This window comes from Mixophyes fleayi, chromosome 1, assembly GCF_038048845.1.
Source record: "Mixophyes fleayi isolate aMixFle1 chromosome 1, aMixFle1.hap1, whole genome shotgun sequence".
Lineage (NCBI taxonomy): Eukaryota > Metazoa > Chordata > Amphibia > Anura > Limnodynastidae > Mixophyes > Mixophyes fleayi.
In genome coordinates this window covers 91,406,191-91,550,369 of record NC_134402.1, presented here as the reverse complement: position 1 = coordinate 91,550,369, position 144,179 = coordinate 91,406,191, and the positions used below count along the sequence as shown (strand labels likewise).

Here is a 144,179-nt window from a genome sequence, read left to right as displayed (position 1 = left end):
CCCTACACTTATACTTATACTTTTTTTTTCTTGGGTGTGTTTTTTTCCCCTGATTTAAAAAGGCGATGTACTTTTACATAGGCTTTACCCAATGACGTACAGGGAAGACTACCATCAGGACTGGTGCCAGCACCTGCTCGCTGATCCTGCTCATATGTGGACTGCTTTGAATCCATTTTAATGAGCCCAAAGCACTTGTAGTGCAAAATATTAAATAGATAGTGCTGCTAGATAAGACTTTCAACACCAGAAAAATTGTAGTTTCACACTGGGGAATATGGGACACCCCAAAGCACTTGTAGTGCAAAATATTCAATAGATAGTGCTGCTAGATAATACTTTCTGCAGCCAGAAAATAGTTTCTGTAGGAGGGAATATGACACTCCAAACAGTTGGTAATGTTTGCAAAAATGCCTCTATGCTCCTCTCTTATTGCTATAACAATTGCTAGAAGAATTGCAATAAGAATTGCTCTGTCCCTGCTTTAATGTTCCCTGCTCTAATGTTGCCTGAGACTTAACCCTGCTCTCTCCCTCTGTCAAATGGCGATGGATTGCTGTGGAGGCTGGTATTTATGGATTTCAAATATCGCGAGAACCGAGCTCCGAGATCTGACGACGTCACAATGACGTTTTGCCTCCATTTAGAATCCGAATTGGCGCCAGAGAACCGAGCCTGCTCGGCTCGATACTTGGATAGGTAAAGTTCGGCCGGGTTCGGATCTCGGGGAACCGAGCCCCCCATCTCTAATGAAAAAACAGTCAGTATTTAACTTATGTGCAAAACAGAATACTAATTTGCACCCCTTGCATTGTAACATGGTTTTGTCCAGGAGACTGAAATAAGAAGTATCTTAAGTTAGGATCCTTAATGAATCAGGCCCTTGGTCTTTAAATCCATTGTATTCCCAAAGTTTTAAACCTAATATACAACTGTTACCTGCTACCTATGAGATTAACACAATAAAATATAAAGGAGCACACTAGAGCACTTCTGTCTTTTTTTGTGGAAAGGGAAAAACCTAGGATATCATATAACAAGTTGCAATCTTATAGATCACAGGATAGGATTAGATTTATATATATATATATATATATATATATATATATATATATATATACATACACACACACTTTCTCTCATTTGGCGCTGTCCAAGATTATTGTGGAGTGGTTTAATGCCACTGAGTGTTGCACTGACCTGCAACTTGAATATGAGCTATTAAGACGTATTTCTCCAGCAGTCCTTTTGCATTTTTTAAGAACAACAAAACTACAGCGCACAGCAAGTCCACGGAAAGTATAAGTAACAAATGAAGTTTAAATGAAACCACATATGTGCAAAATGCAACCAAATATAACATCAATGTAAAAATCCTGCGTACGCCCCTTCCCCCCTGCATTATCTCCACACTCTGTACCCCCTGCATCATCTCCACACTCTGTGCCCCCCTGCATCATCTCCACACTCTGTGCCCCCTCTGCATACACACACTCTGTGCCCCCTCTACATACACACACTCTGTGCCCCCTGCATCCATACACTCTGTGCCCCCTGCATTCACTCACTCTGCCCCCCTGCATCCTCGCTGTGACCCCTCTGCATCCTCGCTGTGCCCTTCTACATCCTCGCTCTGCCCTCTCTGCCCCCTCTGCATCCACACATTGCCCCCCTGCATCCTCGCTGTACCCCTCTGCATCCCGCCATGGCCAGGAAGAGAGAAAAAAACAAAAAACTTACCAATTCGGCGGCGCCCAGGACCTAACATCCTCCTCTCTCTTGCCATTTGTCACTGAATGTCGGACGTGAGGACGTCACGCCCAACATTCAGTGAGAAACGAGGAGGGAGGAGGATGCCGGGTCCCGGGCGCCGCCGGATTGATACGTTTTTTCTGTTTTTGCTTTTTTTTCCTTCTTCCTGTCCACGGCACCCCTGTGACAGCACAGCGGCGCACAGTTTGGGATCCTAGGGATTAGGGTGTAAGCTCTTAACTGTTGGTCACATGATACAACAGATAATAGTCGCAGGCAGAATCTTCAAGCAGTGATGGTTTATTGCTTAAGAGTGCTGACAAGGACCTTTACACACCAGTTTAAGGTACTGGCGATCATCCAGAAGTCAGATGGAAAATGATACATTACATGGTCAAACAGAGCTCCCTTTTATACAGATTCTGACACACATGATGTCAGGGGGTAACCCAGCCCCCTGATCCGTCCAGGCCCCGAAACGTCTGATATCACATCAGAGGATTTAACATTATAATGTGATATTTCTCTAGACGTGGAGTTAACGCAATTTAATTTACCAAATTCACATAAATCTATGGCTTCCTAAAATGTGATGTTAGCATTATTCATGTAGTTTGTCTATCTTTTTACAAGAAACTACCCCCTTCCTGGGCTTTCTGGCTGAAAAGGCCTGTTAGCTACTGAGATGAAAAGGTCTAATTAACATGAGATTAACATGGGGTCCTTTCTTCAGAAAGCTGCAAAAACACATTTCCTTCATGCACACATGCCTATTGCATCAGGAATCAGTACATTTCTAATACAAAAAAGATAACACAGTATCAAAATCACTACATCTGCAATTATATAAATTAGCGCACTGCGCCAATAGTTTAAATATATTTATACAATAAGTTATTTATAAGTGATCCAGCCGCAGGTATATATTTGGAATGCAAGTCCTCACAAGCTGATTTTATACATTGTGTTTGGTCATGCCGAAAATTAAAGAAATACTGAAATAAAGTTCTGAATTTTATAAATCAGATTGATCTGTCAAGAGATCCTATAACGCTCTTGCACTTTGTTTTCAGCCAATGTAAAGAATACTTTCCGATTCAAAATACCTTAGCTGTTTTTCTTAGCATGGTTAAGTAGAAATACGTTGGTATTGGATTTTCCCTAAGCCCCCATGCCAGAGTGCACTAAAACCCAATATAATAAAGGATATCCAGTGTTATAGGGAGATTGCAGTGATTGGTATTGAAAAGGGGGTAATAAGGTTGAACAATATTAGAATCTTATTTGGGTTCACTAGGGGAGCCTCTCTGCGCATGATTGCTGTGGATATGTGACAACACCAGGTGGGTCCTGCTCAGAGTCATGTGATGTTCTATTTAAGTTTTCTTTTTAATTTTAAGCTCATTTTTTATTATTTGTATCCATTTATATTAACTGTATTACTTTCAAGCTCTATGGTTGATAACTGGTCACTGTTCTAACTTTATCTCTCTGATCCTGCGTTATGTATATCTAAATGATGTAATGATAACATAGCTATATGATTGTGTAATAATGTTTTTCTACCTTGTGAAAGTATGGCTTTTAATCCACGCAACATTATAAACCTTAATGAAAAGAGACTGAAAAAAGTTGATACAAGAAGGTAGTATAATAAATCATCAGGGCTTTTAAGCTGTTGATCAAATGTTTTTGTTTTTTTTCAGTTTACATTTATTTTTATAAATAATTAATAGTGCTTCTTCTATAAACACACATTTAAAACCATCCAGAGGCCGGGGAATACACAATATAAAGCAAGTGGTACTAAAGATCTTAAGTAAAGTATCTATGAAGACACATTAACATGTGGGAGTATATTAAGTTTTCAGTATTTTTATGCTGACTGAAATAATAATTGCATACGTGGGCACAAAATCTAGAGGGATTGAAAGCATTTGCTTAGAGTACTTTCAAAAAACAAGTCTTCATAATGAATCATTACTGAAACGTAATTTTTGAAACAGCTAACTAAAAATATATAGTATAGAGCGGATTACATAAAATAGGGTGTTGTATCATGCTTATCAAATAGCCAAATAGGCACACATTTAATAAACCAGTCTACTTCATAATACATTCGGGTACACATGTATATGCTTTACTATGTAAATAGGTAGTTGCACTGAATATTAAGTACTACCTTAATATAGTTTAGTGAAAACTAACTGTGTAGTCAGTCAAAAAAATAGATCAGAAGTACACAGCAATTTTATGTACAATTTCTATATTATCAGTATAGTATCAGTTTTTTTTATATTGCTGGGTTTTAATGAATATTTCACAGTAATAACCAATATCTAAACAAAAATAATTAAGGTTAAGTTTTAATATTGGTATATGTCAAGCAGTGCCTCACACAACTAAACTCTTTTCTTGTTCTGAAATATAACAATTTATTTAGTGATGGCACCTCCAAAATATTTAATTTAGAGGATTATTTCCCTCAAAAAGAAAATATATAGTAGGCGTTTTGCTTGGGTAATAGCACAGTTGGCTACTCTCCCGGAATGTCCGAGACACTCCCGAATTTCAGGGAGTCCTCCCGGACTCCAGGGAGAGCAGGCTAAGCTCCCAGTACCTAAAGACCAAAGTAGTAAAGTGGCGTGCGCGGGGCTTGTGACGCGAATCGTGCGTCATCTTGGCCCCGACCCCTCCTGCAATTGGTCAGAAAAGGTGCTTGCCGTTTAGGGGGCGGGGCCATGTGACCCGATCCACCGAGACCCACCCCCAAAATGGCCACCTCCCCCCATCTCCGGTAGCATGCCTTGCCAAAGTTGGCAAGTATGGGTAATAGCTGGAGCAGTTATTTCTCTGTACCGTGAACGTGTCCTGCCAGTCCTGTCTGTCTCCCAGTCATGTCAATAGCCTCTGCACAAGCTATATCAGGGCCGTCTCTTCCATTGGGCATGATGGGCAGGTGCCCAGGGGCCCTGCAGGCAAGGGGGCCCGTCCGAATCCTAAAAAAAAAAAAAAAAAAAAAAAATTATTTTTTTTATTTTTTAAATACTTACCTTGCGGTCACATCAGCGGTGATCCGGCTCCCTCCCTGGTCCCCTCTTCCGTGCTGTGCTCGCAGTGAATGCTGGGCGTGATGTCACGCCCAGCATTCACTGCAACCACAGCACGGAAGAGGGCAGAAGAGACTCAGCGACGCGGAAAAAAGAAGAGGATCGGACTTAAGGTAAGTTAAGGGGGCCCCTATATATATATATATATATATATATGTAAAACAAAAGTGATTATATATATAATCACGTTTTTTTTTTACATACAAATATATTTCTTTTACACACACACACACACTATTTATATATATATATATATATATATATATATATATATATATATATAAATATATATATTTTATTTTTTTAGGGGCCCGGTACACTGCATTGCCCGGGGGCCCATAAAGTAGTTAAGGTGGCCCTGAGCTATATTGCTTTTATGATGCAGAGTAACAGTCCACCACTAACCACGTTGTGTGTGAGCTTTTTTTAAGTTATGTCAATTATGTGTAAGTAACATTAGTAAGTAATATTGACTGTGATTGTAAAATTGTAAGTTTAAAGTATTTACTCTGTATAGAAACGTGTAATAACCATGGTGTCATACTTAACAACTATGAGCCACAACTGTGGGCCTGATTCTTCAAGGAACAAAAAAGGGCGGACTGGGGCGGGGACTGGGCGTATGCACGAAGTCAATGTACAGTAAGTGCGTGCCAAGTTCAGGCAAATGCAGCAGCGTCCGATTCAAGCTTTGAGCATCTCAGAGGTACGTGTTCATCTGTCGTATCATAAGCACCAGCTACAGGTCGGGTGTAAGTGCAGATTACTAGTGATGACTGCTGTGTATATATGCTAGACCATGTGATTGCAACTGTAAAAATGTATTTTATGTACAGTACATAGTCATAACATCCCAACTTGTTTGTAAAAATTAAAAAAACTATTTTTTTATGTTTTGTCATTAATGCCTATATTATTATCAGGTTACATTAATTTAATTCTTGTTTTTCTGTGTGTTTTGGGACTTTATACTGGATATATCCTGCATGGTGTTGTCTGTTACAGCAGAGCAGACATAGATCCGTATTCAACAGACATTCCTAGTTGAATACAGATGTGTGTATACCCCATTTATTTGCATTTTAAAAAAGCACAATTTATGTTTGTTTTGCGTGTGCGTGTCTTAATGAATCCGGCCCTATGTGAATAACAACGCTTTGAGACTCAACTTTACTTAGGTTATTTCATACCTGCCGACTTTCTTCAGCTCCCTTCTGGGAGCCAGCCAGTGGAGGGGGGCGTGAGGGGGGCAGGACAGCCAAAATCACGTCATTCACCGGGAATCGCGGCGTTTGGGATCTAATTCTGCCCACTTCACTAGGAAGTGGGGTACTTCCTAGTGAAGTGGGCAGAATTCGGGAGTTTGCCACACTCGCCCGGGAGTCCGGGAGACTCTTGCAAAATGCAGGAGTCTCCCGGACATTCCGGGAGAGTTGGCAAGTATGGGTTATTTAGGTAAAAGAATTTCAGTACAGAAAAGTGTCTGCTTCAGGTTTATTGCAGAAGTTTTTCTTTGTTTTGTTCTGAAATCAAGGATTCAGAAAACTCCCTGAAGAAATTCAGAGTTTGCCCTGCAAAGCTATAAGTGTCACAAAATATCAAAGTTAGCAGAAAACACAATGTGGATACTATTCATATTGATTTAGAATGAAAATGAGACATTTTTGAAGCAATTGATAAGTTTTCCATACCTATATGTATCAGAATCATAGAGGTATACATTTATCAGGGCTTAGCTAAAATGGAGAGACAGTTGAATGTTTTACAGGTCACATTAGCTAAATCTGAATCAGACTATATTATTACTTAATTTTGATGAAAACTACTCTCTAAAAAAAAGCTGGGCAACAGCCATTTCTTCTGCCAGAAGAAACAGTAGAAGTTTAAACTTCAGCGATCCAACACTTCAAGAGCTCTGACTGGATAACTGCTGCAGCAGCCAACCACCCTACCAATCTGTGTTTTAACATTATTATCCTTAATTTACAGGGTCTGATTATTCAATTAGCAAGGCTTTTTTTTTGGGGGGGGGCACAAAAAGTTTTGGGGGAGCAAAATTGTGACAGGGAAAGTTATAAACTGAAATTAATTTTAAAATATAAGAGAATATTTTTTCTCCAAAGTAAAAAGGAAATATGAAAGGAAAATGTAAAGACTGAAGACAATGAGTCATCATTGGGCGAGCACTTGAGTATAAGTGAGTAGGAGATACAAGGATGGTGACAGGTGGAGGTGTGACAGCCCCCTCCATCATAATCAGTAACACTCGTTCATGCCTGAAACTGCTATACAGTTCTGATTTTAATGAAAACAAAATGAGTGACAAAGATTTCCATGACCCTTTTATAAAGCAAAGTGGAACTTAGTATCAAAACCAAGGCAATATAAACATTGGTGTGTGTGTGTGTGTGTGTGTGTGTGTGTGTGTGTGTGTGTGTGTGTGTGTGTGTGTGTGTGTTTTGGATGGGAGGGGGGCATGCAGGTTGTCGGTTGAAGGATTTTACATTAAGGATTAATTTGTTTTTAACCTATCGTGTATTAGCCTCGCGTGGAAGGTGAGGGAGCCCTATGAGCATATTAGCCAAGGGCGGCCTGAAACAAGGACCTGTTTATTTATATTGTAGATATAAGATTGTTTAATCATTCACATTGGTCCCTGCTAACCACTGTGACACCTGTTTTTCTTTACCTCAAAGATGGAATAAAATAATCAGGGGAGTTATTGTCCGTGCTGTCCTTGTGTATCTGATAGGTAAGTGGTTAACAAATTGCTGCCTTTTAGGGGGATCCATTCTGAAGGGGAATCCAATACCCTTGATAATATAGTATGAAAATAAAGGAAAATTACACTTCCTAGGTGCAATGTGATAAATTGTTTTGGTAGCGTAATGTTAGGGGTGCTGATCCTGGTGTTCATGTGACAAATAACTTTACTTAAGACCTTATTAGATGCAAATAAAATAAAAAGGTACAAGATAAATTGTAATCATGTAACCCAGTTTTTATTATTTATTTATTTATTAGTTTCTGATTAGAAGGATTAATAGATCTGCCTATGAGTGTCCCAAATTAAGGTAGTTCAGTTTGTTACTCAACTATCATTAGAGTGCATTCTTTTAAGTATAATCACATGGTAGTTCTCTGTAAAATGGTATCACAGTCATGGGCATATTAGTACATAGGGTACACCCACATGCAGCCTCCATTGATGTCCTGGGTATTGTAGGTTCCTAGGTTGGATCCCTTGTCTGTCCTCTCTATCCTTCACAGAAGGAGGTCCTTTATTTGAGTTTCAGATTGGTGTGTACCTTCTCCAAGACTCCTATAATGTTTACTGGGATCCAGAGTCAGTTGAACTCCATGAGGAAAATGTATTAATCTGTGATTTTTGTAAATTGCCGATATTCAGCGACCTTGCCAGACACATTTAAAACGGCAATGTGTTTAAAGACAAACCTTGCCTTTAAACACATTGCCATTTTAAATTTTCATGGCAAAGTCGTCAAACATTGGCAACTTCAAACAATTGCAGATTAATACATTTAACCCCAAGGCCTATAATCAGAGATGTACTTGCTGGTGGGTATTTAAGGGAGACTGTCAGTGAAGCTAGCCTCTCAAATAAGGGCTCAGTTAAGCCTGTGTAAGATAGCTGGAAGAAATACAAAAACTGTCAGTGAAAAGGCTGGTTGTACACATTTTATGTCAGCTCAAAGAGAGTAGCTCTTCAGTTGTCGGACATGGGAAGTATGTTGTTTTAACTAGCGCTTGGGCAGGAAGCGAACAGGTTGATAACTGCTCCGATGAATACATTGATGGTGTAGTCAGCACACAAACTCTATCCTAATCATCTATGTTGGGGGTCCTAAGGAGTTGCTGTACCAGGGCCCGAGATTTCTCTTGGAGGCCTTGAGCAGTTCTGTGCGAAAAAAACAGGTTGTTAATGAGAGAAGTCAGAGAATAATGGGCAGACTGATTCAAGCTTACAGGAACGCGACAGTAACTAAAATAACCATGTGTTATCACAGTTGTATGCAGAAGAGCCTCACTGAATGCCCAGCACATTGAACATTGAAGTGGGTGGTCTACAGCAGCAGAAGACCACACCGTGCTCCATTCCTGTTAGCTAAGAACAGGAAACTGAGGCTACAGTGGACAAATGGTCACCAAAACTGGACAATTGAATTATGGAAAAATATGACCAGGTTAGATAAATCTCAATTTCTGCTGTGACATGTAGATGGTAGGATCAGAAATTGGCATAAACAAAATGAATCCATGGATCCATCCTGCCTTGTGTCAACAGTGGTGGTGCTGCGCAATAAAAGTCTCAATAATTTGGGCACCAGACCCAGGGGCGCACGGAGGATTTTTAAGGGGGGGGGTTTCCCCTCAACCCTCAAAAAAAAAAAAAAAAGTGCAGCAGCTCCGTTTCGGCAACACTGTACTATACAGCAGCCGCGGCGCTGTCAAAGAAGTGTCCGCGGCAGTGTTGTATACAATACAGCACCGCCGCGGACGCTTCTTTGACAGCACCGCGACTGCTGTATAGTACAGTGCCGCTATGTAGGGCACTTTTTAGCGGAGGGGAGGGGTTTCTGGAGACCCAGAAACCCCCCCTGCTTGTGCCACTGAGACCGTCTCTATATATCAAAATAAACTATTTATTTAAACATCTTCTTCACTCCACCACAATACATGGTTTCAAAGAGATAAAGAAAATATATACAGCTCCTTACAGTCTCCTGCACAGTTCTTAAATGGGCAATACAAATATCGTTGCAAGTATATTTCCTTACTCCTGCTGTACACATTTTAAACTGCTGTAGTCACAGTCACAAGTTAACATTTCAGTTGCATAGCATCTGTATCACAATACATACCAGGTTTTCATGGTCATAGTAATTCCACAGCTACTCCCAGTCCAGCCACTACCTGTTCCATTTTTTCAGGCACACTCAGGCTATCTGCTCCTATTTAAAACACATGCAAGCTACTGCATTTCAGTGTAGCTTCTCTCCACTGCAGTTCAGTGCACTCTCACCTCCTGCTCACCCCTCCTCTGCTGGGATGATATCACACATTTGCTTTGGTAGGTTCTGACACTCTATCACTAGTGTACTCTCAGCCATACACACCCCTCCTCTCTGGGGATAATATTAATTGGGCTTTGTCACCTCTTATATGCAGCTTTCAGCCCATCTTGAGTCACATACATAACTGTATCTCTGCAGCAAAACCTCTCTCTAGGGTCTTTTTTCCCTCTGAGCCCTCTGCTACTCAGGGCTCTTTAGTGCTGACAGTGTGCTGCCTGCAGCACTCCACTCTCTCTGGGGTCCCTTGATTTATTATTTTGGGGGTTCTTCCCCCTTTTACAGCTTACTCAACTTGCCCCTCATGGCAGCTGCCACGTACCTGCTCACAGGTAATGCCCCACTGTTTCGGGACCCTGGCTGTCACCTCGCCTCTCCACTCTGTGGGGTATATTTACTAAACTTCAGTTTGAAAAAGTGGAGATGCCTATAGCAACCAATCAGATTCTAGCTATCATTTATTTAGTACATTCTACAAAGTGACAGATAGAATCTGATTGGTTGCTGTAGGCATCATCTCCACTTTTTTAAACACGCAGTTTAGTAAATATACCCGTCTCTTTTTTCTCTCTCTCTCACCTCCTTTCTCACATACTTTTCTCTTTCTTAACTCGCGCTGTCACAGACGCCCTCCTCCTCCTCCTGTTGCTTACTGTCTTCTCCTCTTCTTCAATCCCACAGGGAGCATTACAAATGCAATGAAGAAGTCAGTCTGTTCTGGGGGCAAAGAGGGGGGTGGTCCTTCCCACTACTAGAAAGGTGTACCTAATAAAGTGGCTACTGAGTGTGTATAATATTGTTATTAGCTATGCTAGCAGCTTTTCTGTCAGTGGAGAATAGGGTCTCCAACCAGCAAAATTTTAATTGTCAGCAACCAGAAATGTGAAACTAATAAATTTAAGGTACTGCCTCACTTTTTGAACCCTTACAGGTGCAGCTAGTCTGCTTATCAATCTCTCTCAGAATTGGACTCCCGTCTCTGCCTCTTTTGGTGTCTTCTAGAGATGAGCGCACTCGGATTTCTGAAATCCGAGCCCACCCGAACGTTGCCGATCCGAGTCGGATCCGAGACAGATCCGGGTATTGGCGCCAAATTCAAATCTGAAACTGAGGCTCTGACTCATAATCCCGTTGTCGGATCTCGCGATACTCGGATCCTATAAATTCCCCGCTAGTCGCCGCCATCTTCACTCGGGCATTGATCAGGGTAGAGGGAGGGTGTGTTAGGTGGTCCTCTGTCCTGGTAGATCTCGTGCTGTGCTGTTTAGTTCTCTGCTGTGCTGTTTAGTTCTGTGCTGTGCTGTGCTGTGCTGTGTTCTGCAGTATCAGTCCAGTGGTGCTGTGTGCTGTGCTCTGTCCTTCTGAGGTCAGTGGTGCTGCTGGGTCCTGTGCTGTGTCCTGTTCAGTCCAGTGGTGCTGTGTCCTGTGCTCTGTGCTTCTAAGGGCATAGTTATTTCCCCAATATTCCCCTGTGTTTAAAAAAATAAAAAAAAGTTATTTAAAAAAATACCAAAAACTAATTTAATTTTTTTTAATTACCACAAAATTTGCACAACCAATCCTGCAGTATAAGCCCATTGGTACTGCAATATTACCAAGTTCACACATTCAGCAGTAAAAGTCCAGTGGTACTGCAATATTACAAAGTTCACACATTCTGCAGTATCAGTCCAGTGGTGCTGTGTCCTGTGCTCTGTCCTGCTGAGTTCCGTAGTGCTGCTGGGTCCTGTGCCGTGTCCTGTTCAGTCCAGTGGTGCTGTGTCCTGTGCTCTGTGCTTCTAAGGGCATAGTTATTTCCCCATTATTAAGTCCATTGGTACTGCATTCTGCAGTATCTTGTGCTACATATAATGGAGACCAAAAATTTGGAGGATAAAGTAGGGAAACATCAAGACCCACTTCCTCCTAATGCTGAAGCTGCTGCCACTAGTCATGACATAGACGATGAAATGCCATCAACGTCGTCTTCCAAGCCCGATGCCCAATCTCGTAGTACCGGGCATGTAAAATCCAAAAAGCCCAAGTTAAGAAAAAGTAGCAAAAAGAGAAACTTAAAATCATCTGAGGAGAAACGTAAAGTTGCCAATATGCCATTTACGACACGGAGTGGCAAGGAACGGCTTAGGCCCTGGCCCGTGTTCATGACTAGTGGTTCAGCTTCACCCACGGATCTTAGCCCTCCTCCTCCTCCCCCCCCTACAAAAAATTGAAGAGAGTTATGCTGTCAGCAACAAAACAGCAAACAACTCTGCCTTCTAAAGAGAAATTATCACAAATCCACAAGGCGAGTCCAAGGATGTTGGTGGTTGTCAAGCCTGACCTTCCCATCACTGTACGGGAAGAGATGGCTCGGGAGGAGGCTATTGATGATGTAGCTGGCGCTGTGGAGGAACTTGATGATGAGGATGGTGATTGTTATTGTAAATGAGGCACCAGGGGGGGAAACAGCTGATGTCCATGGGATGAAAAAGCCCATCGTCATGCCTGGTCAGAAGACCAAAAAATGCACCTCTTCGGTCTGGAGTTATTTTTATCCAAATCCAGACAACCAATGTATGGCCATATGTAGCTTATGTAAAGCTCAAATAAGCAGGGGTAAGGATCTTGCCCACCTAGGAACATCCTACCTTATACGTCACCTGAATAACCTTCATAGTTCAGTGGTTAGTTCAGGAACTGGGGCTAGGACCCTCATTGGTACAGGGACACCTAAATCCCGTGGTCCAGTTGGATACACACCAGCAACACCCTCCTCGTCAACTTCCTCCACAATCTCCATCAGATTCAGTCCTGCAGCCCAAGTCAGCAGCCAGACTGAGTCCTCCTCAATACGGGATTCATCCGAGGAATCCTGCAGCGGTACGCCTACTACTGCCACTGCTGCTGTTGCTGCTGTTAGTCGGTCATCTTCCCAGAGGGGAAGTCGTAAGACCGCTAAGTCTTTCACAAAACAATTGACCGTCCAACAGTCGTTTGCCGTGACCACAAAATACGATAGTAGTCACCCTATTGCAAAGCGTATAACTGCGGCTGTAACTGCAATGTTGGTGTTAGACGTGCGCCCGGTGTCCGCCATCAGTGGAGTGGGATTTAGAGGGTTGATGGAGGTATTGTGTCCCCGGTACCAAATCCCGTCGAGATTCCACTTCACTAGGCAGGCGATACCAAAAATGTACAGAGAAGTACGATCAAGTGTCCTCAGTGCTCTAAAAAATGCGGTTGTACCCACTGTCCACTTAACCACGGACATGTGGACAAGTGATTCTGGGCAAACGAAGGACTATATGACTGTGACAGCCCACTGGGTAGATGCATCCCCTTCCGCAGCAACAGCAACAGCTGCATCAGTAGCAGCAACTACAAAATGGCTGCTCGTGCAAAGGCAGGCAACATTGTGTATTACAGGCTTTAATAAGAGGCACAACGCTGACAACATATTAGAGAAAATGAGGGAAATTATCTCCCAGTGGCTTACCCCACTTAGACTCTCATGGGGATTTGTGGTGTCAGACAATGCCAGTAACATTGTGCGGGCATTAAATATGGGCAATTTCCAGCACGTCCCATGTTTTGCCCACACCATTAATTTGGTGGTGCAGCATTACCTCAAGAGTGACAGGGGTGTGCAGGAGATGCTTGCGGTGGCGCGCAAAATTGCTGGACACTTTCAGCATTCAGCCAGTGCCTACCGCAGACTAGAGGCACATCAAAAAAGCATGAACCTGCCCTGCCATCACCTCAAACAAGAGGTTGTGACGCGCTGGAACTCCACCCTCTATATGCTGCAGAGGATGGAGGAGCAGCAAAAGGCCATTCAGGCCTACACAGCCACCTACGACATAGGCAAAGGAGTGGGGATGCGCCTCAGTCAAGCGCAGTGGAGACTGATTTCCGTGTTGTGCAAGGTTCTGCAGCCATTTGAACTTGCCACACGAGAAGTCAGTTCCGACACTGCCAGCTTGAGTCAGGTCATTCCCCTGATCAGGCTGTTGCAGAAGCAGCTGGAGAAAGTGAGGGAGGAGCTGGTAAGCCATTGCGATTACACCAAGCATGTAGCTCTTGTGGATGTAGCCCTTCGTATGCTTTGCCAGGATCCGAGGGTGGTCACTCTTTTAAAGTCAGAGGAATACATTCTGGCCACCGTGCTCGATCCTTGGTTTAAAGCGTATGTTGTGTCTCTGTTTCCGGCGGACACAAGTCTACAGCGGTGCAAAGACCTGCTGGTCAGGAGATTGTCCTCTGAAGAGGACCGTGACATGCCAACAGCTCCACCCTCATTTTCTTCCACATCTATGGCTGCGAGGAAAAAGCTCAGTTTTCCCAAAAGAGGCACTGGCGGGGATGCTGATAACATCTGGTCCGGACTGAAGGACCTGCCAACCATTGCAGACATGTCTACTCTCGCTGCATTGGATGCTGTCACAATAGAAAAAATTGTGGATGATTACTTTGCTGACACCATCCAAGTAGACATGTCAGACAGTCCATATTGTTACTGGCAGGAAAAAAAGGCAGTTTGGAAGCCCCTGTACAAACTGGCTCTATTTTACCTGAGTTGTCCCCCCTCCAGTGTGTACTCGGAAAGAGTTTTTAGTGCAGCGGGGAACCTGGTCAGTGAGCGGCGAAGGAGGTTGCTTCCTCATAACGTTGAAAAAATGATGTTTATAAAAATGAATAATCAATTCCTCAATGAAGTACAGCACTGCACTCCAGATACTATAGAGGGACCTGTGGTTGTGGAGTCCAGCGGGGATGAATTGATAATGTGTGATGAGGAGGAAGTACACACTGTAGGGGGAGAGGAATCAGAGGTTGAGGATGAGGACGACATCTTGCCTCAGTAGAGCCTGTTTAGTCTGTACAGGGAGAGATGAATAGCTTTTTTGGTGTGGGGGCCCAAACAAACCAATCATTTCAGCCAAAGTTGTTTGGTAGGCCCTGTCGCTGAAATGATTGGTTTGTTAAAGTGTGCATGTCCTATTTCAACAACATAAGGGTGGGTGTGAGGGCCCAAGGACAATTCCATCTTGGAACTTTTTTTTTTGCATTATATGACCAATCAACAGTCGTTTGCCATGTTCAAAAAGTAAAACCAAATTTAAACAAATTCAAGAAATTAAACCAAAAGTAAAATGCCCTGTCATAATTTAAAACAAGAGGTATTGACGTGCTCTAAAACTACTGTATTGTTGTTTATATTTTATAAACACTACACTTGAAAGCTTGAGTCTTTCAATAAAAAAGTAACTGTCCATTGCACGAATATTTGCAACAGGGACAATTTTAGGGTTAAGAAAGTCAACTAATAACACTACGACGCTGTCTGTCTTTATAAACACTACACTTGGAAGTTGGAGGAGGTATTGTGGCCCCGGCACCAAATTTACTACCGGGGCCACTCCACTGTGCAGTCCATATTTAGGTGTATCAGATATTAAACAACGGTGACAGTTGATGCCCAATTTTTTAATTATATTGTGGCCTCGGTACCAAATTGTGTACCGGGGCCACCACACTACGCAGTCCATACCCTTTTTTGGTGGAATTCTGAATCGTGGAGGGTTTTTTAATTATATTGTGGCCTCGGTACCAAATTGTGTACCGGGGCCACCACACTACGCAGTCAAGATAGATAGATGCGTATCATAGATAAAGTACATTCAGTGGTGTGGGGCAAATTGAAAAATATTCAAAATGCACTGACATTATCAAAAACAAGAGGTTGTCACACGCTAAAACTCCAACATTTATATGATGGAGAGGATGGTGGAGCAGCCGTATGTGCAGTGTAATGCAGACCTGTTGAAGGTTTTTTATATATTTTATTGTGGTGCCCAGTGCCCACTCCTCTACGCAGTCCAGATACATTTATTGGTGCGAATCATAAAAGTTCAGGGTTTTTAATATATATTGTGGTGACCCACTCCTCTACGCAGTCCAGGTACATTTATTGGTGCGAATCATACAAGTTGATGGTTTTCTTATTATATATATTGTGGTGACCCACTCCTCTACGCAGTCCAGGTACATTTATTGGTGCGAATCATAAAAGTTCAGGGTTTTTAATATATATTGTGGTGACCCACTCCTCTACGCAGTCCAGGTACATTTATTGGTGCGAATCATACAAGTTGATGGTTTTCTTATTATATATATTGTGGTGACCCACTCCTCTACGCAGTCCAGATACATTTATTGGTGCGAATCATAAAAGTTCAGGGTTTTTAATATATATTGTGGTGACCCACTCCTCTACGCAGTCCAGGTACATTTATTGGTGCGAATCATACAAGTTCAGGGTTTTTAATATATATTGTGGTGACCCACTCCTCTACGCAGTCCAGGTACATTTATTGGTGCGAATCATACAAGTTGATGGTTTTCTTATTATATATATTGTGGTGACCCACTCCTCTACGCAGTCCAGATACATTTATTGGTGCGAATCATAAAAGTTCAGGGTTTTTAATATATATTGTGGTGACCCACTCCTCTACGCAGTCCAGGTACATTTATTGGTGCGAATCATACAAGTTGATGGTTTTCTTATTATATATATTGTGGTGACCCACTCCTCTACGCAGTCCAGATACATTTATTGGTGCGAATCATAAAAGTTCAGGGTTTTTAATATATATTGTGGTGACCCACTCCTCTACGCAGTCCAGGTACATTTATTGGTGCGAATCATACAAGTTGATGGTTTTCTTATTATATATATTGTGGTGACCCACTCCTCTACGCAGTCCAGATACATTTATTGGTGCGAATCATAAAAGTTCAGGGTTTTTAATATATATTGTGGTGACCCACTCCTCTACGCAGTCCAGGTACATTTATTGGTGCGAATCATACAAGTTCAGGGTTTTTAATATATATTGTGGTGACCCACTCCTCTACGCAGTCCAGGTACATTTATTGGTGCGAATCATACAAGTTGATGGTTTTCTTATTATATATATTGTGGTGACCCACTCCTCTACGCAGTCCAGGTACATTTATTGGTGCGAATCATACAAGTTGATGGTTTTCTTATTATATATATTGTGGTGACCCACTCCTCTACGCAGTCCAGATACATTTATTGGTGCGAATCATAAAAGTTCAGGGTTTTTAATATATATTGTGGTGACCCACTCCTCTACGCAGTCCAGGTACATTTATTGGTGCGAATCATACAAGTTGATGGTTTTCTTATTATATATATTGTGGTGACCCACTCCTCTACGCAGTCCAGGTACATTTATTGGTGCGAATCATAAAAGTTCAGGGTTTTTAATATATATTGTGGTGACCCACTCCTCTACGCAGTCCAGGTACATTTATTGGTGCGAATCATACAAGTTCAGGGTTTTTAATATATATTGTGGTGACCCACTCCTCTACGCAGTCCAGGTACATTTATTGGTGCGAATCATACAAGTTGATGGTTTTCTTATTATATATATTGTGGTGACCCACTCCTCTACGCAGTCCAGAAAGATACCTCGTTGCAACGTTTTGGACTAATAACTATATTGTGAGGTGTTCAGAATACACTGTAAATTAGTGGAAATGCTTGTTATTGAATGTTATTGAGGTTACTAATAGCATAGGAGTGAAAATAAGCCCAAAAACTTGATTTTTAAACTTTTTATGTTTTTTCCAAAAAAAATCCGAATCCAAAACCTTAAATCCGAACCGAGACCTTTCGTCAAGTGTTTTGCTAGACAAATCCGAACCCCAAAAATAATGAAAATCCGGATCCAAAACACAAAACACGAGACCTCAAAAGTCGCCGGTGCACATCCCTAGTGTCTTCTCATGCCTCCTAAATGACACTGTGGGTTCCCTTTGACTTCCTCAAATTTTCTCTGAGCTGCATGCTTGCCATATGCACGTTGGAACTGGGGCTTCTCTCAGGTGTGTAACCTGGGCTGCCAAGAGGAATTCAGGGTCCCGGTACAATAACTTCATGGGCCCCCCTATAGCTGAGCATGCGAAAAAATTTTGCAACGCCGCAAAAGTTATGCTGGGTGCGTTCATACAATTGGGGGCGTGGCTATGCATCATTAGGGCGTGGCTAGCAGGTGAAAAGTGCTACTACAGAAAAAAATCTGCATTGTTGTATACACCATTGCCCCAAGGGTGCAGTGCCCGCTCGTCAGAGAGTCACATATGTCCCAACACTCCTGACTTTCAGGACAACTAGCACCATAGTGCAATATAGAAAGAATGCACTGTACATAAAAAGTTCACAGTCTTGGCCTGCCCCTTACATTGGGCAGAACACTCACCAAAAATTGAGATTGTCCCACTAGAATCACAACATTTCACAGACTCTCCTGCTCTCTCCTACTGTCACACGCCGGTCCTATAGTTAGGTGCCGGCACTGTGACTTTCCCTTTAAGAACCATGAGTCTGCTTGCTTCTGCCTCAGAGACATTACTTTCACAGGTGTTCCTGGCTACTGTGATCTGGACCTCCTGCCGAACCTCATTGGTCCTGGAGCACTATATTAACCTCCTATGGTTATGGGCTCATTGCCTGTTCTTCGTGTTACTCTGGTTGCATTTGGATCTGTTCATCTGCAAGCTGCAAACTCCTCACTGCTGTTCATCTGCAAACTCCTCACCGCTGTCCACCTGCAAGTTGTAACTCCTTATCACTGTTCATCTACAAGCTGCAAACTCCTCACCGCTGTTCATCTACACGCTGAACGAGTATCGTGAGTTGTTGCTAAACCTGTGCCTTATCTATTGGTTCAACTTTACTGCTGGCTGGCTAAGATCGCTGCATCTCGCTGTTAGAGCTACTATCAAGTTACCTGTCACCTGTAGTTCCAGATCTGACACTGGTTATCCTTACTCTGCTGTTACCTGGTTACTGGACTGTTATTGTGAACTACTTGTTGTGCCGGTGGCTAATACTTGGGCTTAAGTTGCGTGTCTCTGTCCAGTTGCTCCATACTACAGTGAACTTACCATTGCAGTTACAACGAATCCTGCTACCTGTAGTTCCACGCATGATTCAGATACTACTCACGTCTCTGCTACTTCTAGGCAACATTCTACTGCATGTGTCAGTGTTCATCCAAGTCCTTGGGTGATGTTTAACGCTTACTGCTCTACTTAATAAGAATCAGTGATTCCAGTACCACCTGCTATGTTGGGTCATCTCTACTCTCGGATCAGCTAAGTTCTATATACTACTCTGTTTGGACTGTAAGCTGTACCAGTGATTCACATTCATTTGCCGTGTGGTTCTCTATTGGATCCTAGTGTTCTTATTTATCATTTTATCATCACTGCATTGAACTGTATATCCTCTCATCTCATGCTGTTGCCAAGGGTTACCGACTATGAAGTAGCATATGTGAATTGTGTCTGCATTACTACGAATTGCCGTGTATTCATCTCTGCAAATATATATATATATATCTATTTCCTTCCTGTTGTACCAACATTCAATACACTACATTGCAGCACTACTACTTTCTCCTGTGTTATTATTGATGCTTGTAGCCGTGAACTTATCCTGAGAATATCATTGTGTTCTGCCTCCACCATCCTCTATAGTAGAGGCAAGGGATCTACAGAAAACCTCAGAGCCGTGACCGCTACCTTTTCTTGTCACTTTCACCACCTATGGCTGCTGCTTTCTTTAGTTGTGGCTTGTCTGGGTCCTGGAATGTTGGGGGCCCTATTTGGAAAAAAATGGGTATATTTAGAAAATTACAATCACCCAACGAGTAATAATTAGGCCTTCCTCCAGCTCCAACATTTAAATAACAGTATTCCCATTTAATAAATAAACCTATTTTCCTCCCTCCAAACAGCCCCAGCAATAAAGAGACCTGTGCTATCACACACACACACTACCACAAGCCCCCTGTGCCATCACACACACTACCACAAGCCCCCTGGCATGACACACACTACCACAAGCCCCCTGTGCCATCACACACACTACCACAAGCCCCCTGTGCCATCACACACACTACCACAAGCCCCCTGTGCCATCACACACACTACCACAAGCCCCCTGTGCCATCACACACACTACCACAAGCCCCCTGTGCCATCACACACACTACCACAAGCCCGCTGTGTCATCACACACACTACCACAAGCCCGCTGTGCCATCACACACACTACCACAAGCCCGCTGTGCCATCACACACACTACCACAAGCCCCCTGTGCCATCACACACACTACCACAAGCCACCTGTGCCATCACACACCGACACATTACTGTTAGGAGCCGCGGCGATTCTCTGGCCACTGCCGCGACTCACTTCCAGGCACTGCTCGGCCTCCCGGCCATCGTCATGACGACCAGGACGCCATTTCCTCCAGCTCCCGGCCGTTGCTCATTGCCCCCAGCGCCGCGTCCCGGCATCTAGGGCAGCCGGGCGCGTGTGCACAGCTTGGATAATTATAGCCCAGCTGGGCTAGATATACCTGTGGTGCAGGAGTAGTTCTGATTGGAGGACATCTGTTTATAAGGCAGGAAGGGACAAGCCCTCCCTGCCGGTTATAGTTCCTGTTGCTCAGACTAGCCTGCTGTGTTCTGTTGCTCTCTGATTATTCTGACTACTGTTGCTGACCCCTGCCTTGTTTACTGACTACGATTGATCGCCTGTGCCCCTAGACCTTTCTGCCTGGACTCCTACATCGCTGATTCGCCTGTGACCTCTGACCTCGGTTTTGTGCACTGGGATTTCTGTCTGCTGCTGGCCCTCGACCCTTGCCTGGATTTCACTCCTCTATTGCTCCTTTACGCTATCGCTGGGTTCTCCCGGTCAGCGCACAACTCACGACCCTCAGCTGTCTGCAGCCAAGTCTGTCCCCACCACTAGGGGCTCCAGCGAAAACCAGACTTCTGAGTAGATTCCAGGTTTTGTGTTGCTGGCTGTTGGGGTTCCTAACAATTACCACAAGCCCCCTGTGCCATCACACACACATTACCATAAGCTCCCTGTGCCATCACACACAAATTACTGTGCCCCTTCATCATCACTACACTGTGCCCCCTTATGAAGAGTGTTCAACAAACAAGGAAGGAGAGGAGAATGAAGAGAAGAAAGAAAATTTAAATGTGGGAGAGCAGTGGTGGACTCGCAATGACCTGGAAGAATATGGATATAGTCTCTGTTTGTTTGCCTATCCTAGCCTTCTCCAAGTGGCAGTCCTAAAGCCCCAAGCCAGCCAGGCCCCAGGATTGCACCCCTAGCCCCCATCCCTAACCTCCTAGCCCTTAGGCTGAGCACCTGCCCTCCCCCAGCTAGCTCCAGGCTCCTAGGCCCCCAGCCAGCCCTTAGGATTAACCCCCCCACCCCCCAGCCAGCCCCAGACACTTTGGCCCCAGCCAGCCCTAGCCTACTAGGCCCCAGCCAGCCCAAGCCTCACTAGGTCCTTGGCCTATACCCCCTACCCCAGGAGCACCTGAGCAAGGAAAAAAAATGCAGAATCCAGCCCAAAGTAGTCCACTATGCCCCTCCAGCCCAGACTGCCCCTGGGCCCAGTTCTGTTCAGCAATGGGATGTCCAGCTCTAGGTGCAGGGGAATGATTATTTACATCCTTCCCCCGAGGAACCACCCGATGATGAGTTGCACTGGCCTTTTAGAAAATGTAAAGGATGGTATTTTTAAATAGTTATTTTATTAAAACGTCCTGACAGGCAAGATATCTCATTGATCGGAACCATGTCTAAAAAAACATTCATAAATCGTGCACTGCACAGACTGTATACCTGTTGTTTGAAAAAATTGGGATGGTAATTTCAAACATACTTGCCTACTCTCACGGAATTCTCAGCAGGCTCCCGAATTTTGAAGAGTAGGGAAACCTGCTGAATTTACCGAAATTCACGGCATTGAATGGCGGGGTGGGGCTTAATTGCATCATTAAGCCCCGCCCCCACTATTCAATTACGTGAATTTCAGCATTTTATAGTGGGGGCGGAGCTATGGTGACGCAACGACATCACCACGCCCTACCTACCCCCTGTCACATGACTTCTCCTCCGGGATTTACCCCCGTGTTTAACCACTCACTCAGGAAGGGCCTGATTCATCTTTAAATGCAATGTGAACACAACATGCGTTTACAAAAGTCAGCCATAACACACACACACACACACACACACACACCCATATTCAAGCACAAGAAGAATATGGTTATAGGTACGCTAGCTATATTTTACTTGCCATATTCAGACAGACAGAACACACTGCATGATACGCGTGTGCCAAAAAAATATATATAAAATCAATTTATCAAAAATATTAATACTACAATCATTTAAAAATGTTTTTTTTACATGAAATGCATAATTCAGGATGTTCTTAATGTGTACTGTACATAAAATGTATTTTTATAATTTTTCTTACTTTCAAACACATGTTCTGGCATACATGTCAGTCATTACTATCAGTCGGCACTTACACCTGTCCTGTAGCTGGTGCCAGTGATACAGCTAACAAACATGCACCTAAAAGATGGCCAGAGCTTGATTTGAATGAATGTGCGTGCGCTTGACCTCAGCACGACCTTACTGTACATTGCATACTTGCATCCGCTCCTTCCCGCACCTATTCCGCCCTTCAAGTCGAGTCGTAGGCAGTCGAAAGTCTCATTTGTGTTTGGACATGAAATGTATGCAATTGTAATGTCCGTTTCTGAACATGTGTAAGAGGTCCACTGGGGGAGGGGAGGGGATGTCCGAGCATCCAAAACGCTGCAGGGTTAAAGGGCCCCTGTCTTCGTGGGCAGGGCACTCATTTTGCTGTAAGGGGAGAGGGGAAAATACAGGAGGGACAGCGCCACAAGGTGAATGCACCAAGGAAACAGCCCTCGCTGAGGCTATACTCACGGACGCGAGTCTATGAAGGCGATTCCCTCTATCTCTTCTGCTCTAGAGGTCCTCGCTGGCCGGGGTCTTCCGCATACCTTGTCTTATGACCAACACCTGTAAAACAAGGGAGACAAAGCCACAAAGAACAATCCCTTCCCCAACACCCCAGATACTCACTCAATCCCGAGGGACCGCTATGGAACGCACCATATCGTTTGCCTCCGCGATCGGGATTCTCCTACTCGCCCGTCTTCGGTCGTCTGGGTCGACTGGAACTCCGTCGCTACGCAGGCCTCCGCCTGCGGCCCGAGCCCCGCTGTTAAGCTGACCCTGTCCTGGGGCTCAGGACTTTAGGTGCCCTTACGGACGGATGGAGGGATTCTGTAAACGGCTCTAGTACTTTACCACTTACCTACCAAGGGATCAAGAGTCCCCTACACTACACCGGGACCTACTAGCCGTGTGCCGAACGCCCATTACCTGCTATAAGGGCCTACTGCCCCGCTAACCATCAGGGATCTTCTGCCCCTCTAACCGCAAGGACCCAATGTCCTTGTACACTATAGGGCAGCCGCTCTGCTAAACTGGCGGAGCCTATAGCTCCCCTCACCCAGAGGCCTGTGCCTCTCTACACTAAAGGGCCTTGCGCCCTGCTACGCTCAAAGGCCCTTGCACCCTGCTAACTCTAGGGCCTTTTGCCCTCCTAACTAAGGGGCCCTAACTGTGCCACAGGCCGAGTGCCTGAAATGTGCACCCGGGCCTTATGCCCGACCTAAATGAGTATTTTATACTCACCTGCTCCGCACAGAAAACTCAGCTTGGCTCGCCGTCTTTGGGTCTTCCAGATCCTCCAGTCGGCGGCGCCTCTTCTCCGGTTTGGCGCTCCCGCAGTCTTCTTGGTGGGGGCCCTTACCAGGCTACCCTGCCGCGTGGCAGGGTAGCTCACAGCCCTTACAAGGACTCCACTGTACGTACCTCAACGTCCTCTGTGGTCTTCTCTGCCAACGAACTCTTCCAATTGGTGGCGACTAGCGGCTTATAAAGCCGTGGACGCGCCAACATCATTGGTCGTCGCTGTGAGCCTTGATTGGCTCGCAACAGCGCCAAAAGTTTAAATGGCCGGAGGCGAGCCAGGATTGGCTCGTCTGTCCGGCCACTGGCCATCAGCGGGAAGTGAGCGCAGATTGGCTCATTTGCCCGCTGCCATCGGGACCTGTGAGGAGAGAGGAATCCTCACCGCTGGAACAGTGAGTAGCTTCTTTCTTCGCCCTCTTCCCGGGCACCTTGTCCACGTGGCACCTCTCCACACATGCGCAAATTATGGCATGCAATGGAACCTACGTCCAAAGTTGAATCAGGCCCTAAGTGTTTAACTGCATCCCTACAATGAGAGGTTTGTGGCCACTTAAAGGGCAACACTTGTATAATAACATACCTCCCAACATTTCAGCCTGGCAGAGGAACCCACAATGTGTGTGTGTGGTCTCATCTCGATGGGGGCATGGACACGCCGTCCCCAGGGTGCTGTTTAGTACAATAATCCACTATGCTGCCCTTTGGAAACCTCTCTTCTAATAATGTTCCTACCAATGGGACAAACATGTGGGAAGGGACGGCGCCCTAAAATGTGGGATTTCCCACTGAAATCAGGACACTTAGGAGCAGTGGCGGATCCAGGGGGGGGCGATCGCCCCCCCTAGCAGGGGCTTGCTGCCGACGGCTGCACACTGTGCAGGTCCGTTCAGCAGTGACAGTGTGCTGCCCGGCTGCTCTGATTGTGTTTTAAACACAATCAGAGCAGCGGGGCAGCACACTGTCACTGCCGAGCGGACCTGCACATACTGTGGCAGCCTTAGAAATTACAAAGGGGGCGGGGCCTAAATCCCCCCCCCCCCCCTAAAATCGCCCGGGGTATAGCAATAGTCTGGATCCGCCCCTGCTTAGGAGGTATGTAACAAACAAGTACCATCACATAACTAGATCTATCACAGGACTTGTTGAGGACACAACAGGCAAAAACTACTTTAGGGTAATTGTCAACAGAAACCAGTAAAGCAAATCATATAATCAGAACTATGTGTGATAAATACAGTATATCCTGTTTTCGTGAATAAAAAAATATGTTTTCCTTGCTGTTGAGACAAGCGTAGAGCTTCAACCAAGGGTTTGGTCGTGTATAATAAACCTGTGACGGGACCAGCAGCTCTGACTCATGTAAAGGGACATTGAAGTCTTCCACAAGCAGAGGGAGCCACTGCTTTTTAATAACACCGTCCTAATTGGTTCACGAGATGCGAGATCAGGATGTTGATACAGACCATACTAGATTGTAGTACCAGCTCCACATAGAGAGAGCTGTGGAGAGGCTCGCACGCTGGCAGCCGGCTGACCTTCGCTTCTACAGCAGCAGATGGATTAAAGGAGAAAGCGCAAGAATCAAAAGGGAGATCCAGGCGTGCACGTCCCTGGGAAGTGCTGTGTGATTTATTCGGGAGCAGCGCTGACCGTTCTAGGATGGAATGAGCAGGGAGCCGGGAGAGCTGTGCGTTTGTGTTGCGGGGACTCCGCTCTGCCGGCCCGTGGAATGGTGCTGATATCTGCCCGCAGCGCTACCTCAGCTAGCAGCATGGAGACGTCGCCTGTCTCAGCAGTGTAAGGACCCATCTGTTCCTAGAGCCTACAGCAGCTGTTTGTATGCTGAGCCAATACACTGGGATACCGTGTCTATCAATTCCTATTTACACTGTAGAAGTTGTTGTGGTGATATGCATGATACAGTGTGGTTACACCATGCAGCACTGCATACATGTGCAATGTTACTAGGCATTATGATTCAGTAGTGATATCCTAGTATTGCAGTGCCTTCTACATACGAATACCCTTGGTCCGCTTGACAGCTCTTACCATTGGTTCCTCAAGAGAGTCATTCTGTCGTGACAGTCTTTATTGCCCCTGAATGAACTCACAGTGGTCAATAGGCTAAAGAGCCTTAGCATGATTAATCTTGCCACACTAGCCAGAAACCTATTAAGTTGCCTTTGGTATTGGAAAGCTTAGTTCATATTGTTCTTCAGAAAGTAATAGCTTGGTTTTAAAATGGAACTATTTATAAATAAGAAAGCTAATATTAGGCAGCATACAGTATGCTGTTTCTTCAACAACCATCTAATAGAGGTATTAACATGTCACAGGGACTGCTAGAGCGGAAATACTAAGGAAGTAGATAAAACATAAGACATTTTAATCAAACACATTTGAATATAAATGTTTTGCTTTTAGTCTAAATTTGGATTAGAAAATGACAATGAATTTACTACAGTATTCAAATTTATTTCTGCCTTGTATACTGTAGCTGAAATGTGTATTCCTTGGTACTTAAATCAACACACTTTATTTAATTCAGGATAAACCATATTCTTCCTGTTGGGTATATTACATTAGGCTTTCCTGTTTTGTTTGAAAGAAGGACATGAATCAGTTTTCCTCAGAACAAAAACATGTTTTGTATGTCACTTGGAAGCAAGCATTCTGTGAAACATGCACAATTACCAAAGCAATTGTTGACCTGCAACTTGTTCTTGTAAATATGTATGATACTTCCTGAGCATTTAAAAGAACTAGTTTTTGTTGGTGGCAGCTGGCAAGCACTTGTGAATAACTTTTTGTCTTTTGAAACCCACTTTTATTTTTCTTCATAAGTTAGGCACATTTATCACCTCCTTCTATGGTAGGTGCATTTCTGTCAAGTGTTCCTTAGTTCTCTGTGTCCTTAGCACCCCTCATGGTATTTATCAGAGGACTCTGAGATCAATGTATGAATGAGGGTTTTTTCCCAATCAGTGCGATAGAATTTGCTTCTTTTCTCTGTGCCCTTGCCTTGCAGCCTGTGATGAAATGGGCAAACTTGGACTCTGACAGATTTCAAGAGAAAAGTTATAGTTTCACAGTTTCAGCAATAATTTAATCCGATTGGAAAAGGTTGTACTGTGTAGTGTTGTTCTTTTGGGCTGAATCCATAAATTTTCATGTTCTGATATACAGTAGGAATTAAATTATACTATTATGCTTAAGGCATGCAGTTTATGTTGCAGAATTATTTGGCTTTTATTTATTATTGGTTAAATACACTGAAAAAGACAGCACCTCTATTTTATAACTTTTTTTTGCCTTGACTGTTTTTTTACTGAGGTTCCTAGGGTTGTAGAAAACCATTTAACCATTTAACCATTAAGAGATGCCAGGACGTATAATATATATATATATATATATATATATATATATATATATATATATATATATATATATATATATATATATATATAATTTGCTACTCTGTGCACCAATATACAGTTCCATTAGACAAATGTACATTGTAGCACCTTTGTGACCTGTGAATAGAGCAGATCTTATCTGACCAGTATCCAATGCAGCGTCCGTTTTGCCAATAAACTGTTGGCAAATAGGAGTAACTGTGTAACTCGTAGCTCCCATTTGCCACTAAACAGACCTCAGTGAACTCAAGTTGACTGATGGGAGTTCACAAAATGAGTGACAGGACTTGGCTGTTTCTCTAGTATGCAAAATGGTGAAACTGGATTGTAAAATAGAATGATCGCTTTGGTTTATTTTTCTTGTTGGATAAGTTATTTTAAAAGATGAAACATATTGACAATTCCATTTACATTTGTAATTGTTTGTATATAGTGCTTAAGTGACACTAGTTGGTGATGCCGTAAGTCAGGCCTGTCCAACCTGCGGTCCTCCAGGTGTTGTGAAACTACAAGTCCCAGCATGCTTTGCCAGTAGACAACCTGTTGATGGCTGGAAGGGCATGCTGGGACTTGTAGTTTCACAACATCTGGAGGGCCGCAGGTTGGACAGGCCTGCTGTAAGTAATGCTTTCTAATGATAAGGCATAAAGTTTTACAAACTCTTCTGAAGTAAATATGAAGCCTTTATTCCATTCACATCAGGGCGGTAAATGTAAATGTCAAACTTCCCTTTACAAGGCAGCGCCTCTTTAAATTTAAGTTGTCATCTCGCCAAACTCGCGGGAGTTGACAAAACCGGAGATTGATACATTTACCCCCAGATGTGGACACAGAGTAATGTGTCCTTATATAAACAAGTACAAGCGTTTATACCCTTTCACAACATCTGATTACTCTTATTTACAGTTTCCTAATATGGTTAAAAGAAGAGAAGTTTCTAATAAACATTGTCTACCTTGAGCTAAAAATCAACACACATCAACCTTCTTTAATGCAGGTGTGGTGGCATTGTAAATCTCACTTCACGTTCTTGTGCTTGACGTTCTCATTGTCTTTTCTTAAACCTAAATGTAAATAAGTTTGTCCTTCTGTCACTAAGACTTTGTCAACTTTTGACCCCTTGCAGCTGAATTGTGTAGAGAACAGAATTGGACACTAATACATCTTCCTCACCAAAATCCCAGGTTAGACATGGGGTAATGAACACTCTTTCAACCCATGTTCAACTCTTCACTCCACACTTTGATCCTGGGTATATCCCAGGTCGCCGCCATTCACACTAGACCCATGTCATCAAGTTGAGTCATTAAAAGGGGATGGCAGAGGCTCTTATAGATGACGTAGCAGAGGCCAGTATGCAGCCTTTAACATAACCCAGGACCACCTTCTATAGAGCAGCATATCCGGTTCCAAACCTGGAATAACCCTGGTCGCGTCCAGAGTCATGGACCTAGGTTGTATAACCAGGCTTGACCCATTCACACTGACACACTACCTGGGTTATTCCTTGGTCCATTGCTCGGCGTGAAAGGGGTATCATATGCATTACTAAAATGTAAGTATATTGCTTAATTGATATATTTACCATAAACAGTCAGTTTTGTGTCAGATTGGGTTGACTTCCCTATACCAGAGGTTGTCATCCTTTATTTGTGCAATGGACCCTTTGGCAGTCTGGTGAAATCTATGGACCCCTTCTCTTAGCCCATGCTCCTATTTACGCCACATATTAAATGAAGATATGTGATTTCTATCGTTGCTAATACTATTGATATTTGTTGTCTGTGTTCACAGTTGAAGTAAATGTCAGTTACTGAAAATTATTTGTTTTGTTTTCCGTACAAGTTCGCCACCCCCATGAAATCTAATGACCCCCAGGTTAAGAACCCCTGCCCTAGACCAAGGATGTCCAGCTGGCAGTACAGGGACCACTTGTAGCCCGACCACGTTCTTTCATGTGGCTCTTGCTGTGATCAGAGAAATTACTGTCTTGTAGCAGATTTTAACAAAAGGCGCTCGGGTGTCTTTATTTTGTACCTGCTCCCCCAAGTTCTATAGCCAGGATGCCGGCAGTGAAACAACAAAATGTTGTAGATTCTCTTTGAACCCTGTTGAGAATACAGTATATAGCTCAATCTGGTAACTGACTGATAATGATCATGGAGAACTAGGTATCACTTAATTTATTGCCTCAAAAGTAATGGTGACACGTGGGTGATGGTGAAATGAGGAGATGGGTGGGTTGTAGGAATGTGGCGATGTACGGTATGCACGGGATTACATAATAAATAAAAATGTGGATATAAGAGAATCAGGGTTGTGAGAAGATCATGGGGTAAAGAAGTGTGAACTGCGCTGGAGGTGTATGTAGGGAGGGATGTGCATTACAGGTGGGCAAAGGGTCGCAGTGGGATGAGGTGATGGACATGATGTGGGAGAATAAAACCCACAGGAATTTACCATCACATTGACACAAAAGGAATCAGGTAGACAATTTAGGGGAAGACTGAGAAATAGGAACAGGTGGATTTGTGGGGCGAACATACATGACAAAAGAAACAGAGACCTAAAAATAGATAGTGATTTATATATTATACAGATGTATTACACCTAAAAAATGCCCAATGCTAGTTTTTCCCAAACCCAGTCCTCGGAGGGCCCTAACAATGCATGTTTTCCAGATCTCCTTGCTGTAGCACAGATGTATTTATTACTGACATTGTGAAAGATCCACACGTGGTAATTATGTCACGTGTGACCTGGAAACATGCACTGTTAGGGCTCCCTGTGCGCTGCAATAGGGAACTGTGCACTATACTATTTGAGCAGAAATTCTAATGTTCATATTGATTATCAGTTCCAGGCTAGCATTTATTTATTTATTTTTTAACATAAGCATAATGACATAGCATTGCTTTATTAGAGTAATATACAGAAGATGAGTACAGCTTGCTCTGAGACCAGAGTTTATATTAATCACACTTTTTATACTTTTAATATAAGAAATGCTGTTTTTGATGGAAGGACTATGTGTAATATGTCACGTGGGAAAATTGTGGCCAACCCCACCTGGTGTATGAAATGGCTTGGAATCATTTTGTACCAACTTTCATGCTCTGCAGTGTCACCTGACATTAAATAGTTGGCTGTGGTTGTTTGACTATTTCCTATTGGTAAAAAAACAACTGCTGTGGTGTGACAGCAGGTGATCACTGCTTGTAGAATGTTTGTCTTGTTGTCGTGTCATAGAGATGGAATTCTTGTCCAGAAATAATTCTGGTGACAGAAAACTATTTGTGGATGTTCTCTTGCATCAGACATAGGCTTAACCATTCTCTGTGACTGCTGCATCATGCACCAACAAAACCAGAGTCATAGTAACTTCAGGTACAGGAAATAAGCAGCTCTTCATGCTGAGCTGTCATTTTCCTTTGAACTTGTATGTATAAACTACTTTTAACTCTGAATCTGTATTCCTAGCTGGCAACTGTTCCTGTACTATAAATCTATGACAAGGGTATATGGCTGCACTATGTCATACTTGCCGACTTTCAAACGTCTGCGTCCGGGAGCTGCGTGGGGAAGAGGTGGGCATTTTGGGGGCAGGGCTATGCAGATCACTTCATTTTAGCCCCGCCCTATGATGTAATGACGAAACCGATCTAATTCTGCCCACTTCACTAGGAAGTGGGCAGATGCGGGAGGCTGCCTTACACTCCCGAGAGTCCGGGAGACCTACCCGGAATCCGGGAGGCTCCTGGACATTCCGGGAGAGTTGGCAATTATGCACTATGTACGTCAATGGTGGGCAACAGGCCGGCGGGTCTGGAGGCTTCACCTGCAGAGAATAAGGGGGGTATTCAATTGACCGAGATTTTTTTTTAAGACCGCGTTAAGTCATTTTAAAGCTGTTTGTTATAATTCTCGAGTGGTTTAACTTTACCCGTGATTCAATTCCATCTTTAACGCTCCATTTTTTTTTTAACAAACAGTCCTCTCGCACTCCAGTAAGTCTATTGAAGTATAGGGTGTGCGAGAGGCAGCCGCGTTAAAAGCAATTCAATTGTTTTTTAACGCGGCGCGTTAAACAGGCCAATATGCTGTTTTATCTCACACCTCTGAGAACTATTTGAAATCATGTAATGTTTGTACTAATGTGTTTTGACATGGTATAGATGATTCTATAGTAAAAAATAGTTAAAAAAAAATATGCTAAAGAAAGTACTGTAATGTAGATATTCTCAACTAGAATGGTTGTGTAATGCAATAAAATGTATGAAAATGTATGCCAATCCTTTTTTTTGTCTTATACATGACCGCCTTAAAACCGCCTTAAAACTCCCCTTCACTCCCCTAAAAACTCGCAAACACAATGATTAACACGCGGAGGCAGCGGTCCCTCTTTTTCAATTGAATTGCACAAGTTTTCATGCTGCGTTAACTAAAAAGGGTTGGTATACCAAAAAAAAAACCCGCGGGGGATTTTTTTTTTTTTTTATCGTGGTGGTAGAAAAAAAAAAATCTTGCGGTCATTTGAATACCTTAAGAGTGAATGGGAGCAGCCGGCTTCCTCATCATATGACCTCCTCTGCACACTGCAGGGAGATCACACAGCACAGCCAATCAGAGGAGGGGGAGGAGTTAGTGCAGTGAATTCTGGACTACACCCTCTCCTTCCTCTGCAGGCTCATCTGTGCAGATAAGTGTGGGGAGGTGGAAAGAGGTGTGAGTGGAGACATGCAGAGGTATGAGGGCAGATCTGAGTGGCATTTGGGCACGTGTTGTGGTCTGGGTTGCATGTGGGTGAGTTTCGAAATACATGTAGGGGCATTTTGTGTAAAGTGGGGGTTTGAGAGTATGTGGTATTTTGGAGCAAGTGACAGATCCGCGTGGCATGTGGGTACACTTTGGGATTAGTAATGTGCAGTGCGAAGTTGCTTTGAAATTAATTGTAATGTGCGGCCCTCTTGGAGGCTGGAGGGCCGCACATACCAAGGCTATGTATATAGCAAGCCTTTATTTTTCTTTTACCAGATCCTTTTTGAAATATTATAGATATATAGGGTATTATTAGGCAAGGCTTGACAAGCCAGGTACCTAATGTGCCTAAAAAGTATTGCTGGTTCCTAATTTGTGCGATTCAGTACTATTGATGTCAGTGGACACACATGTTTCCTGGATACTGGAATTGCCAGACAGGCCCCTGAGTTATTTTGTGCATCCCTACTATGAAGATGTTATGGCAATCTGAATCATAGAAAATTCTTTGCAGTTCCAGTTAGGCTTTTTATCTAATGTATGTAACAATTGGTCTTTTGCCAGAATGTATTAATTATTTGCAATACATGTTGTAAAGTTATTGAAATATGTCTGTAATACCATTTGCTGTGTGAATTTTGTATGCAAATGACTCTTGAATTAATAAATAATTGAGACCTACCAGTATGTTGGTCACACACCGTACACTTTCCTTTGCCCATTTACCAAATGACCGAATTTGTGTCAAAATTGGCCACAGTTATGAGGGGCCAAATTGGACTAAATATTAGATTTCAGAATACTTCTGCTTCCTGCTCACAGGTTGGCTTTGGAATTTGCTAGATAAACACTGAACGTTTTAGAATTGGGTGCAGATAAACTATAGTATTAAATACAGAGAGTTCAGGTAGCATGTGAAACCTCTAGGTGCTGAAATCAATGTGCGACTGATCACTCTTGAAAATAATATATGTTGTCACATTGTGAAATCTGTGTCTCTTTATATGGATATTGGCACAGTTAGGATTTCTAGGCATTTCTTGTTTATATTTGAAATTTTTAAACCATACTCTTTTGTCTCATTTTGGTAAGTGTGCATGCAGTGTTTTGCCTTGAAATATACTTAGTCTTATCTAGCAGAAAATGCATAAAGACAAAAGTGGAGTTTAATATTTAACCAAAAGTGTGTAAGGCCTGTTACCCACTGGTATGCAAATCACATGTAAAAACGTCTAAATGCTATGCATATGCCTGCAGGGCATGTTCTTATGGATTTAGAAATCTGTCCAGAATCCAGAATAAAAGCAGTACATAGCTTTTCTAGCTCATTTAAATAGTTCATTCATTTCAATGGCGTTTTTAACAGGTGCACTACCTGCAGATACCCCATTGAAGTGAATAGCCCTTTGAAATGAATAGGAGAAGCTCTGTAAATTATAACTACAATTGCTCGGTTTCAGGCTGGTCAGCATGGTCCTGGAGAATCTGGGGTGGCTGCAAAAAAATAATCGCCCACCTCCCCCCAAAAAAAAATAATTAAGAAAAAATGTACCAGCCTTTGGGGCTCTTCTAAGCAGTAGACTGGGATTAAAGTAGTAATGAGGGAATGTTTGGACATCTGGAATGGACACGCCAGGGAACCTTGCTGCAATGGTAATGAGTTACAACTGTCCATTCCCATTATACTTGTAATAAGATATAACTAAAACACTGGCACAATTGTTAAATAAACTTTTATTGAAATAACTCTTCAAACCACTTTTCACAGGTTTATTAATAATAATGAAAAAAAATATATTTTATTCCAACAAATGTGGTCTTGTAATCCAAAGAGAAATATTCCATATTTGTGCTCCAAAGGGAAATCATATTCTATTTTTTTTTTTAATCCACGGGAAACAAAAGTAAAAACAAAATAAGAAATTATGGAAACTGCTCCACTCAAAGCAACGCTGCAGGAAGAGAAAAGAATCAATCGACCGTTGGATTTCCCATGCTAGCCGTGCTACAATTGGCTGTGTAATGGAGCCTCCCTGCTTTGATTACATATCAATAGAGATTAATTTAATCTCTATTTATGTGATAAAAAACCCAGTTGCCAGGGCTGAGCAACTCCACTTATGTCAGTTATCCATTAATTTATTTGCCACCTTCATTTTAATGTGGTTTCTACATGTAATGCACAACCCCTTTGAAATGAATGGACCATAAATAGGAACATAGAATTTGACAGCAGATAAGAACCACTTGGCCCATCTAGTCTGCCCATTTTTTTACTTATGGTAACCTAAAACCTTATTTGATCCTTAATTCTTTTGTAGGATGTCCTCATGTCTAGCCCAAGCATGTTTAAACTGCTCTACTATATTAGCCTCTACCACCTCTGATGGGAGGCTGTTCCACTTATCCACTACCATTTCTGTGAAGTAGTTTTTCCTCAGATTTTCTCTGAACCTACTTCCCTCCAGTTTCAGTGCATGTCCTTGTGTTCTAGTACTTCTCTTCCTTAGAAGAATGTTTCCCTCCTGTTACTTGTTAGAAACTTTCAAATATATCAAAGGTTTTATCATGTTCCCACCTTCCCTGCTCCAGACTATACATATTAAGATCTTTTAGTCTTTCTGGGAAAGTTTTTGTGCTGTAGGCCATGCACCAATTTAGTTGCCCTTCTTTGTACAGTCTCTAGTGTATATATATATCCTTCTGGAGATATGGCCTCCAGAACTGGACACAGTATTCTAGATGAGGCTGTACCAATGACCTATGCAGTGACAGTATTACTTCTTTCTTTCTACTGCTTATTCCTCTCCATATGCAACCAAGCATCTGACTTGCCTTTCTCATTGCTTTGTTACGTTGCTCAACTGCCTGAAATAGTGGCTCCTAGATACCTTTTCTCATAAGTAGTTTCCAAAATAGTGCCGTTAATACTATATTTAGCCTTTGGGTTTCTGAGACCCAAGTGCATGATTTTGCATTTTTTTTGGTATTAAATTGTATTTGCCACAATCTTGACCATTCCTCTAGTCTACCTAGATCATCAATCATTTGTTTTACCCCTTAGTCTGCCTACACTGTTGCATATCTTTGTGTCTGCTGCAAAAGGCATACTTTCCCTTCAATTCCATTTGCAATGTCACCAATAAAGAGATTAAGAAGCACTGGTCCAAGTATAGATCCTTGGGGTACTCCACTTGTAACCTTCACCTTCTCTTGAATGCACTCCATTTTATTCGACAACCAACATCTTAATTGTTCAACCATCTTAAAATTTAATCCCAAGCTTTTGAGTTTATTAACAGTCTGCGATATGGAACAGTGTCAAAAGCCTTACTAAAATCTATATAGGCTAAATCTACCCCCCCTTTGATCTATTACTTTAGTCACACAGTCAAAAAAGTCAATACAATTTGTTTGACTTGATGTCCCCCAAGTAAATCCATGCTGTTTGGGATCCTGCAAGTTACTGGATTTGAAATATTCTACACCTCTTTCTTTTAAGAGTGTTTCCACCAATTTCCCTGCTGCTGATGTAAGGCTCACTGGTCTGTAGTTGCTCGCCGCTTCCTTGCTTCCACTTTTGTGCAGTTGGCCTACATTAGCTCTTTTCCAGTCCTCTGGAATTACTCCTATAGGTAGTTATCGGTGTTACCAGCACCCCTCTTTTAGTGTCCTTGGATGTATCCCATATGGCCCCAGTGATTTATACACTTTCATTATTGTTCACTCTCAATGTACATGTATCTACCTCATTTTACCTCAATTTTATGAATATACTTGAAACTTAACTTTGGTCCCTTCACTTTTCTTTCTGTAGTTAACTCTGAGCAAAAATAATTATTAAAATGATCTGCTATTATCTTCTCACTCAACAAGACTCACTCTCTCTTTGGTCTTATTATTTCTCCTTTTGTTTTTCTCCTTTCACTTATATACCTAATAAAAAGTGTTGCCCCACTTTACCTACTGACTGAGCCATTTTCTCTTCAGCTTGGGCCTTTACACATCTGATTACCTTCTTAGCCTCCTTCTGTCTAACAAGATACATCTTTGTCTTTCATTATTCTGATTCTGCTTATATTTACTAAAGGCCATCTTTTTTGCTCTCGCAGTACTTGCTACTTCTTTTGCAAACCACACTGACTTTCTTTTCTTTGTGTCTCTCCTAACCCTTTTGATACAGAGGTATATTGCTTTTAGTATTGCACTTTTTATTTTTTCCCACCTCTCCTGCACTCCTTTCAAGTTCCTCCACTCTGCCAAAGAGTCACTTACACATTTTCCCATCTCTACAAAGTCAGCCTTTCAAAAATTTAACATCTTTGTTTTTGTATGATATGAGTCTGTCTCTGCTTGCTGGTTACTGGATCCTAGGTTCTCGCCCACATTTACATCAGATGTCTTTGCGTGAGCTCCCTCATCATTTGCTTGAGGGATGCTCGCTGCAAGGAGTTCAGAATGTCCCTACTTCTAGTGGAACTTGCAAAAGATCCCTCCCAGTTCACATCCTGTAGATTAAATTCTCCCATGATTATTACCTCTCCTTAAAATGCCATTTTAGTGATGTCCTGCAATAGGTTCCTGTCCAGTTCCTCTCCCTGATCTGGTGTCCTATAGAACACGCCAGTATGAAGAATAGCTTTGTCCCCCTAGTGGTTTAACATGATGTGCTCCCATAGAGATCAATGGACATTTTCAAGTGTGGTGACATGTTTTGAATGGAACAAGCAACATCCAAAAAATGTGCTACAAATGTTTGTATGTTTGAACGCAAATGGGTATGCACACGTGAAATGGTGGTTTTATTTTATTTATTTTTATTATTTTTTTCACATGCATTTGCATGCTGTGTACTTGTGTTAAAAATGTAAGTCAAATGCAACACTTAGCTTTTGAGAAATAGACACTCTCCAGTTTTAGCAGTAGAGACACATCTAGTTACTGGATCAACTAAAGTGTGGCTTTCCAGGAAATCACATTTGTCATTGCTTAATTTAATGTAAATGTGATACTGTGTGAAATGCACTGAAAACTTGAATTTTTATATAGTGATGTTATTACTACTTTCATCATTTATCTGATAATATACAGGTTCACAAGGCTTGGTTCTTGAGTATACCATGACCAGGTATACAATTGGTCGCTTCTTATTTTTGGCAAAACACAAAAGGTATGCTAAAATATAGTGTTGGTGGGATCATGCTCTAGTTCAGTGCCCATGGAGGTCCCCATGCATTGCTAATACCTCTTCAGGCAGACTTTTGTGTGTTGTTTGTCACATGGTCAGTAATATCATTAGAAAGGCAGAGCTGTAGCATTTTAATGTCATACATTAGAAGGCATTGTAGATAGCCGGAAAAGTAGTCATGATATCCTGTCATCTAAAACCTACAAGTATGAGACACTGAGTTGCTTTGATGTGAATTGTATTGAAAAAATAAATAAGATAAATGGGACAGAATCCTTCCTGGCAACACAAGGGTAAAGCGGAAGTTTGTTAGCAATTGTGATTTTGCTGATAAGATTAAGTGTTCAGGTCAGTAGGAGATCACAAGACAGATTTTATCTGGTCCTTGCAAATGTGAGTCTAGTGTTCATGTTAGTGACTGGGTTTTTATGATTTAAGAGATAAAGACCAAACAGTGCATGATGTTTTCTGTATTCTTTATAGCTGAATTGCAGATATGTTTCACCTTCAAACAGAATGTGCCTGTGTACTGCTGGTTACACACTACAGAACATTTCTCCCTAAGAGATATCTAACTATTTTACCAGAGATTGAAAGTCCTGATGAGCATGCTGATTCATGTGTATACACCTACACAATTTACCTTCAGATCTGTGCTCATCATCTTTCATAACCATCTGCTGAACAAGTCGCGGCTCTGTAAACTCCATAGTTTATGGATCGTTTACGACTGCTGGCCATAAGTGCATACACACTACAGAATTTGCTCAACATCGTTGATAGTGATTTTTAGTCAGTTTATAAAATCAAATAATACGTTGTGCTTTGATATGATGAAACATGATGGTGGGAGCGTATACACTAATGCAGTATCGGCCCTAATAGTCATTTATTGTGTGATTGGCTTTATAGGTGAGTTAAAAGCCTGTACCCAGCTTTAGTCTATACAAATATCTGAATCTTTGAACAGGATTGAAAATGTTGCTGTAATACACACCCAGTGGCCACTTTATTATGTGCACCTGCTTGTTTGTGCAAATATCTAACCAGCCAATCATGTGGCAGCAACTCAATGCATAAAAGCATGCAGGCATGGTCAAGAGGTTCAGTTGTTGTTTAAACTAAAATGTGATGGAGATGACTTTGGCTGTGGAATGATTCTTGGTGCCTGATGTGGAGGTTTCTCAGAAACTGCTTATCTCCTGGGATTTTCATGACTTAAGTTTACAGAGAATAGTGTTCAACACAAAAACATCCAGTGAACGGCAGCTGTGTGGGTGAAAACACCTTGTTATTGGGAGATGTCAGAGGAAAATAGCCAGACTGGTTCAAGTTGACAGGAAGGCAAAAATAATGCAAATATCCATGCATTACAACAGTGGTATGTAGATGAGTATCTCTGAATGGGCTACAGCAGCAGAAGACCACACCGGATTCCACTCCTGTCAGCTAAGACCAGGGTACTGAGGCTACAGTGGGCACAGGCTCACCAGAACTGAAGACTGTAAAAACATTTGCCTGGTCAGACTAATCTCAATTTCTGCTGTGAGATGCAGTTGGTAGGGTCAGAATTTGGCCTAAACAACATGTACTCATGGATCCATCTTGCCTTGTGCAAGATGGTTGTGGTGTGTTTTCTTGGCACACATTAGGCCCTTTAATACTGATTGTGCATTGTTTAAATGCCACAGCCTGCCTGAATATTGTTGCTGAACATGTGCATCGCTTTATGGCCACAACCTACCATCTAATGGTTACTTTCAGCAGGATAATGCACCAAGTCACAAAGCAAACGTAATCTTAATCTGGTTCCACAAACATGGCTGAGTTCAGTGTACTCCAGTGGCCTCCACAGTCACCAGATCTCAGTCCAATACAGAACCTTTTAGGATGTGGTGTGAAACAGTAGATTCTCCATGTTAATGTGCAGCCTAAAATCTGCAGCAACTGCGTGATGCTTTTATGTCAACAGGGGCCAGAATCTCTAAATAATGCTTCCAGTCTCTTGTTGAATCAATGCCACAAAGAATTCAGGGTGTTCTGGGGAAAAAGTGGGTCCTACCCAGTACTAGAAAGGTGCACCTAATAGAGTGGCGACATGTCTCAAATCAGCTTTTTCCCTGACTTTCCTGTATGAACTTCTCTACCAGATATAATGATCAGTTTTTACAACATACTTTGCTGGCACAGCATGTTGACCATATGCATACCATTTAAAGTGTATACAGTGCTTTCATGTATGTTATCTTTACATAAATAAAAGATAATAAAAATAGTAAAAACATGTCAAGTGTTATATTATGGAATACAGGCCTGTTGGCTTGATCCTGTGTAACTGCTGGCTCCTCTGATCAGGAATTCCTTAGTTTCCCAGGACTTCCTCTGATAATGCTGGTATCCAGAACCAGCCCAAGCTTCACTTGTCCTTTTTCATTTTTACAAATACTCACATGTTCCACTTAATTGCAGTTATTGAAGGAAAAGTCCACCTCAAACTTCTCTTAGGCATTGAACCTGTTAAATAGGTGCCAATGAGCCTATATGCAGATCACTATCCTGCATGTAATCATTTGCACTCTAGTAGAGAGCATCTAATTGATTCTTATGGATTGCGTTGCCTATGAAAGCCTCTGTCTGTGCCTGGCTCCCAACGGCACATAACAAACCTAACATCCTCATGGTTGGTGTGTCATGTTGCAGGTCCTTGTGCATGGATGATTGAATCATTTGGTCGCCTCTATGGTGCAGAAGGGCGCAAGAAATCTACTGTATAGATGCAGGGTGCTTGCAGTTGTGGTTTCCAAGCGCAGCAACTATAAACTGATTATATACATACATGGCTGAAAAGCACAGTAGAAAACAAGAAAGGTAAAGGAATAATTTTAGTATAAGACAGAAAACTTTTGGTCGTGTTCCTGCATGGTGATCTAAAGCTTCTCATGTGTTAACACTGCTGATATGTCGGTAGAACTTAATGTTGGCATCTGTATTGTGGTGCTGTTGATAATGGTGCAAGTCTAAACTTGCGTTGTCTAGTAAGATTTGTATTGTATAGATAATCAGTAGATTTTATTCAATTTGTAAAGAAAGAATAGTTGAAACATTGTCAACAGTTGAATGTTGAGGTTTGGCAATAGTCTGTCTCGCAGTTGACATTACAATTCAGCACATGTGTGTTAGGAGGGGTTGAGGTCAGGACTGTGTGTAAACTAGTCAAGTTCTTACACATCAAACTTGGGAAACCATTTTTTGATGGTCTTCACTTTGTGCATGTGGGCATTGTCATGATGAAACTGGAAAGAACCTTCTCCAAACACTTGCTACAAAGCTGGAAGCACACAATTCTCTAGACTTGTATGCTGTAACAAGTATTTCCACTGCAACAGTGTCAAATTGCAATGTGCTTTACTGCACTCCAGTCGATATTTACCATTGTGCATGGTTATCTGAGGCTTGTGTGCAGCTGCTTGGCCATGGAAATCCAATCCACAAAGCTCCCAATGAACATTTATTTTGCTGATGTTGCTTCCAGATGCAGTTTGGAACTCTAGTGAGAGGTGCAACTGTGGATAGATGGTTTTTATGCACTAAACACTACGCACTTTAGCACTCGGCGGTCCTAATCTGTGTGCTTGTGTGGCCTACAGTTTCATGACTGAGCTGTTGTTGCTCCTAGACATTTCTACTTTATAATAACACCTTTTATAGATGCCCGTTGCAGCTTTAGCAGGGCCGTATTGAAAGTCACTGCACTATTCAGTACGACCCTTTCTACAGCTGATGTTTGACTATGGAGATTGACAGCTGTATGCTTTATCTACTAGTCATCTACTTATCCATTTTATCTGTTGATTCTGAATATACGGCATAACGGACCTACTGTTTGAGGAACTATTTCACACTGCTCTTCGTTTTCGGGCAGATTTTCCGAATGCACAGTTTTACTGTCACATGTTGGTAATTACCCAATCACGGGAGAATTGCGGTTTATACCGCTAGGAGGACTCACTTGCAGGAGAATTCCATCACTAGCAGCGGATAGCTGTAGGAGATCCTATTCCGGAGAGCCGCATATTAACAGCATAGAAGAGGACCGTGCGTACATATGGTCTACACTCTCTATTATATGCTGGATTTTACAATTGACTTTTCTATACCGGGATATCCTCAGTGTTTATTACCTCTATACTTTGCTCCCAGGACACATTTTGTAACTGTGCCAATCATTATGACGAGTTAGTGTGATTATCCATGCCTAATTGTCTTCATTGCAATTAATTGTCAACAGAACTAACAGAATCACTTTTTACATTAGGAGTCATATCTCCTCATTTTACATTGGATTTCAATATATGTTTATAATTGTTAATATTTTATTCTGCCTTGGTCTTTGTACTTTTTCTAATTGGCCACACCTATATGTATTTCTAGCGCTGTTTTTTCTGTTTTTGACTTTATTTTATACACCTCTTAGCAGTAGGTGTGGCTGAAATGGCCAAACACACTAAGTAAAAGGGGTGTGCACATAGTTTTGACTATATAGTGTGTGTGTGTATGTGTGTGTATATATATATATATATATATATATATATATATATATATATGGCATGGAGTTCAATAATACCTATTACCTGCAATAAGATATAGCAGACTCATCCTCATCATTTAATATGGCTTTTCATCAGTTTAAAGTTGAACTTTACTGACTCAGAGGTGCTATGATCATGTTAATTAATGGTTGTGTGTATATATATATATATATATATATATATATGTGTGTGTATAGATATATAGATATATAGATATATAGATATATAGATATATATAGATATATAGATATATATAGATATATAGATAGAGAGAGAGAGAGAACAAAGAAAATGCAATCATAAGAAAAATTCTTTCTTTATAAAAAAAAAAAAAAAAAATTACGTGTATGTGACCTAAACATATGGCTTACAAGAAAATCCCAGTTTTCATGTGTGGCTTTGTGATCTGCCTATGTGTTACCGTTATAAGTCAACACAAGAGCTTTTTGTATACATTTTATATACTTTTTTATACACAAGAACTTTTATAATGGAAGCACAAACTGACCTATATGGCATGATGCTTGGAGCAATTTGCGCAAAAAGATCCTGATTAAGCAAAGGAGGTTTTACTTTTTTTAAATAATTTTTTCACTAAATACATATCTGCTCTTTTTTTATGTGTGTGTATGTATGTGTGTGTTTATATGTGTGTCATCATTGTCATTATTTTTTTGGGTTATCTTCTTGACAGATCCTCATGCATTATCAACCCAGGCTAGTTATAGTATTTGCTTATTATTCTAGTAGTAGGATGAAAGCATTTAATATTTACTTACCAATGGTGGAGGATTTGTATGAGAGTATTTTTTGGATGTAATTAAATGTCTATTTGTATAGGAGGGTAGGTATGCATGTGTAAGCTGTCTGTAGTGCTCAAGCCCAATAAGTGTAATGAGTAATATAATACATTTTTGTCTACAGGAATACTAAGATATGCCAGCAGAAGCCTGTGGAAGTAAAAGAGAACACCGAGAAGTTCTGCCCTGTCACTGTGAACCCACGACACACCAAAAAGGCTTTCAAGGTTATGAATGAATTAAGAAGGTATTATTTTTGCTTCTAGAAATGTTTCCACTGTGTTCGTCAGTAATAAGTAACTAGCTTAATTTAAAGGATTGAATGTGTGGTCACACAGAATCTTCAAAACGTATAAACCGTTTTCTTTATCCATACTTGCCAACGCTCCCTGAATGTCAGGGAGACTCCCTGAAATAGGGGTGATCTCCCTCACTCCCTGAAGAGTCTGGCATTCTCCCTGATGCTGAGCCAGTACAAGACGTGGTTGGCTTTGCCATCTGTGGCATGATGACACAGTTCAGAAATTGTGTCCTATGTCCATGTATTGATGCCTATGGAGGTGGCCATTTTCATGGAGACCAAGATTTAATCAAAGACTGACAGGTAAGACAACATGACTTCAGTAATATAGACAGAAATGTAAAAGACACTTCAGTCTCTAGAGATTCATTAGCTGCTTTTCTTTAACGCATAGCTGCCTACTCTCCTGGACCGGGAGACTCCCGAATTTCTGGGAGACCTCCCGATTCTCGCCCCCACAATAGATAAGTGGCGGGGGTGGGACTTAATGAGGCAAATATTGCGTCATCTTATCCCCACCCCTTGCTGTAATTGGCTAAAATGGTGACAATCGTTTAGGGGGTGGGGCCAAACTGATGCAGTTTGTCAAGCCCCGCCCCCGCATGCCCACCTCCCCCGGGATCTCCCTGAAGCCAACGAGGAAAAGTTGGCAAGTATGTCTTTATCTTGGTTTCTCATTCACTCCACTATTACATGAAGGCACGAATGACCACGAGATCTGAGGAGGGGGGTACTGTGAGGAAAGACGGGCTGGGTGGTGACAGAACAAGTGCTGCTATTTAGTGTTTTTTATTTTTCTTATATCTTTTTATTTTGTGTTTTTGTTTTATTTCTTCTACACATGTTTTTGCAGTGCCACACTATGTTTTTGGAAATTTTCAAAAATATTGAGCGTGTTGGGGCGGGGAGCTATACACCATAGCTAAAATACATCATATGTGTGCAATATGGCAGCTGTGTGCATGCTTGCACAACAGGCCAACTCTATGCACACACACACACATCAGTACGATGCACCATGATACATTATGTATGTATATATTCTATCACAAATTATACACTTAACCATTATTTTCCATCATCATTTCAGCAGCTGAGAACCATTTACAATAAGAACCTGGTATTTATACCTCAAATGTACAATGTTTTATAACACTGAGCTGTTGCAGCCCTTCATGGTGCCCCTAGTTGTGACCTTACAGGAGTTTCTGGTGAATGTAGGAATGTGACTAACTGCAGTAATAGTACACTGTGCATGGGATGAACAAATGCCATGAAACTGTTTTAAATGGTTTCCAACTGATGCAGTGATGAACTTTGTTTTGTGGACAGCCTGCCAAAGTGCAGGTGAAAATTGGGATGGAAGGCAGAACATACAGACGTACACTGTCTACTACTAGCGCATGTTTCCTAGTCAACCTAGAGACCAGTATTTGTCCAGCATTGGAAGAAGAGCTCTGCAATTTGGTATGCAACAAACAGTGTTCCAGTTGAAGAGTGAGCCCAGGGGTCACTGGAAAGCTGCAGCGTTTTACCATAATCCCTGAGGACTGACGTTTCAGTGACTTTTCACTGTGGCACTACAGACCATGACATTGGTTAATGATACCTTGGAGATAGTCTTGTGGCCAGAAACTAAATGGCATTCTTTTCATACCCTGTACCAAACCCCCAGACTCTCAATGACATTAACATTGTGCTGCAGGATTGGTTAGTTCCATGATTGGAGTTTTCTGATTGTATCACACAGCATTTAGGATATAATAGCTTTATACATGTGCATGTATTACACCCGCTGCGTACGAACTATCATTCTGTCAAGAAACTTATTGGGAGCATCAAAGTGTATCTGATGGGAGGATTATCATTGCTAAATAACCAGTTTGAGGGCAACACACTAAAAGAAAAAAATGTAACCCATTAAATAAAATATGGAAGCCAAACATAAAAGCCTGTTATTCAACCATCATTTGGTTGACAGTATTTCAATTATATTTGTTAATCCGCATAAACGGCTTTATTATATGATTGTTCATGTTTTGTGCTGCTATAAATCCTGATTCTCTTCCTTACAACCTCCCTTTAAATTACTGAAATGATGATGCTTGGAGACTAATGACTTACACTGGGCGGATGTCAGCTGAGACATAAGTTCACAGGAATTTAAACACATCTCTGTGTGTACCTCATTAAAGGGTGATGTCAAGTCAAGATGCTTCTATATTTATAGAATGCAGTGACAAAAATAGAGACTTGTGGAATCCACAAACATGGATATAATGAATTTTTTATTATTAAATAGCAAGTTTAGGAAAATACACTGAAATACATAAGCTGTAAACGAGTTGCTTTGTTGTATTTAAGGGTCACGTAAAGTTGTTATTGACAATTATACATATTAATGTAAGGCGTATGTGTCTTGAAGTTTTTTATCCCAATCCTAAAGTGTAAACAAACCAACTAAAGACTTGTTTCATATAGAATTGCATTTGACACCAAAATATTCCTGCATCACTCTGACACGAACCTCGCATCACCCCCACTTTGTTCTGCAGGAGTAGAACATCGACATCACTTTATGGTTTTTATTCACCCCTATTTCCCACCTTACCTGCTGACACTGCCCCTGTTAGGTGGATCACTTGCCCTCAGTAATATAATCTCATGAGTTGACAGGACCCTTCCTCTCACAAGGTTCGCACTCTTGTCTCTTGGAATACCGCAGTGAGCATCCTGACAATCTGATTGGCTGCTGGTTGCTTATACCTGCCCACATCTAATCAGTTTACACACAGATGAACTGTAAGTGAAGATTAATAAAAAGGTGCTCAGATCTTAGAAAAATGTTGCTTAAAAAATGACCAATACTAACTCTGCCTGTGCACACATACACGAGTACCACATACACAAGCTTTTTTACACTGTTTCAGTTTTAATGACACTTTTTTTTTTTCCTTGACTTTCTTCGCAATATGACTTGTTTATATGTCACATTTTGTGGTGTTACTCTGTTGGCACATATGTCATTATTAAGATGGACCCCAACATTGAGCATTGGCAAAGAGAAGCCGGTTTACTGAAACAGCATTCAGAGAGGAATTAGGTTTCCCTGTCATTTTCAAGGCTGCCGTTGTATGACTTGGAAATGTTATTTTCCACAGAATGGTACGTGTCTGTCACTAAAGCTTCAGAGGGCCTCATTTTATCAGACGTGGGAAAACAAGGTGTTCTATAATGCCCACGTAACGCCAGCCTTGTATGTAACTTAATTGTCATTCATGTTATATTGTATTGAGAACTAAATCTTGTTTCTAGCCTTATGATATTAAACTAAAGTATATGGACGCATGTGTTTGCGGGTAGGCAAATAAATCTGAGTATGCGCATTATAATATAATCCTACCTCCTAGAGACGCCCCTTTATTAAATACAACTTTTTTTTTCCTAGAATACTGCTCTGTTTATCCTCATTTATGGCTTAAATTAATTGTGAGTGTAAGGATATATAGATGTCTTTATTATGTGTAACATTATTCTGTGCTTGAAAGTGTTCTTATACTAGGCAAAGTACAAGGACCGGAACACCCCTTTACCTCGTTTTAATATTCTCCCTCCGCAAAATTAAAATCTTCTCACAAAACTAGACACCTGTGCTCCCAATCATCTAATGGATCACCCTGGCTCAGCCACCTCCTACCATAACCTGGTGCGAACCTCTGCTTCACTGCAAATGTTACCTTCTTGCCTCACTTATTGCACCGTTGTATTTGCGGAAGAAACAGAAGAACAGTTTGACAAATTTAAAATGTTCTTGTTGCCCATTTTGTGAGCTGTACCACCATTGATGAGAGTTCAGTATGAACTAATTACATTATTAAGGCACTGGTTTCTACTGGATCCATCGATTGATTGTTGTTTCAGTCCAGGTTTACTTAGAATGGGTGGTTATAGCACACCCGTTTGTGTCTGTCTGTTGTTCGTATACAGAGTCTGCGTACAACAATACATACTAGATAACAACGCCAACACATTTAGAAACTTCTGTTTTACACAGTTTTTTATTATCCTACATTGTATACATTGATATTTTTGGGGGTGTTTGGTTTCCAGTTATTAAATGCTCTTTTTGTATGTTTTTATTCCTTACAGTCAGAATTTGCTGTGCGATGTAACGATAGTGGCAGAAGATGTGGAGATTACAGCTCACAAGGTTGTGCTGGCAGCATGCAGTCCCTACTTCCATGCTATGTTTACAGGTACACGCTGTCCTCCAGTCTATGTTCTGGGCTCCTATATATTCTGTATTGCACCCTGCTGGTGCTATATCTTGATTCACATGCCTCTGTAGCTGGAGATTCTTAATGAAATGTATACGTTATTTATCTTCTTCGTTGCGGGTTTTTTTTTTTTTATTATGCCTAAGTAGTTGTGAAACTTAATTTTTGTATTTCCAGAAGAAAAGCCAACTTTTCTGTTTGGGCTAGCGCTTTCCTCCAGATGCTTGTTTTCCCCTTTATGACGGATGAAATTGGCTTCCTGTGCTGAACAAACCAGGGTGTGGTGTCAGTGTTTACTTTTTTCAAGACTTGCTGTTTGGCTGTGACAGGAATAATCTGGACACCTCTAATCTTTAATAGTCAGCACTCTGTGTGTATTATGTAGGCATTTTTATATTTTATAACATTCATACTTGCTGCTTCAACTTTTTTTCCTGGTTTTTGTTTGAGGAATAGATGCAAGACAAACACTGCCTCATGTAAAATGCTGATTTTACAGTTTAATGTTAGTTTATAGATAACAAAGGGGAAGTATATTTTTGCTTCTCTGTCCTTATCAGCTGTTATCACTTAAACTTTGATTTGACTCTGCTCGGGATAGGAATATTTGTTTTTATTTAGAGTGGGAGAGTTTGAAGTGTAGCACACACTAGTATATTAGCGTTTACATTCATACCTAATAATAGTAGTTATCTTTTATTACGATCAATTAAGTTTTTTGTATTCTCTCAGACATATACAGGTATGGGATCTCTTATCCAGAAATTATATAATAAATGCTGCTGCTTGGTTAAAATGCCACACACATATTGCCTTCTACAGGTACTGGAGCACTGGTGAATAATTGGGGAAAATGGGGAATTTGTACTGTTCTCTTAGAATATTTTATGCATAGTGTTCCAAAGTCCCAGGCATTCAGGATCTTAGATGGCATAACTATATATTTCATAACATTGCTTATGGGTTTGCATTTAAACAGCAAACCCATGAGCTTGATTTCCTCTTCATTACTTTGTGCAGCCTTTATTATGGGTTTGCTTCTGTTTTATTTGGTCAAACAAAAACGTCTCCTCAGTGAATATATGTCAATTCCTTCCATTCCTCCAGGCCTTTTTCTGTCTCTCCATGCTAGACAGGTCAGCTAAAGGGATGTTGTGTTTTCTGTAGTGGAAGGCTTACCTGGCTTTCTCCCAGCTAAGTAGTTAGTGTTGGCAAACCAGGATCCGACGATGTAACAATTACTTTTTGTGTTGTTTTCAATTCGGAGGGCGCCCGAAAGGACCAAGCCACCTCTGTACTCGGATCTGTTAAGTTCGGGTGTATTAAGTTCTCGGTAAACCAAGCCTGCGCATCTCTAACAAAGAAGGCTCAGGTTTCTGTGCAGAGTTGTGCAAAGCTGCAGAATGGACGTCCTGCCACCTTTTCCAGTCATTATCACCTTGATGTTGGATCATCAGAAGATTCTCCATTTGACATATTCTTCAGTCGGCCACTATAAATTCTTTATACAGCATATACAGACTGATTAGTTCTTTGTTGCCCCCCCTGAGCATTGCTTGGGTACATCCCAAAGTAAAGGCTGTCGTGGAGGAGTGATGGGGAAGATTCTGAATTCTCTCACAGTTAATTCTCAAAGTACTTCATGGCAGCCTAGTGTATTTTGAACCAAGTTGTTTTTATGATTTGATTACTTCCGAAGCTGTCTTAAAAAGACATGAAGTAAGGGAGGAACTGTCTTATATACTTACTGAGGGAACATTTTTGTTTGACCCGACTCTAGCTAAACAAAATGGGAGCAAGCCCATAGCAAAGGCTGCCATGCAGTACTTGGAGGAAAATAAATTAACAGTGAGATAATTCACATTTTTCATTCACTTGGAGTTGAACAGTGCAGAAATTGATCTGGAAAGGGGGACTGCAATATTCCTATAAGGATACACATAAGCATTCGTTGTTAAGCAGAATGGAGTGTAAATGCCCCTATGCACTTCACCTGTCTTCCATGAACCCTATGAGTTCTCTGTAACATCTGTGTGTATTGGCCCTGCTATCCATAATGGGATAATTTCACGTTCTCTCTGAGGTGCTTTACTGTTCTGTTCAGTCCCAGGTACATGGGATAGTGCTGAGATGGAGTGGTAGGACAAGCAGAGTGCCTGTGTATATAATCCGTGAGGCATATGCAAAAGCTGTTTTAGTGGGTTTTTGTGTCTGCTGAAGAATCCGGATAACCACTGCACTTTGACATTAACATTTCTTTATTTAGTTCAGAGTACAACAGACAGCTGCTGTCCTGCCATATATACACTGTTGAATTAGTAATTCCTTAGGGCTTTTACTGCGTTTTAAAAACAAGTACAATGCATGTTTTGTCAACGCACACATTTGCTAATGCAATGCATCCAGCACATATCAACCACCCCACCAATATAAATCGCATATTAGAAGCATAGTGATGATAATAGTATTCTTACATACTGTTAGCACTTCTGTTTACATCAAGAAATGTAACAGCGGTGGGTAAAGGAACTTACAGTTGCAGAGAAGCCAATAAGTTTACTTGTTATCTTTCAATCTTAAGAGAATTGTTTTCACTAAGATTTTTGTAGGCATTTTACATGGCCTGCTGTTGTCAGCCTCTGCTTGACTTACATTATTGCTATTGTTAGTCTGAGTTTTGGTTAACACAAAATGCAATACTAAAACTACAAAAAGCTCCATCATCCCAGTTTTTCTCTGCTCGCTCCTGGCCCAATTCCCACTTGCACCCTAAGGGTTTGTGCAGATGATTTGCATCCAGTCACAATAAAGTTAATGCTTTCATCTACTGTAGTCCAAATTTTCAAAACCAAAAAATGGAAAAATCCCAGAAAAAAATAACCCACGTGTTTACTACAAATTCTTACAGAGAAATAAGGTCAGCCGGGGACTCTTTCCATCAACAGCCAACCACAAGCCAGCATGGAAAATCTGTTGTAATTGTCTGTCTTTATAAGTGGTTACTCTGCCTCATATACACCCCTACAATTCTCCCCTGGTCATATATGACCAAAATCTTTTATCCTTGGGTTCCTCCGTGCTGTACTGTCCATTGGAGGACGGCTTTGGTCTTCACAACAGCCCCACCACTGCTCGTCTATGTGGGAATGAACTCTGTGCAGAGCACCAGTGACTTCCACTGAGCACCCCACATCATTGAGCAACAGTGTGAGCTGCTGCTGTCTACTGAAGTGCAATACTGACCATCCTCCACCGTACACTGCAGCAGGGTAAGTATTGCTGGAATTTATTATGGAGGAGGGGAGACCAATACCCCTACTCCACCCACCCCAGTGCACACTACCTCAGTCCTAGGCTGACTAGGTCCAAGACAAAAACACAAAGCGGTTTCAAAATAAAAATTAGAAAAACAAAACAAAACACAAAAATAAGTTTGGCAATGTGGCTGGCTATGGTACTGCAAGTAAAACAAATCAGTGGTTTGGAGTTTAATGTTTTAGGGTAAATGGCTGGTGTTACACTTATTGCCTGAAAGTAACTTATCAAAGAATCATGGGGAAAAAAATTTTTTTCATTTTTTTAATCCCTAATTTCTGCCCTCAAACCATATAAAGTCAATAAAATTAATTTATTTATTCCAAAATACTACCAAAAGAAAGCTCTATGTCCTGGGGGGAGGGGATTGCTTTGATAGTTTTAAAATAAGAAAGCTAATCATGATAAAACAGATGGCTGATTAAGTGGTTAAGGAATAGCAACTTTTAGGTTTTAGAAAATAAGTGTTACGTGTTGGAATGCAACTATTGTGATTATCAATTGCTTTTATTGCTATTGTTTAGAAACCATCCATGAACCATAAATAGAATAAACAGCAATTGTGTTGTGAAGTACATTAGGTGAAAGAGTTTACTGGTAGAGTGTTCAGGGGATGTGTCATGGACGATGTGGCTGAGAGCCTGTTTCAGTGAGAGAGAATGGCATTAAAAGTATGCCAGTCACTCACACACAGTGTATGCAGCAGAACCCTGGATCTCTGCATTCTATAGATGGAAGGGAAAATGACGACGGATAGAGATTTTAGCTGAAAAAGGCCAGTGTTAAGTAGTAAGTGTAGAATCTGTATTGGGCAGAGACTAGAAAACTAGTTGTCTAGTATTGACATCACCCACCCACCTTCCCTTAACCTTGTTGTTAAAGCAGATTGAAGGTGGGGAGTGGGGTCCTTGGAGTAGTAGTAGTAGACATGTAAGTAGGTTACCCCTGAACAGTATGTTTACCTCAGTTGTGGTGGTTATTTTTGGGCAAGGTCAACAGAGATACTCTGGTTAATCTGTCATGATGTGGTGAATCTTGCAGGGCATGGGTTAAAAGTATTGGTAACCGCTCAAAGATCCTCTTGCTAATTGTTCCCAGTCCTTGTGAGGTAGGTAGGGGATAGATGCCCGTTAATGTAAAAGTTATGTTTGTGTATTCTAATTGATAGCTATTCTGTTTACGTTAGATACTTTAATAAAATTCCTGCGGCCAATACCACATTCCAAGCCATGCAGTGTGTCCTATATCTTTATTTCAGGGGGCAGGTTATTGGAGGAGTTTATAACCCTTTCAACACCAGGGGGTAAATGTATGAACGTGCGGGCTCTTCAACACCTGCGTGTTCGGCGATTAAATTTCAAGCGGCGCTGCATTGTAAAGGGAAGTTTCCCTTTACAATGCAGCGCCGCTTGAAATTTAATCGCTGAACACGCGGGTGTTGAAGAACTCGCACGTTCATACATTTACCCCCAGAGGTTTGAGACTGGGACAATTTTTCACTTACTCACTTTTTCTTAATGATACATCTGTTTTGTCAGGAATAACTTTCCATAAGCATCTTTATAAAATACCCCCACATTTTACCAAATATGTGCACTTTACTTGATATTGGTTCTAGATATTTGGGCCATAATAAAAAAGCAAGTACATATATATATTTTTTTTATTTTGTAGCTTTTAATCCCATATTCACACTAGCAAGTGGCACCAAGCTATACAATAGCTTTTTTTTTTATGTCTGGGACATCTTAACCCTGTTAGAGCATGTTGATATATTCTCTAAAACTAGAGCTGCTCTGGCTCTTATAAAGCACACAGTTTATCCACCCTGCAGTGAAACACCTGACCTCACACCGGTGCGTGCAGGTGTACGTTATACGTGAGTGGTGCCAAGTGCTAGGGGAATAAGGAATAGCATGTATCCGAATGACAATGCAACCATTCAGTTCATTGGGAACTTGTGACATCATTAAGGCACGTGATGTAATGAGGAGTTTAATGTAATAGGATTTTTAATGGTTGTGCAATGAAATCTGCCTACATGAAATTCAGTGAAAAGCTGTAGTGACCTGGTTCTTGCTCAGCTGCTCGTATTGGCTTTAGTTTCTCAGTTGGCCCTGCGAGGCTTCCTGTGCTGCTGGATTCAATAGTAATAATGAATAGTCATTTCCCTTTCTCATAAATGAGGGGAATGGAACAGTATTTTGTGGTAACTCTCAATTCAAACTAGTAAACTTCCCCCAAAAAATTCTAATTAAAGAAATTCTATGTTTTTGCCACTTTTAGATTGAACACACTTCAGTTTGCAGTAATTGTCACACTATATGCATAACATATTTTATTAGCTTTATTTTTTTCTTTATCCTGTGATTTCTTTAATGTACAGTAGTTTGTATACTCGCTTGCCTCAAAGGTGTCTATGGCTTCTCAAGGAGATTCAGAAGTGGAATTTGAACCTAAAACTGTATTATTTTTTTAATCTCCTGTGTCATGTAAGCATACTGTATGAGCTGAAATGTTACAAGGGCTACAAAACAAATTTTACATTTTGTGAGACTTGTACTTAACGTAATGACACTATGCTACCTAAAGGTGCTGTTACCATAAAAGAGCTCTCTGCTTAATTGTGCCTAGCACAGAGGAATATACTGTATATTATGTGTAGTCTTATAATATTCCACTGTGCAGGTTATTTGGAAACTGAGGGAGTTGTCTCCTGACTGATTGTCTGCGCTCTCTTACTTTCTTTTCTGGACTTATATATGTACCCCATGACTTCACATGTAGCCGTGGCAAGTTTGTATATACTTATTACAATTACTTGTGTGGGAGCCAAGTACTATTAAAATAAATGTTGTGCTTTAGAGTCCAAGGAGGGGGTGTGCAGGTGGGTGCTAGAAAAGGGCTTTGCAGGACAACCAATTGGACAGCCCTTCTCAATAGAAATAATGGAACAAAGAAAGGGTTTTGAAGAAGACTCAAAGTCCATAGTGAATAGTGTTCGATGCATCAGTATAATATAGTCAGAACTTAATTAAGATGAACTGGGAATTTGGTTTTGCATGTACACAGTGGAGATAGCCATTTTGCAAGCCGAAGGAAAATTCAAGGAGTGCAGTCTATCAAATAACTAGAAACCAGTGTCCTCGCCAGTGCTTCATGTCCATAGCAAATTGATAGCCTGCATTCTCTTGACTATTACTTTTGCTTACGAAAATGGCTGCATCGACTGGTTGTAGATGACATTAGCAGCACTCGGAGCAGCCCCAATTTACACTCTAAAGCCTGGATTTTGATACCATAAGCGGTGCTGGAACTTGAGGGATGTTGACACCACCTGGCCTTAAGGTAATGGGGTCTCGTCATTGCCAGTCTACCCTCCTGAAGCCACCGTATATCCCCATTTGATGCTTCACTGTGCATGTACCAGCCTCTTCGCTTGCTCAGGAGAGCAGAGTGGAGGCCTCAAAGTGTAGACTGGAAATTTTTCCCACTTACTTTGTCAATTATTACTGATACTTCCTCTTAGTGGAACCGTGGGAACTGCCTGCTGAAACAATTTCCCCAGGACTACGCTGTTTCCATAATAGAGCACCCACAAATCACTGCAGAGGGAGATGTGAGCGGGAGGTCTAGTAAGAAGCTGCTATCTCCTTGATTGCTGCTGGATATTGGTCTGTGAGGTCACAACTCCTGTGCAGCTTAACAAGGCTCAATGCTGTTGGCTGGGAAGGGGATGAAAAAAGCAGCCCTTGGGGAAAAAAAGACTCTTTGGAGCAGTGAGGGGTGCCCCGGGTAGGTAGGCTCCCCACCCTAGTATTGCAGGTTTAAGAAAAAGTTCAGCTCCCTTGTCACATGACTTATTTTGGAAAGATTTCCAGCATGGAATGGCAGCAGATTATAAAAAGCTAAATACAGTAGATATAAGTATTATTTAATACAGGCACCTGTTTTAAGTTAGTAAGAAAATACAGAAATTGCAATGACCTCTTACTGACTATTTTTCTTTCATTGTGATCTAACTTCTGCTGTGAATGAGTAGTTATGATGAGGTTAATGGATGTTGTGCATATTTGTATCTCGTCTGCCAGACAAGCACATGTTTTCCTCTAACAGAATTATTCTCCAGCCTTCTGCCTTGTAGTCATCTGGTTAATGTCTTTATCTGTCTGAGTTTTCAGAAATGTTAACATTAAAACCAGTGTGTGTGTGATGCTCAACATCATCATCTTATTATATTTATATGGTGCCACAGAATCCGCACAAGAAATAAACATAATAAAATGTAGATAAGTGACAAGAGAAACAATAAAAACTGTAAAATACTATACAAGAGACAATAGAGTAGACAAGTACATAAGAAGTCACAGCTAGAACAAAGGAAACATTAGAAAGAGGGAAGTGAGTGGAAGGGGCAGGTGAAGCGTGAGGAGGGAATTGTCATAGCATAGGGGGGAGTAGGCAAGTTTTGAGGGAGAAAGATTTGAGGTGTGGGGCAAGTTTGTTTTGGCAGGGCAAGGAGTTCCAAATGTGGGGAACAGCGTGGGCAAAATCCTGAAATGGGAGTGTGATGTGGTGACAGATGAAAAGGAGAGACTGTGGTCATTGACAAGGCGGGCTAGTAGGCGAGTATTTTGTGTCCAGGTTGGAGATGTAGGATGGGGAGGCGTTAAAAAAGAAGGGAAAAAGACATTGTCAGGTAGGCCAGAGAGGAGATTAGATTAATCAAGGCAGGAGATGGCAAGAACATGGAGGATGCCTTGGTGACATCCAGGGAGGAGACAGGGCGAATCTTGGCACTGTTGTAACGATGGAGGTGACATGATTGAGCAAGTAACTGGATGTGGGGAGTGATTTGAGGGCGTAGTCGATGATGGACTCCAGTCAGCAGGCGTGGGGAACAGTGGAGAGGGTGACACTAATAACCTTTAAGGGAGGTAGGAGGAGGGGAATATGACACTGGCGGTGTAAAGAGAAGTTTACTTTTGGATATTTTGAGGTAGTATCCAGGTGGAAATGGCAGAGAGGCAGTCTGACAAACTTGAGAGGACAGAAAGAGAGGTTAGGGGAGGAAAGGTAGATTAGACGGTCATCGGCTTAGAGGCGATATAAGAAACAGAGCTGATGAGGTCTAAAGAGATAAAAGTAATGGGCAAAAAACAAAACTTTTGGGAACCCCAACAGATAGAGGGAGAGGAGGGTAGCAGGCACCAGAGGAAGATACATTGGATAAGATATGCTGTATGTAATACTGATGATATATTGGCTCAAAGTGCTTATTCTGGCTTCTCTCTAGACTGCTTCTACAATGGTCACAGATAGCTGAGAAGGCTTTTTGTAAAGCCTCTGATACAGTATTAGAGTGAATTATGTTATAACCTGGCCACTAAGAAAGGCATACATGAGTTAGTGTATGTTGTCTTTCATTGTGGAGAATTTGTTAACTTCCAGCATGTTTCACAGCACATTGGTGAAAATGAAAATCCTGTTTAATTTAGAATAATAAAAAACGTTAAACCATTAACTAGTTACATTGGTTAGTTTGGCAATTGTCCAATAGAGATTGTAAACCATAACATTCATGGTAAGAATTATGGCCATAAGAAATCGCAATTCATGTTTCTTATTTCATCTTTGTGCTCTATACACAAGTGCCTTTGTCATACTTTTCTACCCACAGAACTAGCTGTGTCCTGATATCTGCTTGTTTGCTGGCTTTTAGTCACTTGCTGTATGCCAGCTTGTGAAAGGCAGACACCTAAATCTGATCATTCATTTACAGAGAGACACTTGTCCATCTGTCATCTGCTTGTTTCTAACATAGTGATTTTGCAGTCTCCTAGCAACATTGCTTGTACTTCTGTCTTAAAAATATTTAAAAGCGTTATGATGATTGAGCTTTGTTTTTTAGTTCTGTGTACATGGTATATGTAATAAAGTTACCCAATGACAGGATAACAGTGCTGTATATTTGTTGGATCCAACTGTTTTCATTCAGCGTAATTTTAGTTTTTATTCTGCAAAAGTGTTCCGCGGCCTAAAGGAGTTTTTCTTTTTGACCTGATGACGTTTCCATATGTGGGTTATTTACAGTCCGGTTTACATTGGGATCTTACGAGACAGTTGCTTATCCTTCAGCTGTTTCCAGGACCCAACCCAAGTGTAATATTACACAATTACATGAACACTTGATTACATTCCTTTATAAAACCAACAAACAACTGTAGCTCTGAAATGTTGTTAAACTCTTGAAAGTTAGATGAGCATATCTGTCATTGTTTTTAGTACAGTGCTGCACACATTGCAGTGGTGCTTTAGGGTGACAGCTGTTTGTGTATGAGCAATCTGGACAAGCAGAAGAGGATGACCAAATTGCAGAGATGATATTATTCAGGTGCTGCCCTTAAACCTGCTCTTCCTGCTGATAGGTCAGATGATAACCTCACACATACACAGATGCCTGTAATCAGCCAACCAGATGATTTTTAGTTCTGCCAAAGAAATATGATCCTTTTTAGAACAGTGTCATTACCTATTTTATGTCCCCATAGCAATTTGGATGCATCACGAGATCCAGGTGATGAAAGAGAAATGGCTGAAATAATTTGAAATCATGCAAGCATGGGAGAAATCAGAGTAGAGTAAGAAAGGGGCAGAGCAGGAATAAAGAAGGGAATTCAGATATATATGTCCACAAATTTGGCGTATACTTTTCAAACTGTTCAAGATTTCCTCCATATGCATTGCGATTATTTATATGGACATACGGACGTGTGTGTGTGTGTGTATGTATGTATGTATGTATATGTGTGTACACATACACAAATTGCTATGGGGGGACATTTTGGGCAGGTGTGTAAAATATACTACAAAGTAAGAATGCTTCCTTTCAAAACTAGAAGTGTTAATAGTTTATTGTTTATCAATTAACAAACTGCGAAGTGAATAAACAGAAGAGAAATCTAAATCAAATCAATATTTGGTGTGACCACCCTTTGCTTTCAGAACAGCATCAATTCTTCTAGGTACACTTGCACACAGCTTTTTAAAAAAACCTGGCAGGGAGGTTGTTTCAAACATCTTGGAGATCTACCCACAGATCTTCTGTGGATGAAGGCTAGCTCAAATCCTTGTGTCTGTTCATGTAATCCCAGACAGACTTGATGATGTTGAGATCAGGGCTCTGTGGGTGCCATATCATCACTTCCAGGACTCCTTGTTCTTCTTTACGGTGACGATAGTTCTTAATGACATTGGATGTATGTTTGGGGTCGTTGTTCTGCTGCAGAATAAAGTTGGAGCCAATAAGACGCCTCCCTGATGGTATTGCATGATAGATAAGTACCTGCTGTATTTCTCAGCATTGAGGACACAATTAATCCTGACCCAATCCCCAACTCCATTTTCTGAAATACAACCCCAAGAACTTCTACAAGGAACCTTGCAAAGAACTTTTGCGAGGAACCTCCACCATGCTTCACTGTTACCTGCAGACACTCATTATTGTACCACTCTCCAGCCCTTCGATGAACAAACTGCCTTCTGTTAAGGCCAAATATTTAAAATTGTTACTCATCAGTCCAGAGCACATGCTGCCATTATTCTGTACCTCAGTTCCTATGTTTTTGTGCATAGTTGAGTCACTTAGCCTTGTGTCCACGTTGAAGGTATTGATTTATGGCCACAATTATTCCATGAAGACCACTTCTGGCCAGACTTCTTCGAACAGTAGATGGGTGTACCTGGGTCCCGCTTATCTTTCCAGTTCTGAGCTGATGGCACTGCAGGACATCTTCCGATTTCGAAGTAAGCATGATGTGTCTTTCATCTGATGCACTAAGTTCCTTGGCTGACCACTGTGTCTACGTCCTCATCGTTGCCTGTTTCTTTGTGCTTCTTCAAAAGAGCTTGAACAGCACATCTTGAAACCCCAGTCTGCTTTGAAATCTTTGCCTGGGAGAGACCTTGCTGATGCATTCTAGCTACCTAGTGTCTTGTTGCTGTGTTCAGTATTGCTCTGTTGTTTGACCTGTGACCTGAAACTGTCTTCCACACCCTCACCTTTGCAGCAGAGTTTGGTTGTTTCTCACCCAGTTTTAAGCCTCCTACACAGCTGTTGCTCTTTCAGTTAATGACTGTGTTTCAACCTACATAAGAAAATGATGATCATTATCACCTGTTTGGTATGATTGGTTAATCACACACCTGAATTAGAATCCTAGAAAATCCCTGACTTTGCAAGTGTACCTTGAAAAATTGAATGCGGTTTTGAAGACAGAGTGGTCACGCCAAATATTGATTTGATTTAGATTCCTCTCCTGTTCACTCACTTTGCATTTTGTTAATTGATAAAAAATAAACTATTAACACTTCCATCTATTGAAGCATTCTTAATTTGCAGAATATTTTCCATACCCGCCTAAACTTTTGCACAGTATGGTGTGTGTGTGTGTGTGTGTGTGTGTGTGTGTGTGTGTGTGTGTGTGTGTGTATAGATATATATATATATATAGAGAGAGAGAGAGAGAGAGAGAGAGAGAGAGACTGACTCTGACTTTGACAAGGCCAAGCTGTGATGACCAGACAAGTGGCTTAGAGCATCTCCACAACAGCAGGTCTTGTGGTATGCAATGGTTAGTATCTCCAAAAGTGGTCCAAGAAAGGACAACCGGTGAACCGGCAACGGGGTCATGGGCGCCAAAGGCTCATTGATGCGCATGGGGAGCGAAGGCTAGTCCGTTTGGTCCAATCCATAGAGACACCTCTTTCCTAATGGCCTGTCAACAGGACAGTCATATGGATATGTTTAGGAATGGTTTGTCACCACAGTTACTGCTTGAGCTTTTCAGTTTCACTTTGATCAAAGAATTGACACGGACTGTATGGTGGGGAATGTTGCATGTATTCAGCCCGTCTGAGGACATATATACGTCTGCATACACTGATGCCTAGCCATGGCTAGTCAAACAGGTTACAGTTATGGTCAACCACTGTATATAGATTCAACTAATTTTTAATTCTCAGTTTTTTTATGTAGACTTTCACAGCTAACCAGTTTCAATCTTTTTCAATGTTAATGGTTCAACCAAGATACATGCAACGCAAACATGCTTTCCAGCCACCGTGTGTGTCTGAATAAATTTAATCATGTGCTTTTCCAGAGCTTGGATAAGATCTCTGCTTCCCGTCAGGTTGTTTATAAGTGTGGACAGAGTAGTCCATTACGGGACCAATGGTAGGGCATTGGTCCTGTGTTGCTGGGTCTATACATAATTTCCATTCTGACATGGATGTGTTGAATACATGCCTACTTGTTTCACTTCAGGGGATTGCTCATCCTCTGTCTTGTCACTGTAGCTGGAACGGTTCTAAAAAGGAACAGATATGTAAATGACCGAGGTAACAGTCAAAACCATACATCAGATACAAATTTTCCATCTTACTAGTATTTCCGTCTCTTCCAAATTCTTACCTATAATTTCAGGCCAGTGTCCCTTCTGCATGATACATCTGGGATTTTAGACTGTGAGTAAAAGGTTGTCTGGGTTCATGTCGCTCAAGAGCTTGCAAAAGCCACCATGATGTCAGATGGAATAGACTGAGCAAAGACGCACAGAGACTGGGGTCTCTTTTTGCCAGGGTTGGGTATGTTTCCCCTTTGGTTTAGCTTACCTCATCTCATGTGTTGCCACAGGTATTTTCTTGCAAACAAGCCTTGGCAAGCAGCACAGTGCATGAAGCATTTGGAAACCATGTCTTTGGTAGTTTGCATGGAATCGGAACACTGCATCCTGTCCTTATCGCTTTAGTTGTGCGCAAAGTTGCTTCTATTCTGAAGATGTACACCTTTAATGCACCTTTCTTTTGAGTTCTTGGGAATTTTCATGGCCAAGGCAACTTCAGTCTCTATACTGTGAACATGTTTGATATGCCAGGCTAATTATAGTACAGGCAGTAATGCTTTGCTTTGTTCCACTAACCCGCAATTGCACATCACTGCTGGTGTCTGAATCCACTCTCCTCTGAAGGGTCAGGTACATACACCATACTTGCCAACTCTCCCGGAATGTCCGGGAGACTCCCGCATTAAGCAAGAATCTCACGGACTCCCGGGAGAGTGTGGCAATCTCCCGCATCTGGCAGAATTCTGCCCACTTCCTAGTGAAGTGGACAGAATTAGGTCCAAAACGCTGCGATTCACCGGGCATCGCGGCCCCCTGCTGTCAAATGACGCGTTTGGGTCAATACGTCACAGGGGCGGGGCCAAAATGACACAAATTTTGGAGCCCCGCCCCCATCACGCCCACCGCTCCCGGAAGCCAACTTCAGCAAGTTGGCAAGTATGACATACACTTTCCCACTGATCTCCACGCTATTATAGGAGCCTCCATTAGTCTGTATTATACCCACTGTACCCACTTTACTTACAGCAGGAGAAGGACATGTGTGTAAAAGAGCAAGAAAACTGCAATCTCCTTCACTTCCTGCACATAGTATGAGCCTGCTGTTCCATAGGCAGCCAGTGGGGGCATGCACACTTTCGCCTCCACATCAGAAACTCGCACACACTTTTGGTCTGACAAAAGTGACTTGTGGGGACATGCCAGATTTTAAGGCTGAGTATATTGGCAAGATGCCCTGCATTCACTAGGTTTTGTAGGTTTCACAGAGACCTCATTTTCTTTTGTCCCCACTATGACTGAGGTCCCCACAGTGTTGGTGTGTAAACAGGACATTGTCCCCAAAAGTATAGGAATACAAACACACACACTTATTTAAATAATAGGAGAAAAACAAGGAAGGGAAAGTGGGGCAGCGAGCTTTTCCGCATGCATAAAATTTTAAATTAAAAGAATAATGAAATAGTAGTGAAAATTATTAATTTGTTAAGTGTTGAAATCAACCAAGGAATACATATCAAATGATTTAGATGGGGTGGATCTGGAGATTTCCAAAGACCAGCTAACTGAGAAGTTGCAGCAAGACATATATATAGTGAATTATGTTATTGCAGTATTTTTCATACCTAGATTCGAAAAATGGAAGGTGAACAAATTCTGAGAGAGCGAGGAATGTTGATGGTTGTTTCAGCTTTAATCCCAAAAAATTATTTAATGTTTCACCAAAATTTTAGTAATTTTTGGCAAATCCACCAAATGTGGGCAAAATTACCTAATTTTGAACAACCTTTAACATGGATCATATGGAGAAAAGATATGCATCTTGGAGGGAACAAGATACCATCTATAACACAATTTATGTGAATGTTCTTTGATTGTAGCAGAAATTTTTAAGTACAGTTTTGCGTAGGTTAAGAAAATTTGTTCAGAAGCCTTTAATCATGCGCCAATATCCACCATATGTATTGTGGTATTTACCTGCAAATGACCTCTCCAGCACACATTGTGACATCCTCATCATAGTTTATTTGTAAGGTGCCACAAAACTGCACAATGCTGGAGAGTTAGTATAACAATCCATACATAAAAACAAGTCATGCAAAAAACAGTACATATGAGGTTGACAAACGTGCAGACATTAGAAGATAGATACCTGTGATTGTATCTTCTCATTCTCTGTACTTCGACTCTCTCATTACACTTGTATAGTTGCTCTCCTGGGGCTTACCACTAATTATCTGATGTGAAGGTGTTTGTCATAGCTTTAAACATAAGTTTTTATTTTTAAGTGTGCTATCTTTCTCTGTTTCACATTCCTTAAAAAATTATGGTAAGAGCAGGTTAGAAGAAGTGTCAAATTATAGGTAGATGTGTGTAGCATGGGGAGGAAGAAACACAGAGGGCTTCAAAATTGGTCAAGTCCCTAAACAGATCCCTCCAGAGCCTGCTCTTAGCAGTGTGTATTCCTGAGCAGAAATGGAGAAACTGTCCCCGAGACAACAAATATACACTTCTGTGAGTGTGGAAAACCTAAAGCCATTGTTGCAGAAATCGGACATTAAATATTGGCTAGAGTTTGCCTGAAAAGCTTGTGTGAGAGCCACATGACATGGGGAGAAAGTCTAGTTATCTGTTGAGAACAAGCTTAAACTTTGTTTTGCCTCAAACTTGGTTTACACAAACCTAACTATTTGCATCATCCCAAGACCACACTGTCTAATACATAGGTCAGGGAACTTTTTTACCTTTTTACCCCAAAATATATTTAGATACTCCGATGTTACCCCCTTGATTTGAAAGGAAGGAAATCGTATATTAATTATTGGAATTCAAAATTTTATTGAATCTAATCAAAATTTCTTTGAAAGCTTCAACTTCAAATCGTCAGGTTTTGGAGAAATGATGTTGCTTCATATTTGATACGAGAGCATCAATATTGGGGCATTTTGATGTCAGAGCAATTTGGATACAGTCTTCAGCATCCAATCGATTTCTCTGCTTTGTTTTTATGTTCGTTAGAGTGGAAAATCCTTGTTCGTAAAGGTAGGTTGTTGCAAAAGGCAGCAACTTTTTTACTGCTTCCTCATGTGCAATTATGAATGCCTTTGCAGCTGTTGACATCCAAAAATATGACAGATCTGCTTTGTTTTCAAATGCAATACATGCTTCATTATTGCATCGAAGCTCAAGAAATGCCTCTGCCAACCCTTGAGGCTCTTTTGGTACAACAGCAATTTCACATTTAAGGGGGTCTACAATCCAACTGACAGCATGTGAATCGGCAGCATTACCCCCGAGGAATTTAATTTTTACGCCTTTTGGTGTAATTTACCCCTGTTCCCTGACCACTGGTCTAATATGGCATATGGAGGGGACATAATGCTATGGGGATACGTCTCTGCTTTCTGGTTAAAATGGACGGCGTATGATATATCTATCATATAGACATTTTGGAGGCAAACTTCCTTCATTTGCCAAGGACTTGGGAGAAGGTTTATATTTCAGCAGGACAATGGCCTATTGCATAGAGAGATTTTTGTTTTGTTTTTTCTCTTGGACAGAGTGATAAGAATTCCCAAATGCAGCAATTTTACACAAAATTGTAAGAAAATGTCGAAAGGTTATGAATGTTTGATTTTTATAGTCACTGTATGAACACACACACATACACACACACAAATACACAAACGCACACAATGTGTTCATGTTGTGAGTTAACAAACTTGGCTTAATAAATGGATGAGGTTTAAAGTATTGCGTTTGATTCCCTCTTAGTCAACATTTTGTCTTCCATATGGCAACCATTTATATTTATGCAATTTTGTACAAATTCTTATGCACCTTTATTGTACAAAAATAAAGTAATCAAGTAAATTGTGCAAAAATTACTGAAAGCTGATGCTTTCATGCTGGCTTGTTGTTTCTGTATTATTTAACCAGTTATCCTTTCACTATGGTTAGGGTTCATAAATAAAAATATTCAGTTGTCCTGTAGTTCATAAACCAATTATTTTGCAGTCTGCTTTTCCAAGAACAGCTTGCAAACATTGTAATATTCGATAGTTTTATTAATGTAGTAATGTTTTACAATCTAGTGGTAACCCTCTTGTGAGCAGGATGCTGACTGTTAATATCTTGTATTCATTTGTGATGCCTTTTATTATGGTAATATAATTGTGTGAAATAATCTGCATAGACAAGTAAAAAAAAAAATACTATTTTTATTTGAAATTTTTTATTTTGTTTTTTGTTTGTGTAGGTGAGATGAGTGAAAGTCGAGCGAAAAGAGTCCGGATAAAGGAAGTAGATGGGTGGACCCTGAAGTTGCTTGTAGATTACGTTTACACTGCGGAAATTCAAGTGACAGAAGAAAATGTGCAGGTGGAGTTATTGATTATAACATGCTGACCACAAGTTGTCTAGTTTTCGTTAAAAAAAAAATCTAAAGTAATATCCTACTTGTTGGTTTGTAAAGACTGTTGCAAGCTTTGTGTGTGTGTATGTGTATATGTACGTGTGTATATGTGTGTGTGTATATATATATATATATATATATATATATATATATATATATATATATGTATATATATATATGTGTGTGTATGTATGTGGCGCTGCAGCTTGGTTTTTCTTTTTCCCACACACGCCACTAGGCATTTATATAGTAGAATATATGTAGCCTTTTAACAGCACCTCACAGGTGCAATTCCTGATTTAAAAGCAAAGTGTCTGGTAAATTGGAAGCTCTGAAATGGGCCTACTGAATGGAGCCTGCCCTAATCTGTCCATTCACAACTCCAGGGACCCTTACATCGGCTCTTCCTGCAGTCGAAAGCGATCTTTGGGAAGCTCTTTCCCAAACACAAGCAATATCCCTGGGGTTATAAAACACAAACGATAGAAACATGGGTCTTATATATCTGCCATTAACAACTTCCCAAGTGCTTTTGTCACAATATATACAAAATATCGGAATAAAGACTACATTACTTGTCATTACCATGAGTAGTCCGTTTTTTCACTTTCTCCCATTCGTATATATATTGATGTATAGTTTTATCTTATTTTACTTAATACTTTAGAAATTACCAGTAGCACAGATAACCTTATATGTCTTTTAGAAGTGTCAAGGTATTGTTTGAGGTCAGGCAAGCTTTGAGTACACATGCTGGAAGAGTCCGTATGACTATGGAGTACAGATTACTCAAATTACTAGAAAATCAAGTTGATAAATGCATGGCTCACAATAGATCTAGTGCACTAAAATGTAGATGATAAAATTAATCCATCAGCAATTCAATTACATTAAGTGGGAAAAGGAATCTGGTATTGAATCTGATTGGAGTTGTGTATTGTAATTAGGTGATTATTATTATTATTATTATTATTATTAATTTTTATTTATAAGGCGCCACTAGGTGTCCGTGGCGCCGTACAGGGACATACAGAGACGCGATACAGGGTGAGACAGCACGGTACAGTTAACAAAAAGCACAGTAACTCAGAAGCTCAAAGTACAGCTAGATGAAAGGTGAGAGCCCCCTGCGGTGAAGCTAGAGGGGCAGGAGGACCCCACGGAAGAGACAAGGAGCTGGAGAGCAGAGTTAAGGTGGTGGAGAACAGGAGGAGAGGAGGCCCTGCTCAAAGGAGCGTACAATCTAAGGGGAGGGTAGGACGGACAGAGACACAAGGGTGGGAGGAGGAAAGGGGGAGAACGGAGAGAGGGAGAGGGGGGAGAGGAGAATTAAGAGGAGGGAGGCAGGAGGAGGGCAGGATAGGGACGGCGGTAGGTGGGAGGCTGGAGGGAGGTCGGTTAGGTGGGGGACTGGAAGGCTTTGAGGAAGAGGTGGGTTTTTAAGGCCCGTTTGAAGCTGGACAAGTTGGGGGATGTTCTGATGGAGCGGGGGAGCTGGTTCCAGTGAAGGGGGGCAGCGCGGGAGAAGTCTTGGATGCGAGCATGGGAGGAGGTGACCAGGGGGGAGGTGAGGCGACGGTCATTAGCCGAACGCAGAGGGCGGGATGGAGCGTGGATGGAAATAAGGTTGGAGATGTAGGGAGCAGTGGAGTTGGAGAGAGCCTTGAAGGTAAGTGTAAGGAGCTTGAACACTATTCTGTAGGGGAAGGGGAGCCAGTGAAGGGATTGGTATAGGGGGGAGACAGAAGAGGAGCGGCGAGAAAGGAAAATGAGCCGAGCGGCTGCATTCAGTACAGAGCGAAGGGGAGCGAGATGAGAGCGGGGGAGGCCGGTAAGGAGGAGGTTGCAGTAGTCCAAGCGGGAGATAAGAGCGTGGACAAGAGCCTTAGTGGCATCTTGGGAGAGGAAGGGCCGAATGCGTGCGATATTCCGCAGCTGGAAGCGGCAGGATTTGGCGAGAGAGAGAATGTGAGGAGCAAAGGAGAGAGAGGAGTCAAGGATGACACCGAGGCAGCGAAGTTGAGGAACAGGGGAAATAGAGGAGTTGAGGACAGAGATAGAAAGATCGGAAGGGGAGGGGGAATGAGCAGGAGGAAAAACAATAAGTTCGGTTTTAGCGAGATTAAGTTTAAGGAATCTGGAGGACATCCAGGAGGAGATGGCAGAGAGGCAGGCAGACACCCTGGAGAGGAGGGAGGAAGAGAGATCGGGAGAGGAAAGGTAGAGTTGGGTGTCATCGGCATAAAGGTGGTACTGGAGACCAAAAGAGCTGATGAGTTTCCCCAGGGAAGAGGTGTAAAGAGAGAAGAGTAGGGGTCCGAGAACAGAGCCTTGGGGGACCCCTACTGGAAGGGAAGAGGGGGGGGAGAGGGATCCAGAGGTGGAGACAGAGAAGGAACGGTCAGCAAGGTAGGAGGTGAACCATGACAGGACCGGGCCGGAGAGGCCAAAGGATTGAAGGGTGAGGAGCAGGAGCGGGTGGTCAACGGTGTCGAAGGCCGCTGAGAGATCCAAGAGAATGAGAAGGGAGAAGTGGCCCCTGGCTTTCGCGGAGAGGAGATCATTAGTGACTGTGGCCAGGGCAGTTTCAGTGGAGTGGAGGGGGCGGAAGCCAGATTGAAGGGGGTCAAGGAGGGAGTGGTCAGAGAGGTAGGTGGAGAGGCGGCTGCAGACGAGCCTCTCAAGTAGTTTGGAGGCAAAGGGGAGAAGAGAGATGGGGCGATAGTTAGAGAAAGAGGTGGGGTCAAGGTTAGGTATCTTAAGAATGGGGGATACAAGGGCGTGTTTGAAGGAGGAGGGGAAGATGCCGGCGGAGAGGGAGAGATTAAAGAGGTGGGCGAGGTGGGAGCAGGTGGCGGGGGAGAGGGAGCGGAGTAGGTGGGAGGGGATGGGGTCCAGGGGACAGGAGGACGGAGGGGAGGATGAAATAAGAGAGTGTACTTCTTCGCCCGTAGTGGGGCGAAAGGAGAAGAGGGGGCGGTGGCGGGTGGGGGAGGGAGGAAGTGTGGGGGGGGGCGGAAGATGGGAGGAGGTGATTTCGAGTCGGATGGCCTCAATTTTCGAGGAGAAGAAGGAGGCAAAGTCGGTGGCGGTAAGGGAGGAGGGGAGAGAAGGGGCGGGTGGGGACAGGAGGGTGTTGAAGGTGGCGAAGAGGCGGCGGGGGTTGGAGGACTGGGAGGAGATGAGGGATTTAAAGAAAGATTGTTTGGCTAGAGAGAGGGCGGAGCTATAGGAAGAGAGGATGAACTTAAAATGGAGAAAATCAGCCAGGGAGCGGGATTTTCTCCAGTATCGTTCAGCCGTGCGGGAGCATTTTTGGAGGAAGCGGGTGAATTTGGAGTGCCAGGGTTGGGGTTTGGAGCGACGGGGGTTGACAGAGTGGGCCGGGGCGATGGCGTCAAGAGCGGAGGTGAGAGCGTGGTTGTAGAGGGAGACCGCCAGGTTGGGGCAGGCCTGGGAGGAAAGGGGGGAAAGGAGAGTATCGAGAGTAGCAGACAGGGTGGCAGGATCGAGGGCGTCAAGGTTGCGCCTGGACTGAGCAGGAGTGGGGGGCGTGGGGTGGGGAGCGGGAGGGGAGGAGAGAGAGAAAGAGAGGAGGTGGTGGTCGGATAGAGGAAAGGGAGAGATGGAGAAATCAGAGAGATTACAGAGGTAGGAGAAGACTAGGTCAAGGGAGTGACCAAGGCAGTGGGTAGAGGAAGAGGTCCATTGTGTGAGGCCAAGAGAGGAGGAGAGGGTGAGCAGCTTAATGGACGCAGGGTCAGAGGGGTTGTCGATGGGGAAGTTAAAGTCGCCGAGGATGATGGAGGGGAGGTCAGAGGAGAGGTGGTGAGGAAGCCAGGCGGCAAAGTTGTCGATGAAGAGGGAGGTGGGACCAGGGGGGCGGTAGATGACGGTGACTCTGAGGTGGATGGGGTAGAAGAGACGGATAGAGTGGGATTCAAAAGAGGAGAAGGTAAGGGAGGGTTCAGGGGGGATGACACGGAAAGTACAGGCGGAGGAGAGGAGGAAGCCCACACCGCCGCCTGGGCGGGCGCCAGGTCTGGTGGAGTGGGTGAAGGAGAGGCCACCATAGGAGAGGGCGGCGGGGGAGGCGGTGTCAGAGTCAGAGAGCCAGGTTTCCGTAATGGCAAGAAGGTTAAAAGAGTTAGACAAGAAGAGGTCGTGGATAGCGGTGAGTTTGTTGCGGACAGATCGAGCATTCCAGAGGGCACAGGAGAGGGGGAAGGAGGAAAGAGGAGAGATAGGGATGAGGTTGGCAAGGTTGGCAGAGCGCTGGGGAGAGCGGGGGCAAGATGGTGAGGTGGGGCAGCGGGAGAGAATGGGAATGGCGTTAGGACAGGGCGGCATAGTGGGGGGGAGAGAGAGGCGCGGAAAGGGGGGGATGCAGAGATGAGCAAGGGAGACAGAGAGAGGGCTATGGGAGGATGCCAGGAGGGCAGAGGAACAGGTAGCAGGTGACGGGGAGACAAAGGACACGAAGAGAATGAGGGTAGAGAGGGAGTCAGTTAATGAGGCTAGAGGTGGAAGGGAGAAAAGGTGTGGCAAGTGGAAAACAAGGCAGGAGGAAAACAGTGAGTGATGGAGTGAAAACAGTGAGTAATGGAGACAATAAAATGGCGTAACAGTGGATAATAGAGACAAAACCAGTGAGACAAAATAATGGAGTAACAGTAGATAATAGAGACAAAAACAGTGAGAATGGAGAGAATGAATAACAGATGGTAACAGGAAAATAAAAATAGAGGCAATAAAACAGGCTATAGAAGCAATTGGCAATAGGTAACAGGCAATAAATGGCAGTAAACAATGGGTGCCTAAATGTGGCTAGGAGCTGTTCAGAGTGGCAAGCCAAGCCAGGGGAAGAGTTCGAGATTCCAGGGAACAGTCAGGGAAAATGTCAGAGGTGTGATCCAGAGAAACAATAGTGTAGTCCGTAGACGTTACCTGGAGAGCATGGGTGAAAGTTAGAGGAGAGCCAGGAGACATCGAAGGAGGGGCAGCATCCGTGGACGTCAGAGGTGGCATCGGAGATAGTCCAGGGCATGGATGGAGGGACCGTGGGCAGCGGAGGCAGCGATGGAGACAGACCCGGGCGTGGAAGGAGGTAACATAACCTTGAGTTACTCGCCAAGGGAAGTTGCTTGTAGCTACAGGGTGCTGGTGAGGGCTTAGATGGGTGAGTAGTTGATGGAATCCTGCTCAAGTCAAAACCGGAGGGTAACTGCAGAGTGGAGAGGCAGCGGAGGCGAGGAGGCCGGCGGAGGCAACGGAGTCCATCAGGAGGAGGCCTCAGAGCGGGTCGGTCCGGGGAACACTGGAGCGAGGTGGAGAGGTGCGGCACTTGAGGCCGGGGGTGAAACCGGAAGTAGGCCACGCGGCCAGCAGCAGGAAGAACCAGGAAGACAGCCGGGGAAACACTGGAGCGGAGTGGAGGGCGGTCGTCTGCGGGAGGAGCGCTGAGAAGAAGCTGGAGCAGCGCAGGCCGAAGGCTGAACCCAGACAAGGTGGAGAGGTGCGGCAGTCGAGGCCGGGGATGAAACCGGAAGTAGGCCTCGCGGACGGCAGCGGGAGGATCCGGGAAGACAGCCGGCTGGAGGTCAGCAGGAGAGGAGAATCGGGCAGCACTGGAGCTAGGTAAGAGTGGAGGAGGCACGGTGGGGGCAGCTGGGCCGGAGCCGGGGACCCGAATAGGTGCTGCCGGGGGACGAGGACAGGCACAGCCGGAGGAGCCAGGTAGCCAGGCGGGTGTAGGGACACGGCAGAAGGCAGGGTGGAGAGGCAGGGTAGGCGACAGGCTGCGGAGAGGTGCCGGGGGCTACTCCACAGAAGTAGGGAGCCCAGGCTCTGGGTCCCAGTGGAGAGCTCGCGGGGCACGTCCGAGCAGGGTGGAGACAGGAAGCGGAAAATTAAAGTCTGATTAAAGCGGTGATTAAAGTCTAGCGACCCTACAGCAACCCTACAATGTGCGTGCCCTGAATAGACATTTCTGCCTATTAGGTCAAAATTGTAATTTTTGTAAAGCAATCACTCATTCTAGTATGTATAATCTGGTTAAAAATGATTGGAGCACACATGATCCCATTTTGTAATGTGCTCTAAAATTGTACAGTGATGTTGCGCGTTAATTAAATTGTTTGATGCATGTGTGGCCAGCCAGCTTAAGGAATATAGAAGACATATATGCTAAATCCATTTATACTGAGATTCTGTGTGGCTGATATAGGCAAATTGTATTCCATTGCACATACATGTATACATCATTTACTTATTAATTCTTAGTATTAGAATGCATTATCTTCAGTTACATCAGAGTCAAATTTCATTTTGAAGTAGATCTAATCGCTAAGAGCCTGGAGCTGACACTTCCACCTTGTCGTGGCTGCATAGCATTTTCCCACCATTAGCCTTTCATTAGTCTTGTACAGATGAAATGCTGTGCACCCAACCATCCTCCGTCTTTCAAACAGGTTTACAGTGATACCAGGGAATCTGGTTTGGTTTGCTTTTACACTTTGTGTTTGTTGGGAGTTGTTCTTGAACTTTACTTTGGAGACTCCTACATTCTTTTTGATTAGTGACTCAATGCATGTCTGACCTAGATAGGGTATAATTAAAATAATCCAACATCAGTAACATTTCTTTGATATGAAGCATGAAAATATATCCTAGTTTACCAGATTAATTAAATTGACAATTAGCATGTGGTTGTGTACATCTGTTTTCATTCATAGTGTAGTCGCATTCATATTAAACTAGGGAAACCCAGCGGTAGCGGCCTTAAATTAAACTGAAATTTAATGACTTAATTACTTTATTACCAGGATTCAATAACTTTTTTTTTATACACTACATTATATGTAGTAATACTAACAAATGTGGGTGTAACTTGGAGTAACTGCAGTATCTGGATGTAAGCTTCCTATTAAGTGATGTACAGCACCATGTATTATAAAGGTGTATGGTTCATGGCCAGATAACTGAGCAATATTAGCTTTGAAAGATGTGGAGGCAAATGCAGAGTTGTAACTGAGGATATTATGAAGATAATGAATACGTAATTTGCGGGTATTTGTCATAAACAGTTCTGCTAAATATGGTGGAACAACTACATCAGGCAACAAAACCTTTCCTTTGTGACAGCAATTTGAGTAGTATTGTGGTGAATATGTCATGTCCAATGCAAGCAGCATATCTGTTTTTGTCATACGTTGATTGTGACGATAATATTCTTGACTAGAAGATCTGTGAACTGGGCGACCTGTAAGGGTTCCACCACATCAACGCCCTCAAGAGCAGAATAACTGTCACAGTTTCCAGACCACCTAGCAGGTCACATGTTCCAAGTCATCCAGCAGGTGCACAGGGAAAGTTTACTAACTGTCACAGTTTCCAGAGCAGCCAACAGGTGCATTGCCAACTGTCACATTTTCCAGAGGACAGTGGTAATGCATCGTTATAAATGGCGGGAAGGCGTTTTGCAAAATAACTCCGAAACAAAGCAACCGATTACAACACCATTATTTTTCTGCAAACTTACAGACCAAGACCTTTAATTTGGTATATTATGTACCCTATTCAGACAACGGCATCATAGAAATAAGTCACTCGTACATATGTTATTAATATAGAATGATTTATGGACACGTTCCTGATAAATCCTCTAGCTCCTCATCTTCATACTAGCTTTTCTCACTCTTGCCTCTCTAAATTTTCTTTTGACATCTGTTGTCTCCTCTGGACCATGTGCATTTGCTTTCACCCCCAACCCTACACCCGCTTATATGCTGATTTAGAAGATACCTATGTTGACATGTACCATCAGTGTGTGTGGGTGTGTGTGTGTGTGTGTGTATATGTGTATTTGGTTTTTACTGTTTCAGAAGTAACATTAATTGTATTAAAGGGGAAGGATCACCAGTAATGTTAGAGGAAGGGTGTGTTTTAGAGATGATTATAGCACATTTGCTGATGTTTTCCCACTTGCAGGTCCTTCTTCCAGCAGCCAGTCTCTTGCAGCTTCAAGATGTGAGGAAAACCTGTTGTGAGTTTCTGGAATCCCAGCTTCACCCAACCAACTGTTTAGGAATCCGAGCCTTTGCTGACATGCATGCTTGCACAGAATTGTTAATACAGGCTAATACCTTTGCAGGTAATTACTTAGATGTACAAATATTAGTGCACGGTACTGTGAGTTTCAATGTTTTCCTTTTGACTCATTTTTTATTATTTAACTGTTAAGGGACACATCCTAATCACGTAAGACAGGACAGTTACAAGATGGCTTATTGGCTTGTGCATGCCTTTCCTGCCACGAAGTACTGCACATGGCTATTTCTTTATAGCCCCTTCTGTGTTTTCATATCAGGCCAAGTTGTCTCTCTGTGGACGTCGTCGTATTCACTGCTAAATGTTCTCCAGAGCTGTTTCATGTCCCATGGCAATGGAAATAAATTATATGAATATATGCCAACAAGCACATAAAAGTGAGCAATTTATTTAATAATGAAGCTTTGTACTGGTCAGTAAAAGTCATCTGAGGGTGGAAATCCCTCCAGTCATCTTAGAGGGAGCTAAATTATGACGTAAAACATGTTTATCTTTCAGAAACTAATTTTTTTTTTTTTTTTGCAGCAACTGATGTCACTGCACGATCCTACACTATGGGGCTGACTCAATTCGGCCTCATTATTCTAGGAATACTGCGGCGCTAAAAGTATTACCATTAATTGTCAGTTTAGCCTGGATTTTTGCTTGTGGCCCCGAGGGCTGCGAGCAAAAATCAGTGTTAGTACAGTAATTTTAACGGTAATACTGCACACTTTTATCGTAGTAACGGTAATAGTGCGTGTTCTGCGTTGTTCCTAGAAGAACTCGGCCAAATTGAATTTGACCCTATGTGGTTATCTGTTGAACTGTAGTTTCTGCTGCTACTAAACTGTTGTCACTGGGTTCTGAGACTACTCCCATAGAGAGAAGTAATAAGTGTAACGGGCAGTCCCAACTGGACCAGTTGTTCTGTATTTCCTGTCGGTATTATGTTTCTCTGTTTTCTTCTAGTATTATCTGTTTACATACCAAAATGGCTTATTCAGAGTTTTGCATGTTATTTTCTTTATTTCTTATAAATAAACATATATGCAAAAATATTTCATTCTACTTTTCAGATTGGAATTGATGTATCTCTATCTAGACAGTAAGTTCTAGCGTTTCACTTGCTAAAAGGGACGTTAAATATTATGAGCCTGATTCGTTAAGAAAAGTAAGGCAAAGAAATGAGTAAGTTTTTATCCTGGACAAAACCATGTTACAGTGCAAGGGGTGCATATTAGTTTATTATTTTGCACATAAGTGAAATACTGGCTGTTTTATCATGTAGCACATAAATACATGATAGCTTTATTTTTACACTGAAATTTAAAGTTGATCTAGAACATGGCCTTCCCCAACTATTAATCTGTTGCCACATTTTAAATTTAGCTCCCCCCTCCAAATGCAACATGGTTTTGCCAAGGTGCAAAGTTCCTCATATTTTTCCTTTACTTTCCTTAATGAATCAGGCCCTATGTGTTTTTAGTTTAGATACAAACCCAATACGTGTTTGAATAGCTCACTCAGGGCTTGTACATAATTCGTATGTTGCACTAGATGAGACTGTCATGGTGGGAAACTATTTTCTTGGACTGATAGATATGTACAATACAACTGATGCTCTCATTATGGTCAGGAAGAATAATTTGGGTGTATCTATGAAAACTGGTGCACAGAAATATTGTCTCCCATAACAACTAGTCATTTGGTTAATTTCCTAAACTATTGTAAAAAAAAATGACAATCTGTACTGGTAAATATATTTTCCAGTGGGAACGTGTTCAGTAGTCATCTTATCTTCGAGTATCCAGTAGCAGTGCTGAAACAGTTTAGCGTAAGGTTGTGCAGAGTTAATGTAAGACCTATAGAAGGTAAGGTACCCAGGTAAGGTACAGAGAGAGAGGGAGAGAGACTGGATCACACCAAACACTGGAGAACCACCCCACACACTTCATATTCAGTACTCCTTGTTCACTGTACAAATCCTGTATGAGAAGTTTGTTCTTCCCCCTCACCATCTGCTTTTACCTTTGCCAGCTAACACTTCCCAATTTAGAATCTTATGAATGATTAGTTTAATTTTCTGTTGTTCATTAAATATGACAGTCCTGGTACAATTAAATTGTAGCAAAATGAACAAGAAGTATTACGTACGGGCCTTAGTGCCTGCCAAGTCTCTGTTTCCTCGTATATCTAGTGCAACGGAAGCAGATTTGTGATGCTGACACATTTTATTCTATTCTGTAACCCTACCTCACGGATGAGTCTGCAATTTTCTTATGAAGCAAGGTTAAAGATCAGGACCTTCTAAGCAGTCTTCTACTGTTTATCCCACATACTAACTGTAGATTCAAGTCAATGTCAAATTCCAAAAATTCCATGCATGTGACTGACCAATTGCCAAAGTCAAAGGGACGTATCCTAAAAATTGGGTACAAGTTTATATATCTTTTTAAACCTAGCATAAAACCTAATTATATATTTCAATAAAAGTTTGAGCAAAACCAAACCTGCCAAGTCTGTCTGAATGTTCGGTGCCAATGACTTGTATGGCGGTCACTGTGTGGGACACTTTATTTTCATTATTCTTGTACAGAACACGGTCTCCTGCACAGCCACTGTCCAGCTCCCTACAGTGGCTAACACACATAGAGGAGCAATATCGCTGCTGCTGTGGACCCACTTGAAAACTTGAAAGTCTTAGGGAAGACATAAACATGCTTCAAGAGACCTATTTCGCTCTGTGTACCCAAAAAGAATATTTTATTAATATTTTATTACTACAGCAGAAAGTCAATTGAGAGTTGTTTTTTCTTTTTTAAACACAGTGGGCCTGAGTCATTAATGCAAAAAAGGAGTAAATGTTCTCTGGGACAAACCATGTCACAATGCAAGGGGTGCAAATTAGTTTATTATTTTGCACATAAGTTAAATACTGGCTGTTTTTTTATCTAGCACACAAATACTTGATAGCTTTATTATTACACTGAAATTTAAAGTTGATCTAGGACATGCCCTACCCCAACTATAAATCTGTCCCCACATTTTAAATTTACCTCCCCCTCCAATGCAACATGGTTTTGCCCAGGTGCAAATGTTACTCCTTTTTTATGTTTTGCTCTCCTTAATGACTCAGGCCCAGTATCTTTTTCTTCATAAAATGTACTATAAAATTGAGACAAAGGGGTATATTTACTAAACTGCGGGTTTGAAAAAGTGGAGATGTTACCTATAGCCACCAATCGGATTCCAGTTATCATTGATTTAGTACATTCTACAAATGAATTTGATTGGTTGCTATAGGCAACATCTCCACTTTTTCAAACAGGTGGTAGTCAATATTACGGCTATGGTAAAGCCGACATACTTTTAAACGATGTGACAATAACGATTGGTACAATACTCTGACCCCGCACCTGTATTCCATTATACATGGCGTGTGGTCCGAGTATTGCTGCTTTAAAACCGGCATTTTCACTCTGTTTATGGTAAATGACATAAATTGGTAGTGTAGCTCTTTAGTCCATTCGGATATTACAGTGGGCGGTTGTTTCAACCTTCAAAAAAAGTTCTCATCTGTTATATGGTAAGTAGCCCTTTTATTATCGGGTTTATACCAATCGTTATTGTCACATTGTTTAAAAGTATGTTGGCTTTTCCATAGCCGTTAACCCGTACCCCACCCTTTCAAACCCGCAGTTTAGTGAGTATACACCAATGTCTGTTGTGTATTCTGGGTTTTCTGCTAGAAGAAGTTTCACCTTAACAAATGTATATAAAAACAGAGCCTGCTCTGAACTTGGAGTAGAGTATCTTTTCTTTATATGACTGAGAAGTTGATATGAATGTTATCTTACTAGGGGATTTACACATGTTTATTGGAACAGGCATCCCATGAACTCCAGTCTCAGCAGCCCACAGGAATGTGTTTTAATGCTTATTACTCTGTTAAAAGTGCATTGTCTATGTAACCCAAAGCATGACTTTTCATTCTATCCAGTGACGGCTATTCCCAGAAGTTGTTTTTTACATTTCAGATAAAATTGAGGAACATATCCTGTTCAATGACTGTCCAGACATAAGTGTTAATAAATGTCTGAGTTGCTCATAATCTAGTGATGGGAGGCCATCCAAGGAAAAAACATTGCTGAGATTGACCAATTTGCATCAATAAATGCATAAACCTGAGAATCTGCATAAACAACTCAAGATGGTCTCCTCTTCACCAAAAACATCGCTTTTTATTGCTGTGACTGTGCAGAAAAAATATTGAGATGGAATAAAGCCATCTCCAATAAACAAAGTCCCCTGTTTGAGGAAATGTTTGCAGTCACAAGGAGTCCCACCTGTTGATTAAATCCAGTTTTAATCTGGATGTTTAAAAGGAACCCCTAAGTAATAATGGACTTATTCTAAACATTTTGTAACATGCTTTATTCTATATCCTGACTCTTTCCCCAGTGATACCATAAAACAATAGCTTGCAAGCTTATAAAACTACCCACCATGAAATCAGAGGATCTCCAAATGCCGGATGATCAAGTCCTTAAGTTCTGCACATACTCAAATGCAGCATAAAATTCTATATATCATATCCAGCTGTGTTGTAGTTAATTATATTTCCTGGCTTATTGGTCCTTGGTAATGTTGATATCCTTCAGTGAATGTTGAAACAAACAAAGCAAATTCAAGGACATTGTGATTTAGCATCTATGACCTTGGTATATGCAGCAGTGAAGGGGGCAGTTCTGCTCAAGACATGCATTGATTGACTCATTGGATCTAATGAATTTCAGGAATATGAATGTTTTAATGTATGTGTTTGTGTTTCTACAGTTTTTAATTCTGATTGTGTTTATTAAGTGCCAAAATCACCTTCAAAGTGCCCGCATTAACCTACATATTGCCTCAATATCGCATAAAGCATCTGTGATTATCCCATATGTTCACCTTTTAAACCAGATCAGAAGTGGTTCTAGAACTACAAGGCTCACAGACTGGCTAAGCCTAACCTATGGAAAACATGTGATGCACAATCATTTAGCCTTTTTAGTTGCATACAGCAACTGTGTAAATAAATATGGTAAGCAGGGCAGGCTCAATCCGTTTTATTCCTGTTGTCTACGTGCATGGCCTCTAAGTTATGCCATGCTTCCAGTGTTTAAGGTTAATTAGGTTTATGTTCGTTCTAAAAGAATGAGCTGAACTGCCTTTCAGGCGTCCACCCTCCACCTCAATCACTATAGGCCGTTTGTTTGTGCACAGTTTCTCATTTTCTGAAAAGTAATTTTGAGGCTGTTTACTGGAGCTCTTGTTAAAAATTCTCTCTCCTTTTTATGTCATCGTACAGCTTCTAAATTGTGTGTGCAGTTTATGTAGTGGGAATGGCTAATGAGGGCTAAAAAGTAACTTGATTGCAAGGAAAACAAATTCAAGTGCAAAGACATTTTTTTATCTTACAATCACAACTAATTATGCAGTGCTTTCTATAAAGTAAGCGGTGTCTTGTAACCCTTTGGTTACTGCTGCCCAAGTTCACATACTCTTCTAGCAGTAGAAGTTCTGCTGGTGTCCTATGTGACATTACTTCTGGGAAAGAGCCTGGGGTCACAACACAATGGAAGAGGGATGACTTCTTCAGCCTAAGGAAAAAGCAGAATCTTCTGATGTCTGAGAATTCCTGACATAGTATCAGCCTAGAAAGCTTTTCACAGTTTCCAGTTTAAGCAACATTGTTTTCTTTAAATAAATTATATTAAACAAAACGTTGCTTAAGGTGGAATCCGTGACAAGGATTCAAGTCAGGCTTATACTATTTCATAGAGATATATTTATATTATCAATACCGCTCTCAGGAGCACATTAGATTTCTATCTTTCTAGGGGGGTATTCAATTGTTGTTTTTTTGTGTTTTAGCGCGTTAAAACTGAGTGCTCGAAAAAAACTTCATATTATACGGTAATTTTGCGCTCGTAAACAGTTAATACGGTACTTACTAGCTGCAGCGGGCTGAATTTCAGCTCGCAACTCAGGGAGCTGCGAGCTGAAATTCCGCGAGTAGTTACCGTATTAACGGTAAGATTTTTCGAGCGCTCAATTGTTAGCGTTAACGCTAACAATTGAATACCCCCCTAGGTATGTGTGATCACTATACACAAATGCTATATTTTGGTACATCCAAGAAGCCTACAGTGATCACTAAAACGTTACAAGTAACAACTCATCACATGTTTTGTATACGTTCTTCACAAATACATTTTAATGTTATTTTGAGTAACAGTGTATTCAACAGACTGAGATGCACCTACCACAGATCCTAGGGCATTGTCAACAGCACAAGACTCTGAATTGTGACTGGATGAATTGGAAAGTATTTTGAGTTAGAACTGCAAATGATTTGAATATGTGGTCACATACCTTGTCATTCAGAGACCATCAAGACTGGTGATACAGGGCCTTCATCTGCCTACAAGCATCCACTTACCGGCATTAGTTAAACATCAGTTTAACCGATTAGTTGCTGTTTATGTAAAATCACTATAATTCTTAACTACGTGAAAATGCAAGTGAATTCTATGTAGAGCAGGAAAACCAACCATCCAGATATTTCCTCTTGTTGTTATTGCCACATACAGCTGTATAGCTGCTATTGGGACATTTTAGAGACTCCATCTTTTATATATATATATTTTTATCCTTGTTTGTACATTGGAATAGTATAGTAAAAATTAGGGCTGCCCTAGAGACTTGCTGACCTAAAATCAGGGAGACAGTGCGTCTTTTGTTCTATCTGTAAAGCGTAGCTAATGATGGCTACGTATGGGGGAATCCTGCTGGTCGGTGCAGACATATCACTGTCCAGGTTTGGGCACGTACATGATAATCTGGGCGCGATCTGCCATTTGATTTCTTTCAGGTTGATTAGGGTCCTGTAGTGTGTTCATAACAGTTGAAGGGGTTTATTTTACTAAATAGTAAAATATTTTCTGTTACCAGTGTTCATACTGTGGTGGGGGGGGGTCCCTTCCATGTTACTTCCACACAGATATGGTTGTTACCTCTGCCAATCACCCTCAGCGCAGCTTATCTCTGTCACGGGATATCTGACACAGTGACTGTAATGGAAAGTCTTACAGCTGTTGTGTCACATCTGTCCTGTTACAGAGAGAACCAAGCTGAGTGTAATCAGAAGAGAGGTCTATACAGCACATGGGGAGAGGGACACCCACCAAAGTAGTATTAGCGGGGAGGGGAGCTAGTACAACGATTGTGTAGCAAGTTGTATAAAATGTCTCAGTCATTCCTTCACTGAGATGCCGCTGTACTGTCCTTGGCTCTGTCCTAGACCCTACCTGCCCTTTTGGAAGTAGATTTGGGTGGTTCATTCTCAGCTGTTGTAAAATGAAGTATCATAGTGGCTAGGTGTTTTAAGCCACAAAGCTATTATTGCATTTCCATTTATGTTTGAATTGAAAACAATTAGAAGCAATTGCACACCACTTCTGTAGATATAAACTGTAGCAGCCATAACTTGTATAGGCGCTATGCAAAACATCTTTGCTGTGCTACACTATTTCGCAACTGACTATGACGGCGGCAGCAATTTTTACTTTTTTAACATTGAAATTTTATACCAATTCACAGCTGCATAAATTAAAGATGTGAAGCCTTCTCTGGATTTCCCATTCAGCAAGCTGTAATGTCAGATTATAAGTCAAGATGGTTGTCTCTCGATTCACACACCTAGAGGTAAATGTATTAAGCTGAGAGTTTTCCAGCGGGTTTGAAAGGTGAAGAATTTGCCTATAGCAACCAAGCAGATTCTAGCTGTCCTTTTGTAGACTATACTAAATAAATGACAGCTAGAATCTGATTGGTTTTTCAAACCTGCCAAAAAACTCTCAGCTTGATACATTTACCCCTTAGTGTTCCATGTTTATTTTTTCTTATTCACAATTTTTTTTTTTCATTCCTTCTTTTACTTTTTCTTATCATTGAGTGTCCTTTCTGTTTATTATTTTTGTTACAGAACAGCATTTTTCTGATATTGTCCCTGGCGAGGAGTTTCTCAACCTTGGAATAGAACAAGTATGCAGCTTGATTGCCAGTGATAAACTCACCGTTCTTTCAGAAGAAAAGGTACTTACCAGTGCTAAAATGTACTTAATATTTTTTTTTTTTTTCATGTACAAAATACCTTTTAAAGTGTTGCTGTCGGCTACACACTGTGAAACTAATGGTTTGTTAGCGGATCCCATATTCAGTACAACAATAAGTGCCTTGTGCATGTGATCTTACAGGATGCATTCTAATGATAGCAGTTCAGCAACAAAAAGAGAGTCTACGGTGTACGTAGGTTACAAGTTAACCTTATAGAATGACCTGTACGGACAAACACAGTTATTTTATATTGTAGCGAAAGCGTATGTACAATGGCTTCAACAAGTTTTGTCAAGTTCAAAACTTTTAGTTGTACAGAGTAAGCATATGGGCTTATACTGACCGGGATTCTATGTCTCTACCTGTGGTTTGCTGCTGTAAGCTCTTTATTACATGGTGTATATCTCTAACAGAGGATGTAATAGGCATCCGTGATCCATATATAAAATAGAAAGCGCATACTCTCTAATTTTTTTGAAAGTGACCTACCAAGAAAGCAAATAAAATAAATAAAAATGTGTTTAGTCTATCATTAGACAAAATGTTCAATATTCTTTATCTATTTTACATAGACATCAGTGGTCCCTATAAAGTTATCTGGAAGAACTCTATTTACATTGCAGTAGATAGAAGTGTTACTGAAAATCTTGCTAGATGCTTAAAAAGACAACTCGCTGCTTGTTTTATTTTTTTATATATATGTGATTCCCCCTCCTAGAGCATAAGGTAGTGATTGGTATGCTGTGTAGTATGAAGAGTATAACTCTCTCTCACACGCAGACTGTTATTAGTGTTCCCTGCAGTGTGATGCTTTGTACTCTAGCACTGTACAATGACTTGGATCATGCAGTGTGTTTCCATTGCCATCAGGTTTTCCCATCATGCACTTTAGTGTGCAGTTCACTCACACACAGCTCAAGTCTGATGGTCTGATATGAGACTCCAAGGGGTTCAAAGGAATTTCAGTTTGTGGAACGCTTAATAGCTTATTTAAAAACAAAATACACTAGGAATAAAAGAAATGAAAGAAAAGAAAACAGTAACTTCAAAGGGTGTTACAATGTTCATGGTAAGCTTTACTGTTTTACATTGATCAGTGAAGCCTAGCAGAAAGTAGTGTTACAAGTAATAGGACATTCTGTTTTATTTTGGTTTTCACACACATGGCTTTGTTTGTTTTGTGATAAAATTGTATTAAGTTATTGCTATAATCGTGGAAGCCAATGTCACCTCGTTTGTAATTGAAGGACAATTAGCTGCTGCAGTGATCCTAGTGTCTGAGTCGGTGCTGTGACTTTAGGGATCTTTTACAGAGGAGTCATATCCTGTAGATAAACTGTGCTATATAACATGACTGCTGTACTGTACTGGACGTGAACGTGCATGGTAGACGTATGTGTCATCTGTTTACTATACAGAAATACTTCATGTGCATGTTATATCTTAAGTTTACCCTTATTATTATTATTATTATTATTATTATTATTAATATTGTTGACATTGTTGACAGTTTTTGAAATTCTCTTGACAGGTATTTGAAGCAGTCATTGCCTGGGTAAACCACGATAAAGATGTCCGCCAAGAGCACATGTCGCATCTAATGGAACATGTTCGCCTTCCATTACTTTCAAGGGATTATTTAGTACAGGTAATGAAAACTGAATAATTCATAGGGGTATATTTATACAAAATGGGGGCAGCACTGGGGTCTTGAGTTCAATTCCCGACCATGGCCTTATCTGTGTGGAGTTTGTATGTTCTCCCCGTGTTCGCGTGGGTTTCCTCTGGGTGCTCTGGTTTCCTTATACACTGCAAAAACATACTGTCTGCTTTTAAATTGACCCTAGTCTGTCTCTATCTCTGTCAGTGTGTGTGTGTGTGTGTGTGTGTGTGTGTGTGTGTTTGTGTTAGGGAATTTAGACTGTAAGCTCCAATGGGGCAGGGACTGATGTGGATGAGTTCTCTGTACAGCGCTGCGGAATTAGTGGCACTATATAAATAAATGAAGATGAAAATGTGTGCAAAGCAGATCTGCAAAATAGGAACTGCTGAAAATTTATGGACAAAATGACCCAATATTTCTAAGTTTGTAGTGATAATTGTGGGAAGATCATGGGGTCAGGCAGATTTGTTAAAATAAAGGTTGTACCTGTTTGGCCTTTTCACCTGCTAAATAGCTTATGTAAAAAATGTTACAATTTTACTGTTCTTAAATCTTGCCACAATTATAAATGTATCCCTATTATTGGTACAGCTTACTTGGTACATTTTTGTAAATACAGTAAGTGTAGTGAAGGTACTGGCATTTTTGGAAGCAGCCTGTTTTGGGACACACTATGGCAGGAAATCACTAGGGGTGAGCGGGTTCGGATTTTTGAAATCCGAACACACCCGAACAGTGCCGATCCGAGCCCGGATCCGAGCACTGTACGGGGATTCCCGCCCAACACAAAACTCCAGAACGAGGCAAAACGTCATCATCCCGCCGTCGGATCTCGCGAGATCCGGATTCATATTATTCCCTGCTTCCCGCCGCCATCTTCACTCGGGCATTGGAGAGGGAAGAGGGAGGGTGTGTGGTGGTGTCCTCTGTCCTGCTCAGTCCAGTGGTGCTGTCCTGTGCTCTGTCCTGCTCAGTCCAGTGGTGCTATCCTGCTCGGTCCAGTGGTGCTGTCCAGTGGTGCTATCCTGCTCGGTCCAGTGGTGCTGTCCTGTGCTCTGTCCTGCTCGGTCCAGTGGTGCTGTCCTGTGCTCTGTCCTGCTCGGTCCAGTGGTGCTGTCCTGTGCTCTGTCCTGCTCGGTCCAGTGGTGCTGTCCTGTGCTCTGTCCTGCTCGGTCCAGTGGTGCTGTCCTGTGCTCTGTCCTGCTCGGTCCAGTGGTGCTGTCCTGTGCTCTGTCCTGCTCGGTCCAGTGGTGCTGTCCTGTGCTCTGTCCTGCTCGGTCCAGTGGTGCTGTCCTGTGCTCTGTCCTGCTCGGTCCAGTGGTGCTGTCCTGTGCTCTGTCCTGCTCGGTCCAGTGGTGCTGTCCTGTGCTCTGTCCTGCTCGGTCCAGTGGTGCTGTCCTGTGCTCTGTCCTGCTCGGTCCAGTGGTGCTGTCCTGTGCTCTGTCCTGCTCGGTCCAGTGGTGCTGTCCTGTGCTCTGTCCTGCTCGGTCCAGTGGTGCTGTCCTGTGCTCTGTCCTGCTCGGTCCAGTGGTGCTGTCCTGTGCTCTGTCCTGCTCGGTCCAGTGGTGCTGTCCTGTGCTCTGTCCTGCTCGGTCCAGTGGTGCTGTCCTGTGCTCTGTCCTGCTCGGTCCAGTGGTGCTGTCCTGTGCTCTGTCCTGCTCGGTCCAGTGGTGCTGTCCTGTGCTCTGTCCTGCTCGGTCCAGTGGTGCTGTCCTGTGCTCTGTCCTGCTCGGTCCAGTGGTGCTGTCCTGTGCTCTGTCCTGCTCGGTCCAGTGGTGCTGTCCTGTGCTCTGTCCTGCTCGGTCCAGTGGTGCTGTCCTGTGCTCTGTCCTGCTCGGTCCAGTGGTGCTGTCCTGTGCTCTGTCCTGCTCGGTCCAGTGGTGCTGTAGTCCAGTCCAGCGGTACAGCCATTTAAATCCAGTCCAGCAGTACTGCCGTATAACTCCAGTCCAGTGGTACTCTCCTGTGCCGCATATAATTTTTAAAGGCTTTTCCAAGTGTGTGTGGTTTAGGGGTACGCTCTCTTGTGCTGCATATAATGGAGAACAAAAATTTGGAGGATAAAGTAGGGAAAGATCAAGAACCACTTCCTCCTAATGCTGAAGCTGCTGCCACTAGTCATGACATAGACGATGAAATGCCATCAACGTCGTCTGCCAAGGCCGATGTCCAATGTCATAGTAGAGGGGATGTAAAATCCAAAAAGCCAAAGTTCACTAAAATGATCAAAAAAAAGAAATTAAAATCATCTGAGGAGAAACGTAAACTTGCCAATATGCCATTTACGACACGGAGTGGCAAGGAACGGCTTAGGCCCTGGTCCGTGTTCATGACTAGTGGTTCAGCTTCACCCAACAATCTAAGCCCTCCTCCTTCCCTCCCCCCCCCCCCCTCTAGAAAATTTAAGAGAGTTAAGCTGTCATCAAAAACACAGCAAACCACTCTGCCTTCTAAAGACATGGCATCACAAATCCCCAAGGAGAGTCCAAGGGTGTTGGTGGTTGCGATGCCTGACCTTCCCATCACTGTACGGGAAGAGGTGGCTCCTTCCACCATTTGCAGCACGCCCTCTGCATCTGCTGGAAGGATCACCCACAGTGCAGTTCCAGATTTTGATAATGAAGGTGTCAATGTTGTACACCAGGAAGAGGATATTGATGTAGCTGGCGCTGAGGAGGAAGTTGACGAGCTCCCTCGGTGCAACCTTTTGGCCTAAAAACAATATTGTGGGGTGTTCAGAATAGACTGGAAATGAGTGAAAATTAATGTTATTGAGGTTAATAATAGCGTAGGAGTGAAAATAAACCAAGAATCTGGATTTTAGCAGTTTTTATGCTTTTTAAAAAAAAAATCAAAACCCAAAACCTTGAGGGGGGTGTTTTGGCAAAACCCATTAGAACCCAAAACCTGATGGTAATCAGAACCCAAAACGCGAAAAGTGGCCGGTGCACATCCCTAGAAATCACATGTTAATTAGCATCTGGTCTCAGCCAGGTTGGGGGGGGGGGGGGGGTGAGGTCAACTGAACAGCTACATTAATTTAAGGGGGACGTCATCCCTTTGTATTATGTCCTATGTATTTGTATGTGTGTGTGTGTTCTGGTAGTGCCCCATGTTCCAGTTCCTTGTTAAATTAGATTACTTTATATTTTGTTTGAATCCCAATTTTAGATGGCTTATTTCTCCCTATGACCAGAGCTATTCCCTGTCGCTAGAGATTATTTAGTGATCACTGTGTTCAAGATGTCCTGTTAGCAAGAGGGAGATCTGCCCTCATGACTGATGAAGGGAAAAATAAAGTCTTTGCCCATTGTCCCAGTCAAGTCTAGTCCTGATTGGTTCATTTAAAGCAGTCTACCCTCTCCCCAGTTGGTCACCCTGCTTAAAATACCCAGTAGGATGGGTGCAGTATATAAAGTGCTTATTGGAGTTTATGGCAGGGGTGGAGACTGGTTTTAGACTAATATAAAGAGAACATGTTACAGTATTTCTGTGTGCCATCTTGAGACAGTTCTGACTGGGAGTTATAGCTCCTGTTGCACTGGTTTTGGATCTTGCTGTACATATCGGAGCACCTAACAAAAGCGAAAAAAGACATCAGACTCTGTCCTTACTCTGCTGGTAGAGGAGTTAATGGGTGGGTTCTCAGCGTATCATTGCCCCAAGGGAAACAGTGTATATAGCCCCTTTAGGGCAGGGTTGTTTAGTAGGCTGTTTATGCATTGAACCAACTAGACTTTGCCACATAAGTAGCATATTAGATAGTGGAGGTTTGGCACAGCTTTACATAAGAAAAGTGTAGTGAAGCATGCTCAAATATGAAAGGCCAGATTCAATTCAGCGCAAGATCTCATAGGTGCCTGCATACACTTCCTGATATTACAGTTTGAGGAAAAAATCAGCGCTTCAATGGGACTTCACTACTAATTGAATCATCCACCCTTAGGGTCTTCATAATTGTCACCTCTGTCATGTGATTTTAAAAATATATAAGCTCTCACGAGCAGGGCTCTCTCTACACTTTGTCTCACTTCTTTTACTTGGTTAGTTTTTGGTATGCAATGATTGCCACAAGTTGGAAAGTGATCATATTAGGTTATCTGAAAATGACAGATCTATACTAACCATTGTCCTGCACAATGGGCATATATATCTAAGTGCTAAAGACTGCTTATGTGAGTGGTGTATGTCACACAGACAAGGGATCCATTCGCCCTCTCCACATTTACGGACACTCCTATCCAATGAACTGTTATTTACATTTCTTTATTTACATTTATTTTTCTTACAAATACTATTTCAAGGTTGGTTTCCAAAAGGAGCCCATGAGCCAGAGCCAAACCTGTCATGTTAAAACTGCCAAAAATGAAATATATTGTTTTGTTTTGTTTTTTTCTTTTTCTGGTTTTCTTCAGACCTGTATTTGAAAATTTGTGAAAAGATTTTATACTCTGCTTTGCAGTAATCATTCCATACTGTATAATTAAATCCTGTAAAGCGTGACACATAAAAAGTGCTTGAATTGTATATGAATAGGTTCTGAATGTAATCTTGCCTTTAGTGTTTCTAGAAGAGAATGGACAGTTATTTAGCTAGTTTCACTGCAATCTGTGGTACATCAAAGCACAATACGCCCACACCCTGTACAGCGTTCTTGGTTTTTTTTCTCACTGTATTAGTGCAGTAAACAATCATTTAAGCATTATTTTTACATAGGTCGGGATCCAAGCTTTTTCCTTTTTGACTGAAATGTGATTTTGCATTAGTAGATTGAGAGTCAGATTGTGGACCTATTAGAGCAGTGATGGGCAACAGGTGACTCTAGGGCCGCATACGGCCCTCCGAGCCTTCAGCTGCCGCCCCCCAACTCCTTCATGTTACATTGTCAGATTTGTTTGTTATGGCTTGCAACACTTGTTTGAAATATCTTCTGATATGTTATTACAGCTAGGTGTCTTTCTTTTATTATATATAGTGTTTTAACTTTTATTACTGGGTTTAAGGGTAGTGGGAGGCCCTCTAACCTTCAAAAGGGCAGCAAGTGTGGCCCTGAAATGTTTCAGGCTGCCTCTAACTATACTACAGTGTTATCATGACGGCTGCTTGTATGCTGTCGGGAGGTTTTGCTTAAAATGTGTTCCACTCCAAATCAATGTAAACAATAATTCTTTGCATATCACCGGCTTTATGTGGTAGAACTTTATACAGTTCTACCAAATATCCCATGACTCGCATTTACATCTTTTGAAGTACATGCTGTTAGATGAAAGCAAGACGTATAGAGAATGAGTTAAAAATCCTATCGCCCCCCTGGACCCCACCAACAATTTCTTGAATACTTCTCTGCATGGCTCCCTCACTTATCTTCTGACATCCCCACCATCATCATGGGTGATTATAACATCCCTATTGCTAATTCACATTCCAATCCTGCTTCCAAACTACTCTCTCTAACCTCGTCACTTGACCTCTCCCTGTGGATTGAATCTGCTACTTATCAGGGTGGCCGCTGTCTTGATCTTGTTTTCTCTTGACTATGCTAAGTTTCTAATTTCCTTTAACACTCCTTTCCCCCTCTCGGATCATCACCTTATTAGTTACTCGTTTCCTTCCAGGTCTTTAACTTCCCTGCTGTCTAACTCTTCCAAGCCTCCTCATACCCGCAGGAATATTAATCGATTTTCAACAGTTTTCAATCTTCCCAATACCTTCTCTCCCCAATTTCTACATTCTCCTCCCCTGATATGGCAGTTCCTCATTTTCACCAAACTCTAGCAACTGTCCTTGATCAAGTGGCTCCAGTGATTCTTCATACTCTGTGTAGACTTCGTTGTCAACCGTGCACACTAAATTAAGACGAAATCTACAAAAACTTTCTCGTAAAGCTGAACGTCACTGGCGTAAATCTTGTACCTCTGATGATTTCAGTGCATGTACTGCTATCTACCACTCCTATCGAAGTGCTCTGGACACTGCTAAACAATCGTACTTCCAATCTCTCATCTACGCTCAGGCTTCTAATCCCAAATGCCTTTTTAACACATTTAAATCTCTTCTCAATCCTCCCACCCCAGACCCTCTGACTACCGTCAGTGCCCAGGATCTTGCTTCCTATTTCAAGAACAAGATTGATAAGATCAGACTTGAAATCCCTCTCCCACTACTAGCAATCAGCTCAATTCCTTCCCAGCATCCTTTGACACCATTTTGATTTCACAAAGGAAGAGGAAGTTTCTACTGTCTCTTCTTATCTTCCTAATCTACCTCCTGTCCTCTTGATCCCATTCCCTCACAAATTGGTAGGTCCCTGTCTCGTGTGCTCATTCTGCCTCTAACTTCTCGGGCGAATTGCCTACACTCGCCTCACACGTTATTTTTCTGCGAACAACCTATTGGATTCTCTTCAATCAGGCTTTCACTCTCAACACACCAAGGATGTCAATGATCTGATGACAGCTAAAACTAAAGGTTTTAATTCTCCTAATTCTCCTGGATCTCTCTACTGCATTTGACACTGTTGACCACTCTCTCTTCATACAGACGCTACGATCCCTGGGTCTTGTAATTCCCTCCTTACTGGTCTTCCCAAAATCAGACTCGAGCCCCTACAATCTATTTTACATGCAGCGGCTAGATTGATTTTCCTTGCAAATCTTTTTACATCTGCTAAACCACTCTGGCAGTCTCTACATTGGTTGTTTGTTTTTGAATGAATCCAATATAAATATATATATATATCAGTTACAGGACTTTATTCAGGCTGCACCCAATTTATGGATCTCACTCCCTCGCACCACAAGACACCTCTAAGCTTCAAACCTTCAGGCATTCTCTGAAAACCCACCTCTTCAGACATTCTTATAATATTCCTCTACCACCCTCTTAACCTAGGGAGATTACCTTTATTACCACACTCTACACAGCTAACACAAGACAACAACCCTCTGACTGAGCATACAGCCACTAAATACTTTGTGACCTGTGCATTCTAGCTGGACAAATATTCAATATGATGTAGAACTTACCCTTGTGTATCAAACTATTGTCCCATATATTGTAAGCTTGCGAGCAGGGCCTTCTTACCTCTACGTATGTATGTATTACCCAGTATTGTTTTTTACTGTTTGTTCCCAATTGTAAAGCGTTATGGAATCTGCTGGCGCTATATAAATAAATGTTGATGATTATTGTATATGCTTTCTTCATACCCTGCCATATTGGTTTGCATAGCTAGGTGAAATTAGAATCTGGAGAACACCCACATGACAGATTATTATTTTTTTGTTATTTGTAATATTCGAGATTTTTGTATAAGCAATTTCTATAGTACAATAGTATAAAACTACATCCACATATGATCTTAACGTACTAAACCACAAGAAACGGAATAGTCAACCATTAGTTATTCTCATTATAATCCAGTTATTTTGCACACTACTGTTTAAATGTTATGATATGTTAGGGTTTTAAAAGTGATTGAAAATTGTGGATATTTATCAAGCAAGGTTCTGAACAGCACACTTCATTTCCTGGAAAAACAAGTGACATTCAGAAATGCTTATGTTATGCTAGCCAAACTTTTCAAGGCCTAACAACTTTGTTCTAAGTTGGAAAACATTTATTTGGCTTGGCTTCTGGCAGATTGGTGTATATTTTCATCAATATGGCTTTAATTATGTTGTTGTAATATTGGTCTTATAAAAAGACATGGAAGATAAACACATTTGTCTCACTTTCTTGTGAACTGCACAGAATGGTTCTTTTTATTTGTATTTATCAATTTGAGAAAAAAAATCTTTTCCATAGCTTGTTCTACTTGGGTACGATGGATTATTTATTATCTATAGATACTTATGTGATTGTGCCACTCGGACCATGCCGTTATGCATGTTTGTAAATTAACAAGCCATAGCTCTTAACCAGACACTGTCTGCCCTTTATGAATAAACATGGCAGGCTCATCATGCAGCATTTAATGCTTAGGTGTTGGCTCATTGTGTGTGCAAAGTCATCTAATCAGAAAACAGGATAATCTCCTTTACATATAGATTTCAGGATTTATTTGTGGCCTAAATATTCACAGTTTTTTAGTTAATTTGGCAATACATTAGGCATTTTGTTGCCTAATAACGACAATTTTTAGATCATATTTGCCTAACATTTCGCAACTGTGTGGACTTCAGTGGTTTCCGAGAACTATACAAATCAAATTTATTGTCATTCACATAATCCTAACAATGCAATTGTGTAATGACTGCCATTGGTATGCCTGCAGTCATCAACAGGCCTTCTGGGTCTGGACTTTTGGCTTCTGAAGATCGGATCAGTTCTATTAGGCCACCTATACCTATATGTATACAACAAATTGTGTGTCCTACTTTATGTAACAATCTGGGCAGAATTACTAAATTAACTTCTGTACGAATTACACGTGTATGTGACTCTATCACATACTTGCCAACTCTCCCTGAATGTCTGGGAGACTCCCTGAAATAGGGGTGATCTCCCTCATTCCCTGAAGAGTCTGTCATTCTCCCTGATGCTGAGTCAGTACAAGACGTGGTTGGCTTCGCCATCTGTGACATGATGACACAGTTCAGAAATTGTGTACTATGTCCATGTATTGATGCCTTTGGCAGTGGACATTTTCATGGAGACCAAGATTTAATCAAAGACTGACAGGTAAGACAACATGACTTCAGTAATGGAGACAGAAACGAAAAAGACACTTCAGTCTCTAGAGATTTATTAGCTGCTTCTCTTCAATGCAGTTGCCTACTCTCCCGGAATGTCCGGGTGACTCCCGCATTTCTGGGAGACCTCCCGGGAGAGCAGGCCAACCTCCCGATTCTCGCCCCCGCAATAAATAAGTGGCGGGGCTTAATGACTCAAATATTGCCTCATCTTATCCCCGTCCCCTGCTGTAATTGGACAAAATTGTGACACCCGGTAGGGGGCAGGGCCAAAATGATGTGATTCATCAAGCCCCGCCCCGGCATGCCCACCTCTCCCGGGATCTCCTTGAAGCCAACTTTTTTCCTCGTCTGCAAGTATGATCTATCACAGTAATATTATTGTACCAGTGTATAAAACACAAACCAAGATTAGTTATTTTATTCCAGAAGTGTTTTGCTTTCATGTTTTCCCTGTTAAGTGTGTTCAGTAGCATTTAGTGGCGCAAGTCCTATCATCAGGTGTGACTGAAAACAGAAAAAGCATAAACTTGCCATTTTATTTTGGTAGAATTAATTACAGGAACGTATAAAACATAAGCAATTGTAGTGATAATGTTTTATCTAGAGAAATGTGAACTCTCTGACCATAGTAATGTTTTGGTTGTTTTCATCTTGAAGAGAGTTGAAGAGGAGACATTAGTGAAGAACAGCAGTGCCTGTAAAGATTACCTTATTGAAGCCATGAAATACCACTTGCTTCCAGGGGACCAACGGACATTGATAAAAAGTGCGCGCACAAGGCAGCGGACACCGGTCAGTCTTCCCAAGGTAGGATTTCAGATTTGTAGTTTCTATACTTGTGCTTACTTGCCAACATTTGCAAACTATTACAAACATACTTTAAAACTAGGTCAATATCTTATTGCATCTATGTATTTCAAAGGAGATGTGCATTAGGAATAAAGGGGCCCCATTGGAACATGTAGAAATGGCCCATCCCCCGTCCCCTCTCCACACAATATCGTTTTGTGAGCAGGCTAATGGCAGGCATCCAGATTTGTTAGTCTAGCAATTCTGTTCTACTAAAAGAAAATTAATGCAACATAATTACTAGAAATTAAGCAAGTAAAAAAAGAGGTTCCTGAGTGTGTAACAATAACCTAAAAAATGTATATTTTATTGTTAATCCAAATATCAGATCAAAAACACATCATGGCATAAAATAAAAAAATGTGTGCGCACAAAGAAAAACAGCTATTTTTAGTCAATAACTGTTGATGGCTGAAATGTTTTTATAAAACACCTTCTACGTAAAAGTGAAAATAAGAAGACTAATGTGTTAATTATAATAAAATCATAAAAAATCCCTTAGGTGGCAATTTATTCAATGGAATATGTTTAGTAAAATGCCCATAATGTCCTGAATTTACCTTCAGGAATCTTAACTAATGGGCTATAAAGGATGTGATAATTGAAACTATTTATAAACCGATTATACATTAATATGCCTCAGGACAGGCTCCCATATACTATCAGTTCAAGGTGCAATATTTACCAAATGAAGATCCTCGGAAGACTGACAAGCACCAAAAGCAGCTGTAAGAAGCCGCTACAAGTAAGAGACAGGGGCGCATGGTTACTACATTGAGCATATATGCTTGATAGCCAATAGACAGTAGCAGTATCTCCGGTCAGCAGTAGATATTTAAGTCGGCCTCGCAAATCACTCTTAGCAACACAGATGAAACATTATTAAGGGATTCGACACACTGATGTTTAATCCTGCTTAAAAGGCTGCTTCAGTCAGCACTGATGTGATCAGGGCCGGATTAAGACATTGTAGGCCCCTGGGCTAGGGGTACTGTGAGGCCCCCATTTACATCTACAATGTTTTACGTCATGATTAGTGTATACAAACTGTACTATGGTTCCTTACCAACACCTATGTGCTAGATAATCAAATACTGTTTATTATTCTATGTTCTCAATTTATTTTAGAGAAGGAGTATTTTAAATATGGATCTATCTTTTATTGGTAGATTTGAAAAATTAATTTAGGGCATCAATCCCTTCTCTAATTAGATGTACCTATGGTGTAGATACAACAATGATGTTTTGATTTATGGAAAGGCAATTCATCAGCTATACAGAAAGAAAATATTCCTAGATCTTAATATTGGATTTAATATAGACAACCATAAAGTATTTATTTATATGTACTTCAAATCTGTTAATGCTTACATGTACTAATTCAGACAATTACAATAGACGAGCCGTTTGTTTTTTTAGAGAAAGGATACAGTCGCAATTTTCTTAAGACTATCAAGTTAGTGGTGGATAAAATTGGTGGGCAGCATCCAATAAAATAGCCAGTCTGTCCATATTCCAGATATTAGTGAACCTACTATAAAATTAAATTTTGTATCTGAATATCATCAGGGTCGTGGAAGAATAATATGTATTTATACAAAAAATTAAAGTTACTTAATCTTGACACCATCCTTTTACCTATTCTTCCAAGACAAGCTAGCTATATTTTTACCAGAGCAAATCATTTGAAAATCAATTTAATACCATCTATAAAACTGGCTAAACTTATAATGGGAAGTCCATGAAAAACCTGTAATACATTTATGAGTAATATCAATTGATAATGTGAAGTTTGTGTTGATTAACATGTACATGCACCAGAACCCCCTGTAACTTGACCAGCAAACAAGCTGATAGTAAACTGCTCCATGTGGCTTATTGAGTATAGAGAGTGCAGGGACTATTCAATAAACATTTAGTAACTTGTAACAGTAACAAAGTAGCAATTGACTAGTGACTTATCGTATTAACACAGGACTTTCATCTGATGCATTTCTCCATACGAAATGTAGCTTTTTCTGGACAGCAAGTCTATGTATTTTTGGTTGAGAGTGCGATTTCTCATAAAAAGCACTCTAAAGAGCTTGTTTCCTATGTCTCTTATTAGCTGCGAAAAAATTACTTCTGGTATGTCACATCCAAGGAGAAAATAACTTACTGTCTCCAGATAGTGGACACGTATTCAGACCGTTTTACCCTGTGGCTCTTTAGCGAAAAGCTAAACCTAATTATTCTCCACTTACAATACAGTACCATACTGCCATCGCCCCCAAGGCTTCCTATTGAGGCCTCTCCCTCTTCTCCACAATGAGCACGTGTTTCCAGGCAGTTTACCCGATTGACTACTGGATCCATGAATTTGAGTATTTAGCACAGCAAAGGAGCCTTTATGTCATTATAATTTGTCCCTTGAACACCTCACTAATTCTAACTAAACAGGTTATCATGCATTAAATGCTGCATGGTGACCCGATTATTTATAAGTGCAGCTAGGCCATAGGATTGGGCATTATTTAGAGGAATTGTGCTGCATTAAGAGTGAGACAAATGATTTCCAGAAAAGGCAAGAGGGAGATTTGGGGAGGGGGTGAAAACAAATATGCAGACATATTGAAATAATCATATAAATGTAAAATCGTGCAAGACAAAGCAGTAATGCAAAATGCTTGCTCACATTGCATTTTTGTTTTGTTTGGCAACCATAAGGGTAAAGTTGTGCTTATTTGTGTTTTGCATCCATTTACAGAAAAATATATCTTGTCCTGGTTAAAACGGAAAATGAATGTAACCCTTTTTAATTACGTCTTTTTTATGGATATAGTCATGTTCTGCAGCACACACCTCGTCTTTTTTAATCTTTGCAAAACCAACGAACACGGTTTACATGAAAAATACTTTGTAAAACTGGGATAATCTGATATTGAAGAGAAGAGCGTTTATGTGATATTTGGGAAGAGTCTCTTACACTGAAACAAGTAGAAGAAATGTCTTGATCAGTGAATAGGACAGAACAAGGAAAGGATAGTGGAGGTAGGAGTGCGGAGAGAGTTATTAGTGATTAGACATAAGTGTATAATTGGGAATGAGCAGAGTTGTTAATAAGTGGCAGGACTAGCACTGAATTCTCGGATATAAAGGAAACCACCTTGGACATATATGTGTATGTACGTAGGTGCAGATACACTGTAGTGGGATTATCTATGTTTACGCTGTTGTGCCAAACTATTATTCTTTCTATATCTGCAGTTTGTTGTGTTTTTCATACTATTATTGAATTTCCGCCAATAATATATTATAATATATTATTCTAGTTAATATTATGATGATGATTTTTTTTTGAGTACTTTCTAGTACAGATCCACTGTGCAGAAAAAAATATCATCTACTATGATTCTGGTTACAGAATGGTGTAGGTATTTTCTTCTGCGCTTTGAGTTAGTGTGAGCATGGAATGGCTATAAAGGTCAAAATGTGTTTAAATGAAATGTTAGCATTTTTTTTTTTTTACTAATTGAATTCACTTTACTTCCTTACGTCACTACATCTGTAAACGCAGACGGCTAAGTTTAAAGTGTAATTGACGCCAAGAATAAACACTTTCCTTATTCAACAGTGCTCAAACAATCTATTCACTCTGCTTTTAATTTTTTTAAAAGGAATGTACATGTAAATATACTGTACACTATTTATTTATGTATGCACATTCTTGGTCCATAAATCCTTTTTTTTTTTTTTTTTTAAATTGTTGGATTCATGGTAAGTGGTTAGCCCTGCTGTTGCCAATACTGTAGGTGGCATCGTATAACCCAGGGTTTCCCAAACTCAGTCCTCAGGGCTCCCTAACAGTGCAGGTTTTCCATATCTCCTTGCTGGAGCACAGGTGTATTCATTACTGACTGACACATTGAAACAGATCCACAGGTGGTTCTAATTATGTCACATGTGATCCAGAAAACCTGCACTGTTGGGGAGTCCTGAGGACTGGGTTTGGGAAACCCTGGTACTATAACCACGTTCTGTAAACATTTTGTAAAAAAGAAATGGGATACACAATGCACTACTACTGAAGCATACAAACACTGCAAAAAAAGAGATGCGCGCGTATAGAGAACATGCTTGACATCGCTCAGTCTGAATCTAACCAAGGATCAAGGACAAGACTGCATGTCAAGAATGTACATGATTTCTCACAAAGACTGAAACCCAGTATAAAAGAATGTACTGCAAATTCAGAAACAAAGGATCAATGGTCAGAGTGCACTCCAAAATGAGTGTGAAGCAAAGGGTTTAGTACTCACTACATTTCCACTGATGAGGTGTATTTTAGCTCATGTGTTTAGAAGAAAAAAAAACAAAGAAAATTTACACACTATATACATTCCCTCTGCAAAAATCTTTATATTTGTGTAAGTTTAAAATAAACTGCATTTAAAACATAAGCTATATATATTTTTTGTTTTATTTATGAACTTTCTCAATTTAAGAAACTCCAATCTGTCTATCTACACTAATCTTACAAGTCTGTCTATATATTTCAATTTGCGTGTGAGTTAGGAAACCTTGTATAACATGCACGACACAGGACTAGTTGACATGTACACAATACACATGCCAACTGTTCAAAGGAGCAGTAGGTTCTGTTAGAAAAAAATGTCAGGTCTAGCTGTCATTCCTCATCAGTGGAGCGAACAGTGAGTAGTCACTGTCGAAACTGCATACCATAATTAGGTTGGACTTGTTGTAGACAAAATGTCGCACGCAAAGAAATGGACAACTCTGCACATTTATATGGAGAAAACAAAACCATGTACAAAGACACTTCTAGCATAGTACAAAGAAGTAGCATATCTGCAAACAAACAAAATGCTCTCCCAAACAGCGCTCCCTATTACCTGTCTGCCTAGATACACAGACGAATGGCACCAACATTCAATAATACATATGCACAAAAAATGTATCAAAGGCGCTAGGTAATAAGATAAACACATAATCATCACATAATCAAAATCAGATGAAAAGTGGCAACATTATGAGGTCTCCTGGTTAGGCAGGATAGCCGCGTTTACAATGTCCCTTCTCCCCAAAATGATGTATTTATTTAGGACTTTGCCTTTTAGGTTGCCCAAATTCTATATGGACAAATTACGTAACTTGCTTACCTCGTATGTATGGAAAGGGAAACCTCCTAAACTAGCTTATTCAATTATGGCAAGGTCAAAAAAGAGCGGGGGCCTAGCCTTGCCGGATTTGGTCAAATACCAGGAGGCGCCCATCTTAGCTCAGCTCCGAGACTGGTCTCTCCCGGGCTCCCTTAAATCCTGGGTCGACTTGGAGAGAGGCCTCAATAGTACATTCCCACTGGCTGACCTTCTCTGGATTCCTAGGTCCTGGAGACCCCCCCAGACTACCCTCCCACGTCTCACGTGTGATGCACTGACGACCTGGGATAAATTCCTAACGACCTCTAACCTTGTCACCCTCCCTACCTCTAATCTTTTCCTCCTTGCAGTATCGAAATTTATTCCCAACCTAAACCTCTCTCTGTGGTATTCAAGGGGCATCACCACTCTCAAACTGCTTTATTCTGACTCAGGCCTACTACCCTTCTCTGAATTGAGGGACAAATTCCACATTCCTAACCAAGATTTTTACAAATACCTCCAGGTTAGGCATTGGCTACATTCCGTGCACCCACGGGGCTCCTCCCTGCAACACCCACCAGCTCTCTTTTTATCTAGACTTTCAACTGGCAGTAACAAAGCGGCTATCTCCTTCTGGTACACCCACCTCAACACAAGTCAGCACCCGATAAAAGCCTCTTCCCAGCTAGCCTGGGAGAGAGATATTGGCCGGGAATTTGACTCCGACCAGTGGGACAAAATTTACCAAAATACCCACAGGATGTCGAGGTGTTTGAATCACTCGGAGATGCTTTACAAGTTACTTTACAGACTCTATTTGACCCCCGAGAGGTTGCATAAAATCTGGCCAGATCAGCCCAGGACCTGTTGGCGTGGATGTGGAGAGATAGGGGATATTTTTCATGTTTTTTGGAGTTGTCCAGTAGTCAGAGATCTTTGGTCAGAGGTGTACGCCTTAATATCTAAAGTTACCCGAACTCTGATCCCTTGTACACCAGAAGTTGCTCTCTTACATGTCTTCCCATCTCAAGTGCTATTGGGGGATCGGTATGTCATAGGCCACATTCTTATAGCTACCCGGGCGGTGATTGCCCAAGCCTGGAAATCAGCTACGCTACCCTCCATAGGCAAGATAATTTCTAAGGTTCAGTTAAGCTGTGACATGGAAACGCTGGGAGTCCCTTACTCTTCCTCTGCCTCCTGTCCCCACATCATATGGTTTGAATGGAACCGATATGTAGCTAAATCCTTAGCCCTGCCTGCCTCTGGGGAAACCCCGCGTAACTCCCCACAGTAAAATCAAAGGGCTACTAGCTGTGCTGTTGCTCAAACGATGTGTAAAATCTGTAAAATGTTGAGAGTGGTACTGTTTCATACTATTGATTCATAGTATGTGTATTGTCTCCCCCTCTACCCCTCCCCTTGACCCCCCCCCACCCCCCCCCTCTTCTCCCTTGTAATTTACAGTGTATGTTTTTCTGGGGTTTTTTTGCTCCATGTAACCAAAAGGAAAAACTTTAATAAAATCATTATTGTATATAAAAAAAGTTGGGAAAAATTAACATTATATTATCATGATCGAGAATGAATGAAACTGTTAATGTCTACTTTCTTCGAAAAAAAAGTGGTGGTTGTGAGATTGCCTAAATGATCAATTGTAACAATAAATCTAAAAAAAAGTCTAAAAAAAAAAAAAAAAAAAATCAGATGAAAAAACATGTACAATGTCCACTTCAGAGTCACTTTCTTATATCTGCACCTAGAGAAACGATAGAGAGCCAGCATTGTGCATAAACACCCTATGGGAGGTCTGTTTTTTCACTCTTTCAGTAAGGATGTTGTTATGACCTGTTAATGTTTCCTGAGGATTCCATCCCAAACCAGCGTCTCATAAGTTTTATGAGTTATTAATATACATATTAATATTCAATAACTATTTATGTTGAGCACTTGGGTATATAGCTTTCTTACAATTGTTAAAAGCTAATAATGAAGTGCCAAAATGATAAGTGCTATAAACACATACCCCTCAATAAAATACCAGAGGGCTTCATATTTCAGTGCTAGAGATTGAAATCCCTATTATGAAAACTGAAACACAGACTGGATCAAATTACTATTCGTACACACAGCCATATTTTGCTCCCAATCTCAGCCCTTCACCAAACTTTCTTTTTTTTCCCTCAACAAAGTTCAAATCAGAAATGTTAGAACTTAATCTCATCAACAGACACTAGAGTTCTGCATTTCTCTGACCCAGTTATCCTAGCCCGTCATACTTAGTAGTAAGCAAATCAAAAGTAATGTTGGTACATATGTTGTTCATGTACCCTCCAATGTTTATTGCGTGCAAAGTAATCACTTTAATTTTTTTACAAATTCACCATTTATCTAAGCATATACTGTGCTCGGCTATTGTAGTACGAATGTGTTTCTGATATTATCAATCCTAATAATAAGACAAGTCTTTAATTTTTTTTAAAAATAACTAATCTTATTAATTATTGGGGCATGATGCAATTTGCGGCTTATTCCCTATTTTTGTCACGTTAGCATCTCCTGCGAAACCCATGATATCTACAATGTTATCAAGAGGCATGGTTTTTACCTTTTTTAAACATTTGACTTGTACCACAACAGCCGTAGACAAGGAGTCCCAGCTATGATGCTAATGCATCCCAACTTAGAATCCTTGAGAGGTACTCACACCAACCCTTTGTTTGATTGGGTTCTATAGCGCCCAACTATAATACATCTATTGACTTCCACATCCAGTAGCACACAGATCTATTGGTCGCGAAAGTTCTTAAGTAACCAATATTGGTATATATGCTTCAGCACACCCCAGTATATATCACGGATGGTGTTTTTCAGGGCATTAATAAATATGTGTCCTCTCTGGTCTAGGGAGACAAGAAGGCAAGAATTAAAATCTCCAATCTGTGTGAGTCCAAGGTTGCCCAGAGTCTTGCACTCCTCAACTTCAAGTTGTATTATTATGCCTTTCAGCTGGCTCACCTGACCCAAAAAAACCTGGAGAGTACCCCCAATCATTAAGCTGGAAGTCATTATTTAGAATATTGTCCAAAGTTTCTGGGTGGGGTGAACATTGACCTAGACAACCCCAGTTGGTATAGTAATAAATTGCCAACCGTGATTGGTAGCAACGCCTGTTGGTGCTGTCAGTAGGCAATCACTGACTGTATGCCATAGGTGGGGAGAACTTAAGGGCACCTTTATGCATGTGTCATTGGAGTGCCCTCTGATATTTAGTCTCTGGTCCTCATTTTGGGATTTCATTCTAAGTGCAGGGTAGTGGAACCCCCACCCGCTCTAACCTAGGGTTTGGCTGTTTAGTTTGGATCTGGATGAGGACCTGGAAAATGATGATTCCAGCTATGTGTTAAACCTGACCACTTTGGTTAAAGTGTTGATGACTAGATCATGGATGTTGGTGTGGTTCAGGTTAATGTCACGATTAGGCATGAAAGCTTGATACTCACTGGAGATGGGACCTAGGCTTAAATAGCCCACAGCTTCATTCTCCCAGCCTCCCATGTAAACATGTGGGGGCAGTAAGCTTCACTTCCCTCAACAACTGCACATTGTCGGCAGTGATGATTCGTCACTCCCGGTTGTGATCTGGTCTTTTAGCAACAATTCAACTCTCCTGTCTGTGCTAATGTGGCCTATTAGGTATGAACAGACTTTCGACCAATTAATAACTTGCGCTGTATAAGCACTAATCTGGCGGCCCTGGTTTAAGCCTGTTTTCAGAGCTCCTTCACATCTATATAGCCTATTACTACTTTAATTTTACATTTTATGATCTGAAGTACCACTGAAGCAACACATGCCGCAGACAGCAAAGCATAACCTACATTGTAAGACTTTTCTTTGTTACTAGTTAGGGATGTAATAATAGCAGTACATGATGACTAAAGTATCTTAATTTGTGTTTAATGTATAATACTTTTCTATAGTGTAGCTGCTTATGTGTCCGTTGTAAAGCTGGTACCAGCACTATAGGATTACTCACATTCCTTTTTCCGATAGGCCATTGTATAAGTAAAATGTGTTAAATGTACGTTATGTTAAATGCCATATTTTGTCTAACCTGTACTTATGTATCAGCTGTGTTAAACACATCACATACCTGATTGCTATGCAAGAACTTAATTTTTAGGTATGTCAATTTAAAGAAACTAATTAGGTAATATGAAGGTTAGAAAGTGATAATTGTATTGTAAAGTGTTGACCCTTGCCTCACTAGTTAGCGGTCAGTTCTTCAGGGTTCAACACTATGGAGAACTTTCAATGGGGCATTAGAATTGCTGCTTTCAGCTCTTGGGTCATGGGTTCAATACCTAGGCCCTATATGTGTGCAGTTTGTATGTTCTTCCTATGTCTGCATGGGTTTGCTCCAGTCTAAACTACACTCCAGGTCCTACTGGTAGGTTAAGCACTGTGGCTTAGTGGTTAGCACTTCTACCTCACAGCACTGGGGTCATGAGTTTGATTCCCGACCATGGCCTTATCCGTGTGGAGTTTGTATGTTATCCTCGTGTTTGCGTGGGTTTCCTCCGTGTGCTCCGGTTTCCTCCCACATTCCAAAAACATACTAGTAGGTTAATTGGCTGCTATCAAAATTGACCCTAGTCTGTCTGTCTGTGTGTGTGTGTATGTTAGGGAATTTAGACTAAGCTCCAATGGGGCAGGGACTGATGTGAGTGAGTTCTCTGTACAGCGCTGCAGAATTAGTAGCACTTTAAAAATAGCTGATGTTTATATCCTTGGTACAATGCTGTGTAATAGGATATCCTTGGTACAATGCTGTGCAATATGATATCCTTGGTACCATGCTGTGTAATATGATTGTAAATAAACAATAGCAATTGTCAATTACGTATTTTTTTGATTTCTGAAACTCCATGTTCTTTGTAACAAATGTACTACACCTCCGTAAAATACAATGTTAAGACTTTGTAATATAACTGGCTTCAAATGTTTGTAATTCATGAGAACCATTTAATCTGTCATGTCCAAAAACAAAAATCACAAAGCTGATTTGTTATTGGTATTTATGATGTCTACACTTTTTGGTCTACAATAAAATGTAAACAAAATAAAAAGTGCAACGACAGGATGGATCTGGATGTGGCAAGGATCAATTCTTTGAAGCACAACAGTTACAAGTACAGTAATGTTTTAACCATTGTCAAGTGGTAGTGTAGTACTTCTCGTAGACACTACCATTTAAGATTTAAATAACGATTATGAAATATTATTTTTGTCAAAATAAAAATATGTTTAAGGAAATAAAAATGATATAAAAAATAAAATGACAATGTACAAAATGTATTTGTTTTAAGCTATTGAGTGCTGTTAACTTGTCTCTGTCTAGGTACATACTATAGACATTTTCTCCCAATGTGATATTAAAGGAAAAAAAAAAAGTTCCCATCAGCCGATTCATGTGTAGGCAATATAAACCTTTTTCAAGATTTTCCTTCAGATCAGTAATCTTCATCTGTCAACCATCGGCTAAAAAGTTCATGACTCTGTAAACTCTGTGGAGATCCTGATCGTGAGTGCATAACGCTGCAGAATTGGAACAACATTGTTCCATTGCTGAATGAGATTTTCAGTTCAGTTTGAAAATCTCGATCAACGATTTCCTGTGCTTTGAAATGATAATCGTTCATTGTTCCAGGGTGCACACTACTGTAATATCGGGCCAATCCGTCGCTTACCGTCGGATTGGCCTGATGAACTGCTGAAAACACTATAGCCTGAGGCCTGATACTCACTGGCTTTAATTACACGCGTTTTAATACTAGTAAAACATATGTAAATTGTGCCTTGGGGAAGCCTACAAGGATCCCCAGGAGAGCTCCAAACACTAGTAACAAACAGATGTTGAATGTGTGTCCATATTCTTTAAAAAAGCAACGCTATAGCAATGTCAGTGGGCACCTGGTCTGTGGTAGGTTACTTTTTTCCACAATTGCATGTTGTAAAAAAAAAACAAAAAAAAAAACATTTTAGAAATGTGTTTGAAATCGGCACCATTTCACCCTTATCCAGCCTTTCAAAAAGGAGCAATTGTATATGGAACTCTAAAAGGTATATTGGTGCCTGCTTTTTATCTGCACGTGTGTGTGTGTGTGTATATTCTATAATATAAATGTCTAGTGGCGTGTGTTAGTCTGTCTGTGTGTGTGTGGAAAAAATAAAACCAAGCTGCAGCGCCACCTGCTGGGCAGAGTTATACACTGACCTACTAAATTCTTAGTGTGTGTGGGAAAAAAAAATCAGAAAGGGCTGAAATTTGGTATACTAAGATGTTTTTAATTTGTTCATTTAATTTGTTAATTGTTAAAAGTGTTTTTATAAAGATTTAAAAAATATATATATATATATATTTCTTGAAGGAGAAGTGACAGTTGGGAGTGGTTGGTGGTTGCCGGGGGTCACAGTGGGGAGTGGTTGGTGGTTGAGGCCTGGGCTATGGCCCAAATGCATGACTAGAACCTTTTTAACACCTTAAGTAGCTTGATTTGACTAGAATGCATGAGTATCATGCACGGGTTAACGTGTGTGTGTGTGTGTGTGTGTGTGTATATATATATATATATATATATATATATATATATATATATATATATATATATATATATATATATATATATATATATATTACACACACACACTGTAAAAACTAAATAAATAAGATGCAGTAAATAACACATACCTAGATTTGAAGTTGAAAATCACTAAAAATACAACTCCCTTTCAGTGTACACTGATTAGTTAAAAGCAGCTGCTGACACGAAAATAATAAAATATTGGAGATCGCAGAATAGTTTGAATCACCTCTAAGTTGAAATAGTGGTCACTTTTTATTTATCTTGTTTAAAATATATTATTGTAATTTAATTTGATATGTTGACTTTAGATACTTTTTTACATTTACTATTACATGGGGGTAAGTAGCAAGTACTGATATACATTTTAGTGTTTTCATTATTAGAGGCCAGCAAAACTCTTTATTTCAACTGCACCTTCATTAACTGCCTCTGGTGTTTGAAGCACCCATGATTAATATGTGTGTGTGTATTTTCCTATGTGTGGAACCATCGTGTTTGCTGTATGACTAATTCATACTGTTCAGTTCCACCTGATGGAAGTAATTTATGAAGCAGCAACAACTGGAGGTGCAAAAGCTATTTCTTCCTGCTTTGTGATATCATTCTCTAAATTTTGCCCATTTGTGTCTGGTTAATGGAGATACAGGAGATGCCTTGATGTTGCTGGTGAGCTTATTCCAAGTATAGCTATATTGCGTATAAAACTCTCCTTTATGTATATGCTGACGTATAGTGATTTATATATTGTGAGCGCTGGACAACAACTTTCTTTTGATTTGTGGACATGCACTTGGCAAGAGTGTGTTGATTGGTAATGGGACATGTTTTTATATCTGAGATGTGTGGAGCTGGCCAGACATGGGGACATGTGGGTGTTTATATGGTAAAGTTTGAACATATTTGTGAACCATGTGTTTGCAATTGAGTGTAATTAAGACCTAGAAATAGGGGGTATATTGAATCATCCTTTTTTTACTGGCTGACCACAGTATGATTGGGTGGACTGGGAGGGGTCTTTTCTTGACAATCTGTCCCTTTTTAGCACCTATTGTTACTTACAAATTGGTTAAGCATCTTTCATTTTATGTATTATACATATTTGGGAATGGACCCAATTTAGCAGAAGTACACAGAAAGACTGTATAATCTCTCAGAATATCCATCTGGCGGTTGCCGTAATCGGGCCGTGACCACAACTTGTAAGTGCTACATATCAATTTGATGCATAATAGGCCAATGTTCTTAAACTTTTTGTAAAAACATCTAATTTTCAGATTATTTCCAGTTGCATCATTTATTCTATTTTGTTTTTGGCAAGAAAGAGGTGTTGTAATATATAATTTTATGTTAATGATTTGTTTGGTAATAATAAAAGCATGTGGCCTTCTGTGTGTAGTGTAGTTTAACACAGAGACTTTTGTCTCCCAGTTTTGTCAAGTTTAGATTACATTTGCCTGAAATGGCTGTGTGTGCGTGGTCCTCCATGGACCTCCAATGTGTGTGCGTGGTCCTCCATGGACCTCCAATGTGTGTGCGTGGTCCTCCATGGACCACCAATGTGTGTGTGGTCCTCCATGGACCACCAATGTGTGTGTGTGGTCCTCCATGGGCCACCAATGTGTGTGCGTGGTCCTTCATGGGCCACCAATGTGTGTGCGTGGTCCTCCATGGACCACCAATGTGTGTGCATGGTCCTCCATGGACCTCCAATGTGTGTGCGTGGTCCTCCATGGACCACCAATGTGTGTGCGTGGTCCTCCATGGGCCACCAATGTGTGTGCGTGGTCCTCCATGGGCCACCAATGATGGGCAAGAACCATTAAAAAAAAAAACAACGTTTGGACCCCATTTGTTTGTGGCTCAGTTGGACACTGTCATTACCATGAACACATGTTTTGCTTCAGGTCCAGAGCCAACTTATGATATACAATGACTTAGAAGAAAACTGCACTTTTTTTTATTTATATCCCCTACTTGATACCAAGATATTTTGCAGTCATTGTTACAAATTTTCTGCTGTATGTAAATAAAGCTGTTTTTTTATATACCTATTTGCAGGGCTGGACAAATCCAGGCCGCCTGGTCACCATGGTCGACTAGAAAATGGGTGCAGGCAACCAAACTTTTAGTGCCAGCTTCAGCAGTAAATCTCATTTGCGGCCACAAGATGACAGACAGATAGCAGGCTAGTACTTTTTATTTCTCCTCCCCCCTACCAGGATCAAAGGCTAGAGTATGCTGGCAGTGCAGAACGTACTATTTACTGCGCTCGTCCCACCTTGTAACATAGCCTATCTAGTAGTGACCACCAAGCTCCACCCATGCCGTTATTGTGTTTAGCTGCTCTGCAGCTTTAGCACAGTGTTTGCATCATGCATGACTGCACACTTCAATCTGTGATATGGCCCCCAATAGCATCTTTCTTTCTTTTCTTCATCAGCAATAGCTCTACTTTTCTAAAATATCTGAGAAGTTTACAGAACATGCTCTTTATTCGCTCCTTCCTGATTAGAACGCTAAAACCAGATATGGCCTACTGGGGTACCCATGGCAGTGCTTGTAATCCATTTTCACAGACCAAATGTCTTGCCTTAGGACACAAAAATATGCCACAGTGCCATAAGTCCACACCAAATTAATCAATAGAAAGCTTGAGGGAGTGCAGTTTTCTTGACAAAATGGATGCATATACCATTATTTCCACATTAATTAAAATACAGTACAGGACAAATAAAATGCACTGTAATATATACATTTTACAGACAATAACAACTGCATATGATCTATTAATTTCTTCTGTCTTATATAACCACTATCTATACTTTGCTCAAAGTAACAAATCCTGTGATTCTTATTTCCACTATAGGTATAATGTGTTTGAAGCTGATATAATATACTGTTCATTAGTACTGGATGCTAAATAATATTTAGCACAGTTACATGCTGGCTATTGTTAGATTCATTTCTAACTTAGAGAAGTTTGTCTATGCCTGTAAGGTCAGAAGAGGACAGCCAAACTCTTCTATATAGGTTTTTATATCTCTCTGCCGTTTAGTTACTAGCAGTGATTTGCAAATTGTCTCATTATCAACTCTTTTTTTTCTTTCTTTTTTTTTAAAAAAAAAAAAAATAATGCTCGTTAAAAAAACTTATAAATGTATACGTTTCAACTACTGTAATATCTACTAATCAAATAGCAAGACATAATAAAAGGACATCATATTTTTTTGCTAGGGAATTATAAAACGCAACCAGTTACGTTTTTCACAATAATGTGAAAAATGCAATACAATATATTACAGCAGAGCTAGATTATAGGCGGGCAACCAGGGTACTAGCCCCAGTTTCCCCTCAACCTTATATGGCGTTATTCTCCGTGACACCTGCCAATTTTCTCATATTGTGATACCGTGATCATGTGTTTTCAGAGAGCTGCTTGTGCCCACTGCCCTGTGCGCTGACAAAACTGGGCAGCATTAACTGCAGCCAATCATTGCAGTGTTTGCCCACCCTGCACATGTATGGAAATGTAGTGTGGTATGACTATTGATGTGGCACAGAGGAGAGAATTACATTGCAGGTAGCAGTCATCACACATGATATAAAGGTCTGCACATGACAATGAAATCTGTCAAAATTCATAAGCTCCTGTACAGAGATTACAGGATGCCTGCTGTGTCAATGATTGCACGTGCCCCATTAGTCACTTGCCATGCTAACCTGTATATAGCAAATACTCCGTCAGTCTGTGCTGTCACAGAACTTAGAGCTTAGCCCTGCAGCATATACCGGGAAAGGGAGCTGTATAGCGGGTATATTACTAATTATTGTGACTGCTTTTACTGCAGATATTATAGTTACCCTAATCTGCTGACATTTCCAGCCTACTGGTAATGGATGCAGAATACAAATCAAAGGCAAATCACAAGTTTATGAGCATTCTGAAATAAAGATGGGTGCCTCCCACAATGCTATTGTGAAATGAGAATTAATACAGTTAATTTCTGTTGATAACACAGTAATGATTGGGTTTGAAGTGTAGTGTTATATAAAACTGTTAAATCTTCAGAACCCATTTTAGATCATGTTAAAGAGCCTCTATTGCTCCAAAATGAATGTAATAACGCATAGTTCTGTACAATGAGAATATGGGAAAGTGATGACTACCAATAGTGTGGGAGAGCAGATTATACTAAATTCATGGCAGAGATTATTCTTAGTATATAATTACATGCCTACATATAACTTATATTGTATTGTGTTGAATCCAAGAATATGCACATTTATACCTTTCATAGTACTATGACGTATAGAGAACAATCCTGATACATTTTGTATAAGTAATTTCCGTTTTGCTATTTGTTGTTTTTGATAAATGCTTATATTTGATAATATTTTTGTAAGAAGCTTCTTTATTGTATTATTATCTAAGAATGTTTTGTATGTGACACAGTTTTAGTCAATGTCTAAACCTTCTAATTGGCAGCGATGGAAACACTAAAAGTTATTATATACAAATGATCCAAGACTTTTGGCTTTTTATCACTACAAATGTTTGTGTATGCCAAAATGTTTCTAGAGTAAGAAAGTTTCCACACAGTGCTATTCCTCTGATATCCACAGGAGGCATTGTTGTCCTAGTAATTCCTTAACAATCTCCAGACTGACTACAGTCTTCTCAAATGCTATCTATAGAGTGTGGACCTTATGCACTATTACATACATAGATATATGCTGTGAAAATAAAAACATTACATGTATTAAAGTAATTATAAAGGGATCTCTATCAGAGAAGTACATATGATTTGAGTGTAAAAACAATGCTGTGTATACAGAAATGTTTGGCATAGTTAGTTTACATGATCAGCAGGAGAGAAGTTTTGTAATTGAATCACATTCTTTCTCTGCAGTTAATGGTTGTGGTTGGAGGTCAGGCACCTAAGGCGATCCGCAGTGTGGAGTGCTATGATTTCAAAGAGGAACAGTGGCACCAAGTGGCTGAATTGCCGTCAAGAAGATGCAGATCAGGTTTGTTCACCTGTACACCACAGTCCCACTTAAGATGAACTTTACCAAATCTTAACTCAATGCTTTTTCACCTACTGTTTTAACTTCTTATGATTGTCATTGAGGACGCTATAGTGTCCCACAGCCCGGCATAGTGGGGAAAACCTGGACATGCTGGGTAGAAAACAAATAAATGATGACATGAAAACAGATGGTAGGGAGGGACCTGCTCATGAGACGAGGCCCTGCACATTAGAGACAATAGGAGCGAGTGTGGCTTAGAATGGATACTGGGACAGTGTGTGTAGTAAACGTTGGATTAGAGTGAGCTCTAGTAAAGAAGTTTGTCTTAACAGAGCATTTAACAATTTGAAGGGCGGGGGAGAGTCTGATCAGATGGGGTATGGTTGTGGTGCAGGACAAGTATTGTAGGTGGGAATGAGAGGTGGTTATATGAAATAAGGCCCAAATCAGAAGTAGATTTAAGCGGACAAGAGGGAGAGTTCTTTAAGATCAGATTTGAGATGTTTGGAGGGTGGTGTTTTTGAGTGCTTAGGTGAGTAATTTGAAGTGGATTCTGGAGCATATGGGGAGACAGTATAGGGATTTGCAGACTTGAGCAGCAAAAGAGGAAGATCAGTCTTGCCACAGCATTTTAGGACAGATTGAAGCAGGGATAGATAGATGAAAGAAACGCTGAATGGGAGGAGGTTGTGTTAGATGAGTCCGAAGTTGGGAGAATGGATTAGAGTTTTGATTGTGTGTAAAAGTATGTGGTGAAGTACAAGGCAAAAAGATTAATAGGGATTATTCATCCGAGCTGAAGAAGAATTAAACATTTACCATAATATACCCAATTTAACATAATCCACCGAAAGGTGTTTATTTACTTACAAACCGGAAAATGTTCAACCAATCAAACACTTCATTTAGATGGAATCTAATAACTGGCATTGTACACATTTGCACTTTCTTATTTATTAAACTCCAATATGTAATTTTTCATGGAAGTTATATGTCTGGTTAATAATGGCTGTTTGTTTAGGTGTGGTTTACATGAATGGGCACGTCTTTGCTGTTGGCGGATTTAATGGCTCACTCAGAGTACGGACAGTTGATTCATATGACCCAGTGAAGGACCAATGGATAAGTGTGGCGAACATGCAGGACAGGAGAAGTACTCTAGGGGCCGCTGTCCTGAATGGGCTCCTGTATGCTGTTGGAGGGTTTGATGGTAGTACAGGTAAATCTTATTTCTGTACAATGCCTCTTTGGAAAGTCTTTATTTTTAACTATTTCCTTGTTCGTTTTTTATAAGCTCTTGAGGAAACAGAGCTAAGAAATTGTTGTGTATTTTCTTGTCTAATATAGTCCTCGTTTTGAGTGAAATTCTAAAAAGATTTAGAATTCATCTTAGCACTTATCAGAAAAAACTGCCCTGTGCAAAAGTTGTTGCCTCCTGTTTGAGATACCATGTCCCCCCTATATCTGTTCCATTGTTCCTGTTTCTACAGATACGCGCTTGCACTAGCACAGTGAAATTATGTTGATTGCAGATGACCAAGTTTTTCGGCAAACCTGGTTAAACATGGGCGGATTGGTTCATTCCATAATAATGCATCTGTTTTTGTACATAAATACTACAACAAAATATTACTTCAAAGACCAGATATCCCAATAAGACAGAAAAGCAAACTTTTGCATTTGTTTAGATGCATTCATGATTTAGCAGAAGTGGAGGATAATATTTACACTACTTCAAGCTGACAATAATCAGACTTTGGCTGGAGGTTTCAGTAGAAGGGATTTTTACGCAATGTAAACAGATTTTTTAAAGGAAGTGTGTTAACGCCTTCGCTGCTAAGGTTTTTGTTTTATTTGGGGGTTTTTTTTTTACAGCTGTGCGAAGTCAAGTTTGGAACTTTTTAGGCTGATCACATTCCAATTTAAGTGGTAGTCCTTTTTCTGTACCCACACAGATAACTTCTTTTTTCAGAAGACATTGTATTTTCCAAAAATTCCACTAGTTTCTTTATAACCAAAATCTGGAAATCACAGCAGTTTCCAGAAGGTAGTAAAATAGTGGAAACATCACATATATTTTATATATCTACCAAATAAAAAGTTAGGAAAATAACATGGATTACCATACATTGCTGACTTATCTCAAGGTAACATTTTTTATGTACATTTTCATATACAGTCATGGCAAAAAGTTTTGAGAATGACACAAATATTAATTTTCACAGTCAGCTGCCTCAGTTTTTATGATGGCAATTTGCATATACTCCAGAATGTCATAAAGAGTGATCAAATGAATTGCAATTAATTTCAAAATCCCTCTTTGCCATGACAATGAACTTTATCCCTAAAACAACATTTCCACTGCATTTCAGCCCTGCCACAAAAGGACCAGCTGACATCAGGTCAGTGATTCTCTCATTAACACAGGTGAGAGTGTTGACGAGGACAAGGCTGGAGATCACTCTGTTATGCTGATTGAGTTAGAATAACAGACTGGAAGCTTTAAAAGGAGGGTGGTGCGTGAAATCATTCTTCTTCCTCTGTTAACCATGGTTACATGCAAGGAAAGATGTGCAGTCATCATTGCTTTGCACAAAAAGGGCTTCACAGCTAAGAATATTACTGCTAGTAAGATTGCACCTAAATCAACCATTTATCGGCTCATCAAGAACTTTAAGGAGAGAGGTTCAATAGGTTCATATTGTAACCTGCTTATTGGTTAAAAATTCAAGTAACACCACACCTTTGTATGAATATGATCAATAGACCTATATTGAAAGACACTGTAGTCCTTAGAGACTCCCACCAGGTTCCTGGAGTTCTGATCTCCTAGAATAGGTGACGCCAAACCCAAGGGGATGCTTGACATCCACAACTAGATGTGATGACTGTAGGCTTCTGGATGGCACTTTTCATTAGAAAAAAAAATCATAGAAGTGGCTGAAGGCTGCAAACTAAAAATAGGGCCTCGTTTTTTTACGTGTCTGCTTCTAGAATTTAAGAATCTAGTCCTTGATAAATATCCGACTCAATGCGAGTAGATTCATAAAAACAGTCCTAACAACAACTGTTTTGTTTTTCAGGCCTTGCAACAGTGGAAGCATATAATGTGAAGGCTAATGAGTGGTTTCATGTATCGCCAATGAACACTAGAAGGAGCAGTGTTGGAGTTGGAGTAGTTGGAGGTGAGCTCTGATTAAAATGTATTTCTCTCTGTGGAATAACATGATTGTATTGCACATCAGGCAGCTATTTCCATGTATGTGGGATTTGATAAGGACATTCAGAGCAGCTGTAAGCAGATATGCAGTAATATGTGACACTAGATATTCACAACTTTCATTGGTGGAGACATCAATCTTCCCTGTTCTGGTTCTCTGCTATCTTACTGCTGATCATTAATCTTTTTATTACTACTACTTTAACCTCTCTTGTTTACTTGTATTGTTTTACCATTCTTTCATCTAAATATATGTAAGAGCAAAATACATCTGTTCTACTAAGGAGTGGATGAAATTAGTGTTTTTGAACCTCTAGCTTTTGTATACATGAATGGTGCTCCATATAACATTTTAATCTTTATGCATTGTAGTTAAAGTCAATAGATATTTTATTTTCCAGCAAGTTTTGAATATGCAGCTTCCAAAACAAGAAAACAAAAAACAAACAAACATGCAATTGTGTAAAAGTCTGAATGTTCTCTTCCCTGCAGCTGTACAATCTGTCTGCATTTTGTGCTGTATTTACTATTTGCTCCACTTTACATTTTCAGGTATGCTCTATGCTGTTGGTGGCTACGATGGAGCATCACGACAGTGTCTTAGTACAGTTGAATGTTATAACCCTAGTACGAATGAATGGAGTTACATCTCAGAAATGGGCACTCGAAGGAGTGGAGCAGGTATAAAAAAAGATGATATAAGTAGCTTGTTAAGTCGGCTTAGGCAACCTGTAGGCTCTCCAGCAGATGTGGACTTGCATGTCTTAGGCTGGGTACACACTGCAGAAAATTTCTACTGATGCGATATCGTTAACGATTTTACAAGTGACTGAAAAAAGTCCGATGAGCATGGCGATTTACCGTCGGGATTTCATCTGTCATAACCATCGGCTGAAAAGATCGTGACTCTGCACATTCCATAGAGATCTATGGACACTGCCGGTAATGAGTGCTTACACACTGCAGAATTGAAACGACATTGTTCCATCGTTGAACGAGATTTTTAGTCCGGTTTAAAAATCGAATGAAACGATACGATGAGCTTTGGAACGATAATTGTTCATCGTTGCAGCGTATACACTAATGCGATATCAGGCCGAACGGTCGTTTATTGTTTGATTGGCCAGATAATCAGGCTTGGCATGTCAGCATCTGGTAGTCAGGGCATGCTGGGATTTACAAGTCCTCAACAGGTGAAACACCACAGATTACTGCTGCTGTAAAAAAAAATTGTATGTTAAAACAATGAATGAAAAAACTTAATAACAAAATTTAACATTTCAATGTGCTGCAATCCTCCTATTAGCTGGTGATCTGTTTTACATATAAGATATGGCTGGATAACCTATCATTACAATGGGCTAGATACTCATAATGATCTAGAAGAGATGATACACATATAGCACTCGCTTATTGTCCGTATCCATTTGCAAATGACTTAAGTGGACAAAGATAGAACACGCCTGAAGACCATCAGAACATTAGAATGTTCACAATGTATACATGTGAGCCTTGTCTCATCATTACCAGTAGTGCTTATTGTAGAAAACTTTAACATTATGTGAAGAAAACTTTTCATCACTCTTCTACCTGGTGACAAATATGAAGAAAATGGGATGATTATTATTATTATTATTATTATTAATATTATTATTATCATTTATTTATACGGCGCCACAAGATTTCAGCAGCGTCGTACACAATGTAAGACAGTAGACCATACAGTGTAAAACAGGACATAGCAACAAAATATTTTTGGTGAATGTAAAGGAAAAGCAATGTATATAAAGGTAAAGAGAAATTAATTTTTTTTCTATGTAAGCGTACAGGAGGGGTATACAAAAGTAAGATGGGGAATAATCTGACTTCTGGATAGCCGTATAGAATAAACAGAAAGCTTTATGCAGTAAGTGATAAGGTGGCCAAATAAAGTTTGATTTTACTTTTTTGATATTTTCAGTGCCAAATAAGCTACGCTCAGAGTAAGGCTGGGTACACACTACAGGATTTTCAGCTGATTATCGGGCCAATCACCCGATAAACAATTGTTCGGCCCGATATTGCATTAATGTGTAAAGTGCAACGACAAAATATTATTGTTCCAAAGCACATTGTATCATTTTATTTGACTTTTAAACCGGACTAAAAATCTTGTTCAACGATGGAACAATGTTGTTACAATTTTGCAGTTTACAGCGTCATGATCTTTTCAGCCGATGGTTATGACAGATGAAGAGCACAGATCTGAAGGTAAATCTTTTAAAACAAAACACACAATAACCTATTGGGATATTCCTGGGTGCTGGTTTTAAACAAAAAATATAATAAAGCAATAATAATATTCAATATAATCACATAAAATTAAAAACGTAGCCACCACTTTAATACCAAGGGGAAGAAGAGATGCTGCTCCCTTTAAGAATTGTTGTGTTACCAAATCTTGATACAAAATGAATAAACTAATAATGGATTTCTCTTCAGTAAATATATACCACTAAACAGTAATATATTTAAAACATTTTTTTTTTTAAAAATACATATATAATATATTGAAATAAAACATAATCTGGAGTTCTTGTATAGAATGAGAATGAATTAATCAGCCTATATAGTTTAAAGCTCAAATAATATCCAAAAATAATTTTACCAAAAAGATGGCTAGAAAGTTCTCATAATATGTGGAAACCGATGGTGCACATCAAATAAGATTAAATATATGATTACTTCGGCACGGTGGCTTAGTGGTTAGCAATTCTTCCTCAAGGCACTGGTTTCTTGAGTTCGATTCCCTTATCTATGTGGAGTTTGTATGTTCTCCCTGTGTTTGCGTGGATTTCCTCCAGGTGCTCCGGTTTCCTTCCACACGCCAAAAATATACTAGTAGGTTAATTGGCTGCTATCAAACTTGATGTGTGTGTGTGTGTGTTAGGGATTTTAGACTATAAGCGCCAATGGGGTAGGGACTGATGTGAGTGAGTACAGTGCTGCGGAATTAGTGGCAGTATATAAATAAATGATAGTACTTATAGCTTTTTGAAAGTTTTCAATGACCGGATAAAGGAAATCTCATCCGTACCATATAGATATTGGATTCCACACTTACTATAAAAGATGAATCCGGAACTAAGATACAAGTCCCTCTTTGCAGTGTTTAGTACCCACCGGCCACTTGCAATAGCGAGACTTCAGATACCTGTTTTAGCAGCAAGCAGAGATGGCAGTTTCGCACAAAACTTACCTAGTTGTATGTTAGGCTTGGTCAGGCAATCTCTGTGTTTACCGGTGATGTAAATGATGATCCTTCTAGGAACATAGGAGTTCGGTCAGTAGTAGAATAAGTGTCAGACGCGCTTCACTTGTACATCAATCGGTGAGTTAAATGCACATCTTGGAGCTCCAGAATACAATAAGAAAATCATTCAGAAGCAAATCATTCAGAAGCAATCAGATTGATGAGATTTCCTTTATCCGGTCATTGAAAACTTTCAAAAAGCTATAACTACTATCTTAATAACACTTAATAGCTTTGAACTATATAGGCTGATTAATTAATTCTCATTCTATACAAGAAGTCCAGATTAGGTCTTATTGCAATATATTATATATGTGTTATTTTTTTTAAAAAAAATTAAATATATTACTGTTTGGTATATATCTACTGCGGAAAATCTGTTTACAATTCCATCGGCATTCTGATCGTCTTGGTTTTTGTTTTGTTTTTTTCTTAAATCAAACGTTTGGTAAAATCGTATAGATAACACATGGGGAGAAATTTTCTGTAGTGTGTACAAAGCCTTTATCAACCACAAGCAAAAGGAAAACACTTGCATGAAAAATACATTGTGAAGATACATAAATATATTACTAATCTGCCACAAATCTAGCTAATATTGTTAATTTGTAGGTGTGGGAGTCTTAAATGGATTGCTGTATGCTGTCGGAGGTCATGATGGTCCATTAGTTAGAAAAAGCGTTGAGGTTTATGACCCCTCTACTAATGTATGGAAGCAAGTTGCCGATATGAACATGTGCAGAAGGAATGCAGGTATGTGATATGATATTGTGGTATATGATGGACAATAGCCAGTTTATGCATAACGTTTTGCACAAAAGTCTGTTAAAGTTGCAACTATTCTTGCTTGGTCTCAAAGGCTTATTTACTTCTAGACTTGTCTATAGCCTAAATACTCTGAGCCATGCTAATTCAGTGAAAGGAGCTACAGATGTCATCAGTTGACGCCTAGCAGCAGTGCTAGGTTATTGTAGAGACACAGCAGACTGACACAACAATTTCAAAACAATAAAATGTAGTCGAATAAGAAATAACATTTTATATTATAACATTGTTTCCAAAACATAATGCTATATTTTAAAATGACAAAAAACCTCCAAAATAGTTTATTTTTATTTTTTGTATGCAGTGTTCAAGCATATTCTACTTTTTACTATAATATTATACATTTTAACTCAAAGTGTGGAGTTCTGCAGTCATCACACATAGCAAAAGACTTTTCCCACAACTACCAGTCAATCACTAAACAGCTGCTGAGGTAGATCAAAAGTCCAGATGATACATATGTTAGACAGTTACATGATTGATATTTATACGGTCAACACAATAATATACACAGGGTTGGAAAGTTGACAATGACATCTCAACAGTATTGTTAGGTTGACAATTCACATTGTCGACAGTATGGTTAGGTCAACCATTCACGTTGTCGACAGTATGGTTAGGTCAACCATTCACGTTGTCGACAGTATGGTTAGGTCAACCATTCACATGGTCCACAGTATGGTTAGGTCGACCATTCACATTGTCGACAGTATGGTTAGGTCAACCATTCACATGGTCCACAGTATGGTTAGGTCGACAATTTACATGGTAGACCATATGGTTAGGTCGACCATTCACATGGTCGACAGTATGGTTAGGTCGACAATTCACATGGTAGACAGTATGGTTAGGTCGACAATTCACATGGTAGACAGTATGGTTAGGTCGACAATTTACATGGTCGACAGTATGGTTAGGTCGACAGATCACATGGTCGACAGTATGGTTAGGTCGACAATTCACATGGTCGACAGTATGGTTAGGTCGACAATATGGTTAGGTCGACAATTCACATGGTAGACAGTATGGTTAGGTTGACAATTCACATGGTCGACAGTATGGTTAGGTCGACAATAATATCCCTAACCCCCAACAATACTGTCAACTGTGTGACTTGGGAATATAGTGCAACCCAAATATTATCTGAAAACCATAAAAGTAAAATATTTAATTTAAAAAATAAAAGGTTAAAAAAAGAATATGAATTGTACTTTATTAATATGTATACTTGTACTTAACTTGTGCCATTGCGTAAAGAAAATGAAAGCCTCTGCTAGCTCTTCTAAGTCTTCTCCTTGTTACTGTATATAGTGAATAGCTTGTGGCTTTGGAGGTTTTACAGTGCACATCTCCTCTTACTATAGCACAGTGCTTAGCATCGCTGCCTCACAGATCTGGGATCGTGGGTTCTATTGTCAAAACCTAATGTTTTTCAGTGGTCTCACGTGTGACCCTTTATCCAGTCATTTTTTTTAAAGGTCTATTTTTACAGAGACAGCACGTCACAGAGCAATGAAAGGACATTTTGTTATATTATTACAGATAATGTGGGGTAATACTTGTGTTAACAAGTATCGACTGTTAGTGAATCGAATTTAAAATGTATGCTGGCATAAGTTTTAAAGGTGAATCCATATCTCTTAGCACTTTGATCTATAATCTTTTCCAACAAATGCTAAGAAAACATGTTACCCATTTCATGTATATCCCAGCTTGGTCCATTCTCCAGGTCACTGTGTCTGAGGCTTTTCAGCAGGTTGTCCAGGCTCTTCTGATTTTTGTCTAATGTAGGTAGAATAACAGACACACAAAATGACATATTGACTATTCATATGCAATGCAGAAAGTATTTACTAAAATCATATCTTTATTTTTGAGTAATATACCAATATATAGTGGTGATTTCATTTTATCTATGATGTGTTTGCTATCTTTCATGCCTGCAATTATGAGATGTCCTTGATTTGATACCATGGCCTGACTGTATATTTTATTACCAGTGCTAATCTTTTCACATTTTAAAGGGAAAGACAGTCATTCTTCATGATTTTCAGCAATTCCGCCAAATATATATAGATAGATAGATAGATAGATAGATAGATAGATACACACAAACACAATAATGCTAAATTGCTCAAAATTGATTTATAAAAAAAGTCTCTCTCGCAAACAATTCAAAACAGTGTAACCTTCAGCAGCTGACCTTTGCTCACTAGAGATAAGATTAAACATTTCAAGTTTGTTATTTTTTTGTGTTTCAAATAGCTGCAGGACAATTGACGCTACATGCAAAGTTTGGCGTGTATGTAATCTTTCCTGTAGGATTGGATTTCTAGGTGTGAAAGTGCATGTGTCAACCCCTATTGGGTATATACACAATGCATTCCCATAGACATGAATACAACTTCTCCAATGTCATTGACATGCTTTGTACTGACTTAAATGGATCAAGCAGTATTTAAAAAAAAAAAAAAATATGTACCACTGGGCAGCCACATGCAGACAGCACTGCAATTGCACATGACTATTGATGCATTGAGTAGAAGGGGTTTTAATTTCAATATGCTGTCTCATAATTTGAACTTGTCTTAATAGTAAGCCAAAGAAGCCAACTGCAGCTTAAAAACCCTAGTGGCTAACTGGACTTAAGTTGTAACTTACCTCCAGTTGATCACTGAAAGTTAACCTGAGTCAATAGGCAATCATTACCTCTCTTGATCCCACTTAGAAAACTGACCCAATGGTGGGAAACTGGTTTTCAGACTCTCTGTCCATAAAACATAATTATGTAGTGCATGCGATTTTTACCGCTGCATTCTAAGCGACATTGGTACTGCACTGACATTTCTGAATGCCCGCAGCAAAGGGATTAATACATAAATAGGCCGATTTGGCTTCTGGGTTGATAAGGTTTTAGGTTTATGTGTTTTTTTGTTTTTTTTTCATGCCTTTTTAGAAATGTTTTATTTAGTTCTGCATTTACTGCTTGAGGGAAACATTCACACACAGGTGGTAATATTGCTTACTATTTTTTGTCATTATTTAGGAGTTTGTGCTGTAGATGGTATGATTTTCGTTGTTGGAGGTGATGATGGGTCCTGTAATTTGGCATCTGTAGAGTATTATAACTCATCAGCTGACAAATGGATACTTTTGCCATCTTGTATGAGCACAGGGAGAAGTTACGCAGGTAAACCAATTTCTATACTTATATTTTAAAAGACCTCCATAAACAACTCTATCGACATATATTATATATGATTAACATGGAACTGTAATTTATGTAAAAGATACAGGCATTAGTACTCTTGCTGTGCATGTGTAAAATTTAGGTTACTAAAAAATGAAAATGTATTTTTTTTTTTTTTTATTTAACTAGAATAATGTGATGGAAAAACAAAAACAGTTCATTGTTTGAGACTTTCATACTAAAATGATACCTATTGTATTATGTCTGTAATTGTGCTATTAAATTATTTAGGGTACTTTATATCTTCATATTTAATCATATACATTTTATTGAAGTTGTTGCAATGATGACCTAGTGTGTTATTTAGAAGTTATATATTACAAGCAAAGAGGAGGCGTGATTTTGGAACTCTAGAGAGCACACGTTTCACTTGCGTCATCGTGCAGCACAGAATTCCTTTTGCGCAGTCATATCTTGAATGTACATGTTTAAAACAAAAATGCTCACATGTCTAAGGTTAAACCCATTCATACAGATATAAATTAGCAATGGGGAAACTGTTGCTGTGAGTAAAATTAAGTTTACAATTTTATGTCTCAATGTTTTTTTTTAAGAAACATGAACAAAACTCAGTGAAAAAAAAGTAATTGATAATGTACCATTTTTTTTTTCTTTTCTCTCCATTCTTTAGCTGTAGCCTAATATGTCCTGTGTCTTTCCTCTCTAGGTGTTACAGTTATTGATAAGCCCTTATGATCCAAGCTTTTTGTGGTAAGAGCACAGGTATAAAGTGAAGTGTGGCTTTATATGGCCTTCCTTGCTTGTGACTGCAAGCTGTGGCAGAGAAAATTAAAGGCTTTTCGTCTGCAGTAAAAGCATAGCAGAGCCGCTGAAGATTACCCTTGTTTGAAGCATTGTGCAGAGTTATTCTGTATGGAGCAGCAGCTGTCTGGATTTCGATATGAATTGTGAAGCATTTTTGTCCACAAACCTTTTGCTTCCCAACTGCAATGAAAAAAAAACTGCTTTCATATCATCCAGCTATTAATGACCATGGTTGACTAGAGAATGTCTTATAAAGAAGGATTTAAAGTTGTGTGTCTCTTGCTGAGGTGAAGTTGTCCTTTTTTTCATGGACTAAACAGTATAGTTAAATATATATTTTCGGAATCTACATCGGTAGAATGGTAGGAGTCATATTTTCACATAAAAGGATGCTTTTTCAGCTATGTGAATAAATCGAAACTGTGTGTGTATGTCTGTGCATACGTGTACTGTATAAATGTAATTGCTGCTTTTTTCAAAGCGGTCCAACTGTTGGATTTATGCACTATTTATATTTGGCACACTCCTGGGAAATTTGCCAGTACTGTTGTAAGTAACAATTGTAATTTTTTTACATGTATATTTAAAATGTGCCACATAAAGTGGTCAGTGGCACTATGTGGCTGGAGGGGGGGGAGAGGGTGGTAAAACATGCATTGCCAAATGTTTTTATAGAAATATAAAACATAATGATTATTTATAATGCTGTTTGTATAAATTTACACATAATTCATTATAATTCCTTTTTTGTGTGTGAAGGAATTTTATAGCATGTAGGTGATTTTCAGTTTTCCAATATGCTTATGGATATCAACTGAATATGCATGATTTGTTTAACTATTTGTCAGTGTAGTTAAATTATTTTAACCTAAGAGGTATACATCTGCTGTGTTTGGCAGTGTTTATTACCAGTACTTTTTTTGTTGCTATGAATAATGAATTATGGATTTACTTTTCAACATGACCCAGAATTGTATGTTCTATTTGATCAGATAATTCTCTCAATAAAACATTTTGTATCTCATCCCTTTGTTTATGTGCTTTTGTGAATGCTTTTTGGAAAAGATAGGGCTCAATGTAAATTCCTCAGGAAGGAGCATCAGTTTGAGTCCAATAGTCCTGTAGGCTAAAGAGTGTTGAAGCTACTGGACAGGTGTTAACATTTCTGGGCAACACTTGTAATTTAAGATCTGGGTGGAGGGGGGGGGGGTGGTACATAAGGGAAGTTAGTAGTAATCTCAAACCACCAAATTTCTGGCTCTGAACACTTTCTGATGGTGTTTTCAACCTCAGCCCACTCCTTCACCCCTAGCACATCTAACAGGAGTAACAAACACAATACACAGTTTTTCTCTAATGGTATAGAAAACAGGGTAGTTGTAAAGTCCATTACCTCCAACCAATGACCAGCTATTTGGTGACGTATACAAAGTGAAAGCCAGAGAATGCCTGTGTTCGGGATACCTTTCATTGTTATGCATTGGAATTAAATCTATGCTAAAACAGAAACAGAAGACTAATATACACTTGTAGTATTTATATACAATTGGATACAGTTATTATTGCTTACTGGGTATATGTATAAATTGGACTCCATAATATAATTCCCATTCTCACCCTCTATAAATAAAAGATAATAAATTAAGTGCCAACATATTATTCAACGCTCTACATTGTTTTATGTAATTTGTTTGTTTCATTATTCTCTCAAAGTAAAGATTACGATGCCCAAACAAGTTTACAATTTTAGGAGGTGGAAAAACACTTGATAAGAAAAGTAGTAGTATAACAATTGCAGCTTTTGGTGGGGACCCATGTTTGGGGGTACAACCACTGTACAAATTCTTGGCTCCAGGCAGTTGGTAGATACAGGTACTATGCTAGTTCCTGGCTTCGGGGAGTTGATAACCACATACAGAGTGCCAGTTCCCAGCAGTTGGTAATTAGAGGTACAGTGCTAGTTCCTGGCTTCGGGCACGGCAGTAGTACCTGGCTCTGTTGGTGGTCACATGTTCAATATTACTTTCTGGTCCCAGGCTGTTGGTAATTGCAGTTACACTGCTTGTTCCTGGATCAACGCAGTTGATGTTCATGGGTAAAGTTCTGGTTCCTGACTCTGGGCAATTGGTAATTTATGGTACAGCATTTATTTTGGCAATTACATGCACTGTGATAGTTCAGTGTTCACTGTGCTAGTTCTTGGCTCCAGGTTTTGATTATTACAGGCACAGTGCTACTTCCTGGGTCTGGGCACTAGTTGGATACAAGTATTGGGCTAGTCTCTGGCTCCAGGCCGTTTGGTGATCACAAGTATAGTGCTACTTTCTGTTTCCAGGCAGTTGGTAATTGAAAGCACATCACTTGTTCCTGGATCTAGATAGTTTATGATCTCAAGTACAGTTCTAGTTCCTTGCTCTGGTTAGTTGGTAATTTTAGGCACAGTGCTCTTTCCTGGCTCCAGTCCGTTTACTTGCAGTACATCACTAGGTCCTGACTGTAGGATCTCAACAGACAAGACCAACTACAGCCTCGGCCTTGATTGGCAAGATTTCCATACAAATCTTGAAGGTCTAATCATTTGGTATTCTAAAATTGGAGGTCACTATAGACTTGTTCACCCACCTGCTTCCGAAGAAACAGCTGCTGGCCGACCCTTGCTGCAGACTCCTTTGACCATGACTAAGAGGCAGAGAAGAGCTACATTGAACTCAACTCCCTCACAAAGAAAGGAAGTTCCTAGCTTCTCAGCAAAACATCAGACTGTAAACGGACTACAACTCATAGAACTTTTTTGACAATACATACTACTATATAATAAACTCGTCCAAAATTAATATATATTACTATGCTAAACTATTAAAAATAGTGGAATTAAGATAGAGAACACTTACAATCTAACATTGAATATGAGAACCCTCTTCATACAGACCAGACTTAGTTTATAACATAATAAAACAGTATACTTTACATCTAAATATATTACCAACTAATGCAGACTAGATGTATGTGTACCTCTTATAGAGGAGGTGCCCTGTAAACATAAAAAACACAATCTTGTACAATGAAAATGCAACACTTAAGTTACTAAAACTGAAGACTCAGCATTAAACAAACAAAAATACAAAAACCCTTAACCAAATATCACCTTCAAAATGTTGAAAGGGTGAAAGAAAGTGAGCTTCAAGGAGCTAACCCAATACTTTCGGGGGAAAAACCCCATCAGAAGTAAGTTTGGATAGAACAAGTCTCCAGCACAGTCAGGAAGATGAGGGTTATCAAATCATTAAAAACAACTTTCTGTCCCTCAGTAAGGAAATGGAGACGATCCTCTATTCATTCTGAAGTGCAAAAGGCTATACATAGTCTGAAACACAAGTTATAACAATATGAGAGAGTGGACCAAATATAAAGGAAAGTTTAGAAAACTCTCTCTTGTCAACAATCAGTGGAAGGAGATCTATTGCACAGATTCATCATAAGATGTTCATGCTAAATGACTGCCAGTAGGATCTTAACAACAGAGTCATGAGAAATAACTTCAGAATAATAGAGATTCCGAAGGATGAAGAACTGGCACTCCTCGATGCCTATCTTAAATAACGTATACACCTTAGTCCAGAGGTTCCTGAACACCATCTTCTACACTATTAAGACTTGAGACCCATATTGCAAGACCCCCAACAACCCATTGACCTGATCCTTTGAATATTTCATGTCAAATTAAATAATTCTGAGGAAAGTGTGGACAATTCAGGACTTCACATTTGAAAAGGTTTCCCTACAGTTTTTTTTTTTTTTAAATCTCCCAGGTCAAGTCATTAAAATAAGGGATTTTAAACAATTTTACTTGTTTACCAGAGGGGTCCCAGTTCAGTTCTCACAGGCTACCAACAAATCAGAAACAGGTGGGATGATTACTGACCCAACCAGTTAGATTAACTCACCTGTACATGATTAAATAAATCTTGGAAATGTGAACTGTTTGTAGCCCTTGAGGACCGATCTTGGACACCTCTGCTCTATCCTATAGATGGGGTTACCAAGACAAATAACTTTCCACTAAGACACTGGAAGAAGCTAGAATTCAAATTCAATTCAATTCTAATATGCCTGAGCAACCATTCCACCCCAAGACCACAAAGACATCCAATAATCAAATGGTTCACAGTCACCAGGACTCCCAGAATGTCTTCAAGACCTGTTGCCTGATTTGATTTACAGTCGAGACTTTTTTTCTGGTAAAAAAGAAACCGCTTTTACTGTAGACTGGATTCTTAAACCACTAATAAAATACTGCAGAACTTATGTGTAAAAACATGGATTTAAGTTATAAAAATAATTTACATTTATTTCAAAACATACACATAATTAAACTACATCAGCTAAAATCTAAATCTCAATAAGGAGATAGAAAATCTATAACAAATTGTAAATATAAAATCATGAAGTTATCATACACCTAAAAACCTCAATATTAAAAGTTCAAAATTGACCCCAAATTAGGAAGTAACCCACAAACTTTTTTTCTATTCCACTGACTTATGTTTACAGTAATTTTTTCGGATAGAGGTGTAAATTATCTACACAGTTTATATAATAGAAGTTACAAGAGGTTGATACTGTTTATAGCCTCCTAAACAAAGGGCACAAGCCCTCAGGTTTACAATAAATATTTTGGTAGAGATATAAGCTAAAATATTTATACACTACATAGTTCAAATAGTAGAAATTACAGTTGCAATAGTTTAATACTGTTTATAACAGAAACAAAGATTGAAGTTCGATAGCAAATAGATTTATACAAATCTAGTTAACTAACTAGCAGAATAGATCTCAAGAGTTATGTGTTTAACATCTCCCGGACTTAACCACTCAAACCTGCTTTATGCAAAAGTGACCTTATTTTATTCACATGTGCTCCATTTCAGGGGATTTTTTATTATATTAGAATAACTTTAGTAAAACATGTTATTATGTTAATCTGTGATTTTTTAACAAGAGTCGCCTCCAAACTTTATTGTAATGTAGGGTGTAAGGCAGAGGTACTCAAACCCAGTCCTCAAGAGCTAACAGCAGGTCACGTTTTCAGGATTTCTGTCTGTAGACGGTGGAATAATTACAGACCCATAATAACCCTTTGTATGATTAAAGATAACACAAACTGTTGGTAGCTCCTAAGGACTAAGGTTTAAGAACCTCTGATGTAAAGTATACTCCCACACGTTTAATACCACCAACCTCATATAAGATAGAGGGCCCGAAAACAAACTCTTCTAATCTCTAAAAACTGTAAAATGTGATTTAATGTTCCTGATATTTAAACTACCCTTATACCTTCCATGTGTGCGACTACACAGAACAAAATGGGTGGTGGCAATTTTGGTAACTCAACACCTAATATTTGAACCCTTGAACACATATAAAGATAAAAAAGGTAGGAAATTATTTCAGTAGGTAAGCTAAATAACCCGACCTGTCCCTTAGTTAAGGTTTAGGCCCTCAATCAGAATACATTATTTAGGAAGTTGGGAATAATTCTTAGACTACACCAGTTATATAATACATGGAAAATCAGAGAACCCCTCATGAAAAAGTATGTTTTAATCAGCTGTCCACAACTGTTACTCAAAAATTGATGCGATTCTGATCAGCCATGCTTTAGCCCTGAAATTACATCTTGCCCAAATATACTCCATATCTTGGTCAGATCACACCCCTAAATCGACTGATCTCTTGGATATTCCTCTCCGAACTCCAGGCTTAGTGAATCGGTTTTACACAACCTAGATAACAGAAGACAAATACAAATCATACAACCAGAAATACTCTATTATTTATAAACAACATAACAAAGTTGTAGACCTCCATTTACTAAAAAAAACTATCAATGACTAAGGGGAAACTAAACCTTCTCAGGAATCAAATGCCAAGCAACTTAAAATGGCTCTGCCATCAGTTTTATGAGAAAGGAGGTAAGGTGGACTAGATCACCTCCTCAACCAGTTGGCGATTAAATCTATGGGAAGAAACCTCTCCCATGATTCCAGGGTTTTACAAGAGGCATTCCAAAAATTCTGCCTTAATCTTTACAGTTTCCTGATACCACTTAATGTTAAATATCTTGAGACGCAAAAACAATTGATTAGTAAATTCCTAGAAAAGGCTAACCTCCCTAAAATCCCCCATGAAACAGCTGAGGATTTGAGCAACAAAATCACAATTTAAAGGTACAAACATCAGGCAAATTTTCAGGACCTGATGGTTTCCTAGTATCCACTAACCATTGTTACAACAGTCCTTCAAGGAAGTCCTTTCCCTAATGTGACTTGAATGAAAGAAATTGAATGATATTCATTCATGCGTTAGTTATTACCAAAAAAATAACACCTGCAAGCAACATGATCTTGCTTGCAGTGATCCGTGCACTGATGAATCAACACAACAATATAGAAGTAGCAATACAATTTAACTGTATAATACAAATAACTAATGAAAGCTTACTGCAGGGCAATCAAAGGAGTTTGTGCTATGATCTCCACCTACTGGAAATGGTAATATAAAAAACATTTATTAAATATAAACATACTGTAAATCATAAAATTATTCCATTAATGAACACTAAAAAAAAAAACCCTATAATTAGAACGTGCTGAGTGAGTACACACAATCTCCACCTTGAAGTGTAAGGCAATATACGAGTGTTAAGATGTTCTCTGTGAAGGCAATTTGCAAAACATGTACCAAACATTGTTCAGTTTGTCTCAATATAGAATTTTATCCGGAGCAACTGCTAGAACATCCTGTGATGCCAATATTAGATACAAAAAGCAGAGTACTTAACTGGTAATCAGAACAAGCACTTTCAAATCTCCACATGATTCGTACTTGGCAAATGTATGTTGCTTACAGTACATGAATTTGGTGGCCAGCTTCATAAAGCAGTTTCCCAGATGAGTGATCTTTTCACCATCAAAAGTGCAGAAACGGATTGAATCCTTCTAGTGCGTCTGCGCTACTCCTCGGGAAATCCAAGTAAGATAAACCCTTTACTGTATTGCAGGTGGAATAGTTATTGTGTCAGTATTCCCAGTTTAAGATACTTAAAGACGTTATTATGTTTTTAACAAATGTTTTTTTTATATTGCCAGTACTTTCTTTTCGTGTGTTTTTGCCATAACCATTACTTTAGTACTCAGCGCAGGGTATTTCATATTTTATTGAATGTGTCAGTTATTTGTCACGAGCCGCGGCTCCAGTACTGTCCACTGCGGCTCGCCTCTTTCCTCAGTGTGCGTCCCGGCCGTCACCATGACGACCTGGACTTCACTTTCAGCTCCCTCGTCCCGGTGGCCTAGGTAACAACAGGGACGCTTGCTGCTCCCTGCCGCCACGCCCGGCCAGCTGTCAAACAGCCGGGTGAGCGCTCCCAGGGCTGTATGGACTCAGCCCTCCATGGCTGATTGGGCCATTGCGATTAACAGCCACCTCTATAATTGGGGCAGCTGGGCAACCTATGCTTTCATTGGCCCCCAGTACTATTTAAGGCAGTGAGGACTGAGCCTCACTGCCGGTTATAGCGTTCCGCTCCAGTTTGCTATCTGCTTCTGTGCTGTGTTGGTGAAAACCTTTGGATTGCTTTCTGTGTATGACATCTGCCTGTTACCTGGACTCTGAACCATTGCTAGTTGCCCTGACCTTCTGCCTGTTACCTGGACTCTGAACCATCACTAGTTGCCTTCACCTTCTGCCTTTTACCTGGACTCTGAACCATTGCTAGTTGCCCTGACCTTCTGCCTGTTACCGGATTTGCAGCGTTGCCTGTGGCCCTGACCCTGCTTGTATCTGACGTCTCCGCCTGTGCTCTGTTAGGCCAGTCAGACATTATCATCTGTGTTCCAGTCTGCAGACCTCTGGCCTGTCCCTACTCCGTGTTTTACCTCCCACTCCTGAGTGCTGCTGTGTGACCATAAACTTGTACTACACTAAGTATAAGACCTGGGGGCATCCGAGTACCTGTGAGCATAACCAGTCTCTACGGGAAAGGTGGCTGCTATAGGTGAAGACCTCTCCCGCTAGTTCTACAAGTTTATGATGCACTGGTGGCCATAACATTATTGCCTTACATAAAATTCAGATGGGTTTATACCTTAGAGACAGGCCCAATATAATATAAGGAAAGCCATTGACTTGATCGTTGTGATAAAAACAAGAAAGAATCCTGCTATAAAATAATCTGTTGACACTGAAAGAGCATTCAACAGAATTTGGCAATTCATACTCAAAGCCCTGCTACAGTTTCACATGTCAATTGACTTTCTTATAGGCATATAAGCCCTATACACAAAACCATCTGCTAGGGTAATGGTCAATGACATCCCATTTGTCACTGCGTTCCACAGAAATGGCACCAGGCAAGTCTACCCCTTGTCACTTGTTATATTTGCATTGGTTACAGAACCTTTAACTGAACTATGAGAGCCTCTCCATGTATAAAGATGGTGAATTCAGAAAGCCAAATTTCCCTATTTGCAGACAATGTTTTATTAACCTTACTGAAACCTCGCATATTTCTCCAGAGATCTATCTATAAAATCATGGAGTCTTATAGTACCATCTCTGGATGAAAAATAAACTTTAAGAAATCAGAGGTCATGCTACCTAATGATAAACAAAGCATTGTTTCCTTGTTTAAAGTTAAATGGCAGGGAAGTAAATTAAATACTTGCATATTTTCATTGCAACATTCTACAACCTACTCTAAGGAGAAAAGCTTTTATTAAAGAAAGATTAAAACTGACCTTTGCTCATGGACCCACTAATAATATCGTGGTTGGGCAGGATCAATACTGTTAATAAGATTATTCTCCCTAAATTCTTATTCTGTTTACACACATTAACCACTAAAATCCCCATCTCTGATATTCGGACCATTCAACACACGTTATCAAAATTTGAATGGAATTATAAAACCTCTGAGAATTCAAGTAGTTATTCTTAAAAGCAAAAATGGGAGGTAAAGGATTCCCACACATCAAGATATACTATTGGGCTGCTCACCTCAGCCAGATCATGGCCATTTTTGCACCTTATCATACTCTGGCACGTCTGGACCTTGATACTCTGGCACGTCTGCACCACATACGACTCTGTCAAAAATTTCCCACAACGCAAAATAGACTTTTTGAATTTATTCAAAGCAATCATTTTGTAAAATCTCTTACAACTACTGAGGTACTTAGAGAACCAACTCAATTCGCTTTGCCTTACTACACCACTTTTTAATATGCTCCTTTTGCACCATGATACTAGACTTAATACTAAATCCTCAAAAGAGAATGACATAAATATTTTGGACCCCTACCTGAGAAGGACTACTGATGGGAGATGAGGGAAAAGTTTCGTCCAGCTCAATCTCAGTTCTGGTAAATGAAAATGTTTACAAAATTTACTATAGGTGGTATTATACACCAGATAAACTCCCTGTAATGTTTAATACCGCCAATCTGCACTGTTGGGTACAATATGGACATAGATACACCTGTCTTCAACTTTGGAGGACATGCCCCAAATAATGACTTTATGGGATAGAGTACATATACTACTAGGAACAGTATAGGCCTCCTCTTCACTTTAAGACTCTTGGGTTTTATCACTTGTACTATATCAGCCCCCCACCAAAAGTAGATAAGTGACATCTTACATATTGGCAGCTGTGATAGCTAAAACAACCTAACCCACTCTCCATTTCCTCTCACAAAAATCTAATATGGTTTGTGGCTGTCACGGAGCCTGGTTTGGAGTAGACCTCGAAGCACTGCTCTACATAGACTTACCCTCAGAGAGGTATTCACCAGGGATCCCAGCAAGGGAATATGGACTTAGCTGCTCTCTAGCCGCCGGTCGCGGTCCTCTAACAGGGATTAGAACAGGGTAAGATGGAATCGTTGAGTGGAGCAGGGCTGCTGGACAATCAATGCAGAGGTTCAGGTGAACGGCAGTGAACTAAGAAGTTGAGGTCTTTTGAAAGCTAATAGCTGAGAACAGGACTGATTATGAGGCACGAGATTCCTGCAACAATACCGCAGGTCTTGATCGTGGAACAGATTACACAGGATACCAACTGAGAGGTGGTGAACTGCAGAGAACTGATGCACTGAGATCCCTGGAAAGCGAATAGCTTGAGGACGGGACCGATGATGAGGCACGAGGTTCTTGCAATAATACCGCAGGTCGTGATCGTGGAACAGGTAACACAAGATACCGATGTGCAGATGGGAGCCAGAGAGAACAGCGTCCTAACAGGCAAGGAGAGATGAAGATCTGGCAACTTAGTAGAGAAGCAGGTGCTTTAAATAGACAGAACTGACAGGCAATTAGCCAATCAAAAGAATGCAGGATTTTTGAAAAGACCAGGTGTGCGCATGCTCAAATCAGACCAGCAAGTGAATGCAGGGAGTGAGAGCCAAGGGAAACGGGTAAGAACAGTGACTAAAATGCAGGTTAGCTGTTGCAATGTGTGACAGTGGCATGCATAGAGAAGATCACTTGTCACCTACATGATAGAGAAAATGTCTTCGCTCTCATCTGGGCCCTCTAGATCTTTGCAGGAAATAAATGGGCTATTTGACAAGGGTGTAACAATACACAATTTTTAAGGTAATGTAATACAGGGAAATCTATTATTTTAAACCTTTGCCTATCAAATATAGTATGGTCTAATAAGTAATATTCAAAAACACAAAATGAAAACAAACACAGATTTTTTTATTTCACTTACTTTATTAATGTGAAACTAAAATCTCAATGAAATTAGATGAAATGGTGCACCATTCCCCACCCCCTCCCCTATACTTCTACCCACATCCCACTTTTTTCCTATACTCCACTTCGTTTCCAATACCTTCTACATCTAATCCATATCCTTTCCTCAACCAGTTTACTACTTTTTGAAACAATTTCTATATGTGTGCTTACTCATATGGTAAAAAGTACAGCTTCTGTATAAATATTTTTTATTTATTGTGCGTTCTGCTGTATGTATCCATGTTTCCCAAATTAAAAGGAAATAAAACAAAACAATAAAGCAGTCTCCACTATGCCAAATACATGTATTGTATACATAGATATTGCAGGTTCACTTGTAAGTTCTTATTAATTACATATCAGGATTGATTAGCATGTTTATGATCAATATGAGGCTTACAATTGTTAAGGGCCTCTACATTTCCTTGTTTCAAAAGTTACTATTTTCCCTTGGACACCATCACATCTATGAGTTTATCATGCACTTTAGAGGTGTTTTACATTGCTTATAAAGAACATCTAAATGAAAACATATTATTTGTGTAGCATTAACATATTCCACAGCACGGTACAATCAGGGAGAAAAAAAATAACATACTATGTTATTACAACAGCAACATTCAATGAAACTATTAAAGTAATTCTATTGTTTTCAAATAATCATTGCACAAGCGATTGTATTGTGTTTCTAACGCACAAAGTGATTTATTTTAGCAGATGTAAATAGTCAACAGTTCAATACATTATTATATTATGATACAGTACAGTACAGCCAATACCAAAAGATACATACTGTATTTTTCGCTCCATAAGACGCACTTTTTCCCCCCCAAAAAGGGGGGGGGGAGTGTGTGCGTCTTATGGAGCGAATACTGCAAAAAAGGAGACCTTATTTATGCCACAGGGACCCATGCTGGACGAGCGCGTGCAGGAGAGAATATATTGATCTCCCCTGGAGCTTCTGCGGTTGCAGCCAACGCCAGACAGGCGTGATAGAGTGGTGTCACAGCTGTCCCTAAGATCGCGGGACCTGGCATCACAGGGAGGGCTCTGGGGCTTAGCGCATATCCCACCGCACTGACGGCCAGTAGTCTGGGAGCGGGAGGACTGGGCTGCGGGAAGACATGCTGGGTAGGCAGCGGACCTGTGCCCCCCGTGGAGAACCCCCTGCTTCCGCTTGCCACTTACCTGGACGGATCCCTGGACTAAGAAGAGATCCCGCGAAACGGCAAAACCGGAAGTCGCGGTAACAGCAGACGCTCCTTCACTTCCGGCTCCTACAATCCAATTGGATAGTTCCCGGGCGGCGCTGACGCTTCAGCGGGTCCTCTCAGCTCTCCCCGAGTGCTTGTCTGCAACCCTGCGCTTTGTGGAGTCTGCCAGAAAAACAGCAGGCTGGCTGTCTCGTCGGGAGTTGGGTGAGTCACAGTGCCCCTTATTATAATATTATCAGAGAGCTCTCTCCAATGAGCATCAACGCTGTGCCACACTTTAATAAGCTTGTCTGAGGTACTATTAATGCTGGCTGCAGGAGGCACAATTCATTAAAAACCCATACATATGATGTTGCACTTTGGATATTTTTTTCCCGTTTTCCTCCCCATAAAACTAGGTGCGTCTTATGGTCAGGTGCGTCTTATGGAGCGAAAAATACGGTACATACCGCTGCGCTAACCACGGGCACCAGTGGACAGTAGTTCACCCTTGAATACTGTGATCAGAGTAGACTGAGGCTAGTGGGGGTGCAGCTATGGTTATATATACAGTGTTACAGAGTGAACAATAGAGATGACGTGGCTTGCTTCTATAGGTCCAGACATCAGATGGGTCCAGGGTAAACAGGTCATAGGCTGGTTTAATCTAAGGAATCCAAAGGTGGGGGTCATCTCTCCAGGGAAAGAGCTCTGTTCTTCCCGCCAAAACTCCAATTACAATCAGTCCATTAGCATTTTACAGTCAGCATCATATTAAAGGTTTATTCCCTAACAACAATAACTTGAGTATGCAATGTGCTATCTCTTCGCCGAATGAACCGAACAGCTGCTGATGAATAGGGGTTTAATATGATACTAGACATGACACCTTTCCTATAACCTGAACCTTAAATAACACTGAAGTGTACATATAATCATATTATATAAACTAATAATAAACTAAATACTATCTGCTCATAAATTACTGTGTAACAGAACCAATATGAATATGAATTACATAAATAACTAAATGTTGTAATGCGAGTGTGTACGTGCGTATTTTACCTTGCGATCGCCGTATGCCACGTGTAGTGTGGCATACTGAGTGCAATCGACCAATAAAACAATATTAACCAATATACTTTCGTTCATCCAATTATACGACTTCGACAAAACAGAGTGTGAGATGGCTAGGCTTACTAGAATGCACATGAAGGATTCATTAAAAGTAAGTTTAATGAAAAATTCCCACTGTGCAGTTTGTAATAACACAATTTTTTATATTTTGTGGCCCATTGTTAGCTAAGGTATGTGTCAGAAAAGTGTAAAAATAATGAAAGTCATTTAATAATGCATATAAATAATGCAAGACATAGACTCAGTAACTGTAACAGGTTACAGTGTCAGCAAGGTCTTTAAAGAAAGAAGCACACTACACCTCAAGTATTTCTTTTTTGGAAAAGTAGTTTGCTTCACTCGTGAGCCAGTGTCATTGGCTGTGTAGCAGCATTGTTCTTCTTCAGTCCCACTACACAGGGGATCATTCTCAAAAATTGACACAGTTAATCAGGGTGGGTCCCTTTCAGTGTCTCTGGTGGTGGTGGTGGTGGTGGTGGGGGGGGAGGGCCATAGATGCCACTTATGTAGTTCAGCATAAATTGAGCAGGTGGTTTTCTTTTCAAGGTCCATTGTGATAAGCCTTGAGCTTGAGCCCATTTAAGCTTGGCTCTCTGGTCTAAATAACCAGACAGTCTATCAATTTTAAAGTCTCTTTGCTTGGCTTTTTCCCCTGTGGTTGCATTTGTGTTCACCATCCGAGAGGTATAGGCCTTGAATCTTAACAGTTATGTTGTTTCTTTAGTAAATCCAGTCAGCCCTTCAATGACACGTGAGGCATCTTCCTGATTAGCTGACTGATTTTCAGCAGCAGCATCATTACAGTTTGTAATTCTGCTATTATGGCTAAATGATACATCAAACCAGTGTCGTTTTAAATCACAGCTACTGCTCCAGGCCCTTTTTGTGTCTTTAATCCCTTTGTCCTGTTACTTGGCTATCTGAGTGAAACTCACTACTTATGCTGTGGTCGCTCCTTCAGGAAACCACGTCCTTTTATTTTCTTTTGAATAGTAAAAGGCATTGAATGTGTTAGTGGCAGGCTGTATGATGGAAACCCCGAAAAATGATGCAATGGGCAGGGGCAGGCTGGGCTGGGGGGCATTTGCCCTCTGGGCCGGTACCTTAGTGGGCTACCTTGGGCTGGGTCACTAGGTCATCTGCATTTTTTCCTTTAAAATGTTCCTAATAGGCTACTGAGTCAAGTCTTGCACCCTCTCCTGGCAATGGAATTCCCTATTTTTTCATTTCCACTGAGACATATTTCTACAAACACAGGCATTAGGGGCAGTGGAATGTATATGTGAGCACTCTTTACTTTATCCCCACAAAATCTATTTTGCTGGTTTTATCAAACATTCCCCCATATATAATTTTACCTCACTACCTCTGCTGCTTACATTTCCCCATGGCACCATTTTCTACACTAAAAGAAAATGTATTTTTTACACTGACAATCTCTGCTTCCTTCAAACTTTTCCTCTATTGACTAGCTTGATTTATTAATTGTCTAGCCCCTCCCTGACTAACTATTTAGGACAGTAGTTCACCTAGCCTGCTAAGTTGCATCCGGATATCCATCCATATGTAGTATCATCATCATTTATTTATATAGCGCCAACATATTCCGTAGCGCTTAGTATGACATCTGTAGTACGGTAGAGTACTGGTCATGAGGTACAAGCTGAAGTCAAGGTTTTGTAGAAGGCAGAATAGTGACAGACAAAGCAAAAGTCAAGGGTTTGGAGAAGGTAGAATAGTAGGGGATGAAGCCGGGGTTGAAGGATTGGAACAGGTAAAATCGTGAAGTACAGTCAAACAAAACACGTCTTCCTCAAAGCATAAATAAAGATCCCAAACAACACTTTGCTCCAGCAAAAGTTTGGTAAAACTCAGGAACTTTATAAAGGCTACATACAAGTGAGATAAATTGATATGATTGGCTTGAACATTTTACTGAAGGGATGATTGCAAAGTGTAACGAGTTGTGGCGATATGCGCTTCGCTTCTTCTGTTGGCGTCCCAGCTGTCATAGCAACAGCCAGCACATCACTTTCCCTCTCTAGTCCCAACCATCACCATGGCAACGGCTAATCATGTGAGGCTAATCATGTGAGACCCAATCCTTGTCCCAGATAGGCTTAACTATTTAAGGCAGGGAGGGCTTAGCCTCCCTGCTGTTTGTCTCCTGAACCTAATTGATCGCCTGTTGTGACCCTTGCCTGTACCTTGGACCTTGCCTGATCGCCTGTTACCCTGACCTTTGCCTGAACTCTGGATTGCGCTAATTTGCTTGTGGCCCTGACCTCTGCTTGAAAATTGGACTTGCTTGCAGCTGGCCCTGATTCTTGGTCTTTACCCTGACTACCCTGTCTGCTACACACCTCTGACCTCGGCCTGTGTCGGTTCACACGCTCCAGCCTGGGCTTCCGTCTATTGTCCATCTGTGCTTTGTCCACCTTAGATGAGCTTTAACTACACCAACCTTAAGACCTGGCGGCATCCAAGTACCTGTGACCACATAAAGCTCTACGGGTAAGGTGGCTGATAAAGGTGAAGACCTCGCTTCTATCGTTCTAAAAGTGGTCGGTAGCCTAACACTGAGCAAAGAAATGTATGCAGTAGTCCAGGTGAGGTGACTAGCTAGATTGCTGTTATTAGCAGAGTGTTGATTACAGGAATTGAGAGGTGTTTGTAGCTGTTATTGTGAACTGTTTTCTGACAGCTGTCATCTGAAGCTAGTGTTGTGAATTCTCACATCCCCACTTTCATTGGGTTTCCAGCCCTTTCACTCCACCAAGACTACAATCACTAAAATCACCAACAATCTTCACTCTGCTAAGTCTAAGGGTTTACTTACTTATCATCCTAGACCTCTCTGCCAACTTTGACACTGTTGCACACCCTTCATTCTATTGGCCTTCATGGCATTGTTCTCTCCTGGTTCACTCCCTACCTCTCCTTCAGCTCCTCTTCCACTTCTTTCTTCTACCCATTAGGGTTCCACAAGACTCAGTTCTCCCTCTGCTCTTTTTTTTCTGTGGCCCTACTCCTTTGGTGAACTCATCAACTCCTTTGGTCTCCAATACCTACAGTGGCGGTATAGAAATTGAGAAGTGACGTTATGAAAAATGTAATAGGAATGTAAGTGAATGAAATTTAATAGTTTTACAATGAAGGCTGTAGAAGTGACGGTATAACATTACACTGTATTCACCCCACTTCACCCTCTGCATACCCATCTGTATGCTGATGACAACCAAATCTACCTTTCCTCCCCGACATATCCCTTTTTCTCCTTTTATATGGGTCCAGCTGTCTCTTTGCTCATCACCTTCTATTCCTCTAGTGTCTATTAATCTCCCCACATCTCTCTCACTTTGGACAACACTACACTCATCTCTCATGTCCGCTGTTTGGGCATCACCCTTGACACCACATTGTTCTTCACTCCCAATATTTAGTCTCTTTGCCAAACTGTTATTTCCATAAATGAAACATCACCAGGTTAAGGCCCTCTAGCCCTAGTGACACTATCAATATTCTCATCCACTCTTATTATATCCCACCTTGACAACAGCAACCTTTTACTGTCTGGCCTCCCTTTCATCCATCTCTCCCCACTTCAATTCATCCTCATTGCCTCGGCAAGACTGATTTTCCTCTCCTGCTGCCTCACTTCAGTCTTCTTGTTCTGCAAGCTCTACACTGACTCCCCATTTCCAATTTATTTCAATTCAAAAACTTCATCCTTACCTAAAGTGCACTCAAACTCTCCCCCCCCCCACCCACTTCAGTCCTGACCTCATCTCACTCCATACTTTTTCCCAATTTCTCTGCTCTGCCAACTCCAAACTGATAACTCCAAGACTTCTCCCATTTCGTTCCCCACCTAGGGAGTACACTTCTACACCCAAAAGGACTTTGCACCTGCCTCCAAAATGTTAAACTCTCCTTGAAAACCCACCACCATTCATCAAAGCCTGGAAGTCTGCAACCTGATTCTACTCTTACTAGCCCAGTTTGCCTGTGTCACAATCTCACTCACACTGTGTTGGACCCCTCTTTTCTCAGTCACAACTCTATCCATTAGATTGTAAGCTCTCATGAACGGGGTCTTGTATTATCTTCTTGTCCACTCCCATCGTATTCTGTGCATCCTTATATCATGCCACTTGCATATTCTGTATAACAGTTGTCCTATTTTCCCTATGTACATAGCTGTAGAATTTTGTGATACCATATAATTATGATAATTGTCCCAACCTCTTCTGTTATTTACTCACCAGATGAAGAATAGGTGGTCCTCCACCACTGCATAGTCCCTTCTCTTCTGTTCCTCCCGTCCATGGTGTGGCATTACTAATGGGTACGCTGTTGGATGGACAGTTGGGAGATCTCTAAGTGAGTCAGTCATCTGGTCAAATTCTAACTTTGTGTCAGAATCTGATCAATCCTTCCTTCACTCCTTTTGAATCATGGTATGAATCTGTGAGGTCTGTACTTGTTGTCTATTATTATTTATTAATATTTATTTATAAGGCGCCACAAGGCATCCGCAGCGCCATACAGAGACAAACAAAATTACAATACAATGGGAGACAGCACAGTACAGTAAACACAGCAACTCAGTAAGCTCAATGCACAGCTAGAGAGGGCGGGGAAGGGGGAGGGAGGATCCGCAAACGACGGGGCCCAAGAAGGAGGGCGTGGAAGACAGGGAGACCCCCAGGGGGGAGGAGGGAGCGAGAGTGGACGTGGGGTGGAGGACTCTCGAGGAGGAGGGCTAAGTAGCTGGAGAGCAGAGTTAGAAGTGGTGGAAACAAGAGGAGAGATGGCCCTGCTCAGAGGAGCGTACAATCTAAGGGGAGGGGTGGTCTACTTTTATTCCTACCTTTCTTATTTACATTTTTACTATATTCTTCAAATTTTCACTCTGTTTCCTCAGTACTTTCATTGAGGAGAATGAATTGATCATGGACTGCCTGCAGTTCCATTTCCATTGCCTATCGGAGCCGCCTCTCTTCATTGAGCGCTTGCCAAAAGAATCACTGACAGCATTCTCCTCAGACTTCCTGTATCTAATCTATTTTCTTGTTTTTAAATAGAACATCACATATAATGAATGATTATTCATTCCCCAAATTTACTAATCACGTTACCATTGCCAATTTGTAACAGGTTGCAAAGTCACATATCAGTAATATCATTAAAGAAACACACACCACACCAAAGGTATGTTGAGGAAATGTTTTACTTAGCTTCGGTTACAAGAAATCTTCATACGGAAGTGGCAGTAAGCAATCTCAAAGTAAGCAAATAGCAGGGTAGACCGGATTTCAGCACAAGATCCTGCAATTCAAGGAGCATATAACAAAGCTGGACACTGTTCTTTTTACAGTCCTTAATCTGTGGTGGTACTCCCCTTGTTTAATGTACACATACAGCAAGGGAAACACGGCAAATTAGCAATAATGTTGCCGAAAAAAAGGGCCCTTAACTACGCTGTCAGCAAAAATGTCACTTAAACCTCATTTTGTGGTATATCACAAAAACCTGTCAATCAATCATTACCAAAATATTTGAGCCTATCATTTATTGTATGAACAGCTTGTGATTGCCTTGTATTTTTACCATGTAAGCAATTTTTGTCAGATACATCAGAAGTCATTAAAATTGAACCATTACTTGTTACAGTAACACACAAATGTTTAATGTAAATGTGCTTTTAGGTAAGTGAATTAGATAAGTAGATTGGTATACCTGTAGCATAGTTGCCAGCAGTCCCTTATTTCCAGGTTCAAGTATAGGTTGCAAATCCTTGCCACACTATTTTTTTCCTTGCAAATGTTCCTGTCAGTTAATTTATCCCTGAAGAGTTTTGTTATTGACAATGGGTCTTTACTCAAGTTTTCTAGATAAAACCATGTTGCAATGCAAGGGGTGCAAATGAGTTTATTATTTTGCACATAAGTAAAATACTGGCTGTTTTTTTCATGTAGCACACAAATACTTGATAGCTTATTTGTACACTGACATTTAAAGTTAATATAGGACATGCCCTCCCCCAAATATAAATCTGCCATCACATTTTAAATTTACCTCCCCCTCCAATGCAACATGGTTTTGCCATACTTGCTTTCTTTTGCTTAATTTTCCTTAATGAATCAGGCCCAATGGAGGAGTGCAAGAACCTGCAACCTGTCATTGTGTGGAACTATTGTGCCCAGAAACACCGGGTATGTAACCATCACCCATTTATGTCTGCAACTTTGGTGACTAAGTGTGTGCAGGAGGGGTGAGGGGTCCAAGTAGCGTTAAGCAGTGAGTGTAACGGTTATGATTTTGTGCTGGTGGAGAAGGTGTTTGAATAAAGTTGTCTTTTATATGAGTTGAGATGACCTGGCGCCCAATGTTTCTTTAAACAGCTTGCGCTGCACCACTAGTGTCCACTCCACTCATCCTATGTTGAACATCTGAGTATTCAGGTGACAACCCTCTATTTGTGCATGTCACACCCATTCCATAGCTGGAGTTAAAAAGCAGGGCAACAGCAAGTGGGTACCAAACTACACTATGGCACCCCCAGGAAGTGTACATTCAGCAGCAGCACCAGGGTTTCACAGCACCTTCAATAAGCACGTGTAACATAAATACAAACAGCAGAAAGATCACCTCCCTAATGCATCTTTTGGACAGAAACCTGCTGTTTTCACCTGAGAAATATATGCTGCAAATAGTATCTGCACAATATCAGCAATGTTGGTACAACATGAAATGGCTAGATAAATATATTACTTTTAAAACGTTTAAAATGCAATTGAATACTTTGTAGCAATGTAAAAATAAACACTGTATAAGAATGCGTGTAAAATGCAATGTAAAAAGCACTGTTTTACCATGTGTAATATCAGAAAGACCTTGTCGGTGTATTTTACAATAAGTAATTGAGTCTCGTTGCTAAATTAACCGCAATAATAATAACCGTATCTCTTTGGTGCACTACAGATTACAGACATTTTTCCCGCGCCTGCGATTCGAAGCAACGACCCGTTACCCTGGCAACCGTTCTATCTGTACGACCCGCCCCCGTAACGTGCTGCCTTTCACATGCACTATGCGCAGCATCATCTTGAGGGCGCGGCGACAGCATGGGCAATTGATCTAGCAGCGGACGCCGATTGGTTACCAGTGGAAGTCGGCCTAGGCTCACTCCATGCGGTTAGCCAATAGGAGCTGGAGCCGCTCCCGTGACATCTGTAGTGCGTAGCATGGATGGCCAATCAGAGCCAGGAAAAGAGATCGCTCGGTGTTTGCGTGACAGCCGAGAATGCTCTGTCCCGGTGCTGAAGAGGAAATAGTTCAACATATAAAGAGAGAGACGTATATACTGCAGTGACAGACGGCACATACCCTGGGAGAGGTGAGCGCTGCTGTACATTCATACATCCAGGTACATATATATCTATAGTCTGAAAAGCATCAGACGTTCTGGTCTGAAACTCTGTAATACGTTGTTTATGAATGTACATGCATTTCTTTTATATACAATATTTACAGTGTCATTTGGGAATCCTGTAGTTTTGGTTCAATGGGAAAACTGTTGTTGCAGACTTAGTGATATATATGCACATATATTATATTATATGACTGTCCTTCACTTATAAAGCCCTGACATCAGGGTCGTAACTAGGGCTGTGCGACAGGGGCGATAGCCCAGGGCGCAACGCTGAAGGGTGGCGCAATTTAGGAATATTTTAGGTTCATTTGGTTAAAATTGAGTGCTAGGGGGGCGGCATTTGCCTTTCTCGCCCCAGGCGCTAGAACTCTTAAGTTACGGATCTGCCTGACATATTACACAGTTCTGTACATTGAGGGGATCATGACACATGATTACAAATGACATACAATTACATGAAATAGAAGGTAAAGATGGGTCTGCCTGTGTGAGCTTACAATGTTAGAGGTGTGGGAATATTTAATAGGTAAGTTAGAGGGGTAATAAATATAGCTGGTGGGGAAGTGTATGGTTCCGTGTGCTGTCAGTGTTTGACCTTATAGTGATATGTTATACATTTAAAATTTTATATTGTTGTTAGTTTACTCACACATTGAAATCACTTCTACAGGGATGTGTAACAGTAATGGTTTCCAAACATTTTTTGGCATTAGAAATGTTTTTCCTCTTCTTATTTTCAATGACTAAACGTTATGTTTACCTTTATACTGCAGGTCCCGGGAAATATTCATCTGTCTGTCATTCACCAACTATTAGCAGACACAAATGGCTTCCAACGACAGCGTCCTCAGTTCAGCTTACCTTGCTGTTGAGTACATTGACTCTCTACTGCCAGAAAATCCTCTGCAGCTACCTTTCAAATATGCCTGGACCTATATGATGGACAACTATACTAAGTTTCAGATTGCAACGTGGGGATCCCTCATTGTTCATGAGTTCATCTACTTTATGTTCTGCCTCCCTGGTTTTCTATTTCAGTTCTTCCCTTTTATGCAGCGGTATAAGATTCAGCAGGTGTGTTCTTTATTTGTCTACACCTTATATATCTTGATCAATTTTAATAGTGTAAAAAGTTGTGAATATTCTTAATATTTCAAGTAACCTTATGTAATATACATTGTGTGCTCAGTTAAGCCCAGAGCATGTGTGAACATGCAATTCTTTTATGACAGGAGAGAACAGCAGGCATTTATGATGTTTCCACTCATTGTCCTTGAAGTCTGGATAGTAATGATTTATGTGACCTTAAAGATAATAGGCTATATAATTATTCTCTTGTGTGATAAACATGTATATATTGGGCTTCTTTGATTATCTGTTAAAATGATTTATTAGTTCAGTGTTGCTTGTGGTATAAAGTATACATTCCCTATTTCATCACTGCCTAGGGTCTTTTCTAAAAATTGGTGTACTAAAAAATACTTTCAGTTTGCAAACTGTGCTGTATTTGTGAACTATGTACACTCCTATAAGTAAATTCATTTGAACTGTGACAAAATGCTTTAGCACTATAAGATATTGATACCCAAGGGAGATAAATAAATTTAACTGACCATTAAAAACCCTTGACTTATGTCTGTGAAGACTGTAAGGAAATAATAATAGACCAAGATTTAGTGCAATAATATAATATAACGTTAATGTAATGTAACCTTTTGTTTACTACTAGCAACTCATTATTGTATTTTTTATTATTATAGGATAGACCAGAGACATGGGAAGGCCAGTGGAGATGCTTCAAAATGCTTCTTTTCAATCACTTCTGCATCCAGCTTCCTTTGATCTGTGGGACCTACTATTTTACAGAATATTTTAACATTCCATATGACTGGGATAACATGCCTAGGTGGTGAGTAACATTGATATATTTCATAAATTGGAATTTGTTATCTTGCTTTTAAATGTGTCCCATTAACCAGTACAGCATACGTAAATGCATATAAAATTCTTGTCACTTGTTTGTTTTTCCCCGATTGACATCACACCCACAACTGCTGTCTGGTGTATAAGTGATATCACTAATAGCTAAAGGTCTAGTTTCAATATAGATCAATTATGAAAAAAGCATCTTGTAAGAGTCACCAATATCATAAAATGTTCCACATTTTGTTCTCTAGCTGAGTGCAGTATATTAATATCTGTTATCAGTTATCCATAGTGTTACAGTAGGCCTACATACATGAAGACTGATGTGCAAAGCTGCATCCCTACGCTGCATTGTCTTATCTGAAATGTCTAGGTCCGAAAATGTCCTTGACATTTTACATATTTGCAAATTTCACTAGTAGCTCTTTCACATAGGTTAGCCTAGGGTTTATGTTTAATAGTCCAGATTCCTGCCCAACATTACAACTAATTTATCTCCTATTCCAGCACCCTACTGCATCTCCTATTCCAGCTCCCTACTGCATCTCCTATTCCAGCTCCCTACTGCATCTCCTATTCCAACTCCCTACTGCATCTCCTATTCCAGCTCCCTACTGCATCTCCTATGCCAGCTCCCTACTGCATCTCCTATTCCAGCTCCCTGCTGCATCTCCTATTCCAGCTCCCCACTGCATCTCCTATTCCAGCTCCTTACTGCATCTCCTATTCCAGCTCCTTACTGCATCTCCTATTCCAGCTCCTTACTGCATCTCCTATTCTAGTTTGCTTCTATATCTCCTACTCTAGTTCACTTTAGAACATATTAATTTTGTGTTTGATGTTAGGTTGGGATGCCTGTTCTAGTTTAGATTGCTTACACCCCTAGGTTAGAGAATTGGGTAAACCACTGGTGGTGGCATCCAGTCAGATAAAAAGTCCATTTAAAAAAGTGGCACAAATATTTTAGTGGTGTAAATTAGTAAAAAGTGTAGTGGATCATGCTCAGTCATTGTTTTGTGGAAAGAGAATTGTTAGAGTGATGCATGTGTTGTAGGATTACGTTGATTATTAGCAGTCATTTGCATTGAATTATTTGCATGTTTTATTAATGAATTGCCAGCTTGATGCTCATGGGCAACATTTCCACTGGTGTTCTTATTCAACTGTTCTTCTGTTGTAGGTATGTTTTGTGCTCCCAGTGTTTTGGCTGTGCAGTCATTGAAGATGCCTGGCACTATTTCCTCCACCGGCTCCTGCACCATAAGAGGATATACAAGTATATCCACAAAGTTCATCATGAGTTTATAGTAATTACAGATTTATTATTACTAGTTGTACATACATTCGATCTATTTTCTGGAATACTTTGGACTTGAGGATTTCCAGATAAATTCTGTAGCTAGGTGCATTATGCCTAAACTGTACTAAAACACCTGTCAAATGCTCTCGCAACACTGCTCCTGGTATTCTCCTCATTGAATTGTTTAACAGTGCTTCTCATAGTAATTAAAGGAATAAACACTTGGGGGTATATTTACTAAACTGTGGGTTTGGAAAAGTGGAGATGTTGCCTATAGCAACCAATCAGATTCTAGCTGTCATTTATTTAGTGCATTCTACAGAATAACAGCTAGCATCTGATTGGTTGCTATAGGCAACATCTGCGCTTTTTCAAACACGCAGTTTAGTAAATCTAGCCCTATGTGATCATGTCCATGTATATGAGAAAAGTTACTGAAAAGCAGCAATATTCTACTTTTTTTTTTCTCTCTTTCCATGTTTTCAGAACTTTCTGCATAACTGATTTCCAGACAAGAGATCCCACACATGTACTTAATTAATTATATTTTAATAACTTTTTAATTGAGCAAACTAAGTACATCATACAATTTGTAAAAGCAGTAATGAATTGTTGATGCATTAAATGATAACTGGTTA

The 144,179-nt window shown here is 40.6% G+C and overlaps 2 protein-coding genes across 3 annotated transcripts in view; both read left to right on the top strand.

Annotated features, from left to right (window-relative positions):
- Nucleotides 1–25,098: 25,098 nt before the first annotated feature.
- Nucleotides 25,099–120,341, top strand: KLHL2 (kelch like family member 2). Its single transcript, XM_075197989.1, has 15 exons — nucleotides 25,099–25,449; nucleotides 42,528–42,650; nucleotides 46,854–46,960; nucleotides 63,956–64,077; nucleotides 72,101–72,263; nucleotides 80,232–80,341; nucleotides 81,894–82,010; nucleotides 91,379–91,528; nucleotides 108,272–108,389; nucleotides 109,414–109,611; nucleotides 111,476–111,577; nucleotides 112,165–112,293; nucleotides 115,517–115,657; nucleotides 118,776–118,919; nucleotides 119,647–120,341. Exons 1-15 carry the CDS (start codon nucleotides 25,382–25,384, stop codon nucleotides 119,673–119,675), a joined length of 1,821 nt encoding a protein of 606 aa, XP_075054090.1. The 5' UTR covers nucleotides 25,099–25,381; the 3' UTR covers nucleotides 119,676–120,341.
- Nucleotides 120,342–140,126: 19,785 nt separating this feature from the next.
- The window catches only part of MSMO1 (methylsterol monooxygenase 1), a 6,265-nt gene continuing 2,212 nt past the window's right edge, over nucleotides 140,127–144,179 (top strand). Inside the window, exons 1-4 of one of the 2 annotated variants that reach the window (XM_075197978.1) lie at nucleotides 140,127–140,279; nucleotides 141,089–141,389; nucleotides 142,076–142,224; nucleotides 143,422–143,548. In XM_075197978.1, coding sequence (XP_075054079.1) covers nucleotides 141,141–141,389; nucleotides 142,076–142,224; nucleotides 143,422–143,548 — 525 coding nt within the window. In that variant the 5' untranslated portion in view covers nucleotides 140,127–140,279; nucleotides 141,089–141,140. Of the gene's footprint in view, nucleotides 140,310–141,088; nucleotides 141,390–142,075; nucleotides 142,225–143,421; nucleotides 143,549–144,179 lie in introns of both variants that reach the window. The other variant, XM_075197971.1, reaches the window with a different exon arrangement.

Excerpts from the sequence above, each read along its gene's own strand:
- KLHL2 (XM_075197989.1), top strand. The coding sequence starts at position 25,382 with ATGGTGCTGATATCTGCCCGCAGCGCTACCTCAGCTAGCAGCATGGAG. Across the intron at positions 111,578-112,164 it reads TGGAGTTGGAGTAGTTGGAG|GTATGCTCTATGCTGTTGGT; the intron begins GTGAGCTCTGAT and ends TTACATTTTCAG. Across the intron at positions 112,294-115,516 it reads CACTCGAAGGAGTGGAGCAG|GTGTGGGAGTCTTAAATGGA; the intron begins GTATAAAAAAAG and ends GTTAATTTGTAG.